Source organism: Gavia stellata, chromosome 3, assembly GCF_030936135.1.
Source record: "Gavia stellata isolate bGavSte3 chromosome 3, bGavSte3.hap2, whole genome shotgun sequence".
NCBI classification, from domain to species: domain Eukaryota; kingdom Metazoa; phylum Chordata; class Aves; order Gaviiformes; family Gaviidae; genus Gavia; species Gavia stellata.
The window spans coordinates 87,750,896-87,895,074 of NC_082596.1; the positions used below are offsets into that span (position 1 = coordinate 87,750,896).

Genomic DNA, 144,179 nt, shown 5'->3' on the forward strand with positions numbered 1-144,179 from the left:
ATGCCTAATATCTGCTTAAGCTTCTTTTTTTTTTCTTTTTCTCCTTTTCAAGGCTCTTGATTTTATACCCCTGAATGACTAAAAGAAAATATCTAGTAATTACCTGCCACATCACACCAATTCACAGCAATGTCCTGCAGTAATGCATCTTATTTCCTGTATTTTCCAGTGCTTATGCAAACCTTCTTGTAAAGACCATTTCTACACCTGAGGCAGACTGCAATTATTATGCTATAGATAAAAAAATGTGTAATATGCACAATATATCATTTGTCTACTGTAGCCTAAATAATCGGTTTCTACTCTGGGAGAATTCTTGAATAAAGGTGTCTGATAGATATGCCAGATCTATCTCATATAGTGAATAGACCTATAGGGAGAAAATTGATAACTCTGTGTTCGGTACTTTATCTGCAGAGTGTGCAGTAAATAATTAATGTCACAAACATTAAGTAATAACAGTCTAGGAAAATGTGAAGTAACTCTTCCTTTACGAAGCCAGCTATTCTGTATAAGAAATGGGAGGGTAGAGAGGATCCTCTGGGGAGAGAATGTGTAAAAAGCAATTAAATACTGTATTGTAATGCATATATGCTAGGGTATAAAATATAGGTTCTATAGGCATACTTCTTTGTAGCATCTCCTAGCTCTCTATGAGCCCGATTTTCTTCCAGACTAATTAGCAATTTCTGTAATCTTCCAATGTGATTTGTATTTCAGTTGTATATCATGGTTATAAAGAAAGGGATCTTATGCATATCTCTGTTAATATTACACTTTTACTATTTTTAAACAAAAAGAAATAAATACAAATGTGTGGTTTTATGCGTTCCATGATACCATTATAGCCTGCTAACTAGGGCTAATAAAATACTGCAAGCTAAATATTCAGCTGAATTTTGAGTTGTTTCCAGTTCAGGGACATTCATGAACCTTTATCCCTGTTTTTACCTGCACAAGCAGATTTTTAGCTAAATTTTGTTCACAATACCTGTTTGACCACCTGTACTTCAACAAGTCTTACGTAAATGCCTAATGCATCATTTGCTGTTGTGTGTTTATTATTGTTCTGTTTCAGAAAGCTGTAGTCAATCAAAGACCAGGAACAGTACTAAATCATTCAACTTTTTTGTTATTGCATGAATGTAAGACTTTGGCTGTGCCCTTGATGTCTTGTCTCTTCTAACAACACACTGTAGTAGTGATGATTAGTGTCCTGACTTAGATTTGTCACAAGGATCTGCAAATCAGCTTGTGACCCATGCTGTGGGGTAGAACATGGGGGAAATGTTCTGTGGGCCTTTTCAGTCATATATAAATTGGTTGTGATTGCAGGTTAGGCATAGTTAATGGCTCCCATGCTCTCTTCCAGTGCTCTGTTCTCTTTTGTTCATCACAAAAGGGAAAATGAAATGTAAATTTGAGAACAGAGCACGTAATATAACTGATGAAAACCCAACGCAAATGTATAATGATGACCTGCAGGCAGAAGGTGTTTATTTAAGCTGCTGGTTATGAGATCCACTAATATTCAGAGTCCTTGTGCTGCAAAGGGATAAATTTCATCCTTCCTGAATGCTTACAAAAACTGTAAATATTTTCAGATATTAGGATTTGTTGAAGAGTGCTCAGTAGAGTTAGATGTTGCAAAGCATTTGGTTAACTATATGATTGTATAAGGATTGGTGAGCAGCTTTTAAAACTTACCTTTGAATTGAATAATTAATGGAAATAGAATGTTGAAACTTCCATATAACTAATACTCAGTCAAGCTTAAGGGAACTGAATACTGAAATTGTGCTAAAACTGAGGTTGGAAGAAAGTCCTAGAGTATAGAATGTCAAATCTCTTCAGAATTACAACAAATTATTTAGGTACCCATTTTCTTTTTCTGTTCCACAGTTTGCTGTCTGGGAAACAGGGAAAAAGTTTTTGTTCCATACCTAAAGAGTCAGAGGCAATAAAATAATGTAGAAATTGCTAAAAAAAAATCCAAACACATGAAATTAATTACAGAATGAATAAACTGTAAGTGATGATACCAAAAGCAAAATCTACATAAATATGTAGATTATTGACTATATGTTGTTATTATTTATTTACTGAGATTACAGGTACTACTGCCTATATGGTATTTATCAGCTGTCTGTCTGTCCATAACATATTATATATGTTATAGAGCAATCTGAAATAGTTTTCTTTTTCACATTTATACCTTTACCTACATTTTATTAAAAAAGGTAGAATAAACTTTTTCCAATTAAACAATATTGCTTTCTGTTGTCTTTGTATTAGCAGCAGTTGCCTCTAAAGTGAAAAGAGTTCTGTTAATTTTTTGTTTCATTTTTAGTACGCAATGTATAAGGCTAGTACAGATATTTGTAAATTCATCTTTTTTTTTTAGAATATTTTGAGAATAACCTTAAAACGTCTTTTGCTAAAAGCCAAAGAAACCATCTGCATCTGCCAGTTTTATAGTATGTATGTAATGGAAAAGAGAGCACTGCTTTCTCAGAAACACGTTATTGATGACTGCTGTTTAGCAAAATCATTAATTTGGTTAAATATCAGTAATAAATTTCTGCCAGATTAATGGTTTTATACAAAACCTGAGAGGACTTAATATTCACAGGGACAAGCAAAACTCTATTGATTATGACAAAATTGCTTCCCAGATATTGACAGGTTTCTAAAAATCTTTAGATTTGAAGTTGTGAGAAATCTGAACCTCCTGACTCTGTTCGGTATAATGGCAGAATACATCTTAACACAAATATGAAAATTGAAACAAAATTGTGCTGCTATTTGCACTTTTTTCCTTTATTGTTAAAGCAGAACAGCTTAAGTCATTAAAAACATCAAAAAATAAAGTGTAACATTAATTTCTTTATCTAGTTATACAGCTGTCAGCAATACTGATCATAGTTTAATCAAAATATCAGTAAACTTGCTGCCACTTAACTAAGTAGCCCAGAAAATTAGATCCTGTTTTGCAGTGTATATTTATGTTAGTCCTCTTTAATGTGTTACTTAACAGAGGAAGTAACAACATAGCAAGTCTTTTATCCATGGTTCAGAAGGGTAGCATATTTTCTTCCATCTTTTTACTTTTTTTTTTCTTCTAGTTGATTATATTATTAATGATAATGAAACAAAACTTTGTATTGTGATTGTTCTCAGTAAATACAGGCTGTGCCCTTCAACTGTAAAACGTAATTTAAGTTTTCACAATGTCTGAGAATATTCCCGTGGTCCTTTACCAATAAACCAGAATTTCCTATATGCTACTCCCTTGCTTAGTATACAAAAGAACTTGCTTGAGTGTGAAACCAAAGGCATTTTTCAACGTATCAATTCTGAACTTTCCCAGCCTTTTAAAAAGTAAATATTAAACTGTATATAAAAACTGTGTAACTGTAATTATGCAGTCAGGTGGCAATTATTTTCCTTATGTTTTGTATTGCACTTCACAAGTGGGTAATAAACTTATAATGTATTTAATGTGTATGGCTGTTGTGACCTTTAGTTTTTGATACTGCCATGAAATGACTGGCTTTGGAGAGTAATGTGAGAAATTTTTATTAATCAGAATCTCCCACAGGTAAATCCTGTGAACTCCAAAATCTAGTTTACAAGTCTTTGAAAAAGACGAAGAAATGAAATAGCTTGTCTTCCTGTCACTGATTTCTTCCCTACCTTTCCTCCATAGCTACATCTACCAGAAAGATACAAAGAGAAACAAGCTTTTACTCCCCACTCTGCCTCTCCTTCTTACCTCTTTTTCTCTTACTTTCTTTTTTTTAAATTTATTTTTTAACTTAATATTTTGCATATACTCTTGATTCTGGACAAGACGAGAGGTCAAGAAGAAAACAATGTAACATAGAAGTAAGCTCTCACTCTTGCATCTCTCTCACTCTTGCATCATGGTGCTCTGGGTGCTTTGTGTGTTATAGTACCATGAATCTCTCTAATGTTGAACTCCTGATTCTTTGTTTTTTTGCAGGGGTATGAAATCTATTGTTGCTTATCACATCTCTTAGAAGTGTTTTCTTACCCTGAAGAAGTTTATTTGTCCAAATTCAGTAAGGGTTCTGCTGTGGCTTCCATAGAAACCACTCTCCCTGAAGTAGTTAGTGTTCTCTCATTCTCTACTAATGGAGAGTCCTCAACCTCATTTCAGTACTTGACATTGTTGATAATCCCATCTTCCTGAACTATCTCCATAGCAATCCTAGATATCCTACCAATCTAGCCCATTTTTGTCTTTCAAATTTGGGCTACTTCTTTGTGTTGATAAACCTTCTGCTTATAACATAACAAGGTCAGACTCAAGAACTTCCATTTTCTGTGTTCAGCTGTACAGTCTTCCTCTGTAGGAAGTAGGTTCCCAAAATTGTTTTACAATAATAAATTCTAAATGGTTTGTTACCTGTTTTAAAGAGAGGAATACCAGGTTACAAATTTAATTGCTGGCATTAGAATTATTACTAAGACTTGATTTCACAAAAAGTTTGGCATCTTTGTGAAAGAATATGCAGGTAACGTAAAATAGCTATATAAAAGGCAGTTAGTTCTTTAATAAATTGAAAGAAAAACAATTATTTTAGTATAGCTCTGTTTAAACGATAGTTGCAAGCCAAGACACAGTGCTTTCTAGGTGCATTGTTTTGCTATGATAGGATATAATTATTGGTCATATTGTTCTTTAGAATAAACTCTCTGGCAGTAACATTTATGATAGCATAGGGTAAGTAATTTTAGTGGCTGAATGAATGAATCCTGGCAGTGGTACAAAATCACCAGGGGCACTGGAGGAATTATTGCTGAACCAATAAGGACTCACAACATTATTAGTGCATCCTGACATCGACAGTCTTTTGCTGGTGTACAGGGAAATGTTATCCTTTTCAGTAGAGAATAAAATTTCATTTTCTCTAATAGTAAAGTTAGTCTAAACCTTTATTGAATAAAGATTTGAGGCATTTTGTCCACGTGATGCAGATACAGAAGGACATTGCTCTTTTCTAGAGATGACTGCAGAAAGATTTCACAGGAAAACAGAACCTAGTACCAACCTTCATTTAAGGACTTCATACTTTTTTTTTTTATTTCAGAAGAGTCAACAAGTTATGTAGCACAATTAATTATGGCTGACTTTTAACAAAATCTTAACTAAGGTTTAATAAAGATTCAGAACATGCCTATATTTGACATATGTATATTTGCATTTCAATATTGTTTGACATTGTTTCTAAATTATTAGCTATTCTGTGAGCATAACTGATTAATTACATGAAATTCTAATGACAAGCCTAAGCATATTCTAATACAAAGATATGAAATAGAAGGTTTGATTAATAATGAAAATTGTAAAGTATCATCTTTCATTGGAAGCATGGACACAGTTGATCTTTGAAATGAAGGAAAAAAGACACTCATTTCAGATTGCCAATGCTAATGTAAACAAAACATGTTTTCTGACATATCATTATTGGCCTGAGGGAAAAAAGTCCACTAAAGGAAATATGCTAAAACCTATAATTCAGATGAATGCAGAATAAACTGTAATTTATTTTTAAATAGATTTGCTGCAAAATTATTTATCACACATAGTGTATTGTGAAAAGTTCAGTTCTTTGCATCTAAGTAATTCATTAATGTTTAGTTGTGATAACCATTTCATATTTTGGACTCAAGATAAACTCTGTCCTGTCTGTATACTGGAAAATTCTCGTGTCTTGTAGATGGTGAGTACAAAGAGTTTTTATATCCCACTCATGCTAGGCTTTAAATCTTGTCTTGAACTGACCTGAGGATCCCAGAGATAGGGAAAAGGATTGAATTAGCACTCTGGAAAGAATTCTGTGCACATTTGCAGTGGTGAAATAGCATTGGCTCCATAGCTTTTTCATTTGGATAATTCATATCCTGTCAATCATAGGTAAGGACAAATTGACAACGGAAACTTTAGACAATTTGCCACTTCAAGGTGTAGTTTGAGTCAATGCTTGTTTTTAAACATTTTCTAAAGGCACCCACAAAAATATGTTGCATTAGCACAGTGAGAAGGTTCATTATATTCAGTTAATACACTTTTCCCAATGTCAGGTTCCCTCTCTAACCATTAGGTCCAACTACCAAACTGAAGCTAACAGAATCTGTGTTGATCACTTGAAGCAGTCTGTGGAAAAGAGAGGTGGGATATAAAGCTTATATGGTAAATACAAAACAGTATCCTTTTTCTAGGAAAAGAGATGTGTCTAGGAAAGACATAAAGACTATGACTGCTAAAGGACTGTTCGTGTTTTGAGAGGCGTAACTTCTGACCATGATGTAACCACACTGTAAACTGGCCATGTATATTCTGTTTGCCCAAGTTGCATGGTGTTATCTAGCAGTGCCTTTGGCTTGTATCCTCATTTTCACACAAGCTGCTCCAGGTGGGCAGAACAGCCCTACCAAGTGCAACTACATCCTTCTCTACCAACTGGGGAGCTGGCAGAGAGGAAAGTCATATCCTGCCAAACGTCTCTGAGGAGCACAGCAGGCACAGTGAGTTCTGCAGTGTATTTCTGAGGTTGCCTGCTTATCTAAATATTCATTCAACTGGAAAACTGTATTGGGGTACAGTATCACAGATTCCAGCATGAATTCTGGTAAGAACTGTGTGTGGAAAAAAACTCCCCAGAAATAATACAGTAAGGTAGGGAAAGTAACAGTCTTGACTTGAGACTAGGTTAAAACGCAGCAACTTATTGAAATAACCTACATGCATTCAATATAGCTTGAAGTTGGTGTTTGAGGCCTTGTTCGTGGTTTTCTGCATGGCAGTTCCATTGATGTATATGACGATGGCAAGCTTGCAGGCATGCAGTGCACAGTTCAACACTTGTTTTTCTTTAGAGTTAAACGTAAGTGTCTGTAGAAAGCATACTGTTACTCAGTGATGTCCTATGACAGATAACTGCTCTACAGTTTTCCTTATGACCATTTAACTAGTATTAAAAATCCTATACTGGCAAGGCTTGAGTTTAGAAATACGTATTGCTGTTAAACTAGCTATGTTGCTTTTCTGAAGAGCTTTCTTCATGGCAATGCTAACAAAGCATAGTATTAAGGAAACCTTATCTTCTTCATTAAACTTTAAAAATTATTAAAAAAAAAGTAGGAGCTGACAATAAAAACCCAAAAAAATTTATCTACAGCAATATTTTTCCTGTTCTTTACTAAAATAAACTTTTGAAGAAACGTGTGTTTTAACAGAATTTTGCAATCTTTTCTAGAGAATAGGTTTCCAACTTGCTATACAAATATGGCATAGTCATCAAGAAGTATGTTTCTGTTCCAGAAGAAATTCTCATATTCCTTTAGGATATAAAATAGTAACAAAAAATACATTTGAAAATTGCATAAGAAAAAATTTGGTAAAAATTAAAAATGTATATGTAACAGGTAGAACTCCATTTTAATAATTTAGCTTAATTATATATGTTTGTCATGTTGAACCTTTTTCTAGGTAGAATAAAACTTAATGAAAATTAATGCATTCTATGTGCTCAAATGGTAAATTTCTTATTTGAAGCTAGAAAGTATTAAAAAACCCCCATGAAATAGGCTTCAAAGTCAAGGATTTGTCCTCAGATATTCAGTTGTCAATGTAAGACAACAGCAACAAAAGTGTGAATGAGATCAGCTTCACAGAGTTTTTGTAGCTATGTACGGGATGATGACTTGCACATCTTTTCCCCCAGCTTTCAGTGTGGGAAGCTCCATAGTGAAGAACCAATACATCTTCTTGAGTGCGCCTTTCAGGTTCTGCTTTATTTTCACCCTCCTCCCCAGTGGCGCAGACTGTGTTTCAGGGAACCTAGAGGGCCCTGGCTCCCTTTCTCTGCATGCAGAAGCTCATCCTTTATTGTCATGAGGGTTAGCAGTTCTGTGGGTAGTATTTTTGGTAGCCTTCTGGGTGGCAGAGAAAGTGGGACAGAAACAGCAGAAGCCAATCAGAGAACCCTATACCTGCTAGCATTTTCCTACAGAACACAATGAAGTACTCTTCCGCTTGCTTTTTTTTTTATATTTGACATTCTTTTATTCTGTATATAACCCAGTATGATAATGGCAGTACATCAAATATACTTCAGTGCTATACTATAGAAAAAATGGGAAAGAATAAAGAGAAGGTCCACATGGGCATGATAATATCTATATATGAATGTAGCGTACAAAATGTGTATATACTACTGAGATTTAAATTTCCATATCTGACATATTGGTGATTTGTTTTTCTTTGATTACATTCCGAGAAGCAGCACAAGAAATGTATGCTGTTAACAGCTGATGCATTGAATGTCATGTTTAATAATTTTCAAATATGATCAAAATATTTAATATTTTCTTGTGGTCTCTTCTGTATAATGCTGAAATTAAGGCCAATGAAACCTTATATTTTTTTTATACTCCTTAGGAATGCAAGAGAACACATAAATGATACATACTGGGCTGATTCAAGCATTTTGCTGTATTAGCATAAACATTTGTTTTTGAAAACACGCGCATAAAAAGCACAGCAGGATTGTAAATTTGGCATTACCATGGCCCAGAGGGCTTATGCTTATGTAGCAGTACTAGGAAATGAGACCCTTCTTCCAAAAAATAGAATTTTACCCTAGAAAGACAATTTGATAGGGGTATTTTTTAGGTATACAAAGGTTTGGCAGTGGAGAAGTTCTGCAGGACCAGGTTCTGCATCTCAACACTATGTAATAAAAAGAGGAATCTATGTACAATTATTTAATACTGCAGATGCTACTGCTGTAAAAGAGTAATATTGTCTTAGTAATTACCCCTTCATTCTGTTTCCATCCCTTATGCCTTAGCAGAATGGTTCTCTACTATATTATTGTTTGTTCTTCTCTTGGTTAATCTAAATTGTAACAAGAAAACGAGCTTCTACATTTTTCCTGGGGAGATAATTCTCCAGTTTAACAATACCAGTGCTTGGATATTGAATTTCCTCATAGTCACTCTGTACATCCCTATTCCTAATTTTAAATGGAATACCCGATGGTTTTGAAGAGAAATGTCTTGTAGACGACACCTGGTCTTTAGACTTTTTTCCACTGATCTTCTCAAATTTGAATGGTGCATTTCTCCTGTGGAAAGCTGCTTGGTTTTAAAGGACATTTCTTGTTTTATTTTTTATTTTTTTTTTAAATCATTCTGTAGTTCACAAACAGGCCATTGGCTGGATTGTTTCTTCACTTACGCGATATCAAAGAACATTTACCTTTTGACTATTTTTTTACACCACAAAATCTTCTCCTTCCTTCTGTTTCCCTTTTCACTCCATAAGTTCTAATTGCAGAACTGTGGGTGATGCATGAGCAGAAAAGGGACACAGCTTGACTTCCTGTTTCCATGCTGCGTTTGAGGCACGACTGAGAATGAAAACAATATTTCTACTAGGAGACCAAGCAAATAAGATCTTGAAGTCACTGGCAGTTAATAAATTTGAAATCCCTATTTTTGCTGAGCTATTTACTCGGCTGGAACTGTGTTGTCTGTTAGCAATCACAATACATATGTAAGTTCACATCTTGGAAGGAGAAATTGTACTTTACATTATTTTGAAGATACTACACGAAGTACTTAAAAACAAGCTAGTTTAAAAAATAGAAGTCAGGTTTGGGAATTATTCATCTTTTGAATACAAATAATAAAGTACGTACTTATAGGATTGGTGGCTGAAAGAAGTTTAAAAGCGATTACTGTTGATCCAATGATCAACAAAACCAGTTTACAAATTTAACCTTTTCTAGTTTTGTGATTCTCCCCACTACTAAAACAAATAGCATAATGCAGACACAAAACCAGACTTCTGGTTAGCCAATTTCTGTTCTTGGTCACTGGCCACATCTCTGACAGTCCACTGTCTGTCTCTTAATTAGTCTGGCTGCATTCTGTGACCCATGTCATCTTTAAAATGTGATCAAAATGTTTTATTTTGATTTTTGCTCCCAAATTTCCATTATCTTTCACCCCCCCCCCCCATCTATCTGTTTTCATGTTATCATTCTGATATCTGTGTCTTTCTTTTATGATATATTTTGATGTTTCCTAAACTGTAATCTGAGATCTGTGGGCCACAGTAATTAGTAAAGAACTTGTGTATAAATATTCTTCTTTTGTCCTGGTCTTTCTCCAAACATCCATTTATTGTATGAAAGTAAAAAAAAATCTATTTTCTATTAATTTTTCATCCTTAAGCAATTAGTTGTCACAAGCCTCTAACGAGCATGCTTATTTTTTCAGGAAAATGAAACAAGATTACATTAATCATCTGTGAATGAAATTACATCCTTCTAAACTTATGTAAGTTGCCAACGTCATTTAACCTGCAGGTTGTTTTGTTTTTCGAAATTAACTATTCAAAACCTATTTATGCATGAAAAGGTAGTCAAATAAATTTAAAAAATCAATTTAAAAAACTGTAAATCTTGATCTCATATTTTTTTGAGAAAATCAGGTAGCAGGCTTAAAGCAAGTGCAAGCTCGGATCATAATTAAATAGAAGCTATTCAAAGCATAAGTGGAATCAAAAGATATTTTAAAAGCTTCATGGAAGACAGATCTATTAGTGGCTATTAAAATGGTAGTCCAGAACAGGGCAGGATGAGTATTGAACCAAACTCTCCTCTTTCATTTATAGAGGCTGCTTGTTAGAGCTTACTGGTGTTACGGTTACACAGAGGAAAGAACACCTGTCCTTTAGTAAAAAAAAAACAAAAACAAAAAACAAAACCCAAACCAATAAAATAGGTCTTTTATATTCCTGAAATGAGAATGAATCAATCTTTCATAAATGAATGTAGAGAAATAGAAACATTTAAGATAATCCAATTATTGTCCTACAATGCATGTGTTAGGAAAAAATAATAGTGCCCCAATATCTAAACCAACCTGAAAGAGCTGAACTGCTGGAGAAATCTCTTTGTGTGTCAGGAGGAAGAGGGAAAGAACATTAGTTTTCTCAGTCTGTTCTATTTACAGTCTACAGGTTTGACTGTTTGTGTGAACAAAAGACTAGTAGCAAATCATCAGCAACAACGATATTCTGGGGAGCAGAACCACATCCACAGTTGCTTTTGCAGTTTTAGTCAGTGAAAAAATTAATACTACAAAATTAGAAGGCAGCAGTACCCTGATGTCTGTGAATGCACAAGATATTATATAACAGTGAATCACTTCCTATATACTCAGAGACTGCAAGTTAATGTCCTGGGGTTAACTGCAAAAGATGGGAAGAGGACAACAGAGAAAAAGAAACTCAGGGAAAAATGAATTCGTTCTTGAACCTCTAGGACATGACAGTATTGTTCAGACCTGCTGATAGGCACTATATAGGTTCAATGATTAATGTGTTATGTAGATTTATGCTACCTAGATTTATATTTTTAAGCAGTGTATACTCTCTATTAAAGGAAGTTTGTACAAGCTCATCATGACATCATTCACTTACATCACACTCCATAAGGAAAGGATATGATGCTATGGGACAGACGGCTAAATGCTTTATCTGAATCCAAATTAATTTCCTCTGGAGGGAACAGAAAATTTATTCTGGAGCTGCTAAGTATAATGCGATAATCACTTTACCATGTTCTTCTCAAAGCTGGAAACCACTGAAGCTCTATCCATGAACTTTCATTTTCATAGGTGTATTCACCCATGTCTGCAGTGTTCTGCTTTACCAGGATATTTAGAACAATACCATCACTAAATGGAACTGCAGGAATCCACAAAATAGTTCAGGCCTGATTCCATGATGATGTTGCAGCTTGAGAGAGATGCCTGTAACAGTACTCCACATTTGAGCATTGCTGGGAAGCAAGACTTGGATTTAGATGAGACCTTTATTGAATCAGAAATGTAGCTAATTTTGGAACAATGAAGGTTCGGAGTCAAATGTTATGTGCTTGCTCTTGATTTTTGCCATCCAGGGCTGCAAGTTGACAGTTCAGAGTTCCTGTCTTTGGCAGGATAACCATGACATGGCAGGAGTTTTCTGATAATCCAACATCTGGCTGGTGTGACCCTCTGGCTTCATAGAATTTGTGTGCAATACTTTAAAGAACTGCATATATTACAAAAGCCACAGGGTAAATTGTTATTTAATTACATAGTAAAATTTATTTAGAATATTTATGTATTATGCGTATGAATTGTGTACTATTTTGTTGCAAACTGGTTTACCTAATAAATTTGAACTAGCTGCTTTGAAATTCCACTCTTCTGCCTGTCTGGGTACGCTGACAGACCTATCCTAGAAAATTCGAGCAGTGTGTTGCCCTACTGGCTGAAAAGACAAATTAGAAGAATGTTTTCTCATAAATTGATTTGCCATATTTATGCACATATAAAAAAAGTGAATTGAAAAAAGTATTAATTGGCAAATGTCCTTAAATGTAGCTATAGGGCACATCAGCACATCCACGTTGGAAATGTTGCCTTACCAAAATACTCAAAATTTGCAATTTATAAATGAGAACTTCTGTTAATAAACAATTTAAAAATTAATTTGGCATTTGGACTTAAAAAGCTTATATTGCAGGGTGGTATTGGAGATTTTTCTAGTCCTTGTCAGTCCTGATGAGAAGGGATTCATAAGCCTAAAAACTTGTATGGTTTTATTAAAGCAGCTAATATAGTTGGATAAAAGATACTAACTCTCCTCAGACTTTCCTTCTATTAGAAGTATACAAATCTTTTCTGTAGGAAAATCACTATTTGCTTTCTTTTTTTTTCTCTACTTTCTATAAGGCAGTATAGATTCATAGTATTTGCAAGATTATTTAAAAATCTGTACAAAGAATCGTTCTGCAAATTATATATACAATATACAATACTATCTAACCCTTTAAAATTTATTTAAACCTGCTTTATAGGATTGTTAGGATCAAGCTTTTAATTTACATGCAACTATCTGGTTTAAAACATCGAAAGATATTTCCTTTATATCACTCAAATGCATGTTTAAATTACATCAGATTACATCACTTGTACAGCCATGTGTTTGTATTAGAGGTAATGCAAAACAAATTTTCATTCTATTTTAAAGCCTTTTCATAAAATCAAGAGAAAGACCATTAACATGAGGGTTTTGTTTCCTCTGAAAAACTATAGTGTGTGATTTCTTATAGTACTTTGCAATGAGTTTGGTGTTGTGAAGTCCAGCAGCATGTCAGTGACTTTGGAAGAAAAATGCAGTGGGTGAAATCTGGCCCTTACTGGTAGTGCTGTGCAAAAGCTGGCTGTAAAACAGTGCAGGGCTGGCTGAATATCAGTGACAATAAATATTCTGGCACTATTGCACAGGATGGCTGAAGGCACTCAGCCATGGCACAGAAGAAAGCACACTGCCATTGCTTTGGAAAAGATCAAACTTCCCCCTTGGTCAGTAAGCTGCAGATGGCAGCATATGTGTTAGCAGGTGGGGAAGCTGTTTACTCCCTTTGGCTCTCACTCTGGATCCCATTGGATGGTGCTGTGATGCCTGGTGTTCATTCTGTATCCTAATTTGAGCATTAGTTGAAACAAAGCCCTTCACTTACACATGGGATGGGGTTGAAGAGCCTTTTCATGTCTTGTTTTTTCTCTGCATCTCTGCTGAGTGCTGGTCAGGCTTGTTCCTAAAGATTTGTCATTAAATTACCAATCTGGAACTGCTGGGGAAAAACCAATTTTTTTTCAGCAATCAAAAGATAATGTCTCATCAAGAAATCAAATGGAAAGGCATGGAAGGAGTTCTTAGAAATAAAAAATAATTCTGAAGGAGTGGATACCAGCTGGTGTTGGGTACTACAACCTGCTATTCTTCCACTGTCTGCCCCTTCCGTCCCACTGTCATCTGCTTTAAATGAAAGATTAACTTTTAGGTTAAAGCTACTTCTTTGCCAAATCTGGGAATATTCCTGCAGTTTTTAGGGCTTATTCTACATTTCTTTGTTTCTCCTTTTCACTTTGCACCTGGAATTAAAAGCCTCTTTCATTCTCTTTCCTGCAGGAAGCAAGCCCGGGAAAGCACCTCAACGTCTCCTCTTGCAGCTACCTTGGACCTGTCTCAGAAATACATACTTGTCCAAAGCACAACCTTTATTTGGAAAGGATCTTTGACTCATGGTGTCCCATGGAAGGGCATCTTCCTTTTGGATGTCTAAAATTTGTGGGGCAGTAAAAGCTTATTAAAAGCAAAATTTCTGATCAGTTTAAGCAATGAAGTTATATAAATTAATATCTCCTAAATGGTTAGCTGTCCACAAGGCAGTGTGGCCTGTGAAGAGCAGGCTTCTGCTCCTGTCTCCACTACTGTCCTGCTGGGTGTCCTTGGGGAAACTGGTGCACAAATAAGTGCTTTTCCTACCTGTAAAATGGTGATAATGATGCTGACCTTCTTTGTAAAAAGCTTTAAAAACTAGGGATGACAAGCATTACATCAAAAGTATTATTATCGTTGCTCTTAGCAACTAGCAGCCTGCTTCTTGACACTTGCAAGAGTAATTCTCAAGTAACAAAAATCCCAGCTCTAATTTCCTTCTCACCACTTTTACTCGCGAAACTCTAGCTTTCACCTCATCTTCCAGTAGTAAGTGCCAGATATGTACTTATGTGATGCAGTGTCTGGGAGGGTCATTCTGCCTCCTGTTACTGGAGGGAAAGGAAGACTGTAAGGAAGGATCCTGGACTGTATTTTAAAAATAGGATGGTTTTTGGATCCTGTGCTGCTCCAAAGATATTCTCGCACTACTCTAACAGATCATAAACTGTTTCCGACATGGTCTAAACGTCTACCAGTAACTCAAAAGGTAAATTGAAGGACAGAACTATAAGCAGTCAACGTTATTATCATTTTACTCCACTGAAAATCAAAATCTGTGTTTGTGCAGGCTTACTTTGTACAGCCTGTCATTCCCTTGTGAGAAGTGATGGGAGAAATGCTTGGCACACTGACTCTAAAAGCAAATGCTTTTTAAAATTATGGAGTTCATTCCAAGCTTGATGAAGGTCTATTAATTTGTGTTATGACAGGAGCTGTGTCAAATTCCATGGTAAAATGAAAAAAAATCAAGAATATGCTCATATTTTAAGTCACAGGACCATTATGAAAATGTATTTCCTGCTAAAATAGTGCACACCAGCAAGAGGGAAAAAGACATTGAAGTTGTGACAAGACACTGTCACTTCTTCAGCTTTTACTGGTGATCTGAAATTTGCTAAAAAGTATTCTAACGAATTTTGCTGTAGTGGGCGAAGGGTGTTGCAGAGTGCTTTTCTTTGAATGGGGATGGTGGGGGGTGGGGAGTAAGAGGAAAGAAGTCAATGCTCCTGGGTTTCCTCTGTTGCATGGTGCCCTGTGACACCCAGTGGGCTGATTACACACAGAGGCACTCACTTCCCCTGCAGAAATAACATCAACATGATTTCTTTGGAATACAAGAACAGTGATATTCACAACACTCTTTTCTGCATTTCCCTTTCTGTGAGATTTTAACAAAGATGCAAAATCCCAAATTTGGAAGTGATTTTTAAGTAGAGTTCAGGCCAGATCCCTCCTAGTTTGAATTATGATTCGTGAACTGAAACTGAACTGAAGTGTAAAATATACCCTCTAACAGCAGGATGCTATAATAACGTAAAACAATCTGTAAAATCAGATTGGTTTATGTCCTTTGGTTTGCACATAGTTGAATGTGTCTTGTACTCTGCCATGCTTTTTTTCCTTTTAGGTGGGCATCTCCGTTTGAATAGAAGTGGTACCTAAGGGTTTCTGTTGGTTAACTTTATAGATAAAAAGTGGTTTTTTTTTAATCTATGCATATATATACACTCACCCATACATATAGACAGATAATCATATGCAAACAAAGTAATATCCACGTTACGTTCCTGAAAAATGCTTCTAGAATTTAACTCTCCCCCATTCATCTCCCCATAGCAGAACCAAAAATGTTTGATTTCCCCATTCTGCTTTTTTTCTTTATTTTTCTTTCTGAAACTGCTTATGTTTGTCTACAAATTCAATTGTAAAACACAAAATGTAACAATACTCCAATATGCAATGACCCAAACACTTATGTGTTCTATCTGTCTGCTTAGCACAAGTGAGGAGTGAAGTGTAAATGTGACTTTAAAATAAAACTTTCAGTGTAAATTAGACCATTAGCAGTTGAAATGCCTTTGGTAGAGCAGAAGGTGCTAATGCCTGTTGTCATCAATGTATAAGAAAAGTACTAACGGAAATTTTTATTATTTCTTTGTGTGTGACTATTCTGTTCTGAAAAGAGCCATTTCATAAAATGACTAAAAATTTTATGTAAGGTGGTGGTTGCAGTTACGTTGCTTAACCTGGAATAATGAGAGGTCTGTTTCGGCATTTCACCGAAAGATGCAACCTTCTGTGGGAAATTGTGTCCAGCATTATTTTTTACTGATAAGACTCTTTATCAGGATAAGCTTGTAACTCTATGAGGATGTTACAAAATTCAGTTAAAGTGAAAAAAAATATAAAATACATAAACATTGCAAAACGAGATCTTCATCATATGTTCCTCTTTTTTTTTTCTGCTTTCAAGACGGAATGGATTTTTATTTTTTTTCCCTTGGAACATTCACTTGGAATTTTTCCATGTTCACATTTACTCCTTTTTACTCCTTTTTCTCAGTTTATTTGCTCTTAATCGTGGGGACACCCCATTCAAAATCAATTTAAGACTCTGTTCAGAATGATTATTAAATCAGACTCATCTCACACAGCATTTCCTCAGGATTTAGTAAGTTTATCTTGGCCCTTAGCAGTCGCAAGTAGTTTTTCTGCAAGAGATCATGAATTAGTCTTGTACATCCTAAGGGTTTCCAGCTACTACTTCTCCTTTTGAGTCAACAACAACAGATCTGAATGGCAGAAAAGTAGATCCTTGGTGAGATTAGCACCATAAAAAATTACCTTTCTCCTTCCTCTTGGGCATCTTCCAAGGTCTAAAGGCCTTAAACTTCCCAGCAAGACATGTCTGAGGTTTGAGTCCCATGGAACTGGAACTTTGCTAAGCACAGTTGATTTCACAGAGGATGAAGATGTGCATGAACATGAAACGCCCAGCACTCCTGTGCCTCAGTTCTCTCACAGAGGGAGGGACATCTGCAGAAGCATCACTGGAAGGAGTTCTTACGTCTCATCCTTCTCTCTGTTTCCTGATGCTTAACCAGCATTGTGTATCCTACTGTGTCAGTCAGCACTTCTGCCCAGTGTCAGACCAATATTGTTTGCCTATCCAGCTGACGACTTTTTTGTTGGACCTTTTGTCAGTTGTACCCATCAATGTCACTAATCTTAAAATGGCAAAGGATGTTAAGAACTTAATCAGTATTGGTTTCTATTGAACAATTCAAAGACATTTTCCATGTCAGTCAGTTCCTTCAACCATGCTAGGGTGGTGGTATCCATGCTGGACCTCACCCAGTTCCTCTAAATGTGGACCTGTGAAACCGACAATAGCCATCAAACTCTAAGAGGCCTCTCAGGATCTTCTCTTCCTTCCCTGTATCTTTGGGAATCCAAATACAATGTAATAGTGGGATTTAGGTGTGATGCTCCCCTTAGGACTTAGAGAAATCATGTAGCTATTGTTTCACAGATAGTTAAAAGGAGATGATTTACCAGTAACTGAACTTCAGAATGAATTGTCCACATAGATGTTTATTATCCAATCTCCTTTCCTTCTCCCTCAAAATTCCTGTTTATTCATTGAATGATGAACTTTGTTAATGTTTATTTCACAAAAATATTGTTTAAATTATCACAGAATTGATGTACAAAACTCTATCAGTCTGAACTTGTCACTGGAAAAGAGAAGTTAATCAAAGGGTGATCTGAAGATTTTCTGCCACCTTTGTAACCCAGCAAGGTAGATTTCTATATCTGCCAATGCTATGCAAGTTCCTGTTGGTTCCTATATCTCTCCCTCTGCCTGTTCAGAGGCATAGAAAACCTGAGATTTAATTAGCCTCACTACCCACTACGGTATCCAGCGCGGCTGGCCACCCAGCAGCCTCAGTGAGTCACAGGTCAGAAGCTGCCACTGTTCATCTCAGAATGTCCTCAGCACCAGAAGGTGATGCAGCAGGGGTTTTGCAGGAATAACCCTCTAGCATTTCAGGTGGGCAAACTCAGAGGCAGTGCAGCTGCTCTGCTGAATACCCATGGCAGCAATGCCTCCGTCATAGGCAAAGGTGGCAGTGGTACCCTTGAGGGGTATGGCTATTGCTGTGCAAAGGGACTCCTTCATGGGAAATACCCTGGGAATCAGTCTGGCTTATGACACCAGAAGAAGCAGCTCATCGTATCGCATATGGTTGTCACTCATTGGTTCTATTGTATAAAATGTAATCAAAAAGGCCCCACAAAAAATCTCAATGGATGTAAACAGATAAAAATGATACAGAGCAAAATGGACATTTCACTGTATTTTCCACTGTGAATACAAATTCCTCATCTGTGATGTGCTATTTACTGTGTTGTTTTCAGATGTAAGAATAAAAGAAGATCCATTTTCAAAAAAACAATTGTAATAGAAAAAATAGTTTCTGCAGCCCATTTGAGTGAACAAGCACACATAAGTACCAGTTAGGTATGTCAGGTGACAAACTTGCCAGCTAGTTTCAGTCATTTTAAGAACACTTGAAATTTTTAGCAACTTTGGGAAATTATTTGTTTTGCTGTATCAACTATGGGAATTTCTGTGAGCTGTAAATCCATGTAAGTCATCTTTAAAACATATATTGCTTTAAGTGGTATAGGGTTCTTGGGCTCACTATTGAAATAATGGGAAAGCATGGGAAAGTCTCATCCTCTTGCTGAAAACAAAGGCTAAAGCTCCTTCTCTTTGCTTTAGTGGCAATGACTCATGGGATGAGAAAACCTAGAGTGAGGGAAGGGGGGTGCCTTTTTTCTATGGTCTTCTGGAGTTTCCGCTCTTGCCAAAGTACCACAGTGGTACTATGACATAATGATACTGAGCACATATCTCTACCACAGTGTTCTGCGAGGTGACTTCTACAATACTTCTTTTACCTTTCTGTCACTCCTTTCTGAAAAAAAAAAAAAAAAAAAGATAAATAACAATACACAAATAAGATTATTTCTATGTGGAACATATAATTTCTAAATTAAATTTATATGTCTTCAAGGAAGAAGAATTCCTCACATCCTGTTTCCTTCATCCTGCCTTCACCAGTAGCCTCTCTGAAATCAAACTGGTACCCTTTGATGTATCCTGCACCAACTGTTAACATCTTAAAAACTTACTTAACTCCACTGACATATACCTTGCTTGTATCTGTCCTTGCTTGGCGACAGAATTATTTTCATTTTCCTGTCTCCTGCCATTCTACATCACTTCAGATATTCAGATTTCTGATGACAACTTACAAGATTGATAAAAGCTCTCGTCTTAGTCCAATCTACTGTATTTGCCACTGAAGATGAAGTTTGGGTATACAATTTCTATAAGTCAAGGAAGTTTTTCCTATATTCTTGTTTTGGTTTGTTTTTTTTCTCCCGCCCTCAGTCATTTCTCTTCAGGGACATGGTTGTTTTATTGTCCATTATTTTCCTCCTATCCCTTCTTAAGGCAGTGTCTTAAAGTTATTAAAATTGCATTGGAAGACTAATGTATTCCTGTGTACTTTCACTTCTACAGCAACACTGTTGAGAACATAAATTCCATAAGTCTTTTGCTTTCACCTCCAAAAGACACCAGAAGGAAATATGCATTCTTATGTTATCTAGCTATACACTGATGTCTTGTTACTACATCACATTCATGTACACTGCTGTCACATGGCTGCAGGTTATTTTGACTTTTTTGTCTCACTAAAGTTTTTTGCTTGCCACATAGTGTTGCAGACCTGACATACAGCTCATAGTCAGCTGTTCAGGTGCTTGTTTGGACCGCCCAATCCCCTGACACTGCCCTCCACCCCCCCCACCCAAAAAAAAAAAAAAAAAGGAGTTCAGTGTCTGAAAACTTGAGATGCATCTTTCAGACTGACAGAAGAATGTGTTAAAGGGATAAAATATATAATAGTAAAGGGATATTTTTGAGAAATAATCTGAAAGTCAACATAGTAGAGAGGAAAATATTACAGGAGTGTGTTCTTATGTCTGGGTGAAATGACCTTGTGTGTAGCTTCTTTATTATATTTTTGGTGGGACATGAGTGCCTCAGTAGTCCACATTACATTGCCAATGTGTATCGTAAGTTTTTTTCTGAAAAGGTCTGAAAAATAACTAAGTAATCTAGAGAAAACCTCAAAACATTGTTATTTTGAACATCTATATGTACTTGGTTTTCCCTAAAGTCGATATTAAAAATGGAAATGCTATGGATAGCATACATCCTATATTGTTGACATCTTTGATTCTTTTCAGACATTTGAGATTTTTTATTTTTCTTTTTTTAAACAAATGTGGATAAACCTTGCAATTCTTAGTTAAATCACATGTGATCTAGGCATATTTCTCTTATCCAGTGGTGTGAAAAAAAAAAGTGCATTGTTTAAAAGCTGATCCAGCAAATAGGTTTTAAACACAAATATATACTTGAAGATTGTCATTAACACTTTAGAAAATGTGCAAATGTATGCACTTCTTTGAAGGAAGAAAACACTAGCATCTTTAATAAAATATTAGTTGGGTTTTGTTTTTATTGCTTGGCTTGCTTTGATTTAAAAAGCAGCTATTAGTAACGTCTGATTTGCCTAATTGCCTCAAAACCCAAAATAAGATTAGAATGCAAAAGTCTCCCTTTCATTACTGATGTTTTCTTAATTATTCCAATATTTCAAAAGACATATTTTAAACTTGTTTTCATATCTACCAGAATAAACCTTTATGGTTCCTTAAATCCCCAGACATATATCTGTTAAATCCTCTCACTGGTCACCTGTTCATAGAAGGCGGCATGTGGGGGAGAGTTTCATAATGAAACTATGTTATTATGCCATATAGTAATACACATTCCAAGTCAGACTGCATTTATTTATAATTACTTTTTCAAAAGAATTTTTCTTTTTTCTACACTGCATTCCCATTACAGAGCACTCTCTCCATATTGTTCTTGCACAGTACATTTCAAGCACTAATCCAATATACGAAGATGCATTCAAAAATTAAGTATTGCACAATATGCAGTTTCCTTTGCTCAAAAAGATTGGACAGTTCCTTATGATTAACAAAGTACATAATTAAGTAGTGTTTTTATAAATACTAATTTATTTAATAAAAATACAAAAATATAAATATACATATATAAAAATATCATGATGAATCAACACACAGACATTCTTTAACTTAATAAATATGGCAGTAATATTAATATTTTTTGAAGTATATTTTTGAGATTATGTTACAATGCAGGTGCACACTGTCCCGGCTAGTAAGAAAGGTAATGCAAAGCAATTAAAAAAAATTAAGTTTCCATCTCATTATTAAAGGCACAAAAAGCCTTTTATTGTCTTTTCATTGTCAATGAAAACCTTTCATCAGAGGTTTCTAGGCAGAGAGGGTGAATTATAGATTTTTTAAAATCTAAATCATTCATATTCATTCACGTTGACTTATTGATTAAGCAGACCCTTACTAAGACAACACCTATTTTTTGTAATTTTTTTTTTCCCAAGTAAGAGAGAGTAGGCCACTTTACCTAGTAACATAGACATGAATTCCACTAACACTGACCAGGTCACAGGTTACTTTCTCAGTCTCGATCACTGTCCTCTCCACCATACATATCTGCTAATTTTTTAAACCGAGGTCCCCAGTCAGTGAGGTAATCATAGTCTTGGTTGCCCTCTGCAAGTGATTCCAGGGAGCTGAGTGAATTTGCTATGGAATCATTTCCTTCATAGGCGTATGTTGCTAGTGAATCATAAGGAGGGGCAGCTGGATCTAAATCATTTTCCTTTAACCTTCTATGAATAAAATCTTGGACATCAATATTTTCCCAAAGAGGTGCAGTCCGTCTTATCTGAAATATAGTTTCTGGGATAACATCTCTTCTCATCTTACTTTCCTCCCTCGCTTCTGGATTTCTCAGTGTGCCAATGTCAAAAGCCTGTGTGTCTTCTTCCCCACCTCCTTCATCATTGTAGGTCACAATGTTGTCCCTAACATCATCCTTTGAGATGATCAAGGGTTCTTTCTTTCTCTGTCTCTTGAGAGCCGTAAACAAGACAACTAATACTGAAAGGAAACAAAAGATGAATGAAGAAATGGGTAGTTAGAAATTAAATAAATGAGCAAATATTTCGCATTATTGTTGAACTGAGAAAGTTTTAAAGCTGGGATGGGATTTTTAGTAGGAAAATAGTGATAAAAACTACCTCCAAGTTGAAGCTAATAAGGAAAAATATTAGTGATTTTATAGCAGTCAAAAACTTACACATTTTTAAACCTATGGGAGGAACGATTAAAACATTATATACTTAAAATAGATATACAATTAAGCTGAAGCTGAAAGCAGACAATGTCTTAAAACATATCATCCTTTTAGCGTTTGATTTTGATTTTAGTTTTGTGAAGTACCGCCTTCCTGGCAGTCACTAAGGGTGATTTCATCAAATGTAGTTGAATTTTCTTGGCAAAAGTAATTCACACTCTTGAAAGCTAGTGATTTATGTATTCCTAAGTGCTTAATTCACTTTTGAAAATGGGATCTACAGGTCCTTCTGAAAATAAGAACCTGAAGACCTTCAGCTATCAATATTATTGACAAAACTATTTTTGGCTTCAGTGACTGCAAGAATTGAAATCCAATCTTTGCTACTAAAAGTTTCTTTTTAAAAACATGATGCCCCTAGTTTAAGAAATGTTAGTTGAATAACATTTCTTGTAAGGACTGACACTAAAATGAACCTCTACAGAGGGAGATGAAAAACTGAAGCTAAGATTTGTAAATACATTCTGGTGCCTAAATGGTATTGATTTCAGTAGTAACTCAATGCTTAAAGTCATTTAAAAATCTGACCCTAGCTCCAGTAGCTGGAGTAAATAGGAAAGGCCAGCAAGATCATCTGTCAAGGAGGCATAACAGTGATTGCCAAACCACACATTACAGCAGTGCTGAGCACTTTTGTTGAGCCTTAGGAGCAAAGTTTTTACTGTAAATGACTTGAGTACTGGTGAACAGTAGGGAAGATTGGAACAGCACTGGTTCCTGAGCGTGTTCTGTGTCTCATGTGCTATCACTACGGTCCTAAGGCACACTTTGATTTTTGTTTTTAGTTCAATGTTTCTGTACTAAAGCATTGCAGCTGATCAGAGTGATGTTTTCACAGTGAGCGAGTAAGGGTATGTGTTTCACGGTATACATTTCATGCTCTATGTTGGGGCATGAAGCGTGGTTTTGAAGAAGCAGAGCTTGTTTTGTTGACATGGTGAACTATGCAAGGTGGAGAGGCAGACCTGGCAGAGTTTGAACCATAATTGTCTGCTGGAAGAGGTGCTCTGCAAGTTCTGCTGCTCAGACTATGCCCGGGCAACATTCTGGGGAATCCAAGCTGGCTCATGCTGAAACCAGGCCAGCAGTGATGCTTGAACCTAAGCAGTATGGACAATCAGTTTGTCAGTGTTCAAGTACCCTCCCTTCCCTATGCCCAACAGTACAGATAGAGTTCCTACATATTGCCCCTCTCCTAACAACCTCTGTGGTCCTCTGAATATTTACTGGAGGTAGCTTGAATCCAGTCTAAAAACTGAAAAAAAGTGATCTCCTTAGAATTATATAAACTGACACCTGTAAGCTTGTCACTGCCCCCTTGGCAAGCTGTGTTTGCTAGGACAGTGGAAAGGGAAAGAGGTTTTCCCCAGAGTTTGATTGTAAAGTAGAGATGGTGGCACTTTTAAGGAGGCACTTCCCTGGTAGGCAAAACAGACAAGTTGTGGTTTTTACGTTCTTAAGACCAGGTTATGAGCTAGCATTTATTCTAGTTTCTTCATATATCACCTCACGTTTCTAATGCTTCTGCTTTCCAACTACCCATCTAACTTCTGTACTCACACTTTATTTAATCATCTGCTCTCACTACTGATACCAAAGACTTACAAAATTTAGTTAGCATACAAAGAAAAGACCCCTTTGTGCAAACTTTGTACAGATAAGTTAAGATATTGTGTCAGATGAACTGAAATATGCATTAGTTTTCCTGGAAAAGGGCTGGCTGTGGTGACTGTCAGTATTGGGTTGTGTTGATGTTGTTTACCTTGAGATAAACAGTATACTGAGATACAGCACCTTGGAGGAGCTTCTGGGTCTCCTGAGAGTGACTGATATACCACCTTGAGACTTGGTATTGTCTACATACCAAACAACAAAGTCAGTGAAATGCCCAAAATGGGTGTCCTAAGGCTGACCTACCTCATTATAATGTTAAAACCCACACCTCCTAGCTAGAAAAGCCCCCAACCCAAATAAGCCCCCTACTCTCTGGGCATGCGTAGTGAATTAAGAGAGAACTGTATCTTTAAGATGAAATAAGAAAGGTACTAAGCAATAGTTAGCTAAGGGGTGGGTCCAGTAGGCGTAACTAACTTTGTTAACTGTTTAAATACTTGTCATGATTTCAACCGGGTGTGCATGTTAGGAGGAGAAATCCCCCATGCACCCAGCGCTGCAATAAACCAATGTCGGCTTTCTAAACTATCATTTGGTTTGGAGAGTTTTCTTGGTTACGATTTTTGGTAACACTATCACTTGCCAGGAATGGAATGTTTCTCTTCTATGCTTTTAAGCTAAATATTTCCTGACTATAAAAATTACAAATCATTCATGATTAAATAGCTAGTGTAATTGATAATTTTGTAATCACTGAGAAACTTATCACTCAGCTTTAGGAGCATGATTTTAAAATCCTGGATCTAAATGAAGATCTGTTTATAACATAAAACATTACTCAAATGTGCATTAGAAACTGGTGTCTAAAACTGACCCTAGATTTTCGAATTTATTTATTCTAAATAGCATTGATAGTCTCATTCTTTTTGCACATTCTTCTGAATAGATATGATGACAAATAGCCCATGGTAGCTCGCCCTCCACTCCCCCAGCTCTTTTATCATCTTAGAAAACAGTTGGTAAAAAAAAAAGACCACATCAGGTATAAAATATTGTTCTGCAGGGTCATGTGAACAAGGGGTTGAAGAATATCAGGGGTCTAGAAGTGACCAGACCTTTGCCTAGTCAATTAAACAGCTCATCATGGGTACTTGCCTAGCAGGATAATGATGCAGAGGAGAATGGCAACCAGTGCCCCTGTGCTGAGGCCAGCAGGGAGGAGCAAGGCCTCAGCGTTGCAGGACTGCATGTTCCCACGGCTGTCACAGGTGCACACTCGAATGGTCAGCGTGCCAGTGCTGCTCTGGATCGGGTAGTCATTGTCAAATATTATAATTGGCAGGAGATAGGTACTCATCTTACTACGGCTGTATCCATTTCTTCTAGTCATAATTCCTGCTGTGTTATCTAGAATAGAAAAGCAGAATAAATAAATGTTGCTGGATGAAGATTTATGTGGTATGGGGGCAGGGAGGATGGTACTGGTTAGCAGTTACCTTTGTTGTCAACAACGGAGAAGTTTGGATGAACAGCAAATTCTGGCACCAACTCAAAGAAAAATTTGTGTCCTTGAGGAGGCTCATCTTTGTCAACTGCACTCACAGTCTGTATCAGCTATAAAGAAAACAGTATTTCATGCTATTTTAGAAATCTTGTATTTGAAATAAAGTCTCTACTTTTCATGTCCAGTAAAAATCCAATGAATCTCTGTCTGAAGACACAAACTGATGTCCTAAGCCAAATAATCCCCTCATAAACACAGGAGAGGTTACAGTAAGCAAATTGTTGTTTTATCATTTAAACACATAACGCAAGATAAAAAAGGGGCCAGTCCTCACTGCAACACAGCCGTGTGCTTTGATTTGTGCTCAGTATCTTTCAGCGATACAGAAACAATTGCCCTTCTGAATAAGCCATAAACCTCCTGTGGCATCATGTAGCAATGAGTAGTGTGTAAACCAGTTGTTAAGTAGGTCTAATTCCCAGTCCATCTCATCTGCTCCTAGTGATAAATTGGAGTACTGCACTGGCAGGATGCTTGGTTCTCCTGAGGTAATAAAAAGAGATGCTTTACTCCCTCCTAAATTGAAACCTCTGGCTGTGCAGCTTTATAGCTGCCCTAACAAGGCCACTCAAGCCCAGCTGGGAAGGAGCGATAATAGTGCCAGCATAGAGTCAGAGCAGAGTGTACTAAAAAAAGACAGGCTTCAGCAGTACCTCTGGATTGCACAGGCTTTCCTGTTACATCAAAACGTGTGTTAATATGTGAACTCATGTGTATATAGACACAGATACACACTAGCAATTTGACTCTTTCTCTACCTGTGTGCTGGTAGACTGATAGATAGAGGCTGAGAAAAACAGATGCAGAACTGATGAAGGAAAAGCTACCTGGGAATAGCTCTGGTTTGTGAAATGGCTTGCGATAGTTAACACCATGCCGGGTTGCATGAGTTGTAACTCCAGTGAGCCATATGAATGACTGCTATGTCCTTTGCACTCCCTAGTTGGTACCGTGCTGGAGAGTGACCCATACTCTACCTTGGCTTGCAAGGGCGTGTTTGAGTTCAATCAGAAGATGACAAAGCTTGGTAGCATGAGAATGGGAGTAATCTTCAGCTGAGGATGCTGCAACTCAGTACAGGCGAGTTCCTACAGCACCTAAACTTAAAGGTGGAAAGACCTCAGCAGTCAGACTTGTTTCTTTCAAACCCATGAGGGAGCCAGTGCCTGTCTTGAGGTTTACAAGTGTTTCCAGTGTGTAGGGTGTCCTGAAATCCCACAGATATCAAAGCCAGTTGTTATCAAAGACTTACTTCGTGGCTTGTTTTTCTGATATTTCCAGGGAAAGTACAGCATGACTTCTTCAAGAAAAACCGTAATTGACAAGTAACACTGATATGATTTTTAAGCTTTCAGCAATCAAGTAAGGAATGGCTTTTTCTTGTGTACTTTCTCTGAACATCGGCTTGAGTGGGTCTTGAAGATACAGTTAAATTTTGGAGGGTATTTAGAATCTCTTGGGATGAAACACTGTATTAGACAAACATAATTATAGGGCTACCAAAAATACTGAAGTGTTTTTCTTACTGTATCATTCAGAAACATGCTGCTGCTAGTGCTGTATTGCACAATGACTATTTGGACCATTTTTTCTAGTTAATTTTGAGATACTTTTATTGAAGGTAATAATATTAAGTTATTATAAAAACAAAATAGAGAAAGTCTGAATTTGGCTCATTCACTTCCTAGCAGCTCCTTCTAAAACAACCACAAGATTTTTTTTTACCATTTTCTTTTTATTTTTGAGCATATTGAGGAACTTGAAAGGTAATTTGTGAACATCAGCCTTGTACCAGAGGACGTGACTATGCTGAAGGCAGGATTATGCAGTTTTTCTAAGTGTGATTAGAATAATAACTACATATTAAGGTCTCTTCACTTTTAAAGCATTTGATGATCATTGGTCTTTAGATTTTAGTTTTTTTTAAAGTTTTAGCTGTTTCCCAAGATTAGCTAAAGCCCTGTTTATGGCAAAGTAGCCTGTTCAGTATGTTGCTGAATCTTTGATTATGCCAACGTTTTTCCAATGCCCCATTGCTTTTTTCTTTCCTATAATCTGCCTCTGAGAGTGGCATTACAGAGAGCAAGACCAGGATGGTGCTTAATTTTAGTTTTGCATTGTTTCATGCAAAAATGTAATATTGCTACAAAAAGAAAAAATCCTTCTGATAGGAATAACATACCAAATTGAAATGAGAAAATTTTCCTCTCATATTTTTACAAGTTTGAAAAGACAGAAAAAGTATAAAAGTATCAGAGGGAAGAGAGAGAATTAAAATAAGTGATTATATTTGTGCAATTACTTGCTGAAAAACTCAAGGAGAAAATATCCTGATATAATAGCTACCAGAAATTGCAGTTGAGTATCTTGAGGCTTTTTGAGATGTTATCAGTGGGATGTTTGTAGGATCTGGATTTGATTCCCTTCATGTGCAAATCACATGGAGGAGCACAATTGTGCCAGGCATAGAGGAACCTAATTACATTGAAAACTTATTGTTGAGGGTAAGGCTGAAGAAGAAAAAAACCCAACAAACTTATTACCTGCTCTAACTACTGGCTGCATAAATTGAGAACCAGATGTTTTTCAGGAAAGATGGGACAATAAAAGAACAATGAGAAAGGATGATTGCAGGTGTTTTTTTCCAAATGATGAATAGGTGAAAGGAAATTAGAAATGTTATCTAATGAAGGTTTCTTTCACTTATACAGCTGTAAATAAAAGAGAATGATGTTCATGATAATCACTACAGAAATGAAAGAGATGTGGCTATTTTTATCTTAAGTATCACAGTTATATGAAAAAATTTAGTACTGTTTCGTGTTAATTTTGTAATTTCATGTTGGAGGTGTATTCTTCTGTTTTGAAGCAGTTATGGACATTGAGTTATGATCACTCTTCAACAGGAGTTCAGAGAAAGATCTCTGACACTGTAAGATTTAGCAGGAAAGAGTTATTTCAAATTAATTTTACTTAAATATGTTTCAAGCGTATCAGGCTTCGAGAAGATAAAAAGCATTCCCATTTTTTCTTTCTTCCATAATTTCCGATGCGAATGAGTACAACTTGGAAAATGCAGCATTATTGTCATTATTTTGAGGGTTGTGTGTGCATGTGTATGTGCACTTCCATGTGTTTAAAGAAACCGTCTCATACTCTTGAGTGGATCTTAGAATCACAGAATCATAGAATTGTTTAGGTTGGAAAAGACCTTTAAGATCATCAAGTCCAACGGTTAACCTAACACTGCTAAGTCCACCACTATACCATATCCCTAAGCACCTCATCCAATACCCATCTTATTGGATAAATTCAAGTTTTTAGGGGTCACTTATCTTTGAGGGTACTGAAAATTTAAACTTAGGCATTGTCATAAAGTTTTCTCTTTTACACTCAGGACAAAGTGGTTGTAGCAGCTTGACAATGTAAGATGAGTTGTGAATGAGAAACTATTCCCACTGGAAAAATTTCTTGAAGAATTTCTTCCATGATGAAGCCAGAGATTCTATTAAAGGGTTTGGACCTATTTCCCACTGGCATAATTTTTTCAAATGTGGAAATGGTTCAATTATAATACTGTTTTGTAGGTTTTTTTTCTTCTGGATACTGTGTTTTTAAGGCCATAACTTACACCAAAGCCAAAATTTTGATTGTAGTTTATGTTCAGGCTATTTTATAACTATTCATACTCATCTCTGAAAAAGTGATTGGGGATGAACAGACTGCTTAGTAACAGATTCCTTACATATATCTAGTACATCCCCAGATGTAGGCTGCTCTCCAGTTTTCTTCAAGCTGTTTTAAAGACCGAAAGTGAGTAAAAGCTAGGTGGGGGCATTCTGCAATAACAAGGGTCCCTGTGCACTTCAGAGTATGCCCTTACTCTTCCTGAGGCTGCATTTTTGGACACGGAGAGCTGCACAAGTAGGAGACTTGGGTCATGGGCTCAGCCTTGGGACTGCCTCTAAAAGGAATATAAGGAACCACTAAAGCAAACGTTAAGCTAGTAGTGCATCTTTAAGACTATAGAAGCCAGCATCAGCTAGCCACTTCTTAGATGGGCTTTTCAGCCTGTGCTGACTTGGCATGTCATCCAAATAAATCAGTTGCACTTTGGCTCCAAGGTACCCACTTTAAAAATACAGCAACATGCTTCAGACAGATTCTTGAAAGGTTAATTGAAGAAAGCTGAACAAGATGAGGTCTATGCGTGAACAGATGTAATATATTTTGAGTTTAAAAATTTCTACTAATAAAATAAAATTTGAGACAAATAGAATGTCTGCTTCGTTTCAAAACAGCAACGTATCGGTGGTTGCTATCGTATTTTTAAACCTTTTTTTTCAAAATTCCTTTTCTTAAAATTCACTATAAATAAGACAGTGAAAAATAATGTCAATTTCACAGGAATTAAAAGATGGTCTGCTGTTGTAGACAGTACCTTTCTGAAGTTTTAAAACAATGTAATTGTCATATAGCATGAAAATTGTACTTCTAGTCTCAGAGAAGTAAGACCACTGGAGACAGACATTGTTAAGCTAGAGATACAGTAACAGCTGCTGAATTTTGTTGTTTCTTGTATGGGATTATAGATATGCAGAGGAGTAAGCCTTCAATCCACTTGAATCATTTGGGATTTCATTCTTGTTATATTATGCTCTTAGTTAAACCTGGATATTGTACAACAGAGAAATTTCTCAAATGTCATTTATCTACTTTCAGCTGCTTCTGAGATAAGACTTAAAATTATCACTAGACACTTGAGAAAGGAATGTTTTGGACATTTTGCTGTTTGTTTTTGTCTGACCAGAATTTGTATAGGAGAAAACAGAACAAAGCCTGGATCTTGGAACGCTAGCTTTGTCGTTCTTGAAATTTATTAAACTTGTTTCATGCTGCAAATATTTCTCAAGGAATCTGGAAAGATCTCACCACTTTGTCTCCAATAAACTATGAAAAAACATATTGTGAGAGAGACTGTGCTTTTGACAATCATCAGAACGTAGCAGTGTGCAGATGCTATCGGGGAATGGTGGAAAAGCAACTTCGTGTTTCTCCTGTCCTTTCTTTCTCTTGCCCCTTTTCTTGACTGTACGATCTCATAGGACCAATCACTAACTAATCTTGAATGTATTAATGACCAGCACAGTGTAAGTGAGTAGGATGAAGATTTTGTAGAAGATTTTGAAGTGGCTGCATTTCTCTAGGACTGAAGTAATAATGTAGTTCAAATGTCCCACTTAGAAGCATTTCAAAATCAATCCACCTGTCAGTGGATGCCCATCTTGTCATTTTGTGTTTGAGTGATCACGCATGTTCAGGCACAGTTCTAGCCTATACACCGGTATGGTGCTAGCTGCAGAAAGCAACTTCCATCACATGTGTGTAAGCTTGAATAGACCTTTGATCTTGATGCTTTATGTCTTAAGAAATATTCTAAGATGCCTGCCACTTAACAAAGCTTCATGTTTGGTAATGCAAAGCAGTTTGGTTTTCAAGTCTTGGCTCTGTTCCACAAATGTCTTAGCAGCTTTAAAGCAGGACTGAATGCTTATCAGAAGTTGGAAAATTCTCCCCTGAACTCCAATTCTTACTTCAAAAGACAGGCTGTTAGCATGGGTCTTTCACTAAATTGAGTCAATAGGTGTCTACCTAGAGAAGATAGCTACAACATATAAACAACTTATGACTGATAATTAGCAATGGCCACATGAAAAATGTGATCTCCGTCTGCTCCATCTGAAAAAGGGAGGGGGGTATGAAAAGAAAAATCTGACAGCTTTCTGAAAGAGGAAGCAAACTCTTTCTGTCTTCTCATGTCTGAGAGCCCTGAATGGCAGGAAAGAATATAGCATCAGTGCAAAAAAAGCAATCCAGGTTACTTTCTTAAATATTATTATTGATGGGTGTTGAACTTAGCTAAATTGTTACTAGCAAATTGTTCAGTTAAATCAGTCTCCTTTTCAAGTAAATCTTCCTGGTTTCCATGGAGAGGACTCATCCTCTAATCCAGCTAAAAAGACCCAATTAATTCCCGTGACAAGGGCATGAGAGATCTTGTACCAGAGCCTTCCCCACAACAGTCCCTGGGGCTCTAGCAGGCCATCCAAGTATAGGGATTTCTAAATTGTGCGAGAGGAAGGCTTTGTCATACTTTTCTTTAGCCTGTGTATTAGCCAGTGGAACGGGACTTGCATGGTGACAAATCTGTTCCACCCTAATGAACATAGTTGTTTATGCACCTCTAGTGATAATGTTTCTCCCCAATTATACCATTGTTTGGAGTCAAAAGAGTGGCAGGGGAGGAGGAGAGACTGTAGGATTTTCTTTCCTGTGACCCTCCTAAGGCTATCTGAAAAACACAACAAATGCAGCCTCTAATATCTGCTGATGTTGAGAATGAGTAATGTCACTTGGCAGCAGAGAAAAATATTTGGTCATTCTGACTGCTTCCTGATGCAACTGAGATTCAGAAAGCGGTATGATTAATAGCTGGGCCTGATTAAAAAAAAAAAAAAATTAACTAAATATATCTATCTTCTCAGTCTGGCTCTCCTGCTATGGGCAACAGATGTAGAAGCACTGCTGTGATGTGTCAAGAAGCAATAATGGTTCTAATAAGACAGCTGCTTTAGGTGATCTCTAAAATAAGGTGGAGTAGTACTAAATGAAGAGAACATGATTCTATATCTTTATTGTATTACAGAAGGACTGCTAAACATGAGCAACACAGGCTATCTGGAACTTTGCATCCTTGGCCAAAATATGCAAGTGTGTATCTCTATATTCATTACTGTTTTTAGGCACCAAAATAAAAGTAGTCTAATGTACTGAAGGGAATTTTTTTTCTGAAATACTAAGTCAACTATATGTAAATGTCCAGATATGAACTCAGATGCCTGTCTTGAGAAACCCAATTGTTAACAAATAGAATGGTCTGGATCTCTCATTCTTCTGCAGCTATATTTGATGCACATTGTCTTTCCGGTATTTTTGTGGATTTTTCCAATTAGGGAAAATAATTCCTGGAATTACATTGGTATGCTAGATAGAAGGGAGGTCTGGATAACAGTATGACTATCTAATGGGCCCCTGTCATCTCTGTTGTTAGAAAAACACAGAATTTACCAGAAAGGTAAATGAAATTTTATACATTAATGGATATTTCATCAAGTAAGCTAGACTAGATGGAAATTGGGTTAAGGAAACTGACAAACAGCATGCCTGGATTGAACTTGGTTCAAATATATGACAAAACTTGTGTTTGCTGGTTGATAAAATTGCACATGATTAATTTCAATTAAGTCTTCATTTGTAAGCTTTGGAACCTTTCTTTGTGTTATTCAATTAAAGTACAGGACTCACTTTGTTACCAGTCATTATACTGAGATTTTAAGATTTATTTGTCTCAGTTTCATCTTGTGCAAACAGATTTTATTGCATAGACATAATTTAGGTCATATGCTAGCTGTTTGAAATTAATGGCTAGAATCATTCCACCTTACAAATCATAAAACAAAACTATGAGGGTACAGTGACCAGAAGTTTAGGGAATTTTTCCTCATTCTATAGGGCTTGAACTGTATTCTTGTGTGACAATTTATGTCATTGGTTAAGACGCAATGTTCTGATCATAAACCTCAGTTGTTTTGAAAGGTGCTCCTTGTTAATTTTTCTGATATTGTAATTCCTTCCACTGTTTTCATTTAATTCATCACTGCTTTTGATATGTGTATTCCCCTATTTATGTCATTTCTTGAAAAAGAATTAAGATAATGGTCAAGTACCCCTTCAAAGGCAAGTGATTTCACTCAAAGTATCCTCTGTCTTTCTAACCCACTTATCTAAATTCCAGTATTAGGTGCAATGAATGAGAAATAAGTAGAATTGAATGCAAACTCCAGCAATCCCTGTATCCTCTTTTTCTCCCTTTTTTGGTCGCTTCTGTTTTTTTTTCATCTGTTAAACCATTCATAAAACATTATTTGAATTGCAACTGGAAAACTGCATGTTCTTGCTCTGTCTAGAGTTCTGCAGGACCTGAAATTCTAGACTCATCTCAGGCACCATCTATGCTACTTTCAGTGCAGCCCCAATGGCTATGTTAAATACAACACTGGGCAGCAACCAAGGTAAAACATGAGCATGCTTCCTGATGTGTATCCATATCCTCCAGCCCTGTAAAGCTTTTGAGCGTTGTATGGTCACTGTGTTCTAAGGACAAACAAAATATCCTACATTCTGAGCCTTTCCACACACTTTCCCTGAAGTCAGCCAGCTTTGGTTGGATGATGTCAGCATAAAACTAGTGAGGCACAAGGGCAGACCTAAGCTGAGTTTAGGGCTCCATCCTGGCCTCACTCCACTAGAGTAGGAACTCGCTCAGGTTTGTGCTAGGGAAAATAATGATCTCAAGCTTTTTCTTCCACTCAAAAATGCGTCGGTCTAGGGAAGAGGCTCATGCATGGACTTAGGCCCATGCTTGAAAGATAATCTCAAGGTACCAAATCTGCTACTAAATCCAGTTCGTTGGTAAATACTTTCAGAATTAAAAATCAGCAGAACATACATCTTTCTTCAGAGGATTTAAAACTGAAAGGCTGACTGGCATGAGCATAAATGTTAGTTGTAGCAGCAGTGATATTAAAAGATTTCTGTAATATCCTGGCTCTGAGTTCTGTTGGTCTGCCTCCTTTCTCAGTTTCCCACTTCATTTTCTCTACAAATCTTGTTATTGTCTTTTTAGATGACTACAGAATTGCTGAGATAGTTTAGAAAGGGATATACATGAGCTTTGACCAAATTCAACTCAATTCCAAATTAAACTTACAAAGGAAACAGTTGCATTGTCTTTTATTATTATAAAAGTTTATTTTTCACATCTCCTTTACTGAAGCATAATAAAAGATTTTCCTGCTTTGTGTACTTCAAGGTGTGGCTACATTAACTAAGGCTTTAAAAAAATCCAGAAAGAAATGGAATTATCAAACAGTATAAAGAGTTTTGTAGCATTATGCGTAACTAGTTATGAAAAGCATTTTATGATATTAGGAATGAAAAAACACCTTAAACTACAGTTTTGACTTATATGCTATGGTTTTATACTAAGATAAAATCCTGCATCTTTTATCTCCTCAAACCTTTTTTGAATCAACAGGTAGTTTCTGTAGAATGTAGGGAATAGAAAGGCTGGGTTGGTTTGCAGTTGTTCAAATTAAGATACCCTGAAGTTTTCATAATGGTATTCCAGGATAGTCTCATTACAAGTTCTTCAGTAACATAAGTATTGGTTTACCTGTCCTGCTCTTGCATTTTCACAAACAAATGTTTCATAGTATTTGGCAAATTCTGGTGCATGATCATTTATGTCTAAAATCCGGATGAAGACAGGTATCTGGCTACTTTGTTTAGGATTATCTGAAACAAGAAAATTATTTATATTACAATGCAAAGATTTACAGTCTATGAAAAGACCTGAAATTATCTAATATATTTTTTCTAATACATATTAGAAATGTTCATTTATCTTTATTATATTAAAACAATTATATTTAATTTTCTACTGGCATACATTCCATATGCATAAAAGCCCTATTTGTATTTGAAACAAAATGTTCTATTATAGAATATGTCTTTTGAAATAATACAAAGTGTACTTAAATTGATTTGCATTACAAATAGGCCACTGAGTTATTATTGACTTGTATTCCATACATCAGTGCAGTAAATGATTCATTGCAAAAGCTGTTTCCTGAGGTCGAGCTGTCAGGAACATTCACTTGTTCAAAGCAGTAAAGCAGTTAAACAGTGTCAGTCAACAACAACAACATACACCAAAAAAAAAAAAACCCAAACCAAAACCAACCCAAAGTTGTCCTTTCTCCCCAAAATGTAAAAACCCAAACAAATAAAAGCATGTATGCAGATGTTATCATCAACTGGTCTTCACAAACTTGACCTCTAAGGTCAGCCTATTGCTGGAGATGAATCTTGCAGTACAGATATTTAAAATGGAGACCATATTTGACCAAACATTGAAAAAGTATTTATGAGGAAAAGGTATCAGTCTTTCTGAAAATGGGGATATAATTCATCTCTCCATACTACCTGACTCTGAGACTGTTAAGCACATAGACACCTGGGGAATCTATAGGGAGAATGAAGGAAAGGAGAAAAGTTATTCCCTAAAATTAGTGTTTCTATTTCCCCTCTGATGACTGTTATCAGTTGGCTGGAAAGAAAAGGCAGGAAAGAGACATCAAGATCTAAAAGGGTCCAACAGAATAATAAAGAATTGAGGTGAAAGACTTAGGGCCAGGGTTTACTTCAGACATGGAGAGGAAAGAATTTTCTCTAGTCTTGGCTTCAAATGAAGCCATTTCTTGAGATAAGTTAAAGCAGTTGAGGTAAAGCATAATTTCTTCCCCTGTTTACAGTGGTCATTCTGACAACGTGTTATTTGTCCATCATGGACATATTTTTTTCCAAGGATTTTCCCAAAGATTTAGCTTAGGAAAAAGCCAATGCATCACACCTGCACGAAATTATTTGCTGGGAATTCTCAGGGAAACAGTTAACTTGTCTAATATTTATTATACATGGTTTTGGTGAGCCTGAGAATTCCAATTTATCTTTTCACAAGTGGGCAAAGATAAATCTAAAGTAGTAAATTGAACTTTTAGATGTGCATTTGAAGATTCTGTCTATTGATAATATCTGAATAAGGGGAAAACTAATGAAACAAGATAAACCATAGATACTGTAGAATTTCAGTCTTTTCTCAGTTCGAATATTCTTCTGAGATAAATAATATCCAACTTACTGATTTCAGTTGCTATGACAGTGATGTTGTGCCAGGGAGTTTCTTCCCGGTCAAGTGGCTTTGAGATGAACAAGGATCCATTTCCTGAATAGATGTTGAATATTCTGTCAAGATCAGTGTGTCGATCCACAGAATATCTGTCAAGATACAGTACAACTGAGCATCACTATCTCCTATTACAGTCTCTAGTTTAGCTCACAGCCAGCTCTAAATTTTTTCTAATTTTAACTGCGGTTAATCAAGAATGTTTTCTTTACAATTAACCTAAGCTTTCCTGTAGCTGCCTGAGGAGTGCAGCATGTTACAAATACTGAGAAACAATTTATTAAGACTAGTGAGTGGAATGAAGAGAAAACTATTTATGTGGGCAGTTTGTTAGATTGATATTTCAAATTACATGTTAGCTTATAAAGTGAATGCTGAAATAACAACTGAAAGTCAACATTCTTAGATAATATTTTTACAAATTAATTGTTTCTTGGAGAACTCAGTTATCAAAGGACATATTGCAGATATAATTAAGTATCCATTTACAACAAAATACTTTTGAGATGTCACAAGGACCATCAAAATCACCAGAAAAATCTTTGGATTAGTTGTTATTTAAGATGAAAATTCTTATTTTATGACACTTGCTTTTGCTTTGTTCCTTCCCAGCAAGGAAAAACTTATTTTACAGGTGTTTTTTCATTAGTCTAGTAGTTACCAGTCATATCAGGTTAAATTGAGATTTTATACATAGATAACTTAAAAATGTTTTATTTTCTTCCTCCTCTCACACCTCCTACCCCAAACTGTACTGCTGCAGGACATAACAGGCTTGTTCAGAAATGCAGAAGTCAGGTTTCCTCATCAGTTGCATGGTAAATACACAAATTTCTGTGCTGTGTTTGTCACTGCAGATTATAACAGCAGATGGCTAACAATTACAGCAATTTCACACCACTGAACTCTTCCCTCTAATTGTTACAACTTTCTCGCAATCATTTCTTATTTAATATAATGTGGTCATTATATAGTTAAGCTATGGAACATGGTAGACAGTGTTATGTCTAGGGGATTATGAAGGTGTAGAAGGCTGACTGCTATCAACCAACAGGGAGCGTAGAAATACATCATTTTGAGTAATTTACATGTTTGCCATTGGAAACATGGTATAAAAGCATAATCTTATGAACAGCTTGGTGAAAGCACTAAAACATGATGCCAGTTAAATGCTGACCTCTCCTTTCTTTTTACCTGATGTCTATAGGCTGTCCTTCAGAAGCAAACCCTGCACTATTAACTGTGTTTGCCTTCACAAGCTCCCATAGATATTTCTCTGCTTGACACTTTTCAGTAGTCCCTATGGGCTTCATTACTCAAGTGGCCCCCCATTACATTGCACTCTCATCACACTTTGTGTACAAGACTTGGCCCACATCTAAAGCATTTTATATTGTGTAATGGCTTACTTTATTGCATTCTTTGTTATATCTGGATCTTGGGCTACAACCTGCCCAATAACACTTTCTTCCTTGGCATCTTCATCTACCTCTACTAAATACCAGGGTCTGCTGAACACTGGAGGTTCATCTATGTCTTCCACAGAAATTTTGACCAAAGCTGTGTCCTTGAATGGCCCCAGCTGAAGAAAACGAGGATCAGGATGAGTGTTGGTTGCTTCCACTCTTAAGGTGTATAACATCTTGTTTTCAAAATCCAGATGCTGGGGAACAAATAATAATAATAATAATAAAGAAAATTGTGTCACTTTACAAGAAATGTGAGTCAGTTTTATAATGCTGAATTAGAAGTGTAAGTATTTTTAGCAGGAAAAGCTCTGAAATTTAATGCTTCTTGGAGAAGATGGAATATATTAGTGCTTGTTCTAGGTATAAGAAAAATAAGGAGTATTATAGGGCAGCAAGGCAATTATGATCCTTCTGCCTACTACTTGTTCAGATTCCTGTAAAACCAGGGGAGGTCAATCTGTAGAAAAATAGAAAGAGAGAAAGAAACAGGAAAGTTGGACTCAATCCACAAGTAGGAATTGCTAAAGGTCTTATTTGTCTCATCTCATTTGCAGGAACAAGAACAATTATCCCAGCTCTTAAATGCTCTCTGTCCTATTTCATTTTTCCTTACTCCTCCCCTGTTACCATCTACCCTTGCCTATTTTGCATCAGGAGCAACCCAGACCTGTCCCTCACCTCCATATTCCAGAGTGAAAAGAAAAACTATGAAGTCTGGTTTCCAGTCTATGTGATATTTATATTATGCATATCCATATATACATACGCATTTATACATTCATATGTGCACACATATACATGCATGCACATACGTAATTATATGTGTTTCCAAATATAAGTGTATAGATCTATATTTTATATATATGTATATATAAATTAATTGTTACTGCTATGTTCAGTAAGAATAAAAAAATAATGTTCAGAGTTTAACAGGCTGAATATTAAAATGCAGCCAATAAATCTGTCAGAGAAGGTATTTTGCATTAAATTTCTGCCCACATCTTTGCTCCTTGGACTTCCATTGACATAATATGTAACAACTTCAGTTTCACCAAGGTTGGACTTAAACCAAGACAGATTTTAGGTACTGGAGATACCTGACTGTTGGACAGATTAGAGAGGGACAGTTTAGCCATGGAAGTGTAAGTTCATCAAACTTCAGGTAAACCTCCAACCCTTGTGAGTCTTACTTCACCCCACTGTGAACTGAACCCCTCCAGGTTTTCACAGCCCTAATTCAAAAGTACTGTGTGTGAGAGTATATATATTGAACAGACAGCAGCCACTGAAATATTGCTTTATGTGAAGTGACATGCCAGTAAATTTCCCTCGAGACTTGAAAATAACAGTTATCTGCTGAAGAAAGAGAAGAACAAAACTAATACAACAACTCTGCGGCAACGTGACCCCTTGTGAGATCTACCCTCCCTTCCCCTGGAAAAAGAAAAATAACCATAACACCTGGAGAGCTAAGTACATATAAAAGAGAGGGAGAAAAAAATAAACCTTTTTGACAGTTATAATCCCTTCCTGTGTGTCCTTGTCAGTGATGATATCAAACATGTCTGATCCATCCCCATTGGAGATGCTATACTCAACCTCTGCATTTTCACCCACATCGGGGTCATTGGCTTTAATTCTGCCAAGAGGAGTCCCAGGTGGTGCAGACTCAGGAGAGCTGAACTGGTAGGTGCCTGGAAGGGTGAAATCAAGCATTTATTATTTTGAAAAGCTTTGTTCTTCTGAATAATAAAAATCTTCAATTTTTTGGATTTTTTAAGACACTTGAAGTTTGAAACACTTTAAGAAAAATGCTGTTAGTCATCATACTAAACTTTAAAACAGGGTTTGGAGTTGATTGACAAACTGTCACAAAAATTTCAAGTGATTCTTCAAAGCCATTTAGTACTGTGCTTTTAATGTTTTTTCTTTTTTCTTTTTTTTGTTCTTCAGCTATAAGGAACAGAGAATCTCAACAATAAGACACCAGTTCTAACCTTGATTATTTAACAGTATATATATTTTTCTTTCTCAGTTTTCTAGAAAAGTCCCCAGATATATTTAGAACTAGTAGGTGATTTTGTTTTGTTTTTTCAAGGCACAAGAGTTGTAGAAACCAGTGTGGATTTTGGAAAGAGGCTGAAATAGAATAGACTTTTTTGGTTATTCTTTTGAAAAATATACTCAAGATTCGTAGGTGTTCTGTGTGAAAATAATTCATTCATCTGTTATTGGTAATACATACTAAAGAGTTATGGTAAAGAGCATTGAATAGGTGTTCATGTTAATTGCTATAGTTTATTGAAATGCAGATACATTCAGATTTTCTTTAATTAACTCTGCACATACTTTGTGTGCTCCTTCAATGGTTGGTTTCATTTAATGTTTTTATAATCAGAGTCTGCTAGAAAGAATTCTGATTACACAGACATTTTAATCTTGCCTATGTGTATGAAAAGTGAATTTATATGTATTTTCTGACAACATTTGCAATAAAAATCTAATTATAAAGACATGCTGTTGCAGAAAAAGTATTAATCAGATGGTTTTCTGGAGCAGTCAGAATTAGACAATGAAGACCTTTCATCACTAGCAAGAGACAAATGTTTTTAAATCAGTATTTTCAGTTATTTGCCACCAAGAAAATGTAAAAAAAATTCTGATATATTCAACATTTCACATGTGACGTTCCACAATCTGATCTTTCTTTTGATCTGTTTTCTCATGTAAATTAATATTAATTTACTGAGTGAAACAGTAGCATTGGAAAAATACCTTAAGAGTCTGGACCTGGCAAAATTAGCACCTGATAATAAGCACAATCCTTATTTAAAGGGTCCAATAAGAACCTGTATAAATTGTATTGACTTGTAGTGTGGTACAGTCAAGTATCTTTCTTGCAACTAGCCTATTTCCTATATTTACATGTCCTTTTCTTTCAAGACATTTAAACGGTCCTGAAGGTTCCTTTTAAGTACAAGGACTATACTAAACATCTGAGTGCTGAATGAGTTTCTATCCCCAATTGTACAGACTAAGTACAAAAGAGTGTCGCTGCAAATGCCTTATGTTTATAAAAATGTGTAACAAAATGGAAGATAATGCTTGATGCTAAATTTTATTTGCTGTTACAAATTCAAGGTTGTAAGTGAAAACTCAGCAGTAGACTGTTCGGTTGCAATCCACACAAACTAAAATGCATGTTATTCCCTTAAACCAGGTTGAAAATGGGATGAAAGTTAGGATTCCCGGCAGCTAACCATAAGTTTGAAGGCTTACGCAAATTCAGGGCTTTGGTAGGTGAGCCAGAAATACTGCAAGAATAGATTTAATCATGCTACTTAGGACTTCTTCCAGAATAAATAAATCCCTTGAGTGCTTTTGCATCTTAAAGCATTCCTTATTTTTGTGGTGCTATGTGAGTGCTACACATTTTCACCATGCAAGATGGGTAATTTGGTTTAGAGTACAACTGAATTCAAAATGTGTAAGATCTTCATTATGGTGGCATTTAAACTCAGTTTAGGTCTATGTCTTAACTGTGCAGGATTCCTTTCAGGAAACAAAACAAAACAGAAAATCTGTTCCTTCTTAATGCAGTCTGAACAACTAGTACTTCACAGTGCACTCTGCCATTTTCTTCTGTCCCTCTAAGAAATCAATCTTTAGTTCTTCAATGCCTTGACATTAACTCATGTTGCTTCCATTTGCAATTCACCCTCTGCTTTGGGCCACATTTTCACTTATTGTTGCCTCACATAAGAGAAAATGGAAGGTAATTGTTTTTGGAAGGAGCATACTTCCAGAACTAGATAGTTCTTTGAAGGTATGCCCCCCTTCATAACTATCTAAGAAGAAATCAAAACCTCCAGAGGTTTCTCTATGTTTGATTTCCTAGGAAGTCTTGAAAACCACTCTGCCGAGGAGAAAGAAAATGAAAGGGAAAGGTCATCAGCAAAATGAAAATTGCACCATTGAATAGATCCCACAGTAGGTCTTCTATAGCCCATCCAATGTGTTTCAGTAATATTCAAAGTAAAAAGCTACAGACAATATTGTATGAGGCATCAAATTGTGTAAATTTCTTCAGAATTAAGTACGAAACCCAAAGCTTATTGAAATAATCAGAACTTCCATGGACTACAGGCTTCAGCTAATCTTGAAAGAAGAGCATCATAAGGAACAAAGGCTAAGGAGACTGAAAACCCTAAGTTATTTTGCAGTTCTATGCATTCTCCATTCTTTATTTTTTTAAATTTAATTTAATTTAATTTAATTTCATTTCATTTCATTTCATTTCATTCAGCAACAAAACTTACAATGCAATGTGCTACACTGCATTCTAATTTAGGTTCACAAATTCCTATTTGCCAAAATATAATGGGCTATATCATGCTATACATGTTTAAGCAGTATCCCTTTCTGAAGTCCAACAGGAAGGTTGGTTAAAAATTACTGTTTGAGTTTGCCATGTGAAGGCGATTCTCAGCAAGTAACCTCTGAGTGTGAATTCAAATTATATTTTCTTTAAGAGAACTGCAGTACTTCCCCTCCCCTCTCTTTTAAAAAAGCAGTCTGTTTTCATGAATAGAGATAAAAAAGTTACATGCAATTTCAAGAATCCTTTCTCCCACACTGTTAGAGTTTTCTAATATTTTTAAAAATCTGTTCTAGGTTGACCTGATTATACTATTCTGAGTGTACTTATTGCCATGGTACTGAAGTGCTTTTCAAGTTTCTTCAAGTCTAGGAGACTGTTTTCTCAATCAGTTCTGTTTGTTCAGTCCTTGGTGAATCTGTAAAGAGAGCCAGTCAGGTCCCTAATCAATGCCAACAAGCAATTCAAATTTTATAATGTGGACATTTTTCCAGCAGGTACAGAACTGAGGCTGTAAATTTCTTCTACTTGCAGCCTATCAAACAGTTATCAGATGCTGATTATAACAATTTGGGATTGGATATAAACCAGTGACCTAGGATTAAAGGATCTGTAGTATGCTGTGAAGCTTTCTGGATTGTGCAGCTTTCTGTTCGTTGTCATTTTTTATTCTACAGTGGTATTTTTTAAAAACTTAATTGTGTCAAACTGATCTAGATTATCAACATCATTCAGTATCAAGAGCTGAACACAGATTACAAGCACCTAAACCAAATTCTTAGACTTCCAGCAGAGCATACCACCTGATCAATTTTGCCTATGCAAAGTGGTACATTAGAAAATTTGCTGACTTATTTGCTTGCCTAAACATATGGAACTACAAGCGTCTCCAAAAACTGAACTATAGATTTTGTAACTAAATTCCTCTAAAGGCTTTCAAGTCCCTGCAGTTAGCCTAGGTTATTGTTACAGCTCACATTTCTGTAAGCAGAGTAAGGATGGGAAGTAAGTTTATCATTCCAAGAAATACTTTGCTATTAAAAACATGGAGGCAGAGATTCCCATTAGCCTTAATAATGCTGCAACATAAACAGACACAGCAGTGGGCTAGTATTTATACTGAAAAAAGGGAGAAAAAAAAGAAGATCCCAGATGACGCCAGTGAAACAGCTGATTTTAGAGAAGTTCTTTGGAAAGCAACAGAACTATTAGATGCTCCATACTCTGGGGAAAGCGAGGTGGATTGTCATTGACATCAGTCAGCGTGATGTTCACAGTGGTGGTCCCTGATAGTCCTCCCATTTGGCCTCCCATGTCTTTGGCCTGGATGACCACTTGATACTGTTCCCTGTTTTCTCTGCTCATGTCTGGTAAAGCAGTCTTGATTATGCCTTGGAGAAGAGAGAAAAAGAGAGACAGAGAGGTGAAGGAGAAGAAGCACCACCCACTTTAATCTCAGAGTTTTTAAATGGATTCATATAAGATATACTGTGCAGATGTTAATACATAGCAATCAAAACAAGGTGTACTGCAATAAGCCTTTCAATCTATGGCTGATTTAATGTGATTTTAAGAAAAAAAGAGAAATAAATGTAAGAGAGACATTATTCATTGTTGGTGATGTGCTAAATCAATTTAATTATTCTTTCAATGACAAAAATACAAATGTATTTGTTGAACTAATGAAATTTTTCAGCTACTATCCCCGGTTATTATTTTAATCCATTATGTTATCTCCAGCCCTGGTGTGGTTTTGATATTATAGCACAAGGTGGAACTCTAACATGTCCTGGATTCATTCTTTTGGAATGTAATAGAATTTAATGCCCAGTGATGGCCACTGTAAGTCAGCTAGGGGTATAGCTATAGCTAATAAAAGAATCGGACAAGACTGTAAAATTAGTGTTGGAAAATCTTTTTGGGTGTCTCATCTCAAGAATTTCATAAATGTAATTTAAATGTCTTAGACACTTGTACAGCACACAGAAAGAGTAGGGACCTCAGGTGAGAAAACCAAAAATCCCATAGCCTGAACAGAGAAGTGACCTCAAACCTCCTGGGATCCAGAGCCCAAAAGACCTTTTCATTAAAGTGGACACACACATGCTTTCTTTTATCAAACAAGGCAGGGTTTGGGTTTTGTTTTTTTTTTTTTTTATTTAGAAGGAAGGGTGGTGGATTTGCAAGGTTGAAGTGATGAGAGCTTTCTCTTGTAAAGTGGGAGAATTTAAATACAGCATCCTTTTTCGCTTGGAGGATTCACACCCCTGCCTTTCCTTTCTCAGAAGGCGGCTCTCATTACAGGCTCGACTTGATATGGAAGGTGTCCTATTATGCAAAAAAAAGCAACCGTGGGAAACTCCTACTCCTAGAAAGAGAGTGAAACAAAGAAAAAAACCTCTGTAGTCTAATGGTTATGGCATTTATGTCTGATCCAGGATTACCAGGTTCTGATTACTGTACCTAGGCTTGTTAATACATGTAACATTAAAAAGCAAATTGGATGAAAATGAAAGATAATCCCAGAACCAAAGATGAGAGCCCAGGTCTCCCCCAAACCATCTGCCTACCTAACCACTTGCTGCCATCAGTTAATGACCATGTGGTACTGGTCCTGTTTCCTTGCTCATGCCTGGTAAAGATGTTTTGAGTAGGGGATTGGAGAAAAGAGAAAAAGGAGAGAGATAGGAAAAGGTGGAAAAAAACCAAACACTTTAACCCTAGGCAAAATCGTTATGCTCCCTTTTAAAACTGTAGCCATGTGACTCTAATTATCCTTTTGATATAATGGCCTTGCTATATTTAAAAAAGAAATTGTTTCAATAGGAAATTAGCCCTCATCTGAGCATGCTCAATGGATTAGGAACTTCAGGCATTATGGGAACAATTATACTTAAATTCTGGATTCGCAAACCAGAACTATTTTGATAATATGCAGGAACAAGCTAATGCAATGCCTGTTAAATCTTACATGCATTAGCATTAGGTACCTGGAGGGGCAGAGGGTGGTGGTGTTTGTTTCTTTTTTGAACTCCAATTTTGGATTATAGATATCCAAAATTCACACAAGTTTTTCTTCTTTGTGTCTGTCTCTTATCTGATTTCCTGCATAACAGTGAAAAGGACTTCCATTCATGTTTTACAACTTAAAAACATTACTGCTTCTTGCTTCAATTCTAATAGCTGTTGAAATCAGAGTACAGTTTCAAAAAGCACCTTGAGTTAAAAATTGTCAGTGGTCAAGAATCTTTCACAAGCTTTTAGAAATCTTGAATTTACCTCTGGGGATTTTTTTTTACCTTATAGTCTGAAATTGTCCAGCTCCTTTTTTTTTCTCTTAAAGACAAATAGATGAAATTCCCAGAAACTGGTGTAAAATAAGCTTTGACACTTCGTTATTTTGTGAATTCTGTGATTCTTTGGACCCTTTACAATATTCTATATCCTTTCTGAACTGTTGACCTTTACAGTTAACAGTCATCTTCCAGAAGCCTTATTCATACCAAGTAAAGCAGTTCTTCTTCTGCAATAATATTATTTTAACAAAAAAAAGGCATACTTTTATTGTGATTCCAGTTTCCATTTCAAAAAAGTGTATCAGCTTTGGGTCAGGTCATATGATGGCATACACCTGTTCCAATATTTAAATGCAAGTGAAAAGTGTCTTGATCCCTGCATCCTGTCTCTGTCATTGGAAAAAATATGACAGAATGAATTCTAACCTGTTTCTGGATCCACTGAGAAATATGGCTGTCCCTGGAGGATGCTGTACACCACTTTGGCACTGTTTCCATAGTTGGCATCATCAGCATCTGTGGCTGTCACTTGAATAACAGATGTACCTAAATGGGTACCAAACAAGGAATCAGCAGATTTTAAGAAGGCACCTACTTCTTGTAAACCACATACAGTGGTTTCAGTATTGAATTCAGTAAAAAATCCAACAGCATCCAGTGGACAAATGCAGTGTTATCATACCCAAGTAAAAGTAAAATAAAGTCTCATCTTCCTTGTGACTAAAACTAAAATAATGATCACTTAAGCTTCATGCTTCAGATAAACATGAGTAAACGCATAGGGCTTGACACATGCCTTTGAAACCCAACACAGCATTAAGGTTTTTTGGTGATCAAACAGGTTTGAAGATTGTTCTCTGGTAATAACATGACCTTAGTTTAAACTGTTCACTTAAAAGGTAGGTAGCTGCTGTGTGAAAAGTACCATTATGATTCTTAAGTTTGGCTTAATCAGTAAATTAACCTAAAGCAAATTTCCTCATACTCATTTTCTGCTTAGATGACAACCTCCAAATATCTGAAGTCAGACTGAATAAAAAATTTTGTCTCATCCTAACTAATTTTTAAGATGCTTTAAAAAAATTATCTTGGTTTTGCAATAAGAAGTTCTGGGGTTTTTTCTCTCTTGATCAAAATTATCCACCTATTTGGCAAATAATTGCCATTAAATGATAACTACATTTTTTCAGTGTTCACTTGTTTTGCATGAAAATGGCTTACCCATGTCCTGTGATCACAATCAGGAGAATATAGGCTATATGGCATTAAGAGCACTGTGAGACAATACATTTGGTGTACTTTATGGATTAGAAGAAAATTAAAGCTTCTGTAAAGCCTTTCTTATAAGATATATAAAAGGACAAAACTGTTCTTCACAAGCTTTTATTTCTAAGCAATTTTCAGGACATCAGGATACATTTGCTAACACCATCTAGAGCTGACAAATGTCTGGATAAATGCAGGCAGTCCAATAGCTAGAAGTGTAAAGGTCCTTAACTCCTTGCCAAGGGCAGAAGGCTGACTGAGAAGAGGCTTTTTCCCCTATTTTTGGCTGGGTATTTTTTATGTATCTCACTTTCCCTAGAAGAAAAAGGTCTAGTGAGCACCGTCCACTTAAGTGATATCATTTCCTATTCCTTTTTTTTTGTCACCCTTAGCCTCTCTAGATTGAAGTTCACCCAGAAAACTTGCAGTCAAGTTATCTGTCTTGACTATAAATTTAGAAGATGCTCATTTACCTGTGACTAATGGAATTGAAGTGAATCATCTCTACTGTCGCTCTTCAGTGTATATGAGGGATTGGGGAAAGTAGAAATCCAGAGTAATCGAAACAGATTTATGAGAGCACATGTTATTATTAGGTCCTGTTAGATGCATCTGTTTTCTCGTAGTACATAATACTGCTTTACACATAATAGTTTTACCTACGTAATAGTAAAAATTCCCACTATTTCAGATTATCTGAACAGCATGACAAGAGGGGAGGAATACTTCTTTCTCCACAACAAACCAGCAGGGCAAAGTTGTAAAAATGCTTTGTCACAAATCATCAAACTCTGAAGAGGATTTTTGCCATCAGCAATCTAGATTACTTTTTGCCTGGTTAAACAGTTAGAGGTCGTCTATGTGCCAAGCTGAGCTGTAAAGATAATAGTGAAGAAGTGAGCATTTAAGGACAATTTTATCACTAACAGTGTCCAGCAGAACTGCTCATCTGGAAAAAAAATGAAGACTGTTTTTTGAGAAATATAAAGTTCCGTAAGTCCTATCTGCTTTCAGAAAAACAGATAAGTTAATTCCCATGCCTCCTCAAGACTAGCAGGGAAAGGAGAGTCAATATCACTTGATAGCCTATAAAAAATGTAAAAGTCATCAGTAGAATCATATGCTTATACTGTGTGCCACTGTAGCATCTAGAAGTTAAGAATCAGGGGAAATGTATATGTCCGTCCCACCCTCCCCCAAAATATCTTCATCAGGAAAACTTATTGCTGTGGTCTTCTGATCTAGGCACTGTCTTGGGATTGACACAGAAGTTTGAGTATGGTCATAAGAACCAAATGCACATTAACTTAATAGCATACTATTTTGATGAAAAAAAGAATACTGAAGCCTATTCTGAGAATTCTTTTTTTTTTAAGAAAGACATGTCAGAGCTTAGGGCAGTCTTTGGGAAATTTCTGTCTTTGTCTCATTGGAAGGTATATCTTCGTTTCCTGAGGAACAAGTGCCATATAATTTTGGTTGCTGAGGAGAATACGGAAGCTATATATAACCCTACAGAAACTTTGGAGGTCACTACCAATAATTCAAGTGGATCTTATATAGAATGAGATCTCATTATAGTTTGCAAGATATCAATGTTTTCTTTTATTTGTCAAATTCTGTACAGTGGTGAAAAAATAATGTTAGAATGGCTGCTGCTTCCTAGTAAACTAATAGTACAATTGTGAAAAACAATTAACAAATGTATATCCTCAGAAAATTTATTGTCAGCATGCAGTTCCCTCCTTTCTCTGCAAACAGTCTGCTGTGTCATAAAGGATGATCCTCACAGATGATAGGCAATGCTTGTGCAGCTTTTTTTTATGAAGAAAGAAACTTCTCTTAGCTTTTGGGGTCCAAAATTAAACGAGGAAAGGCAGTGAAATAAAGGAACTCAGCATTAATTATGAAGTAATTGGTAGTGAGGCAAAACCAGTTTGGATCTTTTTAATTAAAGACAACTATGCCTTATCCTCACCCCCACTGGAATGGTACCCACAGAATATGGGTGTATTTATTCATTTGTTTGTTTATGGTCTAGATTACCTCACAAGCAGCTTTTTGCCCACATTTGTCAGCAGAAGTCAGCATGATTTATAATACGAATCAGGCTGCTAGGTTAGAAATTAGAAGCTTTCTGAGATACTTCCACAGCTGCCAACATGAGCAGGAATGAAGGAGTGAAGAAGAGCCTGGGAAGAATTGGGGGTGGGGGGAAGGTGTTTTAGTTTTTGTCTTTGTTTCTCACCATCCAGCTCAATTTTTCATGGGCAATAAATTAAATTATTTTTCCCATGTCAAGTCTGGTTTGCCTGTGATGGTAATTGGTAAGTGATCTCCCTGTCTTTATTGCAACCCATGAGCTTTTCCATCTTATTTTCTCCCTCTGTACTGTTGAGGAGGAGGACTGAGAGAGCAGCTGAGTGGGCCTCTGGCAGCCAGCCAGGATGAAACACACCACACGAGCAAACTGGTGTGAAAGATGACAGAGAAAATGCGAGAATGTCTACAACAGCAGTTTAAGGAGTAGTAACATCACTTTTCTGCAAAACCCAATCCTACCCAGCAAGCCTATCCCATTTCAGGATGGGAACTAAATCTCAGACTTCTCAAGAGGTATATCTTATTTTATTTTCCTTTGTTTTTTATTTTTCTTTTCTTTTTCTTATTTGTTTTGTTTTGTTTTGATGAGTTCTCAATACTTTTTTCACACAGCTTTCAGATTGCTTTGTTGGCTTTGTCTCTCAAAGTTTCTCTCTCTGTCTGTATACAATGAGCAAGTAATAGCAGTTTGCTGAATGTGTTGAATTTGCCAAGCTTGATGAGTGCTATAGCATCAGTATTATTTTTTTCTTCCTTTTCTTCTTTGCTTAGATGTACATTTGAGTCTGGAAGCTTAAGCACTTTGACAACACATCTGTGATGGATGGGGTCCTAATGTAAGGATGGAAAAATGCAGAAGGATAATTGTGAAGATTACCTGAGAGAAGACAAATCTAGACTAAATCTGCGTAAGTAATGTCTTTGTGTGCCTGTGTTTGTGTGTGTGTATGTATGCATGTATGTGCATGCAAGAATGTAGAGTCCAAAAAGGAAAACTGAATTAGAAAGGGCATCACTCCATCTCCAGGACAGTATAACTTAGTGTCAGAACTGAGTCCCACTGACACAGATTTCCAGCACTCATGAAGAGTGACACATAAATTTGAAAAAGCATTTGAAATGAGAATGCCTTTCTGAATTATGTTTAAAATGCTTTCTATTTTTTTGTGCTATTCAGTCCTTGAAAGAGTCCCTCTTTATAATTAGGTCTCCTAGCACAATACCAGAGTGCATTGCAAAGTTGAAGTAAATAGCCTGCAGAGGATTGCTGTAGCTCAAAAGAGGTCTTCCACTAGATGAGATAGGCATACATTTTGCTACCTTTTCATGTAAGGTCATAGTCTTCAGCATGCAACTCTTGTTCCTACTTGGCTGCTTTGGTTGACATGAATTAAAACAGCTTCTGCCAGTCAGAAGAATATATCTGCGTCTATTTGAAAATGCTATTTTTACTGATAACTTTTTCTGTAACCATGTAGTCACCAGCTTGGGTCAAGAAAATGAGCAGATTATGTTGTTAGCATAGTATGTTTCAAGATTCCACCATGAACGCTGGATCAAGAAATGACAGTGATTTAAATATCATTCAGAACCATGATATTTCTTTTCCAAAGGGAATTCTGTAACTTCAAAATGCATTTTGAGTTTGATTCTGACATTTTTTTATAAAAGTAGGATTTCAGATCAATTCAAACTTTTGATTTTAAGAAAGAAAAAGATGTTTGGTTTAGACTTTGGCCTTCTTATATAAAGTTTTCAAAAAGTAATTTAGAAATAAAAAAATTTGAAAATGCTGAAACAGGATGATTTTTACATTACCAGGCAGCTTCCTTTCTATTTTTTCTCAAGTCAACTTCCGTCAAAATTGGCAATTATTAAAAAGTTCTGATTTTTACAGAGAACTTTTGTGTGTGTGTATCTAGCTCTGTTTAAGAGAGAGCTCCACTCAAAGCAGAAAGGCTGTTTCATTTTCAGAAATAGAAGACCAGCTGGGGTAAGTGGAGAGGCAGGAAGGACTTCGTCTCCCTAAAGGAGAAGCTCTTGTGCTTGCTTTCTGTTTTCAAGCACAATGACAATCTGCTGTTCATCAAGTTTATTCATGGAAGGAAGATTTTAGAAGCAGATTACTTTTACAAGCTGAAAAGATTTAGGAGAGCTCTGGAAAACCTCTGTAGGCAAAATTAGGAATTTTCTTTGGCTAAAAGCCTAAAGAAGATGAGTGGGCATGTAGTTTGCTTAGATAGCATGGCTCCAAGGAATATTTTCATGTGGACACACTATGGAGATGCCCCTGCTGAAGACATGAGTGAAATTTTAAGTGAGCTACAGAAATATTGAGAGATATTAAACCATTTTTGGGTTTGGGAGCAGGTTGTTCTCTCTGGATAGAACGCTGTGCTTAGGCTATGAACTGGAGAAATTATAAACTAGGAGCAGTCATATGGCACTACCCAAGCCTAAAAAGTTAAGGAACACATAGAATTCACCACCAAGGATCTCATTACCACGTCAGTTGGACTACATCACTTTGGACTGCTTTCTATAAAAAGGGCAGGGCTAAATAAAGTTGAGATATAGCTTATCTTTTGACTGGAAGACAACTCTACCTAGAAAACTGAAGGAATAGGGAACTGCAAAGTGAGCTTTGCTCTTTTGTACATGACCACAATTTAGCGGAGATTTCACTAGACTGCTTTTTCTTTGATGCAGAAAAGGCTAGAAGGTAGGTAGCATGAAAGATTTGTAAGAGCAAAAGAAAAGGAAGAGTAAAAGCAGAAAAGGAACAAATGTCAACAGGTAAATAGATAAATGATCCAAGCTAGAAGAGGAATAAATGCGCATGACTGAGAAAAACAAATAAAACCAACTTAGAACCAATAAGGAACCTGAAGAACCAGACTCAAAGGAGCAATAACATGACACTGGAAAAGAAGGAACTTAAAATGTGGTTCAGCCATATATACTGAGCAGAAATGAATAAAAAGAAAAAAGAGAGGAGGCAAAAAGGTGGCATAAACCGGAGATGCAATGTTTCATAAATTACAATTTACCAAGTTGATGATTTTTAGTAGTCTGCTGTATAGGTATGACTTGAAACTTAATTTCACTTGAAAACGTGCTGTGTCTTATTTTTGCGTATATAGTCTCACATAATGGCTGACTGATAAGTCAGTTGCTATGCTAGCTCCTGTAGATGGGTACTGCACCTTTGTTTTGGCTGCCCACTGATCTTCCATCCAGGAATCAGAAACTTTGCAGTACTGCGGTGTACATAAACAGTCACTGTAATCCCTGCTAATGTGATTAAAAGTAATTTAAGAAAGATGCAAGAAAACCAAGCTATGCTGCTTGGTATAGCCTTACTTCTTCCCTCAGAACTACTTTTTCCTCTCCATTTCCCTCTATACCAGTAAAAACAAATGGACCTTACTACCCATTCTGAAAATACAAGATGCTATTTTTATGCAGCTTTACTCCAGAAACATTCCCTTGTATTTTATAAACATAATGCGGAAATCTCATAATTTCTTGTGTCTGTTGTGTTTTGATGTTTTGGGATTTTGTTCAATGCTTCCTTTTCTATGACAAAATGAAGTCACATTTCAGATTGTGTTATCAGAACTTGCATTAAAGAAGTAAGTACGTGTTAATGATTGTCTCACAGCATAGAAAGATGCAATGTGACTAAACGACTCTGTCTTTAATCTGCCTGAAATGCGGTGTGGGGCAGAGGCTTTTTCAAGTGAATACAATATATACACCATTGTAACGTAATGTCTGAAACTGAACTGGAAAAAATTGCCATTCTTTTCATTTTGTACAGCAGGGCTAGCTGTACAAATCCTCTAGCCCTTGCCTTCCCGCTGTTCAATAGTTTGATACAGTAACTTTAGTCTTCCTTTGGCAGTAATTATAACTGTGAAGTGCATCAGATGCCCTGCATGAGAATTTGACAAATGTTATGGATGCAATAACAGGTAGGAAACAGTAAAAAGAATGAGAAGTAGTTTGAAGTACTGTTGGGTGAACAACTCTGTGTATGTTTATTCTTTTGGGAAGGTTCTTTTTCCCCTTCTAACCATAAAGAAAGTCACTTCTGAAACAGCAATACTGGTGCAATTGAATGGCAGTGATAAGATAGAGAAAAGAGTAGCCAGACTCTTTCAAGTGTTAGTGTTGACTAGCTTTTACATTACCTTTCCTAGTGACTAAAGAGGTACAGTGTGAAGTGATCTGCCACCCACAATAAAAGAACAGCAGCTTAGAAATCTTTTTCATTTTGTTCAACATGCTGTACATACTTAAAATTAGAAAATATACTTCCTTTAGGCAGAGCAAGTATCCGCAGTCTGTGTTCAAAAAGAAATTAAAACCAAAAATTAAAATAATGAATCACAAAATTATCTTCAAAATTTCTATTCAAAATAATGATGGAACCCACTGGTAGCATGTTTCCGGGACTGGAGCCGCTAAGCATATGGTAAGGTTGTTCCAACTAGAACTAGTTGCTAATGAAACCAGTATGTTGAAGGAGCTACAGGTAACGCTGTAATATGGAAGTTAATTACCTAGGTTATTCTTTCTCTGACCACAGTTCTTTTATGGAGTATGTGGAAATAGGCCAGCTTTATGGACTGACAGCTGAGATCCACGGCAGGTCAGTCACAGGAATTCCACCACTTAAGAATCCTTGAAAGCTTATTTCCTTTTTAAAGACGAGAGTTGGCGATCTTGCCCTTTACCCCATCTTAATTTCTGGAATACTCCAAAAGAGAGAAACAGCTTTCAGCTGTTTTTATGATAAACTTAGGAAGAGCTTGTCCCAGTTGATCCTACTAGGAGTAGTAGTAGTTCGTAAAGGCTGCAATGTGGTTAGCTATTGATTAAAAATCCCAATTCCTAGCCAACAGTTCCAACCAAGTTTTTAGTTCTATTTTATAATTTTTAATTTATAAAAGAATGAAGTAATCATAGGGATGTTATTTCTTCATTATGGTCAGGGCCCTTTGTTCATGTAGTACAGCTTTAAGAAGCTTTCTGCTCTGTTCTTTTCTTTTCTTATAAGAAGTTACCTGGGGTCCTCCATACAATCTCTAAAGGTTTCACTTAAGAGCAAAAAAGCAAGCTCAAAATAAACAGTTTTCAATAATTGCCACTTTTCAGGACTAAATTCTGAGTTTCTGATGTCCATGCCTTTACAGTTCTGTATTTTAAAATGCAACACAAACAGGTTTATGACTTTTTTGGGAAGGAATAATTTAGCTTTCTGCACCTATTTTTCATTTGCTCTTTTTTTGAGCTCAGCTTTTGTATCTCTCTATTAGATTTTGGAAGGTCTCTTTACTATGGATTTCTGTCTATGACTGGGAGCTAAAACCTCACTCTGATTTGCATCTTCAAAATTCTTCTGTAATACAAGTAAATAGAAATCTTTACAGTTTCTACCTTTTGCCAGCTCTGCAAACAGGTGCAATTTGAAACCGTATGTGAATCTCTATTATGACCATAAGAATGTAGTACATTATTATTAAGACAACAGGCTGGCCTCATATTTATTTTATCTGGGGGCTTTTTCATCATCTGTGGGAACTCCTGTTGGAGTGGTGATAAAGTTTGTCTCTTTAAACATTAATACAGCTGTGGAAAATAGTAATTTTCTATGAAAATGCAGTAAATGAAGATATTATTGGTAAACCCAAATTTACATTAGTTTATAATATGTGATTCGTGAAAGCCTCTTGCTTCTGTCGTGTTTAGATATTGTGGAAGTTGTCTGTGGAAATGGCAATAAAGACCTGTAATTTGGAAGAGAAATGGAGTTTAAAGCCGAGAAAATGAAACAAATTCCAGGGTTATCTTAGTCATGGGCTTTTTAAAAATTACATTAGTTAGAGTACTATTTTTAGACAAAAGCAAAACACTTTAGAGCTTGCATGGGTATATATCAATAAATATAGAAGTATATACATGTGTGTGTACATGTAGATAAACCCTCTAGAATATTAAGTAGGGTCACTCTAATGACTTTTTTGATATTATTTCTAGACATTTCATTTATCTTCAAAAGCGTTCAAATGTCTTGAGTATAATCTGTCAAATGATTCACATGCAGAAGTGTTCTGCTAAAGACTGTTGAGTTTTCACTATGTTTGCAAATTGATCACAAGTGCATTGGCTATTGATTGCAAGATTACGGTCACAGTAAATGACATACATCATGAGGATGATCTCATTTGGACAAATCTCATAGATTTGCAAACTTCCATTTGAAAAAGATTAAAGGTATTGATTCCAAATTGTGTGTTTGAGAAATACTCCTAAAAATGCTTGAGCTAATTTCCAAAGGTTCAGACACTTGGGTGTCTATGTCTCAGTGAAAATTAGATAGATGTAGGCTCTAAATAGTTTATCTTCCTCAGATAGACACACATTCCTGATAGCCAAAGTATCTTTTAAAATCTTATTCATGAAGTCTGTAAGTATTAGTCTTCTGGACCATGAAATATGACTTTTTCCCTTTCCTCTCTCTTAACCACCTCAGTGTGCTAAAGAGGTTGTTGTTATTTAGGTGTTTTTTTCACAACTGTCACATATTTTGACTTTATGAGGAAATAAAACTTCCGATTTTTTCTTTACGTCTCCAATATACTGTGTACATAGCCCTATTTATCACAGGCTATTTATCATTTGCCTTGGAGCAGAGTGAAGTAACTGTTATTGAGTTGGCTTTCTGACAGGAAGCTTTGATGAGAATTTGCAGTTTATTGGCAGCAACTCTGTTAAATGCAGGATATTCACATACGTGTACATACTTCAGTGGACAGCAAGTTAGGGTTTTTTGGTTTGTGTTTTTTTTAAAATTACCAATTAATTTGAGCAATATGTGTTTTAAATATGAAGATATTAACAACTTTTATAAGGAATAAAATTGATACTTGCACAGACCTTAATCATGCTTGATCTTAATTTCACAGTGTCATATATCTATGAGGTTGTAGGAAAACACTATTCTGGAAAGTCTTTTGAGGCATCTGGCTAGAGAGCAGATAACAAAGTAAATGCGAGCACCAGGATTGCTGCCATTGTGAAAACTTGCAGATGTGCATTTTGCTAGTTATTAAGAAAAACACAGTGATTGCCATGAGAAATGCTGTAAGCCATCTTGTTCCATGTACTTAGTAAAAGATGAGTTTCACTGGGAATAATATAGAGTAGTTTTCAAATAAGCAGGAGTTAGACAAGATAGTCCAGGATAAGCCTTTTCTTACCTTCATTTTCTTGACTCTGTGAAGGCTGTGTGTGACCCAGAAAATTTCCAAAATGACTATATGATTGGCAATAAGGAGAAATCATGACGTATAATAGAATTCAAGCTGAATTATTAATTGAACAAAGGAAAACACACACACAGTAACTGCCATTTCTATAATTCATCTTCTATGTTGCTAGAAACGTATTATCAATTCTCATAGCTGATTTCATTATTTAATTGAAAGAAATGTCATTTTTTATTTCTGTAATATATATAAACATGCATGTCTATTATATATGCATGTATACACATGTATATATATGTATGGGCACATTTTAAGTGAGAAATTTACTTATTTAACAATACTCTATCCATTATGGGCAGACATTCATAGTCCTTCTACCTCAGTAGAGAGCCATTTGATGGTCTCTTTTAGGGAGAATAGCGGACTTCTTTTGGGGGAGTAATGTTCCTTTCCTGAGCTTGCTACTCTTAGGCTGGTGGTATGCTGAAGCTAAATCATTTGTAATAGAAGTAGTGCTAATCACTCAGATTCACATGAGATGAAGTCTTCATTTCTCAGTAGCTCTACTAAAACTGAGGGTTAGGGGTGGAGGGCGATAACTCATGAAATGAGGTACACGGGATAAATAAACATGTAGGAGTTTGGACCTTTGTTTTGTGACAGATTGATCTGTCTGATGAGACTCTTACCTCTTTGGAAGACTGAAAATTACGTCAAAGCATCTTTATGTACATTCTACTGTGTGTGATGCTTAGTTACTTTATATTATATTAGAAATAAAAGTTGTTTTATCTTACACCCAAATATGGTCCATTGTATCTTATTTACAGTTTCTGGAAACACTTAGAAGTTATAGAGAAATCTGGTAAAAAACCCTCATAAACCACCCTACCTTTGTGTTTTACTTTCAAAGTACATGCATTCATGTGTTAGCATGATTTTAAAAAATCAACCTGACATTTCACACTCAGCTGCATAATGTGAGCAACTAAAATGTATAGTCAGGCATTCAGAAAGCTGCCTTTGCTTTTAAAAACAGCTGAAAAGCTTCTGCATTCAGAAGGTTAGACTAAGTAAATATCTCAGATGTGCTTTGATTTAACAGAATAAAAAAATGAAATAATACTTCTCAATATAATTTGTAAGTTTATTTTATGGCTACATATAACCGATTCTCAAACAGCTTAACTTATATCTAGTTAACTACAGTTCCTGACTTTGATCTGTGTGTCCAGTCTTCCCAGCCTACTACAGATCCAATATTTGAGAAATTCCATTCCCAAAAATCATTTAAATGAAGAAAAGGATTTTTTTCAGACACCTAAAACTACACAAGTAACTCAACTACATGGTGTCAGGGAAGAACCCTATGCATTAGCGTGATATAGAGACATTAACATTAGCACTTTAAGAGCAAGATCTGCCCTTAAACAACAGTTTACCTCCTCACCACTATTAGCTTGCTTATTTTAATGTCTGCCATGGTTTAGTTTTAATAAAGGATATAACACATGTATGCATCTATTTGACATGTTCCTTCTGATAAAGACATAGGTGTTCCTAATATTAGTAGCTATTCCAGTCCTTAGTACCAGCAGTTCAATTGCCACAGGATCCAATATGGTCACATAAATGTGAGAAGGGGCTCACTGCACCTGTTATTCTGTAGCCTGTATTAAAAGAAGCAAAATTATTTGGTGGCTGGTATCTGCAAGAGCTCATAAGGGAACAAATTAGGTGCACATAAACTGGCATCATACATAGGAACTCAGTATTTACTGTGGCTCTGAGAACAGGTTGGATATGGCTGTGAATTGTAACATGTTTATGTCAAAGGATGTATAAAGGATGTATGTTCATATCAAGAGGTATATATATCAGCTGAAGCAACATGGCTGTTCCTTAATAGTTTCAGAACATCAATGAGATTTTTACTTTCTAGGTGTGAAGCCATGAAAGATGAAAGGACCTTGGTTTAACATCCTATCTGAAGGACAGCATCTCTAACAATGCAGAACGTATCCCATTGTAATGCACTGCAGGGTGAGCAAAAGTGCTGATGAAATGAATTCAGGCCCATTATGCTTTTGTTCAAAGATTATAGTGTTATAGCTGAAACTCTACTGAAATACAAGATGGAAAATGGATACATCAAACAATTTTTAGTGTAAGTGTGATACAGGCACTTTTAATGCTAATTTCAAGCTATAATCTAGAGAGGTCCAGTCCTCTGTGGTTTTTTTGGGTATTTTTTGCTTTGTTTTCAATGTACACAGATAATGGGAAATAATGAATTTATTGCAATAAAGTAGTCAGGCAAACAGTATTGCACTGAATAATTTCAGAGACATATAAAGGGGAGCTACATTTAACACAGCCCAGGCCTGAAAATTTCACTTGGCAAGAAGACTGTCACTCCAAGGGCACTGTGATGTCTGTTGTTGCAGTAGCTGAATGCATTTCGACATATCTATGGAGTAGAGCTGTTCTAGTCTTCCACTAATTGATGGGAAATTGAGACATACAGAGATTTAATGAGTTTGTGGTAACCTTAAAACTGCATCTCCAAAGTTTAGGCCAACCAGTTTACAAAGTCTAAAGACTCATATAGTGCTTTAAAAGTTATCCATCTTGCTTACTAATTGCTGCATTTGAACTGCTGTCATCTTATTTCTTCCTATGGGAAATAGTTTAGACCAGCATGTCATGAAGGGTCAGCAAGTGGAGGTTTATGGGAGCTCAGAGGTGGTGACAAAATTCTAACAAGGAGTTGACAGCAGCTCAGTTCCCACAGGACAGAAATATGGAAATTATTTATACCTTCCTGTGTTTACAGCAAGTGCTAGCTACCTTCACTTACTGACAGCAATTCTACAAAACCCTGTTTTCTTCCAGCACCAAGAGTGAGCAGTTACTCACAGGGAGTGAATAGATGGTTCTGGTTTTCCCATCATGCTGCCTCAGACTCATGGTGTCTTTATAGGTAACCAAACTTCCCCCCAAAAGAAGGTGAGAAAGAAAGTGAGGATTCCTGTTTAGAAGATATGACGATTTTGTAGCTGAAGAAAAATGAATATGTCAAGTGTTTTTTTTTTAGTTGAGTTTAGCTACTACTGGATGAAACAGTCTCTCCTGCTTTTACCTGTTATACTTTGCATGCTCTTGTCACTTCCCTGGCACCAGCTCTGGTATCTAACCTCGTGTGATCTGACCCAGGGAACAAAAGTAGCAGAAAAAGATCATTGACCCTGAACAATCAATTTTTCTGATTATTTAGCTCCTTAAAGTTTCTTCTGGGTTTACAGAGACAGTGGGTAAGGCATAAACCAGCACAGCTTGGAGCAGAGAGACCAAAAGAAGAAAAAGAAAGCTATTCCTTTTGGCTGTAGCTTGAGATCTGCTTATCTGTAATGTGAAAAACTTCTGTAAATCTTAAATTTGTGAATGATTTGAATTCTTGAGAAGCACTGGTTTTAATCTTGTTAAGGCTGACTTTTTTCCCCTCATTTTTCTGAATGCAGAGTATCTCTCAAGTCTTTCAAGTGTGACTTTAATACATTCTGCATAAACTTTAAAGGAACTATGGTATTTCTGATGACTCATGAGGAATTTCCCAAATTTTATAAACATGATTTATTTATTTAGTTTTCCTCTTTACCTTCATATATATATATATACACACACACACACATAATATATACATGTTAGTTTATATGTGATTGCTTATATCAGTTTTTTAAGTGTTTATCTTTTCTTCAGTCAGTGACAAAGAATAATGCAGTATCACTAAGGGATAAATTGATTTATGTAAAGATAAAAATAACAGAGCTCTGAAGGACAAAAATAATATATAAACTCAATATTTACTTTTAATTTCGTAAGTTTTGCTTGGATGTTGAACAGAGCTGTACAATGATAATCATCCCAAAATGTTATTGTCAAAAATTAGTCACATTGCTTGTTTGGATCCTAAAAGGAAACTATTGCTTTTCTTTTGGATCAGAGTGCATGTTTGTTTGTTTCTTAAGATCACATAATTATTTGGGAGTGTAATAAACTCATAGATTTTTCCTCTGAGGATGGTTTCATTCTGTTTCTTGAAGAACCAAAACATCTACGTTATATATGATTTGGTTTATCGAACTAAACATAGGAGAAACCTCAGGAAAAAAATAGTAGTCATACATGGACATTTAAATTTTACAGAAATTATATACATTAATCATGAAATAAAGTCCATGCAGGGAGATCTTAACACTTACATAACATCCAGCTTGAAGTCAATGGAGCTGTACAAATTCAAAATAACCTGTTTCTAGTATCAGGCCTCTAGCAAGTTCTTTGCAGAGTAGACCTCCTTTTTGCTAGGAAAATGCCATCCATATTATATACATAACTATACAAATGATGGAACAAATGAAGGGAAAAAAAAATTGTGGTCTAAGTAAGATTCTTTTGGCATTCCAGTGGTTTTCTTTTTTTAACTGGAAGTACAAAGTCTTAAATCACCCCCTCATACTTTTCTGAAAAAGTTCTGCCTCATGCCAAATACAAAATATTTATAAGGCATTCTATATACTTTCCTAATAAAAATGTAGTGCAAGCCTATTGTAAATAAAAGTGCTATGCATGTATCTAACAGAATGCATGTCAAAAACTGACAAAACCCCAAAACACCCCAGATTTCTTGAAAAATTAGATTTATAATTTTAGCTGTTTAACAAAAAAAGGGGGGTTTGCCTTTTTCATCTTGGTGGTTTATTTTAAGAAAGTATTATGAGGCATTGAACTCTTATTTTATATTTTCATCTTTATTTTGTTGAAAGGTATTTTTTCTTCATTATAAAGACTTGTATAAAAAATAACAAAGAAGATAAATTAAGAAAGGATAAGATTACTGCATTTCAAAAAGAGAATGCTATGCAGATTCTGACACTTATAGAGGTTTTGAAATTCTTTAGTTATAGCGGCAAACAGAACCATAGGAAGTATTCTAGCTACAGGATTTCTGCCTGTGGTGGGTCGACCTTGGCTGGATGCCAGGTGCCACCAAGCCACTCCATCACTCCCCTCCTCAGCAGGACACAGGGGGAGAAAATAAGATGAAAACAAACTCATGGGTCAACATAAAGGCAGTTTAATACAGCAAAAGCAAAGGCCATGCACAGAAGCAAAGGAAAACAGAAGATTTATTCTCTACTTCCAATCAGCACGCAATGTTCAGCCACTTCCTGGGAAGCAGGGCTTCAGTACACATAGTGGTTGCTCCGGAAGACAAACGTCATAAATAACAAATGCCCCACCTTTCTCCTTCTTCTCTTAGCTTTTATTGCTGAGCGTATGGCATATGGTATGGAATATCCCTTTAGTCAGTTTGGGTCAGCTGTCCTGGCTATGTCCCCTCCTAAGATCTTGCCCTTGAGATCCTTGAGGGGGGAATGTTGGAGAGACAGTCTTGATGCTGTGCGAGCACTGCTCAGCAGTAGCCAAAACACTGGTGTGTTATCAACACCTTTCTAGCCACCAATACAAAGCAGAGCACTATGAGGGCTGCTATGGGGAAAATAAACTCCATCTCAGCCAGACCCAATACACTGCCATCACACTTAGTTTGAATAAAAGGAATTCTTATACTATAGTTTAACTGCAGAATGTAAAATATAAACCTACAGCTAAAATATTTATTTGGAATACAGCTTTCTCTTAACGATAACTCAGTGCTGGTTTTAGCTGGGATAGAGTTAATTTTCTTCACAGTAGCTAGTATGGGGCCATGTTTTGGATTTGTGCTGAAAACAGTGTTGATAATATAGAGATGTTTTCGTTACTGCTGAGCAGGGATTACACAGAGTCAAGGCCTTTTCTGCTTCTCACCCCACCCCACCAGCGAGTAGGCTGGGGGTGCACGGGAAGTTGGGAGGGGACACAGCCGGGACAGCTGACCCCAAGTGACCAAAGGGATATTCCATACCATAGGATGTCATGCTCAGCATATAAAGCTGGGGAAAGAAGAAGGAAGTGGGGGACGTTTGGAGCAATGGCATTTGTCTTCCCAAGTAACCATTACGCATGATGGAGCTCTGCTTTCCTGGAGATGGCTGAACACCTGCCTGCCGACCGGAAGTGGTGAATGAATTCCTTGTTTTGCTTTGCTTGCATGCACAGCTTTTTCTTTACCTATTAAACCATTATTATCTCAACCCACAAGTTTTGTCACTTTTACTCTTCGTATTCTCTCCCCCATCCCGCTGTGGTGGGAATGAGTGAGCGGCTGTGTGGTGCTTAGTTGCCAGCTGGGGTTAAACCATGACAGTTAACAATTCGCATTCTGAAATTTTGCAAGTTAGCAAAGTAGTTTTCATAAGTGGCAAAGTCAAGACAGTCATTCGTAGCTTTTTTTTATAAGCATCTGAAATCAGGGAAAATATGCAGAGGAGAAAATATAATTATTTCCTGGTGAAATATGAAAGATGAGAGCTGTCTCTATTTAGTCATTTACACACATCTGTAGATTAATGCTTACTGACATAAGCAAATTCAAAAATAGAAAATGTGATGGTTACTGTATTTGGTTCAGTTTCTTTTTTTTTCTTACCGTAAGGCCCACTTCTTCTTGTAAGAACTTCCTATACAAAATAACAAACTGTTCTTGAGAAATAAGTGTTTATCATTATGTGATGCTGAAAATGTGATGTAATTAAACTAAATATCAGAATGCAGTCTTACTTAAATGCAGTAGTGGTGCTTATAGATTGCCAAGAGATACTATAGAAATAGCGAACAATGATAATAGAACTTCTAAACACAATCATTGTGTAATTGATGTTGCAGTATATACTACTGGATTCACAGACAATAACATGGTAATAAAAATTGTAGTATTAATGTGTATTACGCTGTGTGTTTTACTGCAACTTCATCTCTGTTTTTCTCTCTTTCTCTTTGTGTGTATATATTTTATATATATCTTTTATTTAGAATGGCTATTAAATACAAGGCATGTTTAGGCACGCTGTAATCCTGTATGCCTGAGTTGAAAATGGCCATAATCTATATTTCATATATAATGTCTTTCTATCAAACATCACTGTTCAGCTAAAGAAAAACTCTTTTATTTTGACTGTATTTGCAATAAATGGAAAAATTATAAATTCTAAATTTAGCTATTTAAAATATGGCCCTCTATACTTATACAGTATACATATCTTATCATGTAGAAATTTTGAACCAGGAGGTGCCTTTGGTTAGATCCATAAAATCTAGAAAGCAGCAGTTCAGTATGAAGAAATGAGTGCTAAATTAAATTAAGCATTATACCTTCTCTTAATAGGATCAATTCAAAGATTAAAAATGTGTTGTGAAATACTCATCAGCTGCATGCTAAAGATGTTTAATGAGAAAAAATGGTAAGCTTTACTCATTAAAATTAGCAAGGCAGGTACAGGAGGATGTAATAATATTGACCCAGGAGTCAAAAGGGATTCAACTCCATAGGACATCTCATTGCTAACTTCCCTTTCTAAATATTTCTTAATAACTTTATTTATATACTGAGAAAAGTGGCTTTCACAATGAGGTGTAGGGTTAGTTTTGATTTTGTTCTATTTTGGTTTTTTAGCAATCATATGCAACTTGGAAAAATACTTGGATCATAGCTTCTAGTTGTGTAAGTCCTGAAGATGAAATTAATAGATTTTAAGTGTGATCAGAGCTGTACTTTTGCTTTTACATGAAAAGGAAATGAAAAGATTCTTCTCAAGATGTATAATATGTGTTTAGCTTCTCTGAAGTTTCCTCTTATAGTATTTCTAAAATGTAGCCAAGTCAGAATAGGCCATGCTACAAATCCACCTGCTCTTCTTTGTGACCAAGATTGTATCTTACAGCTTTGGCATTCCATCAGTTTAAAATGTTGAATGTCTTTTGTTCCTTTACTTTCTATATTATGTTTTGATTAACCTTTATGAGTCTGTCTAGCATCTTTTTCTCATTTTTTGTAACTATTTTTTATTGAATCAATTTACCTAGTCTGACATAAATCCAAAGTTTCTTCCAGTCAACTCTAGCACTCTTTAAAAATACAGCTACAGCAGTTATCCTTCAGTTCTTCAGTATAGTAGCTGATTGCAATGAGAAATTCCATGTTATTGAGTTTTAGAATCTCTTAAGCTAACTTTCTCATTTAATTTTTTAAGCTAATATCACTGTGAGTATTTAGTGTGATCATTTCCATAAAAGCTATCTGAAATAACACTGCAGTCAACTCACTTCAGTGGTTTTGATTGCTTCCAGTACTAACTTTGCTACGCAGCATTTTAGGTATAGCCATAATGCTGTTGGAGATATGACTGGTTCTCATTTAGGCATAGCAAGGCTAATTTATGTATAGCTTGATGGCTGCAGTGTAGACATTACAACATAGGATTAGCACAAACTAGTGCACAAATAAGCATTCATATTTTCCCCTGGGCTTGGATAGATTGTGTTGAAAATCCATGTTATGTTTTCACTGTTTTTACTATCAAACTAGTTAAACATGAGTAAGGTTTGCCTATCGATACTGAAAATCACACATTCTGTCAGAGGTGTTGACTTATTTTCTCTTGTGTGCTCTAGATCTAGTTATTCCAAGAAACGGTCAGTAACACAGTGAGAAATATGTAGTATGATATGTCATTTGAATAACAGATACACATGCAGCTGGAAACATTGCTAGTGATAATTACTCTTCAATTTCTCAATCTTAGTGATATTTTCCTGAGCTTCCATAAATATCTGCTGTCATATTTGTTGAACTTGGCAAACATAATAAATATAATAGTTAAGAAAAAAATTATATTTCAAGACACAAAATTGGGAGGAAGTGAAGGATAGGAAGAAACTGAGGTTTTCCCAAAAATTTTTGACCTGCTTATCATGAGTATATCTATTTCTTAAAAGGTGGATTATGTAATTGTATAGTTCTTCCCATTCAGAAAAGTTATTTGGTTAGGTATGCAAGAATCTGTGTATATGTAGTTAGAACAAATAACCTTCATCATCTTAAGTATTTATGCAGGTAATGCAGGACTACACTGACTTTTTCATTTGTTGTAGTCTTGGTAAAGATAACCAACCTCTTCCAGGGATTCTTGCTTTTATTTTACTATTATTATTATTTTCTTCAATGTGTTATAGAGGAACATATAGAACTAAAGGGCAGTTCATTTTTTATTCTGAAGTCTTCTGGTTTTCTGGAATGCACTTTTGTGATCTCAGTCTTTTTCCTTCTTTCTTTTCATTTTCAGTATATTTTCTGTCCTTTTCTTTCAGATGCACTTACTTTCACAGCAGCATTAACCTTAATATGGATTGCTCACTCAATAATTCCTCAGTTTGTTGTTCCTTCATGACTTATTTTACATGACCCTCCAACCTCAAATTCCATTTTAAATTCTACAGTCCAGAACCAAGCAAGTGGGTTTGGCCCTACTTCCTTACCAAATGTAGCTTTTGGACTTCTAGTTGACACCTATCTAACCTGCGAACCGCAATATATACCAAAACCACTGAAGAGATTAAGTGTTGAACCTGGTTGCATAATTGACAATTCTGTAAATTTGTGATGTTCTGCAATAAACACTATGTTCAGGAAAAAAATTCTTTGGACTGCATATCCATACAAAAGAAAGGCTAGAAGTTGTTCATTAAATCATACCTATTGAAAGAAGAATAATTACAAATGCTTAAATGCCATTATCATAATGTGTTGGAGATTTTTTAACGGATATCCTTTCCTATTGTGGAAAGTATATACCAGGAGTTACTTACACAGCTCATTGCCACACTGTATCAGTTTTGAGTTTACTTTTTGTCACTCTCTCTTTTTTCTTCTTTTGCTTACATTTTGTTGTATGTGCTGCCTAGTGCGTATTTGCTGGTTTACATTCATATAGCTTTCTTTTGTCTAGGTATTTCAAGAGCTAGGGTATCTTCATTCTATATTTTGTGTGTTCTCTTGTGTGCTTTATGACAAGGTTTGCAAGAGTACCACTTGCTCACCTGTAAGTTGTATTCCACTTATGTCAAGAATCTCACCTTTCACTCCCAAGTCATTTGCTCCAGTTATGGTATCTGCTTCCTTATCCGGAGAAGGTCAAAGGGACTCCAAGAAGGAATATATTTGTGTATTCCTTATTTACCTGTATGTACATCCTGACTGTTGAACTAGCATTCTTATGACTGACTTCAGAAATATAGAATTTCTGCTTCTTGATTGGACTGATCTGGATTTGGGTTCTTAGTCTTTGCTACTTTAAGAAATTACAAAACTACTTCTACTCATTCAAATTCAAAGCCTAAAAATTGCCATTTCAGTGTAGTTTTTATATCCCCAAATGCAAAGGTCAACTAAACAGAGCAAAGAGTAACTCAGATCCCCTTTTTTGCCTTCATATTGGAAGCTAAGGGACTTCTTTACTGTTTAAATCCTTTTCTTCTAATTCTTTCTTCACAGTAAAACTCACCTTTATTTGGGTCTTTTACGGGCACTTTCTCAGCTTAAAGTACATAATGGTACTTATACTATCATCAGCCTCATCAAATATAGACATTTCATGGAGTTAAAATCTCACAAGCAGTGCCAGAGCACTGGATCTTATTCTGTTCTCTTTTATTCATGCTTCTCCATTGACTTTAACGAAGTTGGACTAAGTGGTAAGGTTAAACATGGACATCATGCTTTTTATCTTATCTATTCCTATAGAGTTCCTTCCTTACAAATGTATTTCAAATTAAATACGACAGGTGCACTGCCAACATTTTTCCTTCACAGATTATCAGCAAAGTAAATTTTGAAAGGAAAGGATTTCACTATTTTCCACGTATCTTTGAAAGAACCATTCTTGGACTCTTCACATTATTATTATGAGTGTAGTTATTCCCTTCTCATGATTATAAAAGAGTGTTATAAAATAGAGTCCTGTTCCGTTATACTTCTGCTACTGCTCTCAGAGATAATTATTATCTTCTGGAAATTATTTTGCAAAGATACATATTAGTCACAAATGTTGATTGGTATTTTACTGTCTTTCTTAGCAATGCCATCATCCAGGGCTGATTTTGCAAGCCATTACAATAATTCATAATAAGTAAATAACTCTTGAGAATTTATCTGTCAGTTGTTTCCCATAGCCTATGTATTTTATGCTTACTCATCAGAGAGACTGTCTTTACTGTAAAAGAGTGCAGCACTTAGGTAATCATGGTAACTTCTGATGAATATGTGCTGGTGAATATTATCTATGACTTTATATTATTGGAACAAAACTCCGAGAATTATTTTGCTTTGATGCTATATTTCTCACCCGTCTTCTGCTGCCACTCCACATTTTTACTTTTTAGTTCAACAGTTGTGAATAGCTGTAAGTTTTCATCCATGAAGAAAAATATTTTTTAAACAAGAAGAGTTATTTCTTTGGGGAAGGTGTTCATATGTTTGGTATCTTAAAAAAATGAAAATAGACAAAATAAAAAACCAACCAACAACGACTACTAATATTGATAACAAAGAGAAAAGAAAATTAAAAAAAAAAAAACCAAAACCCACAAACCAAATTTTTAGGTATTTGTAGGAACATATCTGCCATCATTTTGATACATTAATTGATATACATACTTACATGCTTAAAGCTGTTCGTGTCTACAGGTACGGAAAAGTTTGGTAAATAAGACTTTACAAATACAAAGAGGATACATTTTATGCAAGTGATATTCTCAGCTGTGGCAAAACTATATAGTAATTGATAAGACAACCATATATGCTACATTCCTTGATGGTTCTGGTGGGCTTAAAGGAGTAAAGAGTAGCTTATAGTGTAGAAAAAGGATTAAAAAGAGGATGAAGATGAAACAAACAAATAAAAGCAGGAACCAATCATTTATGATACATTATTGACAGGAAAAATTGTTCCATGGATGTTCACAGAAGCTAGTATTAAGTGCCTCAAATAACAAATTACTTATAAGTTCCATATCAACTCAAACCCATTTGTATTTTACATAAGGATAAGTTTTTACCTACCAACTCTAGACATCTCCGGAATACTGGCGGTGTACAAGTCCTTGGTGAATTTTGGTTCATTGTCATTGATATCATGGATTTTAATGATAAATTCAGACTCTGGCTCCACTTGTCTTCCAGTTTTTCTGTCTATAGCCTTGGCACGTAGCACATACAGGGACTTTTCTTCTCTGTCCAATTTCTTTGCAGCATGAATATCTCCTGTATTTTCATCTATAATGAACAGACTGCCAGCCCCATCTCCTGTTAATATGTACTTTAAATTTCCATCTCCTTTATCTTGGTCAGTGTGTAGCTTCAGGGAGGTAGAAAAGAAGAATTCTATAAATATATGTATTGTTATTACAGACCAAATCATTCAGCGTATATGAATAAGTCTGTACAATCTTGACTGTAATTGCGGTCAGCAGTGGTTATCTTCAGTTTCACTGTTGGAAAAATTGTAAATTTGAGACTCAGTCATACACAAAAAATAGCTCTAAACAAACTCATAAGGACACAGGGAGATGTAGAAGATATTGGAGCAGTATTTAAAATGACCAACTTAAACCAAAAAATTTTATTTCTTTGAATAGTCTGTCCAGAAACTACCAGAAGTCTCCTTTTTGAAGATGACAGGGGGTGTAAAACTCCCAAATTTCTATTTGCAAAATAACACTTGTCTTCCCATTTATTGACTGCTGGTAAGGCAACCAGTTACCTTGTAACAACATAGAAGAAGTGGGTTTTAAGGGTTACAGCTTCTGAAATTTCCAAAATAAGTTATAAATATTCTAATTTAAGCAACTTGTCTTTCTAGTTATATTTCTTTTTCTTTAGGAACATCTTACCTCAGTTAATTGCTTCCTTCCTTCTTCCCTTCTAGTCCTCTCCATGCAGGAGAAACAATTTTCAAGAACACTAGGAGGTAAATTTTCAAAGCATCGAGTGGGGTTTAACAGTCCATTTCCTACTACACCTCTTCATAAGAGTTCAGAACTGTATCCCTGTGAACTTACAGGCACTGATTAGTTTGCCATACAGCACTGTTATGAAAAAATGCCTAAAACTAAAGCCAAAGAAAGCCACTGAAGCTGACCCAGGCACTAGAAATTCTCACATAATATTCTTTTTCAGAAGTCTATTCCTGTAATTTCATTTACAGGGACCCACAGTTTCTTTTTATGAACATCTGCAGTATATTTTCCTCAGATATATGCTTGCAGTCACATCTGGCCACAGGTCAGTGACCTGGGTGTTTTTCAAATGTGGACAGAAAGAATCTTATCTTACCATATTTTTGATTTCTCTGAGTAGAAAAATATACTGTATCATCCACCTGAAAAATATTGTTCAGTATCAGTAAAGGTATTAATCTAGACAGTCACTAGAGCCAGATAAGTTATTTTCTGTCACTTCTTTCCTTGTTTCTGTATTCCTGCCAGTGTTTATCTCCATGTTTTGTAGCTGAGCCATTCATAGCTGAGCTGAGCTAAAGGGTGATTGTGGTGGATTTTGTTAAATTTCTTCACTTTGATTTTTTCCTCTGGTTTAACACTCTAGCCTAACACTAGTCATCAAATGTGATCTGATTATTATGGTCTTCTAGAGGTAAGACTGAATGAGATGACTATCCAAACAGTTTTAGCACTTAATATATTCAGTGTATATCTGTAATAAATATCTGTGAAAATTCTTAAGAATTGCATATGATGGGTTGAAAGAATTATATACAACATGCATACAGCACTCAAAAAAAAAGTCCCTGTCAACTTGCCAACTCTACAGGTAATACAGAGAAAGTGAACTTAAATATTGTATGGGTATCTTGACACAGAAAGTGGAGCATTATGTAATCGGTATACAAAGTTCATTAAAAATGATTTATTCTTATTTTCATATTTGATTCTTATTTTCAGAAAAAAAAAGATAGACTTATTTGTATGTCAAGTACAAAATATAGTGTATTTCTTTTGGTCAGATGATTTTGTCTTGTGACGCACAGGACAATTTCCTGCCCCCAAGAAACAGTGCACATTCATTCTTGTTGAGATATTCCTCACTTTGTGGCATAAATATAGCTTTCTCCTTTTATCTTGAGGTAGAAGCTTTTTTAAAATATGCCAAATAAGAATCAGATCTCAGGACTGATGACTAGCACCTGAACCTAGTTTTCTCATGAAAACAGGCCAGCTTCTTTTTGAGCCTTTGAAACATCTAAGAGCCTGTTACGATGCCCTGTGTTGTTATGTGTCTCCTTAACATCCTCAGCCATCCAGCTGGGGGAGCAGGCAGAGCAAGAGCTGTGTCTGGGAGCTGGGTGAGGGATCAATCCCATGGATCAGGAGATTGGAAATCAATTAACATAAGGCATTAGGGAGGCTGGACCCTCCGTAAAGCTAACAACCTTTCTCAACACTGAATATAAGGAAGTACTTCTCCATTCCCATACAGTAAGTCATCACCGATTAATCAGTAATTTGTTAAACTGTTTATAGTTCTAACATTAGTCATGTAAGTGCTTACATTAGACATGTAAGTTCTCAAAAGTTGAGTAGCTGCACCTTCTGTCCTGTATTTACAAAGCTACTTTTTGTATTTTTGAAATAATTTCCATCAATCTCTGGGGCTTTTGGTTTTTTCCTGCACATGTACATACTCCAACACACACTGTTATTGATAGAAATTTATTTAATTTGCTTATTGTTATATGAATTAAACTGGTCTCTGGCCCACAGGTATTATCTCCATAGCAGCCTGCCTGGCAGACTGCAAAGAAAGAGACTTAAGTTACAGGAGCCCTGGTCTTCAATTGTCAGGACTGCTATACACAGGAAGAATGCAATATGTCCAGAGACACTAGAAGTTTTCCACAAGCAGCCACTACTGAAACAAAATCTCACACAGTTCTGAACTGGAAAATAAAAGAAAGAAGGAGGTAGGAGGTAGAATGAGACTTTTATATTGTTTGTCTTGATGTAGAACAGAAAACAAAATTCTTAGTTTAAATAGGAATATATTGTATATGTGGAATTTTGTCAGATATAATAAGTACATGATATGAATTTTATTGGTAACTATATCTGGATTGTTATTTTAATATAATTTATTTTAAAACTGTGGTAATATTGTAGCCCATACTTGAAAACCTCCTAAATGCTTTTCCCAGGCAGTTCTGCTACCTAAAGAATCTTTCAGAGACTAGAAACTCACTTAAAGTTAGCACTTTACTTACTAAGACTGCAAAATTTGCTGTTTGAAATTTTTTATTCCTACAAACTCTTTCTAGACTTGGAGAGCTGGTCATCTACTGAAAAGAGGTCCTATATACTAAAAGAAGACAAATGCATATGAGTAGCAGAGATCCAGGCTGTGAATATAAATAGCTTGCCAACCTCATTTTGATTGCTCATATGAGCAACTCTGCTGGTAATCCAGGGTTGATAACCTCTTGAAATGGGGTGACGATGACCAAGTAGTGGGAGCAGTGATCTTTTCTGCACTAACAAGTGGTTCTGGAAAAAAATCACATCTGTCCATTGCCAGTCCTGCTCCTCAACTATACATAGATCCTCAGAGAACAGGTTATTTTATCTGTCTGTTCAAACTACCTGCAAAGATGTCAGTAGCTCAAACTGTGATGGGTATTTTAAGTTTCCTACTTATCTCATGTTTCTACCAAATGACAAACAGAATTTTCAAGCATGATAAATTTGGGAATAGACTGTGATTTCCTAGCAATGAAAAGTTCCACCTCCTATTACCAATTTTCTATCAGCAAGATCACTTGAAGTACAGTTGGAAACTGTCACTTATTCTACATGTAACAATTTCTAATTCCTATGTATGTTTTGTTTTGCATTTCACATTTGAGGAATCTTCATTAATCTGTGAAGTAATTTTGTGACATCATAGTTTGTGAAAAAAAATTGGACCATTTTCATATTTAAGAATAATTAAATAAAGCAAAACATTATCCAGCGTCTTATAGAAATAAAATATTAGTTGTGTAAAATGGAACAATCCAATAATTCTCTCACTATATTAGAGTTATATAATTACAAAACATGCTTGTAATTTATGAGACAGAATAACTCCACGTAAGATTGTAGGTTTTTATGCAAAATAAGTATAGGGACATATACATTTGTAAAAAGATACTGCAATTTAATTTTGTCCAATCTATATCATGTCTCTTTATGACTGGTAATCTTCTATAAACTGCTTAAATACTTTGAATGTATAATATAAAATATTATTTCAGCTTTTCAAATTTTAATTTTTCTACAGAGAGCCTACATAAAATCGCCTACAGAAAATCACATGTAAAAATGTGGTGTGTTATAATATGTTTACAAAATATCATGCCCTTTATTCACTAAAACCAAGGAACAAAAAGAGACAATTTTTCTAAATCTAGTTATAGTAAACAGTTTTACATACAAAATAGCTTGTGGATTTTTTTTTCTTAATTAGTAAACTGTTTATGTGTGTGAAGGGGGCTCAGATGTTCAAACTGCAAAAATAGTATTCATACATTTGATCTGAAGTAATCTTTGACGGTTGTGGTTTCCCTCTAGAATTTACAGACTCAGCAGGTCTGGGGAGGTCCACCATTTACTGTCAGCAGAAGTCATTCCTGTTGAAATATTTTGTTTTGTTTTGCTCTACATGATCCTTTTTCTTTGTTTGGTGTGGGGTAGGTTAGCAAGCAAAAACTCTATATGGGTGGAAAACAAACTTGTAAAATCTCATATCATAAATTGTTCGTTCTCCAATTTCTGTGAAGAGCTGGCAGGTCAGAGGAGAACCATGAAATACTTTGATAAAGAAAAGCAAACAAACAGACAAAAAAAACCCCAAACCAGATAATTTATTAGATTACTCAGTATATAGTGACCACAACAATAACAAATGCCATCCCCATTCCATTCAATATCCAGCATCAAGTAATCTGAAACACTTGGAATGAAGACATAACTTAGAAGATGCACTACTGAGTATCTTGATATCTTAATATTCTTTTGCACACATTTCTTTTTATATAGTGTTCTTTGTGGCTGGCTAAACATGTTCTCAACACAACTTTTCCTGAGGATCATCAGGGACAAAGATATTGGTAATGGTTATGGGAGTGACAATTAGCTATCTCTGTAATAACGTATGTCTTATAAATATGGGCATATTTAGAAATGCTCGCTCAATCTCTTTTCTTTATTTACATAGGAAAAGTGTGCATCTCAGATTAGCCTTTCTATCCAGTTCTGTGAAACTGAATTTTTGTGTGAGATCTCAATGTTCTCAGAAGAATTCTTGACGTAAATTTACATAGGTCCCTGTTACTGTAATTTCCAATAAGTAAATGAGTAGGCAAACAATGGATTATGTCAGAGTTCTGTAGCATAAATCCCCTAAATTAAGTACCTTGCTCCTTGGCTTACACTTCACCCTCATGTAGCACTCTATATTTATCAGCAGATGGTGTTTATAACACATAACTGCCTGGTTTCAGGAAGGATTTTATTTGACTATGCATTCTTAGTATGTCCAAGGCTAATCCATAACTTATCTCAAAACTGCTATTGTTATACACAGTCAAAGAGATATCAGCATTCTTTGGAGGGAAAAGATATATCATAAATCATCAAGTTCAGGAATTGGTATGGAATGGCAAAAGCAAACAGAGGAGGAAAGCGAAAAAAAATACTGCCTTAGAGAAGAGTTCCTTAAAGGCCCATATTTAAAAGTACATGACTGTTTCTTATTAATTCAATTTTAATTTACTAAATTTCCTGTAAACTGTACAGCTGATCTGGTTCTCAGCTCTTTCTAGTAGAGAGTAACTCTTTTCAAGTTAGGCAGACATAAAATCAATGGAAGACAGGAGAATCAATGGACACAGTTAACAAATTATCCCCATTTAGAAATAAGAAATTGCCAGACGTCATTTAAATTTCATTTTATTTGCAATTTATTTCTGTACAACTCTTGTTGCAGACGAAAAGGGGAAAAAAGAGCAAGATGAGCTACTTATGACTAGCAAGGTTGTTATGAATAAATACAATGAAAACATTTTTTTGGTTGCCTAAATTCAGAAAAGAGTTATGACCACTCTTGTGGAGAGGGATGAGGGAAAAGGAAGGATGAAGACACATCAAGGAGAGGATAGATCCATGTCTACATTGTGGTAGATACTGTACTAATGCTTACAACTTAGCTTGTTTACAGTGTGCCTCTGTATCATGGTATAAAGAAAAGGCTGTTACTACAGATTTCTTACCTCCACTCTCTCCACCCACAGAGTTGCCTCCAGCAGAGGAATCCTAATATCCCATGGTCTTCTGTCTCAGACCCTATTTGCCTGTAAATGCCTTCTAGAAAGTGTGATCAATGTTCTTTCTTTACTTTTTAAGTGAAAATATTTTGGGGGATTATTGTGGTCAAATGAACTCTTTTTAGTGTCACTAAGTTGGTACATCTGCATATTTTAGTGGGAGATGAAGACCATGCTGATTTCCAAATTGTTGTGGTGAAACTATTACCACAACACACACCTCTTTAAGGGTATGTCGAGGATACAGGACTGCATGGAGCTGCGATCACAGTTAGAATTCAGATGCACATGGCAGGAACAAAGGGCACAAATACAGACTTTTAAAGTCAGAAATCTTTTTTTTCAGATGTGTCATAAACTTACCAGGTAGATAGGTGATTGATATCTGACCTGGAGGACAAGTGAATTCATGGGCATGCCCAGTCCCAGACCCAAATGTCTGAAACTCCAAACTCTCTAACATTCTGGTCACTCATTAGAGAGAGCGGAGGCTCCTATATGTCTTAGCTATTTTTATTGGTTCTCCTCAAACCCAGACAGGGAGGAACGGGAGGAAGATGCAAAACTGCATCTTTTCTTAGCATGGGGAAGCAGTTCTGGGTCCCACAGGTTAGATAGAGCTATGGCATGTTACCTTTCTTCCTGCGTTCACTATCAACAACTTTGCCTTGTATAGCGTGCAATACTGCACTTGGGTGTTCATCCTTGCTATTTACTGTTGTGTACAAGTAGAATTAAGAAGTTCTTTGAGCAAAAGTCCTACAAATTACATTAGAAAATGTTAATGTCCTTACAGTATTTTTTAAATTCGTCTTGTAGAATTGTGAAGGCATTTTCATAATTTCTGTAAATTTACTATTATAATCTAAAGGACTTAATTCCTCTTTCATATTATAGTTGTGTGAAGCAATTTCTAAGGAGTCTACTCTATTGCAGTTTTCTCTGTTATTTCCTTCCACCTTCAGCAGTAAAGTTATATTGGATTTATATTTACACAAAACATTGAAAATGCTAATGGTAAGTTTGTGTATGCCTGTATATGTATTTTAGATGTTTGGAGCAGTAGTCTATTGCATGCTCTTTGTTAATTTTGGCTGGAATAGGGTTTTGTTTCAATGTGTGTAATCAAAAGGAGGACGTTACAGTTTGCTTGCTGGTTTTTTTTCTTCCAGTTGCTGGAGGCATAACAATAAAAATGTAAAATATAAATGGTGCTAGTTATTTTGATTTGAGGTTATCACAAGTCAGCAGGGGAAACTTGGAAGCAAAGATTTTTTTGCCCCTGTGAAAATGAAAGCTGAACCAGGAGTTACATTGGTAAGCTAAAGCTTCTGGGCTGAGGGAAGAAACATGCAAAGTACAGGAAAACACAAGCTCATGTGTATGTTATTTTTACAAAGCCATATGCCTATGTACGTGGAATTTCTATTCATGTATGATGATTGTACTATGCTATTTATTCTGAAGGTGTGGCACAGGAAAAGATTGAGTTTTCCAAGTCTGCCTGTATGTATTAAAGCACAAATTGATTTGACCCCAGGAAACTTGACTGTAATTATTACTCTTACTCCAAGTAAAGAAGGTTATGCCTATAGAGGTGGGAATGAAGACAGTATTTGTGAAGGAGGAAGGATGGGTATTACCTAAAATAAAATAAATTAATTCATACCAAAAATGCAAGAAGTGTACTTGAAATAAAAGCTTGTAGCATCCCAGTCAACCCTAAAATTTCACAGAAAATATGTTGAGTGCTAGTGACAGGTAGGATATTAACCAGTGCCCCCACTGTATGATTTCAGACCTTTGTGAGATTTACAGCAGCTAGGATACAGCACCAACAGCAGCTCAGCCAATATTCTCCTTCATTAGCATTTTAACTGGTTAAAAGCTCTAAAGATATCTTAATAACTGCTGTAGTTCTTCAGTGTGGATTGCAGTAGCAGTATCTGCATTGCTTTAATTTTCTATTTATGTGTGTTTAATCAAAAGTTTTATGTATGTGCTAAATGGCAATATATTTGCCTGACTTGAATTTGTGACATCAGCACAAACTTCTTAATTAAACAACCAAACTCTCTGTGTGATGGTAACCTAAGTGACTGTATATTAAACAAGGCAAATGACATTTACTTTTCTTATCTTCTGTTTTCCAGCATCTGGTTCTTGTGTTCAGCTGTCTATTGTTACAAATTCTCTAGAGAATGATATTGTGAAAAACACTGCTGACATCAGCTGCAGGTGCTGATTTTGACTTAGTAGGTAAAGGTAAATCTGGTTTTCATTCAGGAAGGGTTCAGCAGAATTCTTGGTAGTCTCTTGGTTCTGCTGATACAAATACAATACAGGCAAATTCATTCCCTCCACATACATCTCTGCATGCCTAGGGGGGAGTCCTGGAAACCAGAGCTGTTTTCTCAAGTGTCTCTGTCCCCTGCATACCTTCTACATCTCCTGTGCCATATATGCTAGGTTGTAGTCAAATCTGTGAAAGTGGTTGCATTCTTACTTCTACACTAAGAAATGGATTTCAGAGCACATAGAATTTGTCTGTTCTCCTCTCCCTATTCTCCAAATCAACAGCTGGGTTGCAGGTTTTCAGCCTGATGAAAAGACCCAAATTTTTTTTTTTTTATGGTTTGCCATACCCTGTCATTTATTTGACTGTTCCATAACATGAGATACAGGTTTATAGGAAGTGACTATACTCATAAGTTAAGTCCACAGGTCAGAAATTATCACATCACAACATCAAGCACTGTCATTTCAATCAATCCCTGGAACAGGTGCTAAATCCATCATGATTTTAAAGGCTTCATAGTAAGAAAGGATATTTTTCTCATAGATTTTTCTCTCACAAGAAACTTCTGAGTGAAATCTGTCTGTGTACATGCTATCTCTTGCTGTTTCAGAGGCACTCAAAATGTACTGTAGTTCCAAAAGATATGCATATAGATATGGAGGAATAAAAGCTCTGGCCCTGGAAGCAACATGAGTTTGTCATGTGAATGGATTCTCCCTTACCCTCCACAGAACTAATTGGTCTGGGCTCAGCTCTACACTAATAAGCATATAAGAAATATTCTAGTAGGGGAAACCAGCAGTGTCTAGCCAAGTATTTTATCTCAGTGGCAATAGGAGATGCTGATTAGAGAGAGCATGCAAGTCTGGCCACTGTAATTTTTTGTTCTTTTACACTCCCTGCCCCCCGGCCCCAACGTCTACAACTGTCAGATTAGAATAGGGATGTTAGAGGGACCTGTGGGGGGGTCTTTTTGTTTTGTTTTCTTTTGTTTTGTTTTATGAATCTGATGTCCTTGAACTTGTCTAGTTACCCATTGCCCTAACTTTGGACAAGTACTGCACTGACTGAAGTTATACTGAACTGATCAATGTTATACTGTTTCCAGTTGTGGGTCATTCACAATGATCTGAAGAATACACCAGTAACAGGAGTATTTTACTACTTTTAATCACAATTTTATGTGTATATATACATGTATTTTTGTATACTTGTAGACAGATATCTACAGATCAAGACTGAATGCTTTTCAGAAAGCCATACAGCATAACGCAAGAGTAATAGAGTAAGATGTCGAGATGTGAGGCCATATGATCAAAGAGTCTTTTTTGGTCTAAAATATGTAAACAGGCTTCCATATTTGCAGCACCAAACAAACAAAACCAGACTGTAGGCCTGCTGACTCAAAGGAAGCGGATCCCAAAATGTGCAGTTTTCCTAAGCTGTTCAACTATATGTTGTTTCCAGAAATATTCAAAATATTTTAAGTTATTTACTATGCTTGAAACATGTTTACTTTCACATGAATGTATTTCAAACCTAAAAAAGTTATAGTTTTGAGTTCCATGCTTATTGATTGACAAAGATCTCTACCACAAAGCTCCAAATCACAGTTTTAAAAGATGTATTTTTCCTAAGATCCTACTTTGCAAACTGATAAGCTAAATGTTTTGTGGACACTGCATATACTTCACAAGAAGAAATCTGTTCATTCCTCAATACTAATTTCACAATGTGGTTGTTAAATGGTGACACTTTAAATACCTTAAACGTTTATCTAAAACTAAACTTTCAAATGAACAGTAGTGGAAGGTAGGTAAGGTCATTGTTTGACTTAAAGCATCACTAAGGTCCTTTGCTACCACTTATTTATTGGCAAAGTTAACCAAACAAAAAAGAAAAACACAGGCTGAAATTAATTTTAAGTATTATACTGTTTCTCTATTCTGCAGACTGTATTGGAAATGTTAACTGTCATACTAATTGAAGGGTACTTAGTGAAAGTATACTGTAGAGTTATTCATCTCGTGCCTTCCTCAGTCTAGTGCAATTCTCCTGCCCCATGCCTGCTCTAAGACACATAGGTGCATGCCCAACTCTTGGTAAAATCTGAGAAGCGGATTCTCAGGTATATCAAAGCATAAGCTTTGAAAACAGGATGGGGCATAATAAGCACCAAGCCTTGAAACTGTGTTGTGATAATGTAGCTTCCTAAGTGAAGCTATTGTTTCAAGAAGAGTATGCTGAAAACCAGTAGTCAGAAAAGAAATATTTAGGGTAATTTTTTTGCTTTTTCTTATTTGTTGCTGATTTTATATTTATTGAAATTTGCATTACCTACTTGTACGGTACTTTTAAATCTTGTTTCAAAATACCATCTTTGCAAGGTCATCACTGTAATGATGGCAAAGACAAGGTGGTGGCTGGAATAGTTATCAAAACAACTTATTTTCCTGGCACAACAGAACAGATTTGGAGGGGGCCTGAGATGGGCTTCAGGTTCCACATAAACCACAGGCTGATTGTACCTGTCTGATTAAGCATGAAGACTGTGGCTTAGAGGATAGCCGGGATAAGGCTGCCTGGGGCTTCAGATGAAAACTCTATGACAGAGAAGTGGTGCCTGGAGAAGCCAAAGCATAAGGCCAGATCCAAGCATAAAGCCCTGCAGACCAACAGTGTTGCTTCATCGAGGGTATGTTTAATTTAGTAGCTGAATCTGCAAGCTGGGCAGATGAAGTGAGATTAATACGGAGACATTAGACAATGCAGGCATTCTTTAAGAAGGATATTTTTATGGGGTTTTTTAGATTCTCAGAGCAAATATTAATGAAAAAGAAGCCCAGCAGGAGGTACATAAAGGATGAGTTAAACTAATGTTAGTTTAACAGCATGGATAGTCAAAACATTGGCATCTGGTTAAAGCAGATAAAAATCTGAATGTATCAATGCTAATTTTGTATAAACTTTATGATAAAAAGAAGACATTTTGAGGAACTGGAGTTTTCAATGCTGACTGACTACATCCTTTGCTGTAATCCATTTTTGTCTAGAGTTACTCTGCAGAAAAGCACACAGCACACGAAGTAAAACTGATTGTTTTGTTAATTATCCTATGATGTCCTATCCTTCACCTGGAGTAAAATGTTGACTGTGGTCTTGCTGACTATTTGGAGATAGGTTTTAAGATAGAACCTGAGATTTTGCTAATAGTCAAAATGTAGGATCAGGAGTGCTTATTTTTCAAATAGTGCTGTCCTTTGTGCATTCATTTTCTCTTCAAATAGATAAACCTTGCCATTATGCTGAATTTGTCCCTGTGCAGTGGCTATTCAGTTCTTCATCTAACTGTTGCTGTTGTCATTGACTGGCTCTGTGACCTCAAATCACTGTTTCAGCAGCTCTGCTGCTGTTCTCTCCTCAGAAGAACAGATATTATGTCATTGCCTGTCTCACCATAGGTACTGTTCATTTAATATAAAATACTTTGATAAATTTTGTTGAATGGTACATAGGGAAGTGGAAATTATTATTAATAATCATGGCATCATCATTATAAGGTTTTATTTATCCTTTTCTCTTTTATCCTCATCAAAGAGATCAAAATAAATCTTTCCTTTATGCTGAAGAGAAAACAATGTTTTATATATATATACTCACACACACATATATATGCTCAGAGCCTTTTAGAAGCATAAAATGATTTTAAACTGTGAGGGTTTTGTTGTTTCTTTTTCTTTTACAGATTTTGAAGTTAGACCAGATTTAGCCACCTGAAGTGCAAAGACAATTAATTGCAGTACCTCTAACAGAATGAAAACAGAATGGGTCATTCCTGTTTCCTTCCATTAACTATTTCTGAAGGACTAAAGAATTTCTTCTGAGATAGATTCACATTTTGCCCTTCACTTCATGCCTTTTTGCATGTGATTCTAAATATTTCATATGGAATGTGTGGGAATCAGACTGTGACATCTTCCACTTCACAATTACTAGCCAGTACACAGATGAATGTATTTTCATGTTCTGTGAAATTTAGGGACAGTTAAAAAAAACTTCAATGATTTATTTTGCTTTCTTGAAACAACCCCACTTCCATTTACTTCAGCAGCAATATATACAGAAACGCTTGCATGACAAATTTCTCTTTACATTTATTTTATTGTTGACACCATTTGTTTATATTGTATTAATATAGGTTTAAAATTAAAGACAAATATACCTGGTTATTTCTTTTAGTCACTTTTGTTACACAGAACATAGAGTAATGTTTTCCATTTTTTTTTAAATTATTGATTTAAAGGATCCTTAGTCTCAGCATTTTAAATGCAAATGCTGCAGTGGGAGAGAGACAAGGTAAGCAAATAGTTTCTGTATTTTATTTTTCATTTATTAATTCAGTCCTATCAGTCAGCTACCTGATCCAGTTATATTTGAACAGTTAATGATCTGTTACCTCCTGGTATTTGACAGTGTTTATTCATCACAAATACTTATTAAAAAGAAAAATACGCTTACTTCCACAATCCCTGTAAGTTTGAACTATCAGAAAAACACTATTTTAAAGTTTGCGTCAATAGTTGCAACATTTTTAACAGCGTGATATAGTAGTGTTAATTCCACTTAAGCTGCATAGAAGTTGTAAACCAGAATGTTTTTATAAGAACTAAATTTCTTCTCAATATTTAGAAACTAAATCTATTTCAGCTCTTACTCAGAAACATGTAGCAACACCTAAAAGTTCAAGGGGGAAAAATGGCTACAGGTGGTGACAACAATAACAAATTTTAAGATAGGTAAATGCATTTTATGAATGCTTGAGTAGAAGTATAACAATACCCCACTTAATACTTCTGTGTTTGCCATTTTTATGCATCAGGAAAAGTTAAAGCAATCATTTATGTCACAAATTCAAGCATTCAAATACTGTTCACCAGGTAGGTAGCTATTCAATATTTAGTTTTGTTTTCTCCTCCTTTTCATAGTGTGCCCTGATATCTTTCAACCCAATACTTCCAAGCCCTGCTTTCAATCAAATGGCTGATTCATGGTTGTTTTCATGATATTCTGAAGCTTTTTTTGTAACATTGTGGGAGAACACCTCATATGTAGTAGAGATGTTCTGAGGAAAAGCTTCATTAGGATAAGTGTTGGCAATTACATTTTACAGATGCAAAAAATAAAGCAAAATGTATGTAAAGCAAACATTCAATCAAATTTTATTAATAATTCTTTCCAGCATCACCAATTATTTTTATGGCAGGGTTTGGGCTAAAGCTCTATTCTTGTAGCTGAATCAACCATTCCAAAGATCTATTTGAGTTTTTTGTTAATAGTTCTACAACTTAAACAGAGGGGGATTGATGTCATTTCTCCTTAGATTCCCTCTATGGAAATGGAAAATACATAAAACCAATTTCTTTTCAGTTAAGGCTAAAACTCATTTAATATTATCAGCCTTCTTGTCAGTTCCTCACACTCCCAATTTGATAAAAATTGTATGATGGCTTCCGTCTGAAATGGGCATGCTTGTCCTTGAAATGTGAAGCAAGACAGGGAGGAATTTATAACTTCTGAAATGTTCATAGAGGCCAGAATGCCTTCTCACTCTTTTTATTACACTCTGCTGTGTAAAAACAGAAAAGAGACATTTCATCAGAGTTTCTTGACCGTAGATTGATGTAAGAGATAGCAGAAGTTAGCCCAGTGTGTTTGTGTTGCTACGGCAATACATACAGCAAGGATTTGACCCTAGTTATGTATTTCTATAACTGGTAAGAGATCACAGATTCCTCTTTTGATTGATACCCAGTATAATGTTAAATCAACTGATTACATTGGCTAGACTAAGATATTTTTCAGTTTCTAGAAGGCTGAAATGTGTGCTGATTCCTCCAACAAACAGGATTTGATGTATGAGACATGTACAGGAAGAAAAGACTTGCTGTTCTTGACAGTTGCTTATTGACAGCTACTCTGTTTGTCTTCAAGATGACTATTCATAAACCTTTCTCTAACAGACAAGATGTTGCACAATACCACCCTCTGATGCAGTCAAATTGCCCTTTCTAAGTAGTCACATATTGATTTGCTCTGATGGCTTTTGCACTCTTTTTATCACCAGGCTGGCAGGTACCAGTAAACCACAATATAGTCAAAACACGTCCCCTTTCAGAATCGCTCCCATAATGTAATCAATGTAATAAATATACACCATCATGAAAAGTATCTTGTGAAATACATTTTCTGCACCATTCCACCTTTTCATGCACAATAAATGATTGCCTGATAACAGATAATGATAGGCCTACAGATTGCCACGAGTCTAATCTTCTCTTCCCAGGAACTTAAAGCTGCATGGCTGAGAAATACCACCCTATGAAGTTCTAATAAGAAGACAGGGCTATTCTACGAATAACAATTACCTATTGTGGCAGGTTCCTGAGCCAGCCAGGTCTTTGAGGCAGACCTGCTCAGGCCTTTTAGCATAAGGAACTTGCCAAGACCAAGAGGCTTTTAAGCTCAGAAAAGCCAGTTTTTATTAAAACGAAAATGATATTTTAAATGGCAAGTGGAAGTTACCACTGGATACAGAAGAGAATTCCATTCTCCATGCCCACTTTGTCTTTAAATAAGTTTTTTTTACTTCAAGCCTTGGTTTTCATTAGCTTGTCAACACACTCAATCCCAGCAAACTCCATAAGGGGGGCCACCACTCTGCGGGCCCCAGACCCATGTTACTGTTCTCGTGGCCCACCCCATGGGTGCTCTGGGCACACTCAGGAGATCCTCAGGGAAGGGGAACTGTGACTATGCAACGAGCAAGCATTGTAGTGAACAATAAACTAGACTACATAGTAGATTTTGCTGCTATATTGGGTATTGGGTAAGCGTAACTTTTCCACACCCGAGAGGAGGAGCATGGAGGGACACAGGGAAAAGAATTGGGGAATTATTATTGTTTTACCTTTATTGAATTGTCTTATATTGGCTTTGGCTTTAAAAGTAGCTGAGTAATTTTTCAGATGCCTGTATTTAAGCTATGGATGAAGTTGTCACTTAGCCTTGCTAAATTCTCAAAAATTATCTTGCAAATTCTCCTTTTTCCTTTAAGCACAAAGGCTCTATGAAGGCATGTAGTTGTCAGCTTTCTGCTCTTTTTTTAACTTGAAAATCATTGCATGCTGGATGTTCTGTCTCAGGAGAGGAGAGGGGAGAGGAAGGAAAAAGGGAAGGGAAAAGAGAAAGGGAAGAGTTTGGAATAAACAGTTTGAGGATTTCCTCATTTCTTATGTCTTTGGGTTTATTCTTGGTTTAGTTTTGTTTTTCACAAGCAGTTTAGCTGATTTAGCATTTGAACTTGAAAAACACACACAGAATCCTTGAAAAAAAACCAGACAGGGATCTAAAGAGATTATCTGTGCCATCGTCCTGCCTCCAGTATGGAGTTTCTGGATGTGTTTTTTAGTTTGTCATGAAAACCTCCACTATCAAGATAATTCTGTCTCTCTGAGTGATCTTTACTTAGTACTTCACTGTATTGAGTGTATACACCATCAAAACCCTTCTCTTGATGTTGAATGTAAATCAACCTTATGACAATATGAACCCAACTTCTTGCCCTGAACATGACAAGAACTTGAGATTATTTTTTTAGCATTCTTTTATGTAGTTGAAGAAACAGAAACTGTCAAATCGCATGACAGCTGCTCTATCTGTACCGAACAATGCCAACTTACTCTTGTTATTCATGTATTTGAAGTCTCTGATCATTGCAGTTGTTTTCTGAAATTATTCTTTATTTTGTGAAATATGATGTCCAAATATCATTGCAAACTTCTAGCTTAGGCTTATTGGAGAAATGTAACATTCAAGATATTTCATATTTAAACTTTTTATATTTGGGTTATGCATGATGTGATTAGATCTTTTCGCTATTTTTGAAACTTCAATTAAAAATGTATTTAGGTTGTCAAAAAGGAGACCTGTCCTTTCTCCAAAAGAAATCAGTCCTATTGGTTTTGGAAAATGTAACATTTGTCTTTCACCATTTTCTTTCCTGGCCCTCCAGCCTTCTTTTTAAAAGTAGCAATCAAACTTTATTGGAAACTTTGGTTTTTACTATTTTTTTAACAAAAATAAATTTTACTTCCAGAAATTTTTCAATAAAGTTTACATTGGAAGCCTTCAGAAAATAAGTTATTTTTAAACAAGTAAAACTATGGCTCTTCATTGGTATTTGTAGTTAAGTTATACATGTATCTGGAGACAGGGACTAGTTGTGGTGTTTTTTCTAACCTTTTTTTTCTGGGTTTGCCTGTTTCCATTTTAGTTTTATTTTGGGTATTTATCTGCCTAGAGATATGGCTGCTTGAAACTAGATCAAATGTTTGTTCAAAAAATGTGCTAACTGAAGAATGCAATGTAAGTTGAGATAATTTATTAATTTATTCATTTTGGAATAAAATTTCTTATTTTTTAAAATATTGGTCAGACTCTTTTTGTTATTTCTTTGATCTTTTCTGTCCTTTTGACTTTTTTCCCTTCTGTTTTGATACATCATTATTTTTGTAGTATTCATTCAAAGATAAGGGTCTGAGAGAGGAAAGTGAAGATAAAAGGAGGAGACCCAGGAGACCCCACTAATTTTTCTTCTTTTATTTAATCTTGAAATACTGATTTTACTTTAAAAGCAGAGATTCTAATGAAAATACAATATTAAATCTTCTTCAAAAGCTGTGTTTTAAAAGACAGCTTTGGGTTATAGCACATGCTCGATGGAACATGTTAAGAATGTGATGAAATCTTCCACCAGTTGCATTACTCTTCTGAATGATTGTATGTCAGCAACATATGATTGTTTATGATCCTGTTGAAGACAAACAAACATGCTGGTTTTAGTAGCATTTAGGTGCTGCACTGAATGCAACAGTTTTTCAAATGAGACAAGTGGGATGCATCTATAACAAAGTGGAGGGCACACTTGAAACACTGAAAGGGTAGTGCACCTGTATGTTCTCTCATCCTAAGAATAGGTGGTTCTTAAACTGACTCTGTGGAGGGAAAATAACAAATGCTGTAAAGAAATCCTTATGGATTAATTGTATCAACTGATTAAAGGCACAAGTGAAAAAGTAAGTTCTCTCACTTATTCTAAAGGCAAGATTAAGGTAAAATTCAATACATAAAGAAAACAATATTAGGTAATTAATACAAAAATATTTTTGTGGCAAATGAGAACATTATGCTTCAGGATGGAGAAACTGAGGTTACTGCAGAGTTTGGCACCGCAGTGTTGTCAAGAGCCAGCTCAGTGTGTCACCCATTTGGGCCATAAGCTTCTTCCTCCCAGACTGCTCAGAGCAGAGGCTGAGAATTGCCAAGGCCTCAGCAACGTGGTTAAGAGGACATGGATGAACTCGGATAAGACTAATGGAGTAAGTGCTTCACTGATCCCATTTTCTGACTTCTCTGCTGTTTCACATAATAAGAGGGAGCTGTGGAATTATTGCTGGAGGTGACTTAGAAATTAAATCTATGTTCACATTTTAAGGAAAGGTACGGCACTGAAGAACCTTTCAGGGTGGAGTATGGCAGTCATGAAAGGGTTCCATCCCACAGAAGTTCCCTAGGCAACCTTAGATGTTAGCAACACCAAGGGAGCTTGGTGTGCTGACTCTAAGAGAAACTGTACAGAGGGTGGAGTAGAGTGCAGACACCGTGGCCAGACACTGTGATAAGACGGAAACTGGAAGGTACTACAGAACAATGAGATTGGAGACTCACCCTGGTAACTAGGATACGTACCTGGTCAAAGACAATGCTACCTTACAGAGGTACAATAAACTATTTAGTGTGTGTAATGGTGAAGTATTTTAGAATCTGATGCCTGGGAATGGGCCCACAATCTGTCCTTGGGTGAACTTTGCTCATTATAATCTCATTATAATACCAAAACACACCTCCATCCCAAAAGCTACCTGCCTTCAAAGTGCGACCACCCCTCACTGAGCTTGTGTGCTGAAGTTTTCTTTTATACCTTTATACCTTTAAAAGCAAAGTGAGAAACTTTTACACCAAGTACAACAAAAGTATATATGACTAGAGTCACTCAAGCTCCACCTGAAAAGTAAAAAATAGTATAAAAAGGCTTAAGAGAGGTGGGATGTTAGGGAAGATACTATTGCAGTCTACCTCTGACATCTGGGATCAGTCGACGGGCTGAGCCTCTCTTCTCCCCCATAGGGACACCTTTGGGTAAGCGTCGAACACTTGGTCATACTGAGTGCTTTACTGAGTGCTTCCCCGGAGACTTAGAAATCTCTATAGAGTTGTTTTTTGATTTAACGCATTTGTAGTCAGGCTATATTACTCATATTCTTGGTATGTGCACATGCTTTGTGGGCAGTAGTCCTATCACTGGCAATCCAAAGAACTTGTGCATCTGTTGCTTCAATAAACTGCAGTATTTGTTAATCTAGCTGTGGAAGTTTTCACTGAACGTGACCAAATTCCTTAAGGGTGGCCGTGCTAGTTCATGCAATGCGACTAAACTGGAAGTGTATGGTGTTACAAGTGCATCCGTAATCGTAAGAGTTCAATATATATATTGATCACAGCCGGACTTGTAACACAGAGAATTGGGCATCCCTCAGAATCTAAGCCCAGCTGCCTCCAGCCCCTCTGATATCTGAGGACAAGCTGGAATGCAAGGGGGTTTATTTTCCTCCAAATTGCTTTGCCCTTTAATATGACGGGAGCCTAATATGGACTTTTGTGGTGTACCAAAGGCAGCCAGCAAAGCAATGTGAAATAATATTTCCAGGCATTAGTACATTTTCAGTCTATGTTTACAAGGAAATACTATCCAATTCCATTAAATATGAAAAACTCCATACAGTATACAGGGGCAATTAAGTAAAGTTTTCTGTTAAATAACAGCAAGTTTGGTAAGGTTGGTAATTCAGTGAGACTTCTTGAATTGTTACATGAAGTTCTTTTGGTCTTGTCTCTCTCTTTTCTTATAAGGCAGATTCCTATAGTAGGCAACCTCACTTGTAGATGTCTGAAAATTTTAAGTGCAGACTACAAGAAATAAATGGTTAATGGTTGCATTTGAATTTATGTTGTAGCCCACCCCCCCCAAAACAAAACAAAGCAAAACAACCTCCCCACACAAAACCCCCCATCGTCTGAATATTTTTCTTTTCACTTTATACTTTTTAATAAGACACATAGGCAAATGTCATGAATCAAACTCCTTAGTTAACTGGAGGTAGAACAGAAATTTTTCTTCAGTTTGGATCCAATTTAAATGATGCTTATGACATGCAAGGCCTACTTCATTTATTTTTATGGAAGTTATTAAACAGGAGGTTATTCAGGGAGCAGTGAATTTTGAGCAGTGTTAGTTCTTTTTTATTTGATTTTTTATTTTCCCCCTTAATATGAAAAAGAAAGGTTGCAGGTGGTGTACAAAAATGGTTTTGTTGTTGTTGTTTATTGTTTTTAAATTCTGGGATATGACAGGTGTTTGATTGTACAGTTTATGATTGGTCTAACATTCATGGCATGGAACTTCACACATTATCTGCCCGTGAAGATCAGCAGCCTTTGATTAGCAAAGTGCCTGTTTGATATATGCAGACACTACCTTTCATGTAAAAAATGTCATTGAATTACTTAAAAGGAGGGAAAATCTCTTGTCTCTTGAAATCACTTAAGTATATTGTTGCAAAGCATAAAGGACTTCATTTTCCAAAATGGCTGATGATTTTGATTAGGTCTATTTCTTTCCGCCTAGGGATATTTCATAAGGACTGGAGTTAAAGAGGTGGGATATTTGGCACTTTGCACAACAGAAGTGGGTATCAGGTAAGTTATTTAGAACCTCTGGCACATAAAATCAGTATTAGCTTTGGAAAATAAAACTAATTATCCCTAAAGGGCTATTTGGTTAGAGTCTTCTGTGCATTTTATTACCTTTTTCTTTAATTAATGACCATCATGCCCATCAATATTTTAAGACTTCCTAAATTGCATGTCCTTTTTTTTAGCTTATTATCTCTTTGGATTGTTTGTTTAGGAAGTGAGTAGATTTGGTAGACTTTTTTCTCATAGAATATCAGTGGTTTATATTCTATTTCTTAAGTTCTGCATGGGGCTTAAAATTAGTAGCAGCTGAGAAGTTTCCTATGGCCTCTCCCTAGTTGAAGAAAAGGAGATCCCAGAAACCAAGGAGCAACACAGTATGATATACAGTCAGGTGTTTTATTTTCTCAACCCCTTCATATCTCACAAAAAATTGCCAGTTGTTTCTTTTCCTTTGAAAAGAAGCTTCTCTTGTACATTTAACTCTGAATATTATATTGTAAACCATTATTTCTTTTTCTTTTTTGTGAATTCTCAGCAGGCAGAATGAGTTTTACAGTTTCCCTCACTACATCCTCTGAAAATTCCTCACACTAATGATCTCATTGAGACATTCAACATTCACACTAGGCAACAGCCATCTTGAAATAATATGGTTATTTTTATGTGTTAGAAATTTTTAATTTTTTTTCCTTGCCTAAATTTTTGAACAGGACTTTGTGATACCGCTTACCTTACCTGTGTCTGACTGAATATTTCAGTTGCAAACTCTCCAGAGCAAAGATTATCTCCCTATGCATTTTTTATACAACACCTAGCATGACGGAACCACTGGTTTCTCTAAGTATTTCCTGACTATAATTTAAAAGGATAAGAAATAGAAGGGTGTCAGAAGCAGTTCTTGCATTGTTGCAGGTACAAGTAATAGGACCCAACAAATTTAAAGACTTCCTATGCACTTATTTTTCATGCATGCACCAGTATATAAGACAGATGGGTCCTCTGAGTTGGGAGAAGGAAAGACATGTGATGGATATACTTGTAGATTGTCTGGATTTACGTTGACTCCCATCACATTCACAAGGCAATTGTTCTGCATATATGCCCTGTCCCTGAAGTGTGGTTGGTGATTTAGGTCTGTTCTTTGAGTAATTTCCTTACTGCAAGTGTTCTAACCATCAAGCCTTTTTGCAGCTGTTGAATGGTAACTTCCTGTGCTCGTCAAACAATATTTCCTATTTCTGCTAAGTGCATTAGGTGCACTTACTCCATTTTATGTCACCTATCATCACTACCACTGTCTTTGTCTAAAACCTATCTAACTATAATTGGGAACATAAGCTCTGTTCTAGCTGTTCAGAGTCCACTGACACCATGTTACCCCGTTAGCAGTCTGGGAGCCATGCTGGTTTGTGTGAAGCTGGGTTTTTCATCTACCTTACAAGTACACCAGACCTCTTTTTTAGTTACTTCTTGTCACAGATAAATGATACTGTGATTGCATCTGCCAGCTCTAACTGCTTAGATTAGTCTGGCACGTGCAGGAAAGAAACAAAATTCAGGGATAATGGAGTTTTTAATGACTTTCCTTTCTTGGAAGATATTTGGGAAGGAGACCAGAGGGAGAGAGTAACCCCAGTAACAACTGTTATTTGGCCTTAGACAGGGGGAAAGAGATCGTCTTGGGGCTACTTGGCTAGTGAGGCTATTGGCTGACAACAATCTCATTTTAAAAAGTGCTACTTAAGACGATAACAACTCAGATGTTGGGGAGAAACTCCTCCCTCTAGGGACCTCTGACACCAAGAGAGGCCTGAGCCTAATGCCGAAGTGCCCTCTTAGGGGCCAGACTGCCAGCCAGGACTTGGGCAGTCCCGCAGTCAAAGCAAGTGTCCAGTTCCCCTGAGTCCCTACTGCTGGTCTAAACTGGGCTGGGGGGCTGAGTGGTGAGACTGAGAGGTGTGTGGATGTCACAGAATAGCTCTCAATCCCAGGTACCCATCCTTCTTAGTAAAGAGGTTTTATCCTTTTATGTAATACTGAGTGATACTACCCCACTACCAATAACAGAATGCACTCATAACAAAATAAAGCATCAACAAGTAGCATCACTAACAAAATACAAATAATGGCCTAACAGATTAAAATTGTTTGAAAATTGAACTAGGGAGGGAAAACTAATTTTTTAGTATTACGGTTATGATCCCTTAGAAGTTTATTTCCTGATAAAGTTTCTTAATTCAGTTTATTTAATTTTTAGTACACCATTTATTATTCTACCCTGTCTGCCTCTGCATATCCATATTAAAGAGGGACTGGATAAGAATACTTGCTGTGAACTCATCCCCATGGGTTGGAATAAAAGTGCTCTCTCTTCACACATACCAGTTTGCTAATTAGCACCACTTTGAGCAGGGGAATACTAAACCTGATATTTAAGCCCTTCTCAAAATAATATTGTTCAAAAAAGTTGTTGCTTTTTTTAAAAAAAAAAAAGAAATTCATTAGCTGACTTCTGGTTGTAGAAGCTCCCTCTTGGTGCTATATTTCACATGTACCTAGGATAATTTGAACTAACTCAGATGGATTTATTGTGGTTTTATACCACTGAGGACAGAACTATGATCATTTTGTCATGTCATAAACTGTCCTAAATTTAATGCACCATATGGAGTTTACCACTTCAATCCAACTCCATCCCTTTGGAACATGGGGTAATATTTGGGGTGATTTCCATCTGTTTAGAGAATCAGTAATGCTAATCCCTCCTTCAGGGCCTCTGTATAATATTTTGCAGTGAAATTTGAAAAATCTCAACATGTTCTCTGAGTTGTAAGAAATGAATCATCTCAGATCCAACTGCTGTACAGCCATTTGTTTTCCTTCCTGGACTTAGTTCTATGGTAATAAGGTCCAATGGCTTTTAGTTAGTCTGGAATAAGTGCAGAGTAAATTTGCACCTGTTGCAATATACCATGTAGGCATTCCTTGTGAGAAACAGAGATGGTGATCACAGTCTTGATATAAGCTTAATTTATTTGAGGTTTAGAATGGCATAAATGGTTTGGAATCCATTCATCTATAGCAGTGGGACTGAAACTGGAATCAACTCTTATGTTTGACACTTACTTCTCCTTTATGACAGCTTTCTATTTTTACAAAAAAATATTTGTGAGTCTAGGTAGAACTTACAGCTATGGGGATCTATATTATTGCGTACCTTATTGTGTGTTTTATTTGCAAGTTTACTCAATACTAAAAGATACTTCCAACCAAATTTTGTTTAGAAATCTCTCTGTGCAGTTAGTTCACCCTTTATTGAAGATTCCTTTGTCTACAACAAACTTTCCTATTTTACACACTGATAAACAGATCTAGTAATAGGATTATTGCCTCTCATCTTATTTCTGCTACTGCAAGTCAGAATTAATTTCACTGAAAAGAGAATTGTATGGTTGTAGTGTTGGTATAAACGAGGTCAGAATCAAGTTCATAGTTACCATGGTTGGCTTCTTTGACATTGTTTCTTAATAAAGAAAGTTGACTTCCACATTTTCCAATGATCATGCCTCCCATGACCATAGATATTAGCAAATATTCAAAAACATTTTGGGGTCTTTTAATTAAAAATTTCTCAATCCATTTGGTAGTTAAGCACCAGAAAGTGAGAGAGCTACCTCACAATCCAAGCTAGTGACAGTATTGTGGATGAATGACAGAAGCTGGAATGGACATTTTTTAACTTAAGATATTGAGATAAACATTTCCTTAATTTATAAGTAATTTCAGGTGGTTGCTATGTGTGTTCTAGGTCTCCAGATTGTTTAGTTATACCGGACCACGAGGCAGATCCATGGATGGTGGGATACCACAAACGGCTAAAAATCTGGAAATCTTTGGGTTGGGTGTTATCAGAAAAGGTAGGACTGCAGACAGCTGGAATTCAGAGGTGCTGTTGTTGGCAATAGCTGATGTAGATACATCTCAAAGAACGGAAAGTCTTTCAAGCCATTAAGTAAAGATGTTGATTTATTGCAGAAATGATGAAAAACAGATTTTTTTTCTCCCTGAACACTTTATCCATACTTAGAATCATGCATAGACAGCAATTTTATTACTAATAAATAGAATTCTATATTTCACTTGAGGAAGTATACATCCCAGTATACTGGCAAATGTGATAAGGTAGATGAATAAAGGCATAACTTCTCTATTCCCTTATCTAATATTTATATCTAACAGTTGAAAACTGGAAATGATTCAGTGATAAACCTTGCATGGGCATATGTAATAAGAAATTGGAACATTTTAGTCTGAACAGTTTCCTAGTTTTTTTCACTAAACTACTTCATTTCTCCCACAACTTTGAACAATCATGGAAGCCTCAGGTGGTCCATGACGTGAGAAATTGGAACCATTGCTATATAAAAAGTAAAACACCTGTGGAGAAGGAGGGAAAATACCAAGGGTGTCAGATGCATCATCTCTAAAGAATCCTTTAAACACAAGGCTTACCTTGCCCACGTATTGAGTATCTGGACCTGTGTACTCCTCCAGCAAGAAAAACTGATTCCACATCCAACCACGCTTGGTGCGGTGCAGTGTTTTTCCACCAATCTCTGACAATCCTGTTATCCTTTCAGTGTGTGAGTGCTTGTTAGTCCTTTTTTGGAATGGCATCATATGAATTGCATGAAACATACAGCTCCAAAGCAAAACCGTCAAGGAGTAAGTCCTCATCATTTACAGTGATGCTGTTAGTCTCCACTCTTCTAATAATTCACCAGAACAAATTTTTCAAATGTTATATTCCTCTTGTAAGTAGGACCTAGAGGATGGATAAAAGTATTTGAGTAAGTTGCAATAATTTCGTTTCTCTAAGGCCATGGTTTTAGGGAAACAGAAATACCAATAGCCTAGTTATCACGACAATAACCCATGGAAATTACATATAACCATAAAAATAAAGACTAGTTGTATGTTGGAATATTTCCTTGAGACAACTACATGCAAGAATTACTCAGAGAGTCTTAAGTCAAGTTCTTTAATGTATCCTTCACTTCTTCTGTTTCACTCTCCCACACTGTATGTAGACATTAATTTAAAACACGATCTGAGTAAAATACTTCATCTGAAAACTAGCTACCAGCAGCATCCTGACACAATGAAACCTTCCAATCTAATCTCTCCCAGCTCAGCCTGATGCTATCCTCTCTTACTATCTGTTCAGTATTGTCTGCAAATCTGAGTTTTCTGTTCCTTCATGATTAATACAATCCCTTCTTCTCCTTTGTTAGCCCTCAGTTGTCCAGAGGATCCGCTTCTGTTTCTGCACAAAGGAACCCATAATATAAGATTAAATTTAAAGTATTATTGATGCCTTCAGCAGATTCCTTTTGCAAGAAAGAAAAAATACTTGTTAGCTAAGTTTTGGTTCATAGGAATCTTGCTGGAGTTAACAAAATTCTGCATTTGGGACAGAATTCTGCATTTGGAATGTATTTTATTTTTTCTCCTCCTGAATGATTGGGAATTTTCATTATGTAGAATCTTATTGTTATTATCATTTTTCTGAAACTGGCACTGATATTTTGTGTAGAAGTTTGTAAACAACATTTAATCAAAACCAAAGATTTTTTTTTTAAACCCATACTTGGCAGTACAACTGAGGTGCCTGATGTCCCAGTCTTTTCCAAAACCTGGGTTTCCTGTCAAGCCTGCTTTTGCTTTAGGATATCGTTAGCTGAGCTGTCATTGTATATTACAGAAAGCATAGGAAAACAATTCAGCAGAAAAAGAATTGTTTGCTTTGGGAATCGTAAGTCCATGAACAGTGATAGCAGCATGAAGCGACAACACCCAGAAATTTTAGAATACTGAAGTTTTGTAATTTTAAAAATACATACATACCTATCCTTCTTTCTCCCACAACCCAAGATCACCAGCAGCTACTTTCACTTTGGTTTTTTTAGGGGAGGGGAAGGGAGTCTTTTTCTGTACAAAAAGATAGAAATTTTTGGAAATAAGATGCCTTTTGTGAAAATTATTATTCAGTTGAGAACCAAAACTGTTTAATGGAAAATATTCAGTGAATTGTACTCTGAAGGACTTAATGATTAAATTGATAGAATTGTGCCCTTGTGTGAAGTTTTCCTTAAAATGATGATATTCTGTATGGTCTCAGGATCTTAACAAGCAATCCTGAAGGAAGATCAAAGTCTTAGCATTTTAGTAACTTCAAACAGAGTTTTAACTGAGCGAGAAGTGAAGGTTTGGAATATTTATCACTTTCTAACATCGTGTTCAAAAACAAAAAGAAAACAATTTAATAGGTGCCAAATTTATGCAGAAGATCATGGATGTAATGCAGGAAACTCGTATTTTCTTTTACTTCTTTATTTTAATTGAAGAATCAAGGCATAAAGTAAATTTACTCTGTTTGCATAAAATCATGCATGTACATAGATCTTGGTATACATTAGTGGATGTATTTTCTTTTAATTCTATAGGTATACTCAAAATGTTATTTTCTCCCTTGTAATGTTCAATATGTTCCTGTTGCATGCAGAGGGGCAAAGGGGAACTCTCCTGTGGCTAATTTAACACCAGGAAATTTGACATTAACTAGAAAACACGTTGTGTACATGATGATCTTGCCTTGTGATTGAAACTTACTGGAAACAGATAAAAAAAAAAAAAAAAACTTAGCCAATCTTTTATCCATGTCTAAATTTGATTATTCTAATTCCCTGTATAAGATAGACTGAAGTAGTTTTTGTCACTGAATAAAACTATTTATCAATGTAGAGCATAAGATCCTCAAATCCAGCCCACTGCACCATCTGAGGCAAATTGCAGAGCCTCTTCAGACTTTGTAAATTAGATCCTGGTTAAGGGACAGGAACTACTTCTTTTGAAAATACTGTACTCAAAAAGCAGATTATCAAGCTTGTCCAATGGCTCTGAAATCTCTTATCTCTTCTTGAGATACTCTTGCTTGATGTGTCCTCAAATAGTGCTCTTTCACAGCTGCATTACAGCACTTTTTGTTGGACTGCAGTTCAAGAATTCATCTTACATACATTCTGAATGATAACACATTTAAATATTCATATTGGATTTGATTGCTTTTGCTTTGTATATGAGTGATATGTTGCTACTTAACTATTGATTGCACGTTCAGTTTTGTGATAATTTCAAATGGCAATGAAATTTCAAATTTCAAATGCTTCACTTTTGCTTTTTCAAAACTACACATTTTTAATTTCCTGAAATTGCTCTCATTCCTTTCTGTCCAAACACTATTTGCCATACTCATTCACATGCAAAAGACATTTATACTACTCTTTTCTTTGTACTCAAAAAAATACCTCAAGGTGGTCATTGGCTTATGCATCTTGTGTCGTAGTCAGCTGTTCAACTGGGTCAAGAGTTGGTTTGGTAGGCTCAGAAGGTGTATTTTAATGCTGAAACAAAGGATTCTGGTGTAGTCCGGAAAAGTAAGAGCAGCTGTTCAAGGGACCAGAATGCACTGTGCACAGATGCTCTGAGCCTGCTATAAGAAATTATTTCTGTGAAAACACCAATTTTTTGACAGAGTTTTTTTCTCGGAGGAATCTAGGTTCCCATATTTTATCCCAGCCAGGACAGAACTTAATCTGAGATTGTTTAAAATGTGTGGTTTTCTGTGTAGTGCTGCCCTCTACTGATTTCCTTGCTAATTAACAGAAGGACTTTATTGCTACTGAGAGGAAAGGCAATATCCTTCATGTCAGGAAGGATAAGACAGTTTTTGCAATGACAAAAAAAAAGAAAAGAAAAGAAAAGAAAAGGAAAAAGATATAGCCCATTATTTCCCGCTTTTGGTTTTTACAATAGTTGGACATATTAGGTGTAAAGAGTGAGTTATTAGTCTGGATCAGTCTGGATCTACTGAACATTATGGTAAACATCTAATTCAATTTTTTCTAGGAGGAGCAAAGATCTTAAGTCTGAAACCAGAGAGAAGCGTTTTAATGGGTTTTGTTCTAAGTAACTGATCAAAATTATATATGCAATCTCTCTTGTTTCACTTCTGCTTCCACCATTTACTAGGTACAACAGTTAGTGGAAAATGGTTTACTTCCTAGTTGAATTGGAAACTTCTTTTCAGATGAGGTATTCATGTATTGAACACTTTAATGCCCCAAATTGTGGAGAACCTGCATTCTTTCCCCACTTTGCAAATCTGAGGATCTGAGTGGAGGCAAGAAATGCTTTTTATTTTTACGGTTTGAGGGATCTGTGGTGGTAGCCTAGAACCATTACAGTCTCTCCTTGCAGTAAGGACTCTGATACCAGAATCCTACAAGAGTTCCACGTAAATTAATTATCTCTCTATGAAACACATTATTCTCCTGAGCACATTAGCCACTGGAAAAATATATCTTTTAAAGTCCTTTTGAATGTGAAATATTCTATTTAGATTCTTCAGGTGTAGTGTGAAATAAGCCCTGCTGGGATCAATAGCAGGGATTTGTTAGCAGTGATGCCGATTTAAATGTTTCTATAGCAATTGCCATGGCAATGTTTTTAATCAGTGCAGCACATTCACTCACAAGCATGACATGAAGAAAGGCTAACCTTCAGCAACTTGATAATGTATCCCACATTAATTTGTTTCATTTGTTAATAGTGAAGTAAAATTCTGTTCTAAAAGAAAAGGGCCGTAATGCTCATGTATAGCTAAAAATAGCTGAGTCAACTTAAGTAGCAGTGCTTCATATTGCACTCACTAATCTTTAAATAGAAAGGGTGCAACTGATGTTCAGGATGATCCAAACAATCTGTAAAACTAAAATATGTATTTTAACAGGATATAGCAAGTATAAATCTTGTGTAGCCTGCATGCATGGAAGCAGTCTCATTGATTTTGGCTGTGTTTCTTTTGAAAACAAAATAACTGAATGTAGCTTTAATCTGCCTAGCCTGAATACTAAGAACAGTGAAGCTGTAACAACAAAAGGCTGTGCTACAAACTGCACACTGCCACCAATAATACCGAGACTTAGCTAGAGGCTAGGTCTGTGCCACTGTAGGTTCACTTTTATGACTCCCCTAACTAATTAAAGATAGCCCAGGTATGCATACACATGCTTCCCTCTGACTGCAGGGCTCAAATATTCTCTGAATGCAGTCGCCCTACAAACATGCATATAGACTGTGGATGTATCATTGATGGCTGACTTTCAAAAAGCAAGCTCCTTTTGTTTTTGTCTTCCTAATTTTTTCCTTCCCTCTCCCCTCTTCATAGGTAAAGATGGGGTTGGGGATAACATCGAAAGGATGAAAAGAAAACAGCCAATACACATCTTGACTGACCTCCCGTGCTGAACCTGGGAGAATCAAGAAAAGTGTTTTTGTTTATTTCTGACAGCTGAAATAGCTTTTAAGGAATGCCCAAAACTTAAGGGACAGATTTTTGACTGATGAACACCCATTCTTTGAGTATAAGTATTCAGATCCCATTTAGGAACAGAAACATGGGCCACCCAAAAAAAGAAACACTTCCACACTCAGCAGCTCCTGCTGCAAACCTTTCGGAACAGATTTTCAGAACCGCTTTTTGCCCATTGCGTTGCTGATCTGTTCAGCAGTATATAGAGTGGAGATAAGCTCAGCTAAAAATTTTGCCAGGAAACAGCTGAAGGCATTTCTTTATGTCTGGAACCACCAGTGCAGGTTCCCTTAGCTACATGAGTCAAGGAGTCACACGAATATAAATAAAGTTTTAGGGAATGTGAACTAATAGCAATTTGTATTGGAATGTATGTTGAATTAATGTATTTAGGCAAACAAAGCTATGGTTTGTAGGTGCATTATAAGAAACATTTATCTTGCTGTGACAAGAGAGAGTTAGCATTTATTTTAGAGTTTTACCAGCCTCTTGGGCACATACATTGGAGACACTGGTCCAAATTCAGCTCAACATGGCTTGAGTCACCCTCTCTATAACTCTCACAGTGAGTAACGCCAGTCCCCTAGGTGGGTGGCTCTGGCAAGAGAATGTGTTGATTCGTGTTTGGACAATCCCCACTGGCAAAGACTCATGAAGAGACACAGCTGTGATTTAAAGCAGCTGTCCCTGGGCAGTGAAAATACCATCTGCCCTTCTCTGGAGCAAGTGTCTTCCAAGGTACAGATGAAACTGTTTCTGGACTCTTTCTCCCCCAACCATCCTTCCGTCAGCTAGTGAATGAAGCCTGCAGCACTTCCAACCCATCCTGCATGAGGGTCTTTCAATTGTTAGCAATGGTATTCAATGAAGCTAAAAAGAGACTTTTAAAATATCTACTTTTGAGGCAGCAGCTCACTGGATTACAAAAGAAAAATGTGTATTTTCACATTAAAAAAAAGATGACCCTTTTTCTCCAATAATGAACCTTTTTACAGGATCTGCTTTTCATCAACATGAGGGGAACTAGGAAATATAGCACTTGTAAACCCTTAACACAGGCCTTTTGAAGATATTCCTTTGATTTTTAGTATCGATTTTTCTCCACAGGGAACACATTTCACTCTTATCGTGTAATGAAGCTGCATTATATGTTTTTATACCACACCTTATTTACAGATGCAACACATTCATCACATTCATGGTTTTTAAAGCATAGCCTTCAGAGACAGGAGGAAAAATAAATGCTGTCATCAAAGCAAAATTCTTCTCTTTGCTTCCCCTTTAAGATTGTCTTAAGTTCTGTCACTCATGAACTGGTTGGCTGTACTTTGATATTGATACCCTGCAATATTTAAGGCATTTTTTGGTTTGGGGATTTTTCATAAACAACATAGCCCTCTATCTGCCCAATACAAAACAAAGCAGTATCCGGAGGTGTAGGCCCACTGTTTTCCAGACATGTCGATTTTCATCAGTCTCTCTGCACGAAGCAGATGAGATTCACCTATGACAGCACTGTTAATGACAGGATGTACTTACAGTTCTCCTGGTAATTGGGACTACGTGCTTTCGCAAAATGACTTTTTCTTGCAGCTTTATTATGCAGCAGACCATGCTGGTGACACAGCTAGGCCCCAACGAAGCAGACTGAGATTCCATGTCAGGTGCCTCCTACCTCTGCATATCTCCTGAGCATAGCATGTAGCAGGATGAGAGCTTGCTAAACTTTCTCAGTCTGCAGCTTGCGTAATGGCCCAAGAGGTTGTTACAAGCCAGAATTTCTCGGAATAAAGACATCTTCAAGCTAGTATTTCCCAGATTTCTAAAAACCATTAATCTCTTCCATCCTCCTGTTTTTTGCTCATGTACATGTGAGTCATTAGAAATCTTGTTCTTGTAGAGAAGGATCATGAAAATCAGACTTAATTACTGCCTGCAAGGGAATATACATTCACTTCTCTCGACTGGAAAAACTCAGTTGCTGACCAATTAAAGGTAGTTAGCAGATTTGGACTGGTAATTGCAGCCTGTTGTTGCTGCATCCTTCCCGAAGGAACTGAGCAGCTGCTGAATGCTGTCATTTATCAGAGCTCAACCCCCATTATGCCCTTCTGCTGTCTCCAAGGGGATCACAAAATCAAGTCTCATCCTCAGAGCTGAGCAGACCCCTTGTAAGCATAGGAATTTGTGCACAGAAATAGTGCATAGGTTTAATATAATTTTTTGCTATTTGTTATCTCAGTTAATCTGAAAGGAGTCTGATGCAGCTGAGGCTTCAGTCTTTATTTCCATAATAAACACCCTAAAATACCTACAAGTGGTAATTCTACCACTTACAGGAATAATATAGACATCAGAAATATAAAGTACAATGACTTTCCTTTTTCTCATTTCTGGGTCTCTTTTCCTTAGAAACAAAAAAACATCACTCCCCTCCAAACAACCAAAAAGGCCCTTCACTTGCATCTTATTTGACTTTATTAATGAAAGACAAATGCAAAACATGAACAAATTCTAAATAAGTGTAATAAAATGTTGCTTATACTGTTAGTATCCTAATAGTCCAAGATGAGGATGTCTTCAACAAGCAGACATCCATGATAGTGCATAAGGATGGAAAAACATATAGTGATTTTTCTCCTGTACGTTTTCTCTGTCTCCAAATATTAGGTATTTAGTAATCGCCAATAGATTCTCTCTGTCATGTCTTTCTCTCTTTTTGCTTTGATACCACCTAAGCTTCTAGGACCCACAACATTCTGCAATGTTTAACAATCTTGTGAAAAGAACCAACCTTTTTTGTTTGTTTTTGAACATTGTAACTGACAGCTTTATTAAACAACTCATACTGTCATTGGAAGACACAGTAAACAGTCATTACCTCTTCACTCCCTTTGCCACTGATGAATGTATAGACTTAAATCAACTTCTCCTTCAGTTATCTCTTTTCCAAGATGAAAAGTTCTGTGAGTGCCTGCTTAATCATTCTTTTTCTGGAAGCTGTGCCGTACTTTTGATTGCACCTGTAGCCCTCCTCTGAATCTCTTCCATTTTTTTAGTGCATCTTTTGAGTTTGGAGTTCATAATTTGTTGCAGTATTCAAGCTGCAGGAGCTTCATGCATATATAGACAGCAGCTTAATCACATTCCCTACTTAATTTCATCATGATATATGGCATTGTTTGCTTTTTTTGGCTGCTGCCGGAGCTCTGGGCTAAGATTTTCCTGTTATTATCTATTGTTACATTATGGTGTTATTCCCCAATGGCAATAGTAAGACTTTATTATTTTAAACATAAAATCTGGCTTGTACCATGTGTGCGGTTTTACATAATTTCATAACAATTTCACCACCCATCATTTTGGTGTCCAGTCACTGTATTTCATAGACTACAAATGTATATATAACAAACTACTATAGTTATTAAACGATTTTAAAGTAGAGACTGGTTGGCATGGCAAGGCTCAAATCCATATAGCCAAGCTCTCTCCTTCTCTGCCCTGCCTCCCTCCAAATCAGGGTTACCATGTCCTTATCATCTATGAGAAATCACCCTGGGCTTGGTCCTCAAACAGTCAGGAATTTTCTGGGAGTGTCAGTTGGTACAGGCTAAACTGATGTTAGGAACTGTAATAACAGTGAAATGGTATGGACAATTACATTGCAAAAGCCAGTTTCCTTGCCAGGTGAAGTATATTAGTATAATCATAGTCATAAGATCCATTTGCAAGCTTTTGCAAAGGCCCCTTGGCTTTATTATGCTGAATGTCACTTGCAAAGTTTTTCACCTTGATATTTAAACCTGTTTTCAGTTTATTTATGAGTATGTTGAGCAGCGCTGGCCCTAGTACAGATCCCTGTGGAATATACAACAGACGTTATTTCAATGTGAAAACTCATTATTTACTTCTTCCTGCTGGTTTCTGTCATTTAATCAATTACTGATATACACAGGGAACTTCACTTCTAGCTCATGGCTGCTTAAGAGCCTTTGGTGAGTGACCCTGTCAAAAGCCTTCTAGAAGCAAAACTAGATCATACCAAAGAGGTCAAAGCTATCCATATGCTTGAGAACTCTTTCAGAGGGCTTGAACATGTCTGTGAGGCAGGACTTCCCTTTCCAAAAACTATACTGACTTTTCCCCGGTATGTCATGTGTCCAACAATTGCATTCTTTATAAGAGTTGTTAACAATATCACACGTTTGGGCCGCAGACTTTGTCCCTGTGATTTGTCCCTTGCAGAACTGAAACTGTTTTTTAAAAGTTGGCATCACATTTGATACCTTGGAATCCTCAAGTATCAAGGAAGTTAAAGTGAAAAGTTAAAGAAAATAACGAATATTTCAGCAGTTTCATCACTGAGATTCCTGATAGTATGTGTGAAGTCGCTGCCATTTACTGTGACTTGAAATCCCACTGTACTGAAATTAGATCTTCTCATGAGTTCCTGGTTAAATAAATAAAAGAAATAATAAAACAATCTGGCATTTAATTCTTAAGGGTTTATAACCCTTTCTGTTTTCTCCTGAAAACTGTGACAAATGAAGCACAGAACAGTGGGTAGTCACAAGAATAGCACTGATGGTAAAGTTTTTCATGGAACTTCCCAAAAAAGTTCTCAGATTTTAATTATAGCAGTTAAAATCAAAATATTTCCCCAGCCTCTGATGACAGAAGAGGTATCACACAGATACATGGCACTGGATGTTGGGTGTATATGCTGTTCTAGTGGACCCCCTTTCTGCTATTTGTTTCCTAAGGCCTTATTCTCTCTCCCAAGAGCTAGTAGTCTAGGTGTAGCCAGTCAAAATTCCTCTGGTGCTTGACAGTCCTGCAGAAAAGCCCACCAAGAACTTTGATCAGTAGCTCAGAGTTTGGCTTCCATGCTAAATTTCATATTGAAATTTTGATTACTTCAAGTTTTAAAGCCCCCTGGGGAAAGAAATCCTCTAAAAATCAATCTTTGGGGATTTTTTTGCCCTATTGAGGTTTCAAAATTTTCTATAGTATTTTGTGAATTTGCCCTCTTCAAATTTCTTCCCTTAGTGCAGACTTTATATGTGGTTTATTGTTGCTACCATGATAGGCAACTTCAGAAGACTTCAGACCCACCTGGAACTGAGTCTAAAGATGGGGAAATATGTCATCTGCATATGCATTTAATCATTCAATCATGCTCTGATGAGACTGCAGTTGTTATTGCTGATACTAACTGTTTTACTATTTGGTTTCTTTGTTTCTAGCAACCAGAGACAGAAATAACTAGTTTACTTTTCTTAAGATACCAGTTAGGTTTCAAATGACATGTGATATGTTCCCTTTGGTAAAATCTGAATGAGACTTGAGAGTTTAATAGTCTATATCTTGGTATGAATTCCCGGGGCATGCAGATTTTCATGTGATTTATTTGGTTTAATTCAAAACACACATAGTACCCTTCAGATAACATTCCAGCATTACCCCCTATATTTTTCTTCCCTTTTCATTAAAACTCAGTAAGAAGCAAAAGGTATAACTGCATGTATATGGTTCCAGTTTCAGAGTGAAAAAAGAGTAGAAATATGCCTGAACAAAGTTGATATAACAAAACATTTGCTTTATGTTTGCTCTAGTGTTTTTTGTCTAGCTTTGCCCAAAATGGCAGGGCATCATCAAGCTTTAAAACTTTCACACATAAACTCAAAAGCCAGTGACTCTCTCCCTTCCTTCTCATATTCCTAAAAGATGAGGGAAAAGGGTATATGAGGGACCATATTTATGTTTGGGATCCCTACTGCTAAGACAACTCATAAAATATCTGGCTTCATAGAAAACAAATTAACTCAGTCACATAACAGGAAAAAAGAAAGTGCATAGTTAATCTGTACATAGGGATGTGTATGTAAGTCCCTTTTTTTGGATCTTTTCTTGGTTTATGTAGGAATAGATATTTTACATGAAACAAAGTTATAATTCCTACAAGTGAATTTACTCCCTTCTTTTCATCTTTGTGATTCTGCAATCATTACAGCCAAATTTATATGTCAGTTTTTAGTAGTATGGCTGGGGGTACACAGTATCAGTTAGTGAAGCAGTTTCATTACTACTGTAAATAAAGCATGCTAAACTGCCCTTTTTTTCTTAACTCTGAAGAACTGTTACTATATGAACTAATCACAGGCAGTTCTTCATGGAAAAGAATGTACCTTCATCTACATCTTATTACTACAGTGTTGATTTTAAAATAAACATTTTATAGTTACAGTTACTAATAAACAGAGTGAATAATAATGATCCAGCATAGTCAAATGCAATTGCCCTATTGCAATTCTGGATGCTGTGAAAGGAAAACACATTGCAAAGGTATAATTAAGATGGATATAATGATATAACAATTTTTAGTTGGTATAAATCCAAATAATTTTTTAACGTATAGCACAACATCTTAATGAATGTTCAGGAATGGCTATTTTTAGTACTGGAAAATGCTAAACAAAGCCTCCAGAAAAATTCCTTTATATGTACCTGTGTAACATCTATATTTTATATAAAGGTAATAAGAAAGCAATAGTATGGATTTTGAGTGAAATAAAGTCTGTCTTCTAACTGACACAGCTGAAGTCATTGAATAGTGCTACTGAATTTTTCATGAACATTTTTTGCCAAAAATTTTATTTCTAGTTGTCTCACAGCAGCATACATGGAGACATGGAGAAAGTTGAACCTGTTGTATAATGTGGAATTATGCCTAGATATTAATATAGAAGAATCGTGGTACACCTCCAATACTTGGGAAAGCAAAATCCAAGTTCAGAATTAAATATAACTATATCTACAAAGCCAACATTGTTTGATTACTAGTCTTACATTAGGAAAAAAATCTTAAATCATAGGAGTTTAGGCTCTGTCACTATTCACTATTTTGTGTTGACTGATACCTTTTAAAGTTTTACTCTTTCCTCACCTTTTCCCATCTAATAAAACACCTTTTATTTTACAGGAATGATTTTTTTTCTTCTAAAAATGTTATATGTCTTTTAATTCTTCAAGGTTATGTTCAAAAATTTCCTGAAGCCAATGCATATAAGTCTGTGGACTTTCATCTAGGTCAGAGTTACGCTGAAGATTTTAAAAGAGAAACTGAAATGACCATTTATTTTATTTTTCACTCACAGTTCCTAATGAAGTAATATTAGTGTAGGAACAAAATTTGTTCCTTTCTGGTCACTTGTCCAGAGAGTAAGTTAGCTTAAGCGCTTTCCATCAATCTTCTGTTTATTGTTCTCCTTCATTTTGTATTAACAGCACTGCTAAAATAAGGAGCAATCCATGAGAGAATTTTATGTTCCAGTTTTTATAGGTACTTGATAGACTAATGTTTAACATATTTCAAAAATATTCTAGCTACAGCCCTAGCTGGGAAATGCATGTCTATTTTTATAGAATGTAGAGATCTGCAATATAAATGTATTTTGCAAGAAACTTACAAAAACCTTGGTTTTATTGGCTGTATTTATCACTGTTAAGCAGGATCTGGAGGAAGAACAGAGAGGCTTGTGTTAGTTTTTTGTTGTTAAGGACATGATGAGCTTTCTTATTATTGCATACTAGATATGAGCTATCCAAAAGAGGGAGCCATAACATTATACTATATCTTTCCAATTTATGAGACAGTGAAACTGCATACATTCTTTTATTCATTTTTCTTAATTGTACTTAAGGATGATGTTTGGTCTGAGGTTTTTTGGTTTTATATGAATAAGCAATATATTTCAGAACTAGATAATACATGCTAATAATCTTACTGGATATGAGTGAAATGGTTGTACTAAAGTCAAATATACTTAAACAAGAGAAAAACACCCTGTCATAAAAAAATGTCTGAGGAATTTCTCTTGCTCTTGATTACACCACATGCCTTTTTACTAACTGTGAGCAAAGAGTTTAATCTCTCTGTACTCATTTCCACTATCAAAGAGGAATGCTTGAGGTATTTTTGAAACATAACTTTGATTGCTTGTCTCTATAAAAAGTAAGATCAACATAAAATACTACTCTTAATAATTGATGACACGTCCAGTTCTATGAAACCTTTGCTTGGAGGAACACAGTACTCATAAAGGCATTACTCATGTTTTCAAAAGCATGGACTGGATTGGCTTCACACCTGAAAGGTCAGTGGACTAGGACATATCTGAAGGAATAGAATAGAAAAGCACAGTGTGATCAATAACACTTGCTTTACTTTCATAACTTCTTTAGAGCATTCTCTTTGCCTCTTCCTGATAGTTCTGTGTACCACATGGGGAGTCATGCACACCCCAGTAAGCCTATGTGAGGAGGGACTTTCGGTATTTTTGACATAAGAGGAGCGTTGATAGTTGTTTAATCCCTTTCTAATATTTTTGAACTAAATTATAGGTTTGATTTACCTGTTGCTTTACAAAAAAGCTCTCTTGCTGGTTTGGTTGTGGACATATCTATCTCATTATTTGGTAGCGATGTAGTTGGAGGAAAGTAACGTTAATGTTGGCATTACAGACCTATTTTGTAAACGAGAAAAGAAAGGCAAGGTTAAAACCCTAGAGATGCAAGTCCAAATACAAATTCTGTGGTTGAAAGCACATATGCTCAAATATATATGAAATTATACATGAAACTTACGTGAAAATATATGCTACCCCTTGTATGGAATGTGATTTTTTTGAATTGCTTGTGGTATTTTTCTTTCTAGCCTACATATGCTATATAATCTAAACCATTACATCTTTTTTCTTTTTTTAGTGAAATGAATGCTGAGTAAATAAGAAAAGAGGAAGGCAAGTGTAGGGAAGGGAAAGAGCAAGTGTACTGAGGAAGAGAGGAAAAAGGAGAAGAGAGAGGATAGAAACACTTGAGAACAAAAAAGTTGCAGGGAAGGGGGATAAGTGTTCTTCAGAGAACTGTATAAAAAATTCATAGCATATATTTGTTAGATAAAGTTTGGCTGTCCATTAGAATCACTGTTTTCAGTTACTCAGTTCAAGAAACATGGATCTGGCTTTTTCAGAGCTACTGAGTATCAGCAGGTCCAGGAATTAAACTGATTTTGTAAAGCTCAGCAACTCTAAAAACAGTCTATGTTACCCTGGGTCTATTGTTTCATTTATTTTGAGATCCACTAAACTTTTCTGTCCCTAGCTTTTTCCTCACTGGAGACATGCATAATAGTAGTATTTTCTCCATGTGTTTTAAGAACCTCTGCTACTTTTTGTGGAACTTCAAAGGTACACGTCTGGGAATAAGCATTGTTCACAGAAATCAGTATTTACCACAGTGGTATCTGAAGTCACCTAACAGTTTCTACTGCATTATAATATATAGATAAGTTTTAGGAAAACTTCTATGTTACTGGGGTTATGATAAATTCTAAGAGTGACACCAGTGCAAAGTAGACAAGTAGGACTGCACATTTTTTTGAGAAAGCAATCAACTGAATAAAGTACAACAGCATAAACATTCCATCTTAAAATAGTTTAGCTGAATAAAGCAACTAAGCAGTTTCTTCTTCATTCTGAAACTCTTTAGATAGTTTTTGCTTATCACATAAGGTCAATTCAGCCTATGATGTGCCTTGTTGAAACAGCTTGTGACTTGCCCTCCTAATAATTTGCTCCAACAACACATTTGAACTCAAAACTTGAAAAAAGAGAAGATCGTTTACAGCTATTTATGTTCAACAAGTTATTATTATTTGTTAAGAGTTGTTCACCTTTAATAACTTACGCTCATTACCAGTATTTTTCCACATTTTCTGTAAAAGAGAACTTCTTCAGTTGACATGTTTTAAAATTTAGGCTTTTCAGTTTTAGTATCAATACTTCATGAGCTTTTATTATATTGCCTCACAACATGTAAATAGCTTTCCACTTTACCACTTCTGTTCTGACGTGGCATGCTTTAGTAGTTAATATGAAATAATAAAACCACTTCAATTATTGAAGGCCTTGTTATCTAATACAAAATGAAATACTTTATCTTAACTTCCAGATTGAACCCCCCTCCCACTTGGGTTATAATGAAATTGAGTAATTTTGCACAGAAGTTAATTTCATAAAATAAAATAAAATTGTTACCAGCTGCCATTAAGTCATCATAAAAGAAATTATGAGCTTGAGGTTAAACCTATTGCTTGATCTTTAGCTTTCCCTTTTGTTTTTGTTGAATAAATAAGAAAATACATTTGTTAACATCACCTTGTGAGTGTTGAAATTATAACAGACAATGCGTTTAAAAACATACTACATGTGAAACTTTCCTCATTTGGATGTGACCCTTCAGAATGTAATTAAAAATAATAGTGCTTACTCCAGACATATTTTTCCTTTCTGTTTACCCTGTTCGCATCTGAAAATCGCGTTTTCTCCAATTACGTTCACTGAAGTTCTTTTATGTGCCATCAGACTTACTTTGAATACTCCATTACCAAGTCAAAAAGGGTCATACTTTCAATTTCTTGTTTTGTTTTTATCATGTAAGTCCTCTGTCATACAGTGAACTACAATTAATACTTAATTACTGTTTGTTTTTAATGCAGGTTGTATCTGCACCTACACTAAAAAAGGTGGTCTTAATAAGAATTTAAGTAGTTACTTCATAGTTGGAATTCCCAGTTTCTGGTGAGTTCTCTGTGACACGTACAATTATAATTTTGCTTTTTCTTTCTGAAAGCCAATGTATTCCAGATTTCTCTGATGTGTTTATTTCAGTATCATGTTTATTTTGGCATGCATTCAAAGCTTAAGTGTGGTAAGACACTCTTTATTTCCATTCTTCTTTTCTCCATCACTTACACAGGACATTATTTCAATAAACAATTAATCTTTGTAGGGGTGGGGTTTTTTTTCTCTTGCCTACACACACTGTATTTTCTCTGCTCAGGTGTGCATAATATTATTCATATTTTTTGCTGTTCTATTCTTTGCAGGAAACTTTCTTCCAAGTCATGTAAGTCAGTAAAATAATTCTGCTAACTTCAGTGGCTTACAGTTATGGATTTGTTGCATTTCTGTAGTTTTTCTGCTTTTTGTCTGGCGTTGGTCACTTAGTGTCTCTGTCTTTTAATGAAATTTTCTTTAATGATATATACATATTAATGCCTTCTAAAGTAATGGCTTCTTCAACACGTGTTATTAATGTACACATTTTGATTTTGATTTTTTAAACCAAATATTTCTTAGCCCTGTGTATAATTTTAAAATCTGTACTGTGTGTTTATCTATTGTTCTAATTACGCAGTACTCAAGTATAACTGTCTATTTTATCTAATAAAAGAATTTATTATTTTTATGAGCAGTATGTTCATGGTATGCTATTTATCCAGTGTTAAACTATACTGAAATTATGTTTCAATCTCATTTTGATACATGAACAAGCTATAATTTCCCTTTCTCTCCCAGCCTGTACAGAAAGAAGCCTCTTTACACTATCTGGATTTTCCTCTAACTTTATGCTCTGATATATCAGAAATCAGTATTTGTTGGCATTTTGCAATACTGTTTTTCTCTGACATTTACTTTGCAAGGAACATGGAGTTATTCCACTTATTTTTTTGAATACTGATGAGTTATTTGCAGAAGATAATGCATTTTTTGAAAATAATTATACAAATAATTTTTTTCTTATACTATATGTAAATGGGCTTTGTCATGTAATATTATCTATCTACTCACATTATATTCACATGCACATTATACAAATTAATGTGGATTCTGCACACAAACCCTGTGCAGGAGGAAGGGCATGAAGAGGCTGGAAAAAAAAAATTCTTATCATTTAACATTAGTCCTGATTACATAATAGTTGACCATTTCCCCACTAGTTTGGTTGCTATTGCCCAGCCTGCAGGCTCTGGTGTGTGTCAAACTCTTCAGGCGTTCCTGAACAGTTGCATAGCAAATTCTGCCCTTTCTGTCCCTTTGCAGCTCTCAGGTCCTCTGCTCTGCTTATTAATGACTGTGACAGTATTTCCTCCCTTTATAAAGATTGAATCTAAATGTTACTGATGTCCATGGGAATATTCAGCTAGACAATGTTGAGCTTTCCATCAGGAGTATGTGCACTTCTGTTGTTTACTTGGAGCTTACACTTAACTGCTTTCATAGAACACTTTGAAATACTTTGTTGTAATTACTGACTGGTAATTGGTAATTTCTGAGGGGCACCACATGAATACCAATTTACTTGGTCTCTAATACAACACTGATCTTTTAGTTCAGTCATAGTGAGATAGAACCATATCATTACAAAGGCATTACATATGATGCACTAATATTATTTGTATAATTTTCTCAGGTTCTAGTATTTCTTCTTCAAGATTTAATTTCAGCATTTTATTCGGTGCTTAATGAGAAAACCTATTATTCAAGTTAGTGTATTATTTTTTAGTGAACAATAAGTTATGACTCTGTTTATACATTTCTGTTGTACCAGTATTCTAACAGGACTTCAAATTCAGTAGTAAAATTATTTGTTTATTCTTATCTCTGCTGAAGTCAAAGACAAAACTTGAACTTAAGGAATGCAGACTTATGTCCATGCAAGTTCCTGAACTTGTTAATAGCATATTAAAACTAGAATGGTTAAAACTTCTCTTTTTTAAAACTGCAGTCTGTGACTTCTGTCTGTTCTCCTGTCGTTCAGATTTATTAGTGATATCAAAATCACAACAAAGTACGAATAAAAAATTCTCCACTCTCCAGTCCTTTCACAACCTTTCCCTTTGTGTGCTTCCAGTATTTGCAGTATATGAACACAAGGTTACTTAGGACACATATCTTTCCTTATAAACCTCAAATCTGTTGAAAATGTAGTAGACAAATACTGTTCTAAGTTGTTTCCTTTTTGATTACTATGGTTTAAAGACACTGTAAGTGTTTTCCATCAGGGAAGTGGGATTCAATATGATGAATTTAAACCTGCTTGTAATTGGCAGATATATTTTTTGTATGGGTCTCTTGAAAACAGGCTCCTTAAAAGTTTGCAGGCTCACAGGGTAAAAAACACTCACTTAAAACGGTGTGTCCCTAGAGAGCTAGGTAGTGTTGTGTTCTTCTATGAGAACTGGGTTCAGCGCCTTTAATTTAAAAATGTTAAATTGACTTTCACTTAAGTAATAGGCAATATTTTCCATGTTGGGGTAATGCATAAATATTATTAATATTTCTATTAGTTAATTATTACAATTTTTGCCAGGCAGTCATTATCGGTGGACATTAATATGATAGAAGAGCATATAACTCACGGGTGGCCTGGTCAATGACTGCCCTAATAGGATGACAAACTGTGGACGTCCAGTGATGTGGGTGCATGTATTTAGGCTAGGTTGGATCCTATGCTTTAGCCCAGTCCCCAGCCTTTCCTGGCAGTCTCTTAATGACAGAGTACAGACATTAGTGATTGTTAAGACCTTCTGAATCTTTCATTGCTCGAACATCAATAAGGTGTTTAAGACCAACATGATGGTGACAATAATTCTTTTGACCAAGAGGTCAGTGAGACTTGGAGTGAGGGTAAGGATCTTTTCCTCCACTTGCTAAACCAGTTTGGTCTCCAGAGCAAAGGGAAAGAACTTTTTCACTGACACATCACACCATGGCGGAGGGTGCCACCCTCTTCTTCCTCACTTGCCTCGGAATGAGGACCACTCAGAAATGTCTGCCCCCTCCACTGTCCTCTCTTCAAAACAGCAAGTCTCTCTGACCCCACAAAACTCAATAGTCCTCCAGCTCAAACCCCAACAAGGACATAGAAAAGCCAGTTGCTCCAGAAGGCAGTGAGGCCAGGCCCTATGGAGGTGTAAAGAGTATGAGAAAAGATGAATCTTGGAATGTTACGATACTGCTGTCACTCTGGCAGATAACAATTTTGGTAATTGGCCTAATGTAAATTAAGATTCTACTGGGATCTTGAGGTGTTCCTGCTCACTAGCAGATGCACTCTATAAAATTATAATGCACCTGACTCTCACTAGTAAGTCAATGCCAACTTTTTATTTACACTTATTTATGCCCATAAATGCATATATATACATAAGTAAACCATATGTATGTTCTTGCATTTAAATATTGAGGTTTTTTACACTGATTACTTTTAAATTTCTTTCACACTGTGGACAATAATCCAAATGAACACTGACAAATACTTCTTATTAAATTCTCACTGAGATAAACTACAAGTTTTAACATCTATTGCTGGCATTGATGAATATGGCTGGCAAAGTATTAAGATGTATCAATTCTCAGACACAACAGTTTAACATACCATATGGTAACATTTCATTTCATGAGGAAAAAAAATCACAATACATGCTGCCTCCAAAGATGAACACCATTATATTTCAGGGCAAATAACAGTTCTTCATCTTTTGAATGGTATAGATGCTGGTTTTTCACCCACACCTGAAAAAACAATTGCTTGTAAATGGAGGTGGTAGTTTTGTCCTATGACTACCTTTTTATTTAAATCTTAACAGCTACAATTCTCTTTTTTATAAATAGGATAAGAAATTTTGCATGCTCTGTGGCAATCCTGAAAACCTCGTACTTCATTCAGTGTGCCTTAGAATTAACCATTACAGACTACCTGGAAAGGAGAGAGAACATGTCTATATCTTCCTTCCTGTCTTTCAGATACCTGTTAGTGGCCACTGGGATGGAAATTTCTGTTTAAAAGGAGCATGCTCACATCACTTGACCTGTCAATTATCAGGATAAAGCTAAATTTCAGGAACAATTAAATAAAGTAGGCATAAGAAGTCAACTTTGTATTTGTATTGTAAAGGGGCATTTAAATGAAAGTTATCAGAGGTATTGCTTTGTCTACCTTGGTGTGATCATTTAGATGACCATATAGTAAGGCTGAATATATTCCGAAAACTGCATTATAGCAACAAGATTCCATGTTCCCTGAAACTTTGTCCCTGAGGTGAGAAACATCGAGACAAGCTGAAAACCGCATTTTGAAATAGTCACTTAAATTTTCTGAAGGTAGGAATTTTGTCAATACATGTAATCAGGAAGAAATTGTATGGGTATTAAAGTAAATACAGATGCTTCACTGAAAGTAATCAGTCATGCCATATAAATGTATTAAGTTGGTTTAGTCATCAGTTCCTCTTCAAGGGAATTCTTGTCTTAATACAAAGTTATTGAATGAAGTGGAAATTGTTTCCTGAAAATCTCCAAAGCATAAACTGAGGATGACTGGTCGTTGGACTCTGGGAACTACTGGCTAGTCAGCTTCACCTCTGTGCCTGGTACGGTCATGGAACAGATCCTCCTGGAAGACATGTCAAAACATATGGAAGGCAGGGAGGTAATTAGAGACAGCCAACATGGCTTCACCAAGAGCAAATCCTGCCTGACTAATCTACTAGCCTTCTACAATGGACTGACTACATCAGTGGACAGGGACATACAGATGTCATCTATGTGGACTTCTGTAAGGCCTTTGACACAGTCCCCCACAATGTTCTACCTACTAAATTGGAGACCTACAGGTTTGATGGTTGGACTGTTAGATTTATAAGGAATTGGCTGGATGGCTGTGTCCAAAGAGTTACAGTCAATGGCTCAACATCCAAGTGGAAACCAGTAACAAGTGGTATCACTCAAGGGTCTGTAACAGGACCAGTACTGTTTAATGTCTTCATTAATGACATAGACAGTGGGATTGAGTGCACCCTTGGCAAGTTTGCAGATGACACCAAGCTGAGTGGTGCAGTTGATATGTTTAAGGGAAGGGTTGCCATCCAGAGGGACCTTGACAGGCTTGAGGAGCCTGTCAACAAAGGCTCATTTATCTTCCAGGCCCGCACCTGGGCTGGGGCAATCCCCAATATCAATACACGCTGGGGGACAAAGGGATTGAGAGCAGCCCTGTGGAGAATGACTTGGGGATACTGGTGGATGAAAAACTGGACATGAGTCAATGACTTTAACCTGAAAGTGGGCAGGTTTACATTGGACAGGAGGAAGAAATATTTTACAGTGAAGGTGGTGAGACACTGGAACAGGTTGTGCAGAGAAGTTGTGGATGCTCCATCATTGGAAGTGTTCAAGGTCAGGTTGGATGGGGCTTTGAGCAATCTGATCTAGTGAAAGATGTCCCTGCCCATGGCAGGGGGGTTGAACTAGATGATCTTTAAAGGTCCCTTCTGACCCAAACCATTCTATTATTCTATGATTCTGGATTGATGATGTAGGCAGAGCAGCTGTTTTGCAGTGTTTTCTTCTAATATTTACCAGTCTGGATCTGGTGTTAAAGAACAGAAACTTGAAATGGCCTGCAGAGTTCTCCTCAACTGAGAGCACATAAGCATCTTACCTTACCTGATACTGGCTAGAACATATACCAGTGGAGACTTTACAATGCAAGTACATGCATGGCTTTCATGACACTGATGCTGTGCACATAAAAAAATATATATACATATAACTATATTGATATCATTATGGATATTGAGATCTCTAGATCTCTTTACGTCTATCATCTCTAGCTCTAAAATGATATCAGTATCGATACAGATATAGATATAGCTGCATGTATGCACATATACATGCGTGTGTGTTTTCACCACAGGCAATGACATTTCAGGATTTTTTTAATTGCCTACTAAACTCACAGGTTGACTATCATGAAATGTAATTAGTGCTAATCAACTTGAGGTGAAGGAAGCAGAAAATTGATGTGACATTTATTTTCCATTCTACAGCAAGGTCCCCCTATTTATGTTCCTTAAAAGCATGTTTTTTCAGATTTCAGCTTTCAGTCTGTACAAATTAATGATTCTGATGCTATTTGCACACAACATTCATTTTGGTTCCATTTGTATTGTAGCTGCCCACAGTACTGCATTTAAAAAGAGCTCAAATCAAGTAATCCAGAGTCTTATGCTGGTTTACACAAATCTTTATGTCGCTTCAGCTTTGTGAATCTACTTTTGAAGCTTTGTAGAAGGAGCCAGCCTGCCTGCCTTCCTTTCTTCCTGCCTTCCTTCTCCAGAGAACTAGTGATGCTTTCTACCATGTTGACAGGGTTTCTTCTAGTGGCTCTAGGCATGTCCTTTAACAGTTACATCAGGCTACCCAATGTGTGTTTCTGCCCTGGCTTTGTCTTGTTTGGGATCCCCATGTGTAAGTCCTAGGAAAGTTCCCAGTGACATGCATGGGACATAGCTACTGTTTCAAACTACCTGCACTTCCAGAAAAATATCACTTATATAGTTAACCTGAGTTTATTTTCTGCCAGTTAAAAAGTAGTGAAATTCTTTTTGAATAGAAGTTGAGATCCTCTTTATGTCACGAGACCAGGAGCTTTAATCCTATGCTGGTTAATCTTTAAGACCCATTTTAGCTCAGTTCAAAACTCAAGCTGTGAATATATGTTACTCCTAATGTGTTACACACACAGATCTGTACACAAACTACACAAGAAGTATCTGGTCTCATCTGCAATTTTTAGGAAATTTTCAGATGTATGTTTTCTCTGAAATCATCATTTTTATATTACTAGCCATTACTGAGTACATCTCTTGAGTAATCAAAGGTAAATATGGCCCTGTGTCTGTGTATAGCAGTGCAGTTCACTATTTAGTCAAACAAATGCTAAATAAACATAATCCTTAAGGTAGTTTAAAAAATTATCTATGCTACCTGTAGGCTTTTAGTTTTGGGAAAGTATTATGAACTAGAATCTGGACATGTTGGGGACAGAAAAAAACATAGAGGACCTCTGTATATTTGAGAAGTTTATTCTATGTGGATCCATATTGTACAAGGCTGTTAAAAAAATTTGCTCTGACATGTAAATGTGAATTGGATGAGTGTAAAGTTAAATAGCAAATAAATAATTAGAGTGAGCACCATTGGCAAGAGTGCTAAATCTTTCCTTCTAGTGGTTCACAGAATCACAGAATGACAGAATGACAGGGGTTGGAAGGGACCTTTGGAGATCATCTAGTCCAACCACCACACCAGAGCAGGTTCACCTAAAACAGATTGCACAGGAATGTGTCCAGGTGAGTTTTGAATATGTCCAAAGAAGGAGACTCCACATCCTCTCTGGGCAGCTTGTTCCAGTGCTCTACCACCCTCAAAGTAAAGAAGTTCCTCCTCATGTTTAGATGGAAATTCCTAGGACCAAGTTTGTGCCCGTTACCTCTTGTCCTGTAACTGGGAACCACTGAAAAAAGCCTGGCCCCATCCTCCTGGCACCCACCCCTTAAGTATTCATAAGCATTAGTAAGATCCCCCCTCAGTCTTCTCTTCTCCAGCCTAAAAAGAACCAAGCCCCTCAGCCTTTCCTCATAAGAAAGATGTTCCAGTCCCCTCATCATCTTTGTAGCCCAGTTCTAACAGTTATGTTTCTGAATGTGCAACACTAGGTACGTTCCTAAACCGTTATCTATTAAATTCAACCTTTTCAGAACTATGTCAGACAGTATGAATGAGCATCTTTTATTTTACTTCTTGTTTCTTTTTTTGCCAGAAACATCAATCCATGGTGCAGTCTACCCATGTCCTAATTTACTCCCCTTTTTGACTTCCCTAGTGCTATTTTCTCCTTTCCTGAACGAAAGCTTCAGGGAAAGGTTCTCAGCCAGTAGTTCTTTTGGCTACTTGTAGCTGAGAGAAGCTGTACCAACTTTTTAAAGAGTTTCTTCTCTTTAATTGCCTTAAAAAGTAGTTAGAAGTACATTAAATACATGACATACTTTTCTGGTTAGAAAGTCATGTTGTTTGCTGCAGGGATGGTTTGCCATCATGAGTAGTGAGGATTTTTCAGCAGGACTATGACTGGAAGACTAGGCAGCACCAGAAGCTTGGATTTTATTAAAATGTGGTAAATGCTATTAAAACATTACAAATTCCTTACTTGAAGTGATATGTGAGTTCTCAGCCTTGACCTTACTACTACTACTACTACTACTACTACTACTACTACTACTACTGCTACTGCTACTGCTACTAAGCAAAGAACAATATCTTCAGCATCATAGATAAAGAAGTTCTATCTCAATGAAGGAAAATGAAGAGTCTAATTAATTTCCTTTAGAACACAAGGGGGTTTACTTAGTATGCTACCCCTAGAAAAGTTATCAATGCAATCCAAAAATGCGTCTTGATTAGGAAAGAAGGCATGTATCACACAAATTTAAAACCATTAGGAGCAAGATCTGGCTCAATTGTTGGTAATCCATGGGATGCAGATAACAGCAAGGAATGAAGAGTCTACATTAATTTTTAAATATATTTCCATTTTTCAACAACTCTGAATTCCCATTAGAGGTGAAATTTCCTTTTACATTTGGGAAGCAAATGTAAGGATTTTTGCAAATCTTGCAGGAAATGAGAAAATATTTTCTGTAACATAATATTTTTATTTTTACTTTGAGGAAAATATGTATTTTTATCAGATAGAATCATTATAAAAACACAGATTCAGCACTCATTTTTTCTCTGGGTAAGGGAAATGCACAAAAGCAATTTCACTGGCTTCAGTGGGACTAGTCTTACTGCAAAATGTTAGTCATTCTGAATAGGGGTTCCAGAATGTGTCACAAGCACAAACAGCTCTCCTGACAAACAATTTAAACAACTGCAAGAGTTTCCTTTTGAAATAATTCTGTTCTCCTGATTTTTTTTTCTGTTACTACACAGGCAGAATCATTAAAAATCAGAAGAAAGAACTCATTTACAATAGTTTCCCACAACAAAACTTGATATTTGAATCCATTATTAGGCAGTATTGTGATAAAGAATAATGTAAAGCATGTGTAAGTATTATGATAAACAACAAAGTCAGCAGGCAAACAAATTCAGCCAGAAACTAGCACTGCAAACTTAAACAAAACCATTTTCATCTATTCCTTTTTAAAATATTTTATCCTTCTTTACAATTTGCCTGAATTATGCATGGGTTTATGTCTGTACACATATATATATGTATGAATGTATGTATATGTATATTTATGAAGAATTCTGTTCATGTACTGAGGTTATTTTGATTTGTTAAATTCAGGTATGAGTAGTTTACTGATACCTTCTAATCATATATAACCTATAACTGCTGGATTTTAAAATAATAATTTTCATTTGTATTATGCCTACTTTCCTTTCGAAACCGAAGTAATGGGATTGACTTCACCCTTATCCCCAACTCACACCTTTTTCACTTTACCTCTTCTTCATCTCCTCAGGAGCAAATATTGAATGATGGAATACAGAAGAAATAAAGAACAATTATTTTGGTAAGATCTTCAGCTGAGGATGTTAGATCATAATGCTTTTAAAATTTCCTTTATTGAACACTCTTATACAACCTGATGTTTTATTGAATTCTTTTTAAGAAGTGCCAAAATATAAATGTCAAATTCTGCACCACTGACTATCAATGGAATTGATCATAATTTTCTGAAAGTAATGGCTAAATCTAATAATGTCTGTATGTATTGCTAGATACGCTTGTATACATTATTAATTGCCTTCAATTGAACTATTAAAAATATGCAAATTGAGATAATCTCCTTATGAGAGTTGTTGTCTAGTTTGTCTAAAATGATGGAAAGGCCTGCTGTTTCCATCCCCAAACATAAAAGCATTCTCTACAATTTTCTCTCTGATCTTTTCTTGGGTATCATTTATAAAGAGTATGTGTTGAATTTGGACAAGTAATTTAGGAGCTCTTTCTCAACATACTTATACACAATGGGAAAATGCTTTCAGTATTTTTTGGAAAACTGGAGTCTCTAAGCAATGACATGGCCCAACACTGTAATATTTTTCCAGGCAGAATTTCCATGAAGCTGATGATTATTTCCCTTGATTATGGTTTGTGAGGATAAAGCAACCTGAACACTCTTTAGCACGTAGAAAATTTGTACTTTCATAAACCTCTCTGACGTTTACATTTTCATATCAGGAGATTCTAATATGAAAGTTTTGTTTGTATGAGACAGGGAAAACTGGATCTAAAGTGATGTTGCCTTGATGTTGCTATTACTTTTACTACTAAAAGGTGTGAAATTTAAATACAGAAATTTGCATTTAACTGGCAAAGAAATACAGTGGCCATCACTTGAGGCATTCCATTTTGCAGTTACAGAAATATATTTCCAGAGAAACATTCATGGCTGTTTATGGTGTTATTTAAGCATTCAAGGCACATTCATTTTTATGAACATTGGTGCATTCATATGGAGAAATTGGAGGACTGGGAAAGCAGAGGCCCCGTTCTATCCCTGGCTCTGACATTGAGCTGCTTCATAACTGAGACCAAGTCAATTCAACTGTCTGTGCAATAATCTCTGCATATGGGATGAAGACAATGCCACCCATCTCCTTTTGTAATCTTTCTGAGATTGCGGAATGAAGATTATAAATAACATGCTTCACTTCCTAGCTTTTCTATAATTATATTATATTATATACAACACATTAAAAATTATTTCTTTCTGAAACATAGTCATTTTAGAGTTTTCTTGTAAGATGCAATATATATCCAGTATTTTTCCTTTTCCCTGAAGTTAATAACAGCATTTTCCTTGAAGTAACCAAAGCCCAGTTTTGCTAGGATTTTGCACTGCAAACACGTAGTATGATCTGATCAAGATATGTCTCTCCTGTTCAGTCATGCTTGGCAAGTAGGCCTCAATGCCACTGGGGTTTTTTTCTCATGATCAGTCACTGAAATTCAGGACAGTAACTTGCCTTTTGCAATTCAGCAATTTCCTATTTGTTTAAAAGGCAAAAGGAGAAATTTATTAAAATGATGCTTGACTGCTTTTACAAAGATTCTTCTTGTTCATAGCTGAGAATCATTTCCCTTTGCTTTATTTTCCTTCTCCTCCTACACCCTTTCAGCAAAATTTTGGATTTATTCCTACCAATGACTTTTCATAAACTCTCTCACTCACATGCAGCATGCAGTTAGCTTTCACTCAGGCATCCCTATTCATGTTCAAATATTTGTGCTTCTGCAGATAGCATTTGCATGTAACACCTGCTGCAAGCCTTAGAAATTCAGAAGACATTCTGATATGAGTGGGAGAGGCATTTTTGTCTAGGCTTTTGCTCCAGTTGCCTTCTGCAGTTAAATAGCACTGACTGCATGAAAGAAACATATAAAAATAAGTATCTATATTGTCTTGTATGCAGGTCTATATAGCCCACTTTTCTTATAAGCACTGGATTTGTGCAGGACTTGGAAGAATTTTTAAAGAGTGGTCATTACTGGGTTTTGATTTTCAGTAAGGTCTTCCTGTATCTCCATAACAGTTGCAAAACTGGGAAAAGAAGGGGGAGGAGGAAGAAAAGATGAACAGTTCTGTGTTTCTGTTTATCTCTGAAAATAGGTGCAAGATTCTGTGTGTGTGTGTGTTATCCTATACTAAATGAAAACTCTGAAGTAATAAGTGTTCCTTCATGTGTCCTGTTACCATCAGGCTTTGCACAGCCAACAGGACACATCAGTGTACCTTGTTTTATCTCCTGAACAAACTTATCCTCAGAAGAAATTGTCAGTCCTGTTACTTTCTAGTTCTGCTTCTCAATGCTTCTGCCAGTAGATTCCCTGCAACCCCTGTTGTGCAGCTCCAGAAACCACATCCTGATGCCAGGGCATAAGCAAATGTCAGGATTAAGTTGTATAGCTCCTTCTGCAACGTTGTGGGTGATAATATTTAAACTAGTGGATTTAGGTTATTACATTTTGTTTGGCACATAAGTTGGGGAATGAAATCATCCTCATTGGCTGATGCAATGATGAGAGGGTGTCTCTGCCAACGCCATGCAACTGCCACTGAGATGAGCATTCTTGTGGAGAAGCAGCCAGGTGAGGGGAGAGCACAGATCCCTGCAAATGGGCAGGGGGGAAGGACAGACAGAGGGAAGAACAGCCTTTTCAGAATGGTCACTTCTGCAGACAAGTGTGAAAATTATGAAAGCCTGAAGCACTTTTACCGTGGAGCTAAACGAAGCATATGGCAGAGCTGTTTCTCTCCACATTTTGTCTGCAAACTGCACCTCCAAACTGCTTTTTGTGTTTAGGTGAGATGTACTGGTTACTTATGCAACAAAATTTTTCAAAATAATGGCTGCAAGACAGCCTCTGAAATTAAATACTCTACTCTGTTCACACAAATAAACAAATCAAAAACTCTGATCGTTGAAATCACCCCATCAAGTTCAAAAAGACTTGACAATTATTTTAGGTACAAGTTTAGTATGTAGTACTGATACAGTTACATTTCCCCATTTAAAATTCATCTTGTTTATCTAACTTAAAAAAAAAACAAAACAAGAATTATTTCTTTCATAGGCATTTGATTGTATAATGTGATCTTGTAAAAGTTTTATATTTTTGCTAATAGAAAATCACATTAGCTGTAAACATATTTAATTCTATCTTGCATTTATATTATTGCATAGTGAAGGACAAATGACAGGACAATGTATTTTACCTGTCAAATTGACATATAGATAACAGTACATGTTTTTTAAAACTAACATTCTTCTTCTATAGAGTTCTTAATAATCATAGAAAAAATATAACACAAGACTTTTAAATATTTAATTAATCCATTCTCACTTTTTGGAATAGCAATTAACATTTCAGATGTGGAAAATGACTTGGAAACAATGATTTTTAAAGATTTGTCATTAGCAATTCCTATCATTACTATCAATATCATTTATTAAACAAAGCTCTTGATCCTATTAGGGAAACTATTGCAAGTATTACACGTGCCTTTTTGTCCATATTTGTCCTTACCATGAGAAACTAGTGTAGTACTCACCAATGAAGCATAATGCCACTGTCATTTAAATAAAATATGAATTTTGTCACTGACTTCAGTCAGAGCAAGACTGATACGTTAGTTGCAAATTTGTCTACTGAAAATGGAAATTATCCTAAGAAAATACCATTCGGTTTTCTGACCTACTACTTAAATCTGTGAGAAAGCGAGTGGCTACTGTATGCACATTCCCATACAACTGCAAGGGATATCGATTTCTTTAGAGTTCATATGCATCATTCTTTGAAGCTCATACAGTGAAATTGAATGGATGTGACTGCATGTTTCTTGCATGGGAAAAGAAAAAGCAAAATGTCATTCATTGGGCAAGTGGTTTCTGCTGGTTACTTCAATATCAAGTGGTCAGTTCAACCTTTTACATTTTCTGCCTTGCCTTCTGTGCTAGTCTCTGATTACACATACTAGGCTGTTAAGGTTGTTTGGTAGCACTTCTGGAAAACAGCCTTACACTTTAAGTCTGTTGACTTTGTCTTACCGCTATGAATATCCAAAGGGACATCTCCCTCAGCTCTCAATCTTTCTGAACCCTAAGCTACCACTTCCCCCTGTAACACATATAAAGAAAAATACTAATTTTGCTACCCCCACTAAAGAAAAAACAAAACAAAACATTGGTACTTCATTCTTATTAGTAGTAAATACTTCCTCCTTTTGCATCCTTCTTAAATGGGTTTGTTTTGATTAGATGTTTTCGATAAAAACAAATATGAAAGAAAGAAAAGGAAGATAGCTTCTCTCTGGACAGGTAAAAAAGCATCCTGCACAAAAGTTAGGCTGTATTGTTACTGCTATATTGCAGTAAAGACTGAATAATGCCTAATAGTATTGCCAAACAGCATACACATTGCTAGCTTTCTGTTATACACAAGCAGTTGTCATATATACAGGAACAGAAGTTTAGATTTTGGCAATTTAGTACAATTACTTTCTTTCTCCCCAAAGTGCTCTGCTGACCCTGCCCCCCCCCAAAAAAAAAAAAAAAAAAAAAGTATCTGTAAGGCATCTTTAACGTTTTAGACACCTTTTTAAGAAAGCATCTGCTCTTTTGCTGTCAGTAATTTCAGTGCTAAAGAAAGTTAATCTACTCACCGTACCTGCCAGTGTGAGCCTAGCTCTGCCCGTCCAGCGCTGCTTCTCTACCTGCTCTCTCCCTTCTGCCTGTTCCTGTATCTTCAGCGCTGTATGTACTTGCGTCTAACTGGGGCTCCCTCTCTCCCAGCACCACTCTTAAGTCAGGCAGGCAGGGAGCTGAAGCCAAAGGGACTCTCTACCTGATTGGTTTCCATTCAGTCTCCCTGATTAATAAGAAACGTCCCTCACTGCGAGAGATGTTGCTTCTGATAGAGCCGCAGTGCTCAACATGAGAAGGTTTGGGGCTGGGGGCGGACAGGACGCCGACTTTGCCAGCCATACAGCGATTTGCAAGTGAATGGAGTGGGAGGGTTTAGAGGGGAGGGCTTTGTTAAGGACCCTTTTATTAACTGAGGCTTAAATACAGAGACTCATGTTACCAGCTCAGTTTGATCTGTTTTCAGTTTTAATAATAAGGGTAAAGGCATGCCCATAACCTGTGAATTACGTGGAGAAAAAATTTAGTCTAATTATCTACACTTGCAATACAGTGCTATTTGTGTGCACATACTCATTGAAGAATGCAAAATTACCCTGTTACACTACAGTGACAAATGATTTTAAGTTGAAAGAAGCCAAGGTGTGGAGGTGTGGGAGATTTCCCTCGGTACTCAATAGGTTTACAGCACTAGTGTCACTTACAGCTATTGATAATGATGGACTTATCACTGTACCTGAAAGTGGACATAATGCAAAGTTACAAAGGACCTTTCGGGAATTGTGGCTAATAATGTTCAGGTCATACACAGACATACATGGTTTTGCCAGCAACAATAATGGATTTCCTGTTTCCTGGTGCAGCCTGTGTAGGTACAAGTAATCACTGCTCCCTACTATGTCACCAGATGTGCAAAATTACAGAATATTGTGGTTTGCTTGAACTGGCACCTTCAACTGAAGCGTAAGATGTGGCCTGTTAAAATGGGAGAACTGGAGTGTCATAAGTGCTGGGTTTGGTTCTGCTGTTTCTGCATTTTTGTGGGTTTCTGGGTACTAATGACTATTTCAGCCACTGACGTAAGATAAACATTTGCAATGGGACTTCTAGGAACTGATACTTTGCAATCACTTTCTGTACCAACAAACCCTGAAGATAGCTTTCATCAGATATCTGTTGTGGGCACCAATATAACAACATGAAATGCTGCAAAGTGTGGTTATCTGGGCTTGAGGCATAATTAATTTAGTACCAACATTTCCTCTTAGAAAGATGGATCATGAGGCTAGTTTCTAATTATGAAATATCATTAGGGCTATGGGTTTAGTAACTGGGGTAAAAGGAGGAATCTGTTTATTCTGGTGGAGAAACTTTACTATAACAAAAGGAATGTTTATATCAAACAGCCAATTAAGAATCCTAAGTAAATTTTTCCTTTTTTGTTTATGCTGTTATTATTGCTCTAATACTACCATTGATGAGCTCGGCATACTCATATTTACAGTACACTGTTTTTAATGAGAATCATTTCACCATTAGATCCCATTTGAAATGATTAAGGGATTGATACAATTTGTATAGACATCAGTCAGACCCTTTCCGTTGATTTCAGTGGCAGTTAAATTGGGCCCTGAATGAACTAAGTCTTCTCTGAGAATACTACACATCCATTAAAACAGTATTTGCATATGAGTAATGGAGTGCAGAATTTGGTCTAATATTTTGAAAATCAAAAAGCAAAATCCAGACCGAGAACAAAGTCAATTACTGTACCTCAGCTAAAATGTATAAAACAAAGTTTTAATGGGCATTTTCATCCCACAGTCGGTCCACTTTAGCAGTGGCACTACTGGAAAAAATGTTTAGTATCATTTTTGTCTCAGCAATTAAATGGGAGAGTAAGAAGAAAAACTACAGACAAGTGTGTATCTCTGATGCCCTATGGTCTCAGTGCAGCCTTAAATCTTAGGGATCCTAAAAGATATTTTCTTAATAGGAAGATGTCTGGATGATAAAAAGACATGAGTAGTGGCTCTACTTTTTTCCCTGTACTGGCTTTTTTCACTCTTTTGGCTGCTCTTTGGGAACATTGTGGCTACTCTAATCAATATTAGGAGACCATCCAGGTACAGAGGAATCCCTGAAACTGGAGAGATGCACAAAGCATCTTTGCACAATACTTTCTTGAGCTTTAGAAAGCATTATTCAGTGGCAGCTGGGGGACTGGCCTCTGCTTTAAAGGCAGGCATAGATCTGCTCAATACCAGGCAGAGGACACTCAGATAAATGGGAATGGCTCCGTTTCTGTTGATGTCATCTACAAGTTTGTAGTAAAACAAGCATCATTATTTATATTACACAGCTTAATGCCTGCTCCCTCACATATATTTTTCATGGTGTTGTAAATACGGCACAGTAACTACTACAGGAGAAAAAAAATTGAAATTATGTGCTATACATTCACAAACAAGAGGCACTTCTAATGCAAAGTGTTGCATGATGGGGGTAAAAAGTTTTGCAATATACACTGTAAATGGAATATACATCAAAAGTAGGCCAAAAAGGAAGAAGCGTGGGTGTGATAGCAAACAGGGAGAGAGGGGTGGAAATCTGAGGCTGTGCTCTAACACATAGAAGGATACTCCATATAGGGGAGGAAAACGCAATGCTCCCTCTGAAAAAGAGTGGGCAGTGCAAAGAGATATGGAAAAGCAGAAAGTGCACCAAAAGGGTAAGACAGGATTGTTTTTATTGCAAGACAAGCTGTACTTCAGTCTTATGTTTTATGATGTCTTCTTGGGAATCGGGTCTCTTCTTTTTTGACCCCTATTCATCTTCCTTTCTTTACCTTCCTAAAGATATGTCTGCTGGTGTCCATGGGAAGCAGGGATTACATACCCAATCTTTGTTGAAATTCTGAGCATTTCCTTATTTCACAGAGGCTAAGAACACTCAGCTGTGCACAGAGTTGGGCTGGTTGCCATGTTAAATCATTCTGAGTTCAACCCCCCGTTCCCATCATTTTTTCTTTTCCTGGCATATTTACACTTAACTTGTTTAGGCAAAACCAAATGCAAATAAAACTTCAGAAGAGGAAAGGAATAATGTATTTTTATCCCTAGGTTTTTCCACCAATATCCAGTCAGCAGATGATGTCTAGAAATCTGCCAGTGGGACTTTGATATCTCATGTAATCTCTTCCCATGGTTCTGATAAGCCAAGGCAGGCCTGATTCTCACAGATCTGTGTTCCCGCAGATGTCCTAGGGTCTGTAGGGAAAAATTAGTCTGGGGTTTGGTAGTGACAACTTCCCTTCAATATGCCACTTATATGAGTTTTTTTCCATTGTCAGAAACATTACATATGTATTTAATCTTTCTCAAATAAGAGACTCTATGTGATGCCAAAAAAGAACAGAGCTGAAGAGAATGGAATAATCAAGAAGCACATAAATAAGAAAAGTTCCCCAAGATTCACAAGAACAAAGCTAACAGTCGTGCAACTTCAGCTCTGTTCATCTTCACCAAAGCTTTTAAGATTCTGAAATATAAAGCAACTGGATCAAATAATTACCACTAGTAGAAAAACTAGTTCTAAACACATCTGTATTTTCACTTAGTCAATAATTTCAAAAGAATGTTATTAGCTTCTTTTCCAGCTTTTCTCCAAGCTTTCTTCTCTATTTCTGTGAAAGATTTTAAATGATTCATTTGTTAAAGAATATGATGAAGTGTATGACTTTGAAAGATTGTCAGAACGTTACTAAATCAGACCTGACAAGCACTAGATTTTGGCTGCCCCCCTTTGATATACATAGGATAGGCCATAAGAGAGACAGTAAGAAATCTTCTGCTCCTTTCCCACTTTTGAACCTCTTCCTTTGGTACAAATATGCAAGGAATAGCCACTCTGTCTTGTCTGAAGGAGAACTACATTTCTGTATATGCCTCTAAGTTCCCAAAAAAGACATGAGAGGAGGGAAGATGTGGACGTGGGAGGGGGGAAAAACATGTAACAAGACGAAAACATGGTAAGAACAATTAGACATTGCTAAATTTGAGCTGTTTAAAACAAAACAAAGTTAAAACACATATATAAGGCAACCCTGTGCCATAGACCATTGGATTAGGCTAACATGTCTCCAGACTTATTTGTGTTTCTGTTTTGAGAAATACAGTAGTAGTAAAAGCTTTAGTTAAGAATATATGCAATAATCAGTTTCATAGCTTAATCTGTATACTTTGTTTACAGCATTTTTAAGTAAATTGAATCCCTAAATTTGAATTTTTCCCAGCTTGGTAAAAACCCAGTGATTTTTTTTTTTAGACAGTTAGCACAAAATGATTGGAGTTATTTGCATAGACACACACACACATGCACATGCATATTTGCATACATGCACACCTTCTCCATTTATTTCTATGAGAAAGTTTATCTCAGTAAGATTCAAAAGTAATATTAAATTAACTTGATTTCATGGGTTAAATAGGTAGAAAAACACTTTTAAAATCACTAGCAGTTTCAAATTTATTAATGTGGTTTCAATGTATTATTTTTATCATCCATCTTGCTTGCTTTCCTCAGTCTACAGATACACAGTTTCAAAATATTACAATAAGATAAATCTGGGTTAGGTTTTGCTGAACTGAAGTTTTAAAACATCAGGCCAGATTTTAAAGCAAGAAGGCTTTAATATTTTCTTAGCATTTAATCAGCTTAAAGCTGGTGAAGATTTTGAAAGCACGTAGTAATCAATGTAAGTACGTATAAAACTTACAATGTTCTAATTTTCAATCAATTTACAAAAATAATAATAGAAGCATGATTTATTGCATACACAAAAAGAAAAGTGCAGTATAATTAAGGGGAAACAACAAATATTGGATGGAAGATACTAATACATGAAGAGAAAGTGAAGATAAAGTCATGTACATGAAAGAGTGAGTGCCAGGCTGAGTTTCAAGTCATAATTCTTATAAACTGATTTATTTAGCACTTTATTTTTCAGTATTATATAAACAATTTTTACATGGATAATTAGACCCAGTCACAATCTTTAACACAAATTGTTTCTTCAAAATGTTGGTTTACTGAAACTATTGACAGATATCAGTTCCTTCTTATTTCCTTTATCAACTCTTTGGAAGAAAATTGTGAGCATATGATTCCTGCATGAAATGAAACCTTTGAAAATGATTTAAAAGCATTTTTCTGATTGACCTAATCCAAATAGATTTTCTGGAGGGGTTTTTTTGCATCTCAGTGTACAAAATATTTTGAAATGGTTTTACTTGGGGATAGGACTTCTTATTTCTCAGAAATTTGAAAAATCACATTGAATTAAACATTTCTTGACCTCCCTACAGTAATTATCCAATTAATTGCAATAGCAATACACTTTCATAAGATATACTTGCAAAAAAACTAACTTCAGCTGCAGGGGTGAAATAATCAAATTAAATATTCTTTTAGTACAGGAAATACAGTTAAGGCAATAATTTGGTTTGGGTGTCCTGAATCCACTTTCTACTCAAAACAGCATCATCCTTGCCTCCAAACATTAAGAAAATAGGACTTCTTAAATATTAATAAAAATATTGAAGATTCCTGACCAGCCCAACAGAGCATACATTCCAGCACAGGGTGGACCTCCACATACACCAATTACAGAACAGAAGATCAGATCTACTATGAAGTTTAAGTACCTTCTTGAGAAAGTAAGTATACAAACAAAGCATGTAATTCCTTTTAGAAACTGTGCCACTCCCATGGGCAGACATAACCCACCCTCACTTTCATATTATAGAAACATCACTTCGATGTTCCACAGCAAAGCCCTCATCTTATGTCTGACACATTGATCTGAAACTGCTCCCACCCTCATTCATGTGTACACACACACACACACACACACACACAAATTAACTAACTACCTAACCATTTCAGGGCACCAATGGCTGTCCTTGTGGTTCAGAAGAGACACAAAGTGCTCTGCAGTGTGAAGGCCACCTGCTCGCTACAGAAACGCTGAACCCTAAGCAGTACATGTGCATGCGTCTATGGTATCTGACTTGGTACTTATTTGTAGAGGTATATTTTAAATTATTAAAATTAATTTTCAAATATTACTGAAAAAAATCATAATATTAAAAAAAATTCAAATAATGAATTTGAGTGGATTTTTGGAATATCAGTATAATTAGTGATTTAAAAAAAAACCACTTTATTTTCTGAAAATAAAAATAAATACTGTAATATTTCTAACTTGCTAAGGAACAGCTAGAAAGTACTTTAGTTTCACATGAAATTTCCATCCTTAATTCCATAGCTAGAGTCAATATGAGCTTTGTATATGCGTTCAAAAATTCATTGAGATGAACTGCTAACCCTTCAGCTGCCATTGCTTCATAAGCTTGATCCCTAAATTCTTTGCTTACAGTGTGTGATATATGACAATTGTGAAGAGTTACTGAAAAAAATCGTGGGAGGAGAGTTGATTTCCTCTAACACTGAAGCAGCAGCTGATCCAGAATAAAGAAAATAGCAGAAGCAGCAGCTTTTTTAAAAAAAAAGAAACAAAGCTCTGATGATGTTTTGCCTCTTGATATGGCAAAGGTAAAGAATGATCCCAAAACAGAATAAATTAACTTTCATTCTTTCTACATGGGGATAAATATACATGCATAAATAGGTCTATTAAGAGGGATCTTTGTCTGTATAGAATATTCCCAGACCTCTCCCATGTTGCTCTCTGCTTATGGATGTAAAACTATGCATAAATGCGTAATCTTCACCACACATGCCATTGCTGTCCTCCATCAGTTTGGCAAATCTCTATTCTGTTTACATCAGGTTATTTAGATGAACTTCTTCACTTTCTGTATGGTAATAGTCAAGCTCCCGTCCACTACAGACCTTGGAGCACAACCAAAATCTGTAATTGGATCTTGAGACGGAATTAATGTCACCTATTTTACTGGTCCAGAAGTTAGACAGCCTCTTTAAGCTATTTCATCTATAATCATTGGAAGGAAAGCGGTCTCCAGAGGAAGATTCATCCCATTTTAAGACAGCTGTCTAAGATATTTGAAGAAAATTGGAGTTGCTAAGCAACCTCATCTGGATTTTTTTTCTTTCTCTTAGCTGACTATGGAGGGAACCCTGCTGAGAAGCTCAACTCTTTGCCTAACTTTCAACTACTGATGGTAGGTGAGATGAATCCTATCCACAAGTTCCAGCTCCTGGAGATCTGAAATGTCTGTGATTCATGATGCCAATTATTCAAGATTCTTCTTTCCCCCTAACTTGTTGTTAACATATGCTTTTAGTCATCATGATTGGGAGGAAAGAATGAAAGTATAACTGAAAATGAGGGCAAGAAAGAAGATTTTATCAAGTTATTATTTGTTCAAAAATCTGATGGCCTCTCACTGTTTTCTCAGAGCTTAGCTTTGCTATGCTGCTCAGTTACAAAATGGTATCTATATAGATCATACAAGTGTAGCAATATTGAGAGAATAAGCAGTGCTATTGACTGGTTTGACCTGGTCAAACCGACTAGATTTAATGGATCCATAGATGGATTCTACTACTCATGCGTGCATAGGCAGGAAGTATACAGATTATTAAGATTTTATGATTAAAAATATTTTAGAGTAGAAAAAACAAGCAAACAAAAACAAAACCAGTTTGGCAGTACCAATAGATTTCAAGGAAACATTTTGAATTTTTCGAGATTTCACCAAAGCACAATCAGGAAGTTAATGAAACCTGATTTGAGCTTTGGGTAGTTCTTAGGGCAGTCAGAGACTTCCTGGGCTTTGGTAGCTGATTCAGATTTAAGGACTCAGCAATAGTCTTGGAGACAGTAAGGCCTAAAAGCCCCAGGCTGGAGCTGTGGTGCTGAGGGAAGACAGCATCCATGCCTTGAGCTGGGATATGTGGCTTGAGTGACAGACAGTATTCTCTGCAGGCAACTCTTCCTGGTGCCTTGTGTAGGCTTTCCCAATGGGAAGACAGTTTAAAGTACATGGGGAAATGACTTAGCTCATGTCTTCTGAAAAAATCAGGCCATTTTGATGTTCTGAAGAGTCTGGGGTTTTTTTCAGGCTATTTAATCCTCTTGATTTTTTTAATTATTAGCATTTCTGTCTTTAATTTTGATTTGAAAAAAACCCACCCTAAACTACTCAACAAATTCTGTTTCTGTCAACTGTAATAACATTGCTCTCTCTAATAGGAGGAGAGGAAGAGAGAGAACTAATATTGTGCTCTCATGTTTATATGCGTCTTCTTTTATTATGTGAAACCCTAAGCCCTGTTTTATGGGACTATGATCTACACAGTGCTTAGTTTCCTGGCCTTTACTTTCATAAAGCTGTGATTGATTTAATGTGAATTTACCTTAACTAGAAAAATTATCTGGCTTCAATTCCCATGTAATCCGTTTTCTCTGAACAACACGCATTTTTGATAAATGTTACTCTAACCACAGCAGGATAATTTAAAAGGAGAGCCCCTTACGGGGGGGCTCTGTGTAAGATCAACCATTCTTTATAAATATCAGAAGCAATACTGTCTAGATTATATTGAATTCCTGGATATTACCAGGAGGTTAATGGAAAACCCATAACCATATTTTGTAAGTGTGCACACAGGGACACTTGAACTCATAGAATTTAACATAAAAATGCTTTACTTTTTATTTACTTATTGTTTTACATGACCTGAAACCAGTGACTGTTTTCTGCTGTTTTCAAAGCACCTTAAGTTGGGTATGGAGATGGGAAAAAAATAGCAGGAGGAAGCATAGCTCACAACAAAGATAAAAAGAAAGGAGACAGATGAGGTGAAAATGTATTAGATAACAGCATCCAAATGTGAGGCCCGATCATCTGGTTATTTTGTTGTCTAGCATAGCATCTGAAATTTATTCAGAATCAGAATTTATTCAAAATCCAAAAGATATTTGCATGTTAGTGAAAAACAATACACTGTGCTCCAAAAATTCATTTTCTACAAGGTACAGAACAGATCAAACTTCAAAATATTATCCTGAAGTGAATAGGTATCCTCTTAGGATGAAGGCCAGATGGAGTACTAAGTTATTGAGTCCCCCCAAACCGCAAAATAGTCAGGTTACTTCGGCAGATGGACAACACAGTGGTTAAGATGTAGCCAGCTTTATACAGTTGTGTTTGAATGAGTCTCCAGCACCATGTTGTGACAGTCGGTCTTTATCATTATTATCTATTTTTACGTTTGTAGTGAATAGAGGGCTTTTGTAGAACTCAGGAACATAATATGCTAGATGCTCTGAAAGCATGCTGTAAGACAGTGTTTTTACATTATTAAATGTACAGTTTAAATAGCCAAAGACCTCTTAATGTGAGTGGAAGAGATGCGAAGGAACAGCACATACATACAAAACTACGCTGAAATGACTCCTCTCAGTCATATAGCAGTTCAGGGAAGGGGTGGGAGGACTCAGATCTCCACATTCCCCCTTGAGTGCTGTGTCTCCCCTAGACCATAATGCTGATTTTAGACCACTTTGCAGGATTTGATCAAAGCTTAATTGTGGTCATGTTGCCCTGGTTGGTGGGAATGGAATGCGCACCTTCTGCTCTCTGATGCATCAGTCAGCACTTCAGCAGTGCACTGCCTGCCAGTTGAGAAGTAGCGGGTTTTGCCATGGATAGCTTTTGGATTTTTCTGAGGTTTTTTTGGTTTTGTTGTTGTTGTTGTTTTTTGGAGGGAAGGGGGGTTGTATATGGTCTTTTTGCAGTACAATCCAATGGACCACCTGCACCTGTATGAGGAGTTCTTCCTCAAATGGTCATAGATCTTCAGACCACCATCTGCGAAAATGTAGCATACTTTTGACAATGTTGATCTAACTTCCATCTTGTCAGGAGACATTCAGTATTTCTCGGCTCTAACCATTGCATTCAGTGGCCAAATGGCTATGACACACATTATTCAGGAAGCTAAATTAGTGATAACACAGCTCCATCTGCTTGCACATTTTGGCCCGTTGCAAATCACAGCGCCCGCATGAATGCATTCAAATCCTACCAGCTTCCCATTTCTTTCCTTTTGGAGCCCTTCTTTCTTAGAGACAATTATTTATTATTGAATTAAAAGAGTGCTCAGACACACTCCCACCCCCCAAGATCAAAGCTCATGAAGCCAGATACTGGCATTAAAACAAAACATGTCCAAAGAAATTACTCCCAAAAGATGAGCCAGACAAATTAAGTGGTAGTATTTCTGAGCTTAGCTGTTGTCCACATCACTTTTAAAACTCTGCTTTGGAACAAATAAAGAAGAAAACTTAAAATTATAGCTACATCAGCTGTAGCAGTAGGAAAAATTAAAAAAACAATGCAAATCAAACCACCTTTTTTGAAAGCCTGAGGTAAAATGGGAATAAGCAACACAAATCCAAAAATGGTGCATTGCAATAATTAAGCTGCCACTAACAGTTTTCCTCATTTTTTCACATTTTGTTAGCAAATAATTTATATATTCTATAAGTAAAAGTACATTGTTTTCCAATAGGCTTAGTTATTTCTGAGTACTGAGTCTGTAATTTTGATTGTAGAAATATATTATGGTGTATTCACATATTAGGACTTCTGAGAAAGAGTTGTTATTGCTCAAATTTCAGTAAGGATTTTTGTTATAAAGCTTCAATGACAATGTTGTCCACTTGCTACCAAGAAACCATTCTTCATTATATTCGTAAAACTTACTGTATTGCTTTGAGCAATAGCCCAGCTAGAGCTCAACCTGGCCACGGTCGTGAGGGACAACAAAAAAAGCTTCTATAAATACATTAACAGCAAAAAGAGGGCCAAGGAGGATCTCGATCCTCTACTGGATGCGGCGGGGAACCTTGTCACGAAGGATGAGGAAAAGGCTGAGGTACTTAATGCCTTCTTTGCCTCAGTCTTTAACAGCCACACCGGGTATCCTCAGGGTATCCGTCCCCCTGAGCTGGATGACAGGGATGGAGGGCAAAATAGGCTCCCCATGATCCAGGAGGAAGCAGTTAACGACCTGCTATGCCACCTGGACACTCATAAGTCTATGGGGCCTGATGGCATCCACCCAAGGGTGCTGAGGGAGCTGGCGGAGGAGCTTGCCAAGCCGCTCTCCATCATTTATCAACAGTCCTGGTCAACGGGGGAGGTCCCGGATGACTGGAGGCTTGCCAACGTGACGCCCATCTACAAGAAGGGTCGGAAGGAGGATCCGGGGAACTACAGGCCTGTCAGCCTGACCTCGGTGCCGGGGAAGGTTATGGAGAGGCTCATCTTGAGGGCGCTCACGGGACACGTGCAGGTTACCCAAGGGATCAGGCCAAGCCAGCACGGGTTCATGAAAGGCAGGTCCTGCTTGACCAACCTGATCTCCTTCTATGACCAGGTGACCCGCCTAGTGGATGAGGGGAAGGCTGTTGATGTTGTCTACCTGGACTTCAGCAAAGCCTTTGACACTGTTCCCCACAGTATTCTCCTAGAGAAGCTGGCGGCCTGTGGTTTAGACAGGTACACTCTTCGCTGGGTAAAAAACTGGCTGGATGGCCGAGCCCAGAGGGTTGTGGTGAATGGGGTGAAATCCAGCTGGCGGCCGGTCACAAGCGGAGTCCCCCAGGGCTCGGTTTTGGGACCGGTCTTGTTTAATATCTTCATTGATGATCTGGATGAGGGGATAGAGTGCTCCCTCAGCAAGTTTGCAGATGACACCAAGTTGGGAGGGAGTGTTGATCTGCTTGAGGGTAGGAAGGCTCTGCAGAGGGATCTGGACAGACTGGATCGATGGGCTGAGGCCAACCGGATGAAGTTCAATAAGGCCAAGTGCCGGGTTCTACACTTCGGCCACAACAACCCCAGGCAACGCTACAGGCTTGGGGATGAGTGGCTGGAAAGTTCCCCTGCAGAAAAGGACCTGGGGGTGTTGATCGACACCCGGCTGAATATGAGCCAGCAGTGTGCCCAGGTGGCCAAGAAGGCCAACGGCATCCTGGCTTGCATCAGAAATGGTGTGGCCAGCAGGAGCAGGGAGGTGATCATGCCTCTGTACTCGGCTCTGGTGAGGCCGCACCTCGAATACTGTGTTCAGTTTTGGGCCCCTCACTACAAGAAGGACATTGAGGTGCTGGAGCGTGTCCAGAGAAGGGCGACGAAGCTGGTGAGGGGTCTGGAACACAAGTCTTATGAGGAGCGGCTGAGCGAGCTGGGGTTGTTTAGCCTGGAGAAGAGGAGGCTGAGGGGAGACCTTATCGCTCTCTACAACTACCTGAAAGGGGGTTGCAGAGAGGTGGGTGTTGGTCTCTTCTCCCAAGTGACTAGTGACAGGACTAGAGGAAATGGCCTCAAGTTGCGACAGGGGAGGTTCAGGCTAGACATTAGGAAAAAGTTCTTCACTGAGAGAGTGGTGAAACACTGGAATAGGCTGCCCAGGGAGGTGGTAGAGTCACCCTCCCTGGAGGTATTCAAGGAGCGTGTGGATGTGGCATTGTGGGATGTAGCTTGATGGACATGGTGCTGTGTGGTGTTGGGTGGGTTGTGGCTTGTTATTGTTGTTGTGTGGCGTGGGTTTTGTGGTTGTGTTGTGGTTTGTTCCCCCCCCCCCCCCCCCCCCCCCAGGTTGGACTCGATGATCTTACAGGTCTTTTCCAACCGTACTGATTCTGTGATTCTGTGATTCTGTGATTCTGTGAGCATAAGCTTAGCTACTTGGTGTATGTGTTGTTAATAACAATGAATTCTTTTCTATTCTCTCAAGCCAAGTCAAGCAGAGAGCTGAGGCCACTGTAGTAAGGAAATCTGCAGGTTAGAGGCCTTCATAGCGGATCAAATAGATAACAAAGAGTAAATGTCTTTACTATAGTGGTGCCATTATACTGTTTTAACTTCGGGTTTTCTAACTTTTCTGTTGTAAATGTAATTTTGCAAGCTTATTGAGCTGTTTAGAAAAATTACTCTTAGTAATGCTTAGTTAGAGTGTAAGAACTCAGCAGAATAAAAGAAATGCCTATGTATTAACCTCAGTGCATTCAGCTTCAGCCATAGTGTACCATTAACAATTCTCTTGATACAGAATACGCAGATTCAGCCACTGACCTGATGTTACCATATTGGCAGTCACAATTCTTCTCTTCAGGGACTGATACGGGCCCTGCTGAGAAGACTAAAAGGAGCAGCCACGCTTTAGTTGGCCCCTTCAAACCAGAATCCTGGTGAGATCCTTCCTCAACACTTGCTTTCCTGTTACTGCTCTGCTCTTTTCCTCCTTCATCTGAGAATTAATGACAGGACTTTCATGCTCCTCGCCAGTGTCTGAGCCCTAAGCGCCAATTTGCTTCCCTTTAGCTTGAAACTGGATGTTTTATAGCACACAAAACCAAACAGTTGGAGGGCGTTTAAAAAGGGTGCTCTGAATTAAAAGAATTTCCTCTGCAGTATGACTCTGAAGAGCTTGTATTGTAAAATTAATTGTCTCTTGCTAAGCTACAAAACTAGTGCAGCCAAAGGGTCCTTCATGTCAGGAAAGATGCAATGATCTTTTATCCCTCAGACCTGTGGTCAGAATCGATACAGGGACTAGCTTACCAGTGGCTGCTGGATTTCCTCGAGTGTAAGTTGCATTCTTTTAAAACTACCCTCTGGGATTTTTTTTCTTTCATAAGTTCTAAGTTATTTGTCTTGTTGCCTTTCAGTTTATATACCTTCTGCCAAGCTTCTTAAAAGATTAAACTGAATTTGTTCCCCGTTCAAGTTAGGGATGTAGTGAGAGTGAGAAAGGAATTTGATGATGTTCTATATGTCACTGTTTAACTTTAAACTATGTATTATCTCTGTTTTTAACCACAGTGCCATTCATAATCCTAATGAAAAAAGGAAAAAAGAAAAAAATTCACCTATGTGCAACTTTCCCCAAGGACAAACACTGTTTGCATTAAGGGGAATGTAAATCCTAGAGAAATTAGACCACTGCTGAAACTCAGTCTGTGTCAAGCTACCTAAAACTGTTTGTGGTACTGTAGACCAAAGCGAGGTCTCCTGGGAAATCACTCAATATGTCAGAGGAAGCATGCGATCTGTGTACGCTACTGTTCAAGAGACATTAAAGACCTCTGTGATGATAGATTAATTCAGCCCAGACACTATGCCAGCGTCGCTGTGATAATTCTGACACATTTCCCTTTACCCCAAAGGAAAGCCACACTCATCCACTCAAATGTTATTTCTCCTCTGATTGACGGTTGTTGCATTTAGAGATTAAAAATATCCCAAACCTACAACACTTCACTTGTTGACATCTTAGCACAAGCAGCAGGCAATGATAAAGCCTCGATTAATAGGGCTTCAAGGGCAAATTTGCTTTATTTTGACAGTTTCTGTTTCTTTCTGGTGTGTTCATCTGTTGCCATAAGGTTTCCTTTCATTAATTCATTTTTAATAAACAACTAGATTTTTAATGTACAAAATGTAAATAATAAACATGGAGTAAATATGCAAATAACTATCAACAGATGTCCACATTTTTAAAAATATAACATGGTTTTGTTTGTCTAAAACACACTTAAGGAACTGTTTGTTTAGGATTTATTATTATTACCATGATTAGTGTTTGCTAGTCATGTACTGAATATATAGTATTGCTTCTCCCATCTTTCTCAGAATGAATGTATTTTTTAGAATTACAAACCCAAGGATATAAATGAGTTGGGTTTCGAAAAAGTGTAGAGTCAAAGCAGATTTTTAATAATCAGTCAAGAATTTACTAATATTTTGATTTTTTTTTCTTCGTTTTCTGAGGAAGCCTTCTATCTTTAGTTTGTGTGTGATGTTTCTTAAATTCAAAAATTGCCTTTAAGCACATTCATAGATGCACGCTTCTCATCATCTTGCTGAGGAGAAATCAGTCTTCAATGGCTGTAAATAGAGCTGACTCAAATATTTTTAACTATTTTTTTTTTGTGTCAAAAATATCTTAATTAAAAACCAATGAATAGTTTAAAAGAAAATTACCAAAGTAAATCAATGTATTTTAAAGCAACCAGCGGGGTTTTTTTTGTTGTTGCTTATGCAGAACGCAATACGTGAAACTAAACTGGGTATGGACTGAAGGATTAATCAGCTCTCACTATTTTATTTTGGGGATTTTGACATTTCTGGCCTCATTTTAGATGGGAAAATTTCTGATATGTCAAAAATTCTCAAAGGACAGGAAAATTGTTTCTTGACAGCTGTGCTGATATGATCAAGTTTGTATAGCTTGAGGCTATAAATTAAGATATCCTTCCAACTCTTTGAAACTGATGTATGGCAGAATATTATAGAATAATTGTCAAAGTAGCATGGAAAAAGAGTAAGCATATTTATACTAAATGAATATGATATTTTGAGTAAAGTATACGTTGAACATAAACTTCACATCACGATAGTGTTATTATTTAAGCCTACTGGATAAGGCAATACAATGACAGGTTTTTCTTTGCCACTGAAAGATTAGCTCTTTCTCCTTTTTATACGTACTAGTGTTGTCAGTGGGTCATTAATATAGCTTTCCGCCTAATTACTTGTTCAAGATAATAAAATTGTGTTCTCACATATGAATGTATTATGAATTATTGCCTTTCTACACACAAAGCAACCTTTTAACACAGCACAAGCTTCAAAAGAAGAAATAATGCATGCTAGTGAAGATTGACTGAGCAGTGTTCTCTGTGGTAAGCAAGCACATCATACTTTCAGATCTCTCGGTGACAAAATTCAGAATTTTTGGAATGGGTGTATAGGGGGAGTTGCTTGTTTGTTTTTCTGTGTTTTTTCAGTCTTCTATTACGTCAGCAAAACAGGTGGCATGTTTCAAACAGCATCTGGGGAGGTGTCTGAAGATATCGTGTTGTGATGTATACTACAGGATTTGGCTTTCAGGATGTTCATGGTGAGAACACCCCTCAAGGATGGCAAACCTGTATAAAAAAAAGAAGGAAACCAAATAACTGAGCAAGATCACACTGCAAATGCATCAAACAGAATCATCAGAGAGGTGCCAGAAGAGGCCATCTTTCACACTGGGCAAAGAAAACAGTCCATGCACTTCAAGAACCATTAATTTATTTATGAATTAGCAGAAACTTGACACTTACTCACTAAACTTTAAAGACGCAACTTGACACCCAATTCTTTCCTGAATACTCACTGATTAATGCTTTATTGCCTAGAGCACATTAGCACCTTGTAGCATTGCCACGGATTACAGGGTGATACAAGAAGTGCATTCGCCAATAGAAAAGCTGGAAACTTTCTCATGCTTTGATGTGGACTCTGACTGTAATGTGCAGAGCAGTTCCAGATTCCTTGAAATACAAGTGTTGCAGCCTGCTCTTTTCCATCTGTAATCAGATTCTTGTACTGAATCCTTGTTCAAAACACCCCTTCTTTTTACTAAACACTGAAGCAACTCATCTATAATATTCCTAATGTTACGAATATAAAATCTGATAAACCATAATGATAGCAGTTGAAGTGTCAATGACTGGTTTAAAGTTCATGATATTTGTGATAATGGGAAATTTGGTGCCTCTTTGTTAGAGACAGCCAAATATCTGTTTCTTTTATTTAATTTTGTTTCCTTGTTTTTGCTTTCTGAAATAAACTATGCATATAACAACCTTAACTGCTTCAGTACAAAATATATGCATATGATCCATTGTAAGTGATTGGATTTCACATCTTACAGTTCTTTTTCTGAATAAACTGATGCATGTTTTCTCATTAGTTTATGGACACATTAGGACAATTGCATGCAGGATAATAGTGTATCAAGGTTTGTCTGTGTTTTGTCTGTGTTTTAGCCTATTAAAGATACGCAAAATCTGAGACTTTTAGTCACTTGTCCATGGTTTCTTGACATTCTGAAGCCAGTTGCGGTAGGCATGCCTTCTATAGGTTGGTTGGATGCTTCAGTCTTATTCTTCACAAGTAGATCAAGAGTACAGTATGTGCATACTGGTTCCAAGGCTTTCCAGATGCATATGAACTGCTGATGTATGGTGAATTGCATGTCATTATAGACAGTATGTGTCATGTGCATCAGTTATGCTATGTGCGCAGGAGCTGCGTGTACAGCACATGTTAAAAAGCAAGGTTTCCTAATTTCGTAGAAAAATATGGGAATCTTATTTATTTAGGTAAGAGAACTTATACTACTCCTTTCTAGAAAAGAGGTACCTAAATAAGTCCTTTTAGAGTGAAAAATGGCACCATCAAAAAGTAGTCTGAAAATTACTTTTTGGTGGAAGATTTAAGTGACAATCCAAACAAGAACTTTTTTCCTTTAATTTAAAATTTGAAAAAGCAGTCATGTTATTTTTCTGAAGCTCCTTTCTGTTTCCTAGGTTTTTAATTTCTTTAAATTGAAACTAAAATAAGAATACAGAAGGCATAAACTCTCCATGGAAACCACTTTTGATTCAAAACAAATTTTGTATGTCAGGCAAAACTGATAGAAAAATTTCAGTTGTCCATAGCAAGAAGACATCCCAGAGTATCAACTAACATGGAATGTTTTCAAGATCCTGATTATATGAACCATTTACCTTCACAATGTTTGAAAGTTTTGTTTAAGTTAGCTAAACAATTCAATAGTTAACCTCTTCACAAATATATAAATGTATTGTTTACAGAGATGTCAGATTCCCTAACATGCTATCAAATGCCACAATGCCTTTGCGCTGATGCTGCCCTTCCCTCTGGTGTGACACCCCCATGGGCAACTGTATACCAGTGTCTTTGACAGATGAATCAAGAGATAGGGATATGGGGCTCTGTTGTCAATAGAGCTCTGATTAATCCAATTATCTGTGATACAAGAGGCATGTATGTTCCCACCTCACTAGCAAACCATTTTTTCTCTTCTGCTCCTCTCACAGCATCTGTGACACTGCCTTCAGCAACCATTTAATTAGTCCAGTTTCCCTATAATGAATCTGGAAATCAGCTGATGCTCTCTCCATGGAAAACTCCATCTACTTCATGATACAATTGCTCATAACTGGGATGTCATTGATGAACTCACAGAACTGAATGTCTCTGTAGAGGAGACCATCTCTTTGTCTAAATTACATGTAATATCCCAGCTTTTAGATAAACAGAGGGAGGTGTTCCCTGCTACCTGTTGTTGCAATGTAAATCACCTTATAAAAGCCATATAGTGCAATCTCCATTGTTTGAAGAAATATACCTTCATGAGTTTTTCTAGGGCAGTATATTAGATTTTTCAGCCTTGAACTGACAGATACACTCGGAAATGCGTTTTAATTTGGTCAGTATGCTTTCATTGTTTTCCATTGTTCTGAGTTAAACAAAAGGTCCAGATAATACAGGTAAACCAAAAACCAAAAGCAGCAAGGTCTTTTTTGATGTTCAGTTTAGCTTAAAGTTTTATAATACAAATCCTTAAATTGTCAAAAATATTTTATAACAACATTTTCTTCCAGAATGTCTTTGATTTACATTTGTCTATGGTTAAAATATGTTCATGGGAAGTTCTCAAAGAAAAGTAGGAAAAGTTAGAAGTACATATTTATACTTCCAGAGCAGGAAGGATTATAGTGATATAATTATCACAAAATCAAGCACTACACATTCAGAAAATGTAGTGCTAAGATTTACTTCAAAAGAAATACAAACTGGTGTTAAAATATGCAAGCTGAGACTCTAAAACCATCAAAACTCTCTTTTGCAATGATGCTAGAGAGGAAAAATTGAAACGAATATCTTACGAAAAAACCCGAACAAACTTATTCATTAATCCTAATTGTATTTCCTGTTGTATAATTTAAAAAAAAAGAAAGTTAATGTTGTTTAGTGGCCTTCATTATATGTTTTTATGTAATAATGTGTTTCATTTTTTTAAGATCACATTAAATTATGAAAATCTTCTGAAGGATATTCAAACTTCCTGACCTAAATCCTGCATCCAGCAGTCATATAAAGACTACTACGGAGACAAGCTTTCACCTCTTTCTGCTGTGTTAACCCTCAATTTTTAAGGATGTTTTGGGATTTTTTCACTTAAATCCCAGATTATTGATCAGTGCTTTCAACTCATTTTAACACTCTTTAAACCTGTGGATCATAGGTCACCACAGGATATGTTCTCTGTGTTTAGGAATACATTTAGTATAGCCTATTCTCATCTGAAGAGAACTTTTTTTTTTGCAAATAATTTTTTCTTTCCTTCTGTTTCTTCTCTGGAGTAAATCTTGTCTAGCCAATGGGTTTCACTGGAAGAAGTTGGAGTTTCTACAAAAGCTTCCCCAAAAAAGATTTTGAAATGAATTTTTGGATGAAGAAATATAGGAGGGAAGCTGGCTAAATTACATATGACTAACTTTTTTAATCTCAAACATTAAGCTGCTAAGATAAGTTGTTCCTTTGACTTTGTGAGGTGACTCAGCTATATAAAGTTAGTCACATGTATCCTTGCCAAACTGTTATCGTCGAAGTAATTTTCTCTAATTTATATTCCAAATTCTTCAATAAGATCCATTCATTCTTCAATAAGAATTTGGTGGGAAAAGTAATTATCTTTACCTATTTGAGTAACCAGGACAAATTCTAAATTTCAAGGACATTTTCAATTATTGTAATTCAATGGCATTGTTGAGTAATATGTGAAAAGTTTTCTATATTTCTCACCTACATCATATCTGGCTATAAACAACTGTTGTATATGTCACCAAATCTGATCCTTCTATTTTCTACTGACTTTAACTGTTACCACTCCAGTAGCATCAGGATTTGCATCTGAGCATGTTCATTTAGCAGAGCCAATCCCTGCAGTCAGTGTGTGATTTTTCATATAAAATGTGGCTCTAAGGAAATAAAATTACTTTGGGGCAAGGTTTGCATACCAGGCAGATGAATTTGATAGAAGTCTAAATAGCTTCTGGGTTATTCTGTTTCTTAAGGATTGCACAAGTTGACATGTTTCCTTGCTTTTCCTTCCCCATTGAAAGTTAAATGCTGGCTTTTGTTGTGTTTTCTTTGGAGCTTGGGATATCTATTTAAACACCTGCCTTGGGATTTTGAATTATATTCACAATATGGTTCTGCCAGACACTGGACATTAGAAATGCAGCATTGAACAGAATACATCCTGTTATAATGTAAAAAGGAATTTAAAATGTCAGTTTACTCAGTCAGGTGAAAGTAATCCTATTCTAGGAAGTAATTAGAAGGGTTTACAGCTATTAGTTGTCTGAGGTCAGGATGATTAGAGAAAGAATCCTATTTATTTAAATAAATATGGGGCATTATTATTATCTGTACTGTCAGGGTTTAAGACCTTACTGTCACTTGACAAAAGAATTTTAAAAAACTACTCTCTTATGGTAAATTATTTGATATCTAAAAGAAAAAAAATCTTTGCTTGCATAGAAATTACTTAGATCAATATAATACTAGATTGCATTCTATTTGTTCCTATCTTAACCTACTTTCCCCTCATCCTTCTCATTTCTTCTTCTGTTTGAGTTCTCTTCAAATTCAAATGTGGCTAAGGGACAAAGTTGACAACCTGCCCTTTGTAAAGCACCATCTCATAATTGGATGTGCTTTATAGTAGTATTTTCTGCTCATTTCAGCTGTTATTTGAGCAAAGGTGTAGTGCTTAATTTAGGGTTATTATTGTTTGGGTGGCAGTAAATTACACTCACTAATTTTTTTTGAGAGAAGAAGATAAATATAGGCTGGAAGCACAATAAAAGTCAAGAAACAGGTGACCCAGGAACACTTTCTTCTCTTTAAGACAGTGCTGAAGCTCTCCCTTCAGAATAAATCTAACCTTCACAAAACTAATATAAAATGTTTTGTG

General features: G+C 36.3%; 1 protein-coding gene across 2 annotated transcripts; it reads right to left on the reverse strand.

Annotated features, from left to right (window-relative positions):
* Window positions 1-21,815: 21,815 nt before the first annotated feature.
* Window positions 21,816-93,677, reverse strand: LOC104253096 (cadherin-9). 2 transcript variants are annotated; one of them, XM_059815583.1, is made up of 11 exons: window positions 93,450-93,677; window positions 68,452-68,746; window positions 46,171-46,290; window positions 43,672-43,839; window positions 39,577-39,764; window positions 38,011-38,264; window positions 36,557-36,693; window positions 35,030-35,151; window positions 25,667-25,784; window positions 25,326-25,577; window positions 21,816-22,300 (listed from the first exon to the last, which is right to left on the reverse strand). In XM_059815583.1, exons 1-11 carry the CDS (start codon window positions 93,675-93,677, stop codon window positions 21,816-21,818), a joined length of 2,367 nt encoding a protein of 788 aa, XP_059671566.1. The 2 variants fall into 2 exon arrangements, with proteins under 2 accessions (XP_059671566.1, XP_059671567.1); XM_059815584.1 differs by lacking the exon at window positions 46,171-46,290 and having other exon boundaries at window positions 93,450-93,518.
* Between the last annotated feature and the right edge of the window lie 50,502 nt (window positions 93,678-144,179).

Excerpts from the sequence above, each read along its gene's own strand:
- LOC104253096 (XM_059815583.1), bottom strand. The coding sequence starts at position 93,677 with ATGATGAGGACTTACTCCTTGACGGTTTTGCTTTGGAGCTGTATGTTT. Across the intron at positions 25,785-35,029 it reads AAAATGCAAGAGCAGGACAG|CTGATACAGACTGTGAGTGC; the intron begins GTAAACCAATAC and ends TTTTCTTTATAG. Across the intron at positions 22,301-25,325 it reads CTGCATCATTATCCTGCTAG|TATTAGTTGTCTTGTTTACG; the intron begins GCAAGTACCCAT and ends GTTTCCTTTCAG.